Source organism: Oncorhynchus masou, chromosome 26 (assembly GCF_036934945.1).
Source record: "Oncorhynchus masou masou isolate Uvic2021 chromosome 26, UVic_Omas_1.1, whole genome shotgun sequence".
Classification (NCBI taxonomy): domain Eukaryota; kingdom Metazoa; phylum Chordata; class Actinopteri; order Salmoniformes; family Salmonidae; genus Oncorhynchus; species Oncorhynchus masou.
Window position 1 is genome coordinate 21921085 of NC_088237.1, and position 121734 is coordinate 22042818.

Genomic DNA, 121734 nt, shown 5'->3' on the forward strand with positions numbered 1-121734 from the left:
ATGATTTGACCCATACCTTTTAAAAATAAATAGTTTCTTAAAACAATTCAGTTCATGTTCCAGTGTTGACCTTAAAATGAGGGACAGATGTAAATGAATCACTAATCACTGGAAATAAATAAAAAATCTTCAGAAATAACTTTCTGTCAAAGCAACAAAATAACTAGGGCTTTACAATGATGGTGAAAACTTGAAGTATTTTGTGGGGTTCATGGGCTAAAATCTTCCTAGACGTCTCAGAGGGTCCACGGAGATACATGTCAAAATTCAGAATTTTGTCACTTTAGCCTTTATTGAAAATCATTGAAATATTTCCTGATGTATTTAACATATATTGTGATATAGACTTTACATATGTATACGTACATTTATATTTTATTTAACACAGTTGAAATGCATTCCAAAATATATTATGGAATGTATTTAAAATATATATGTATTTAATATATATATTTTATATATACATTAAATATAAAAAATTGGCCAAATAATTTATAATTTGTATTTTATTTAACACAGTTGAAATGCATTCCAAAATATATTTTGGAATGCATTTCAACTGTTATTTTTTATATTTAATGTATCCTTAAAAGGTATATAAAAATATATGTATTTTTATTTCAATATGAGTATAGTCAAAATACTATTGAGTGATAGGAGTTTGGATCAGTTAGACTTTAACTGGTATCATTCTCAATCGACAGCACTGTACTTCTGTCGACTACAACTGCGTTCAACAAAGTAACTTTCTGAAAACTCTCCCTCTTCTCAATTAATTTCAGTTCTAATTTGCTGTGGGATCCTCTTAATGGTGGCACTTTAACAAGTTGTAGGAGGATAATCACGTCCGCTGCAGAGCAGATGGCTGCAGATGACCTTATAGGAAGCGTTGCCCCCTGTTGCAGCTGGTTCCGACCGGTTTCGACAGATTACAGCACACTGAATCAATAACGTGTCATTAACGCTAGATATTCCACAGCCCATGCACAATACTGACGTCAGACTGACACTGTCTATACAGACAGGCATGTGGGCACAAATACACACAACACACACACACACACACACACACACACACACACACACACACACACACACACACACACACACACATTGAAAAAACAGCCTTGTGTTTCATAACAGGAGCTTGAGCCTAGACATACTATTAGACAGGCCTTTGATGCTGGTTTCGAAGTATTTATCCGAATGTTTGTTTAATGTCTGTTTTATCAATCCACGTTCTCATTTGAAATCAAACATCTGTTTGAAAAGACCTAGTCTCTTTATGGAATGTATTTAGATTGTTGGAAAGTGCCTTTCTCTACCGCATTAGACAAAGGGAAAGGACTGAGGATTGTCCAATCTATAGAGGAGGACCCACCCTGTGTTGCTGGTAGAGGAAGAGGAAGCTATGCACTGCATTATATGCTTAAAATACCCATTTGAAGCATCAGCTCACATGCAGCCTCTTCTATCAGTGTCACACATAGTTAAAGTAACTCGTTAATTTGAGACATTCATCAGGAGAACATCATCAGTGGTCATTCGTCAGTATGAGTCATGGTCCCAGGTGGTGATATGCCACTCCACCATCCACTTCCTTCCTTCTCATATTCTTCTCATCAATAATGAACTCACTCCATTTGCTCCCCTCCCCTAAGTGTGTTATATGTCCCAGTATGTCCCTCTTGAGCTCTTTTAATGGTGCCATTTTCATCAACTTATTGAATGAGAAATGAGACGCGATGAATTCGAGACGTGATGAAAAAGGTCTCGGTCAACACCAGCCGTTTTATTCTATTCATTCAACCGAGAACAACTGTGGATTCACCATTATCTCAGGGCACCGCTCTCAAAAACACAATTGAAAAACGTTGAAAACTGCTCTCCGGCAGGTCCAGTTCCTACCTCATTGTTTTTCATCAGTTTAAACTGGTTGTTGGCCCTATGAACCTGGCAGAGTATAAGGTTTTTTTGTACCATTAAGTTAGCCCCATCCCATCCCTGTGTCACGACTTCCGCCGAAGTTGGCTCCCCTGCCTGTTGGGGCGGGGCTCGGCGGTCATCGTCACCGGCCTACTAGAAGTTGGCTCCCCTGCCTGTTGGGGCGGTGCTCGGCGGTCATCGTCACCGGCCTACTAGAAGTTGGCTCCCCTGCCTGTTCAGGCGGTGCTCGGCGGTCATCGTCACCGGCCTACTAGAAGTTGGCTCCCCTGCCTGTTGGGGCGGGGCTCGGCGGTCATCGTCACCGGCCTACAAGAAGTTGGCTCCCCTGCCTGTTGGGGCGGGGCTCGGCGGTCGTCGTCACCGGCCTACTAGAAGTTGGCTCCCCTGCCTGTTGGGGCGTTGCTCGGCGGTCGTCGTCACCGGCCTACTAGAAGTTGGCTCCCCTGCCTGTTGGGGCGGGGCTCGGCGGTCATCGTCAACGGCCTACTGGAAGTTGGCTCCCCTGCCTGTTCAGGCGGTGCTCGGCGGTCATCGTCACCGGCCTACTAGCCGCCACCGATCCCTTTTTCCTTTCCTGTTTGTTTTGTCTTATTAGTTGCACCTGTGTCTATTTGTGTTTGCTTGATGGGCTTCCTTATTTAAAGCTAGTATACCCGCCTTTGTTTTGTGCGGGATTATTCTTGTGTTACGTGTGTGTGTTATTAGGTGTGTTCGTGCTCTGGACCTGGTACCCTGTGTTATGGGGTGGTCCATATTTTCCGCGCCCTGTGTTGTGGGCATTACTTTTGGTGCCGTATTAAAGTGCACTTTTTCCTGTGGAACTCTCTGCTCTCTGCGCCTGATTCTTCCTCACACACCTAGTCCCGCGTGACACCCTGTTTCTACCATTAGGTTAGCCCCATCCAACCCCATCCCTGTTTCTACCATTAGGTTAGCCCCATCCAACCCCATCCCTGTTTCTACCATTAGGTTAGCCCCATCCCACCACATCCCTGTTTCTACCATTAGGTTAGCCCCATCCCACCACATCCCTGTTTCTACCATTAGGATAGCCCCATCCCACCACATCCCTGTTTCTACCATTAGGTTAGCCCCATCCCACCCCATCCCTGTTTCTACCATTAGGTTAGCCCCATCCCACCACATCCCTGTTTCTACCATTAGGTTAGCCCCATCCCACCACATCCCTGTTTCTACCAATAGGTTAGCCCCAGCCCAATCCCACCCCATCCCTGTTTCTACCATTAGGTTAGCCCCATCCCACCACATCCCTGTTTCTACCATTAGGTTAGCCCCATCCCACCCCATCCCTGTTTCTACCATTAGGTTAGCCACATCCCACCACATCCCTGTTTCTACCATTAGGTTAGCCCCATCCCATATCTGTTTCTACCATTAGGTTAGCCCCATCCCATATTTGTTTGTACCATTAAGTTAGCCCCATCCCATCCCTGTTTCACCTTTAGGTTGGCTCCCCTGCCATCCCGGTCATCTGTTTCTACCATTAGTTGGCTCCCCTGCCTGTTGGGGCATCCCGGTCATTCACCGGCCTTTTTGCCATTCAGGCGGTTCGGCGGTCCCATCCTATATCCCCTGCCTGTTTCGGTCACCACCGGCCTTAGTTGGCTCCCCTGCCTGTTAGCCCCATCCCATAGTTGGCTCCCCTGCCTTTTTCGTCACCGGCCTACTATTATGGCTCCCCTGCCTGTTGGGGCATCCCATATCTGCCTACTGGAAGTTTTCCTGTTAGGCGGTGTTAGCCCCATCCCAACCACATCCCTTTTCTTTCCATTTGTTTTGTCTTATTAGTTGCACCTGTGTCTATTTGTGTTTGCTTGATGGGCTTCCTTATTTAAAGCCATCCCTTTGTTTTGTGCGGGATTATTCCGTGTGTGTGTTATTAGGTGTGCCCTGGACCCACTGTGTTATGGGGTGGTCCCATCCCTGTGTTTCTACCATTAGTGCACTTTTTCCTGTGGAACTCTCTGCTCTCTGCGCCCCATTCTTCCTCCCGTGACACCCTGTTTCTACCATTAGGTTAGCCCCATCCAACCCCATCCCTGTTTCTACCATTAGGTTAGCCCCATCCAACCCCATCCCTGTATCTACCATTAGGTTAGCCCCATCCCACCACATCCCTGTTTCTACCATTAGGTTAGCCCCATCCCACCACATCCCTGTTTCTACCATTAGGATAGCCCCATCCCACCACATCCCTGTTTCTACCATTAGGTTAGCCCCATCCCACCCCATCCCTGTTTCTACCATTAGGTTAGCCCCATCCCACCACATCCCTGTTTCTACCATTAGGTTAGCCCCATCCCACCACATCCCTGTTTCTACCAATAGGTTAGCCCCATCCCGCCCCATCCCACCCCATCCCTGTTTCGACCATTAGGTTAGCCCCATCCCACCACATCCCTGTTTCTACCATTAGGTTAGCCCCATCCCACCCCATCCCTGTTTCTACCATTAGGTTAGCCCCATCCCACCCCATCCCTGTTTCTACCATTAGGTTAGCCCCATCCCACCATATCTGTTTCTACCATTAGGTTAGCCCCATCCCATATTGTTTGTACCATTAGGTTAGCCCCACCCCATATTTGTTTCTACCATTAGGTTAGCCCCCCCACCCCATATCTGTTTCTACCATTAGGTTAGCCCCATCCCACCCCATCCCTGTTTCTACCATTAGGTTAGCCATTAGGTTAGCCCCATCCCCCAGGTTAGCCCCATCCCATATTTGTTTCTACCATTAGGTTAGCCCCATCCCATATCTGTTTCTACCATTAGGTTAGCCCCATCCCATATTTTAGCCCCATCCCATATTTGTTTCTACCATTAGGTTAGCCCCATCCCATATTTTTTTTACCATTATGGTTAGCCCCATCCCATATCTGTTTTTTCCATTAGGTTAGCCCCATCCCAACCACATCCCTGTTTCTACCATTAGGTTAGCCCCATCCCACCCCATCCCTGTTTCTACCATTAGGTTAGCCCCATCCCATATCTGTTTCTACCATTAGGTTAGCCCCATCCCATATCTGTTTCTACCATTAGGTTAGCCCCATCCCATTTCTGTTTTTACCATTAGGTTAGCCCCATCCCATATCTGTTTCTACCATTGGGTTAGCCCCATCCCATATCTGTTTTTACATTTACATTACATTTAAGTCATTTGGCAGACGCTCTTATCCAGAGCGACTTACAAATTAGGTTAGCCCCATCCCACCACATCCCTGTTTCTACCAACAGGTTAGCCCCATCCCACCCATCCCTGTTTCTACCATTAGGTTAGCCCCATCCCACCCCATGCCTGTTTCTACCATTGGGTTAGCCCCATCCCATATCTGTTTCTACCATTAGGTTAGCCCCATCCCACCCCATCCCTGTTTCTACCATTAGGTTAGCCACATCCCACCACATCCCTGTTTCTACCATTAGGTTAGCCCCATCCCATATCTGTTTCTACCATTAGGTTAGCCCCATCCCATATTTGTTTGTACCATTAGGTTAGCCCCACCCCATATCTGTTTCTACCATTAGGTTAGCCCCATCCCACCCCATCCCTGTTTCTACCATTAGGTTAGCCCCATCCCACCCCATCCCTGTTTCTACCATTAGGTTAGCCCCATCCCATATCTGTTTCTACCATTAGGTTCGCCCCATCCCATATTTGTTTTTACCATTAGGTTAGCCCCATCCCATATCTGTTTCTACCATTAGGTTAGCCCCATCCCATATTTGTTTTTACCATTAGGTTAGCCCCATCCCATATTTGTTTCTACCATTAGGTTAGCCCCATCCCATATTTTTTTTACCATTATGGTTAGCCCCATCCCATATCTGTTTTTTCCATTAGGTTAGCCCCATCCCAACCACATCCCTGTTTCTACCATTAGGTTAGCCCCATCCCACCCCATCCCTGTTTCTACCATTAGGTTAGCCCCATCCCATATCTGTTTCTACCATTAGGTTAGCCCCATCCCATATCTGTTTCTACCATTAGGTTAGCCCCATCCCATTTCTGTTTTTACCATTGGGTTAGCCCCATCCCATATCTGTTATTGAACTCCAACTACCCGGTCAACATTCCGCGTCGTTCCACAGGTAGTATCACATTTTCATTTCACTTCATTACAGTACAACGGTTTGATTTGTTTGATCGTAGCTAGCCAGCTACATAGCCGTCTTTGTATCTAAGACAATTGTGTAGTCTAGAGCGATTTTCTAGGTTAGCTGGCCAGCTATTGTCGTTCTTCTAACGTAGCTAGCCAGCTAGCCCCCGAATAGCAGCACTGTAGTAACTATTACAGTACAACGGTTTGTTTTTGTTTGATCGTAGCTAGCTAGCTACATAGCCGTCTTTGTATCTAAGACAATTGTGTAGCCTAGAGCGATTTTCTAGGTTAGCTGGCCAGCTATTGTCGTTCTTCTAACGTAGCTAGCCAGCTAGCCCCCGAATAGCAGCACTGTAGTAACTATTACAGTACAACGGTTTGTTTTGTTTGATCGTAGCTAGCTAGCTACATAGCCGTCTTTGTATCTAAGACAATTGTGTAGCCTAGAGCGATTTTCTAGGTTAGCCAGCCAGCTATTGTCGTTCTTTTAAAGTAACGGAACGCAATCAACCTTGCTAGCTAGCCAGCTAGCCCCCGAATAGCAGCACTGTAGAAACTATTACACTCGACGGAACGACTTGATTAGTGTAGTGTCAACATCGCAGCCACTACCAGCTAGCCTACTCCAGCAGTACTGTTTCATTTCAATCATTTTAGTCAATAAGATTCTTGCTACGTAAGCTTAACTTTCTGAACATTCGAGACGTGTAGTCCACTTGTCATTCCAATCTCCTTTGCATTAGCGTAGCCTCTTCTGTACCCTGTTAACTATGTGTCTATCTATCCCTGTTCTCTCCTCTCTGCACAGACCATACAAACGCTCCACACCGCGTGGCCGCGGCCACCCTAATCTGGTGGTCCCAGCGCGCACGACCCACGTGGAGTTCCTGGTCTCCGGTAGCCTCTGGAACTGCCGATCTGCGGCCAACAAGGCAGAGTTCATCTCAGCCTATGCCTCCCTCCAGTCCCTCGACTTCCTGGCACTGACGGAAACATGGATCACCACAGATAACACTGCTACTCCTACTGCTCTCTCTTCGTCCGCCCACGTGTTCTCGCACACCCGAGAGCTTCTGGTCAGCGGGGTGGTGGTACCGGGATCCTCATCTCTCCCAAGTGGTCATTTCTCTCTCTCCCCTTACCCATCTATCTATCGCCTCCTTTGAATTCCATGCTGTCACAGTTACCAGCCCTTTCAAGCTTAACATTCTTATCATTTATCGCCCTCCAGGTTCCCTCGGAGAGTTCATCAATGAGCTTGATGCCTTGATAAGCTCCTTTCCTGAGGACGGCTCACCTCTCACAGTCCTGGGCGACTTTAACCTCCCCACGTCTACCTTTGACTCATTCCTCTCTGCCTCCTTCTTTCCACTCCTCTCCTCTTTTGACCTCACCCCTCACCTTCCCCCTACTCACAAGGCAGGCAATACGCTCGACCTCATCTTTACTAGATGCTGTTCTTCCACTAACCTCACTGCAACTCCCCTCCAAGTCTCCGACCACTACCTTGTATCCTTTTCCCTCTCGCTCTCATCCAACACTTCCCACACTGCCCCTACTCGGATGGTATCGCGCCGTCCCAACCTTCGCTCTCTCTCCCCGCTACTCTTTCCTCTTCCATCCTTTCATCTCTTCCCTCTGCTCATACCTTCTCCAACCTTTCTCCTGACTCTGCCTCCTCAACCCTCTCTCTTCCCTTTCTGCATCCTTTGACTCTCTATGTCCCCTATCCTCCAGGCCGGCTCGGTCCTCCCCTCCCGCTCCGTGGCTCGATGACTCATTGCGAGCTCACAGAACAGAGCTCCGGGCAGCCGAGCGGAAATGGAGGAAAACTCGCCTCCCTGCGGACCTGGCATCCTTTCACTCCCTCCTCTCTACATTTTCCTCCTCTGTCTCTGCTGCTAAAGCCACTTTCTACCACTCTAAATTCCAAGCATCTGCCTCTAACCCTAGGAAGCTCTTTGCCACCTTCTCCTCCCTCCTGAATCCTCCTCCCCCTCCCCCCTCCTCCCTCTCTGCAGATGACTTCGTCAACCATTTTGAAAAGAAGGTCGACGACATCCGATCCTCGTTTGCTAAGTCAAACGACACCGCTGGTTCTGCTCACACTGCCCTACCCTGTGCTCTGACCTCTTTCTCCCCTCTCTCTCCAGATGAAATCTCGCTTCTTGTGACGGCCGGCCGCCCAACAACCTGCCCGCTCGACCCTATCCCCTCCTCTCTCCTCCAGACCATTTCCGGGGACCTTCTCCCTTACCTCACCTCGCTCATCAACTCATCCCTGACCGCTGGCTACGTCCCTTCCGTCTTCAAGAGAGCGAGAGTTGCACCCCTTCTGAAGAAACCTACACTCGATCCCTCCGATGTCAACAACTACAGACCAGTATCCCTTCTTTCTTTTCTCTCCAAAACTCTTGAACGTGCCGTCCTTGGCCAGCTCTCCCGCTATCTCTCTCAGAATGACCTTCTTGATCCAAATCAGTCAGGTTTCAAGACTAGTCATTCAACTGAGACTGCTCTTCTCTGCATCACGGAGGCGCTCCGCACTGCTAAAGCTAACTCTCTCTCCTCTGCTCTCATCCTTCTAGACCTATCGGCTGCCTTCGACACTGTGAACCATCAGATCCTCCTCTCCACCCTCTCCGAGTTGGGCATCTCCGGCGCGGCCCACGCTTGGATTGCGTCCTACCTGACAGGTCGCTCCTACCAGGTGGCGTGGCGAGAATCTGTCTCCTCGCCACGCGCTCTCACCACTGGTGTCCCCAGGGCTCTGTTCTAGGCCCTCTCCTATTCTCGCTATACACCAAGTCACTTGGCTCTGTCATAACCTCACATGGTCTCTCCTATCATTGCTATGCAGACGACACACAATTAATCTTCTCCTTTCCCCCTTCTGATGACCAGGTGGCGAATCGCATCTCTGCATGTCTGGCAGACATATCAGTGTGGATGACGGATCACCACCTCAAGCTGAACCTCGGCAAGACGGAGCTGCTCTTCCTCCCGGGAAGGACTGCCCGTTCCATGATCTCGCCATCACGGTTGACAACTCCATTGTGTCCTCCTCCCAGAGCGCTAAGAACCTTGGCGTGATCCTGGACAACACCCTGTCGTTCTCAACCAACATCATGGCGGTGGCCCGTTCCTGTAGGTTCATGCTCTACAACATCCGCAGAGTACGACCCTGCCTCACACAGGAAGCGGCGCAGGTCCTAATCCAGGCACTTGTCATCTCCCGTCTGGATTACTGCAACTCGCTGCTGGCTGGGCTCCCTGCCTGTGCCATTAAACCCCTACAACTCATCCAGAACGCCGCAGCCCGTTTGGTGTTCAACCTTCCCAAGTTCTCTCACGTCACCCCGCTCCTCCACTCTCTCCACTGGCTTCCAGTTGAAGCTCGCATCCGCTACAAGACCATGGTGCTTGCCTACGGAGCTGTGAGGGGAACGGCACCGCAGTACCTCCAGGCTCTGATCAGGCCCTACACCCAAGCAAGGGCACTGCGTTCATCCACCTCTGGCCTGCTCGCCTCCCTACCATTGAGGAAGTACAGTTCCCGCTCAGCCCAGTCAAAACTGTTCGCTGCTCTGGCCCCCCAATGGTGGAACAAACTCCCTCACGACGCCAGGACAGCGGAGTCAATCACCACCTTCCGGAGACACCTGAAACCCCACCTCTTCAAGGAATACCTAGGATAGGATAAGTAATCCTTCTCACCCCCCCCCCTTAATGATTTAGATGCACTATTGTAAAGTGGCTGTTCCACTGGATGTCAGAAGGTGAATTCACCAATTTGTAAGTCGCTCTGGATAAGAGCGTCTGCTAAATGACTTAAATGTAATGTAAATATGTTTCTACCATTAGGTTAGCCCCATCCCATATCTGTTTCTACCATTAGGTTAGCCCCATCACCACATCTGTTTTTACCATTTAGCCCCATTACATTGTTTCTACCATTAGGTTAGCCCCATCCCACGCATCCCTGTTTCTACCATTATCACCACATCCCTGTTTCTACCATTAGGTTAGCCCCATCCCACCACATCCCTGTTTCTACCATTAGGTTAGCCCCATCCCACCCATCCCTGTTTCTACCATTAGGTTAGCCCCATCCCACCACATCCCTGTTTCTACCATTAGGTTAGCCCCATCCCACCCCATGCCTGTTTCTACCATTGGGTTAGCCCCATCCCATATCTGTTTCTACCATTAGGTTAGCCCCATCCCACCCCATCCCTGTTTCTACCATTAGGTTAGCCACATCCCACCACATCCCTGTTTCTACCATTAGGTTAGCCCCATCCCATATCTGTTTCTACCATTAGGTTAGCCCCATCCCATATTTGTTTGTACCATTAGGTTAGCCCCACCCCATATCTGTTTCTACCATTAGGTTAGCCCCATCCCACCCCATCCCTGTTTCTACCTTTAGGTTAGCCCCATCCCACCCCATCCCTGTTTCTACCATTAGGTTAGCCCCATCCCATATCTGTTTCTACCATTAGGTTAGCCCCATCCCATATTTGTTTTTACCATTAGGTTAGCCCCATCTCATATCTGTTTCTACCATTAGGTTAGCCCCATCCCATATCCCATATCTGTTTTTACCATTAGGTTAGCCCCATCCCATATCTGTTTCTACCATTAGGTTAGCCCCCCATCCCATATTTGTTTTACCATTATGGTTAGCCCCATCCCATATCTGTTTTTTCATCCCTGTTTCCCATTAGGGTTAGCCCCATCCCACCACATTCTACTCATTATTTAAGGTTAGCCCCATCCCAACCACATCCCTGTTTCTACCATTAGGTTAGCCCCATCCCACCCCATCCCTGTTTCTACCATTAGGTTAGCCCCATCCCATATTTGTTTTTACCATTAGGTTAGCCCCATCCCATATCTGTTTCTACCATTAGGTTAGCCCCATCCCATATTTGTTTTTACCATTAGGTTAGCCCCATCCCATATTTGTTTCTACCATTAGGTTAGCCCCATCCCATATTAGTTTTTACCATTATGGTTAGCCCCATCCCATATCTGTTTTTTCCATTAGGTTAGCCCCATCCCAACCACATCCCTGTTTCTACCATTAGGTTAGCCCCATCCCACCCCATCCCTGTTTCTACCATTAGGTTAGCCCCATCCCATATCTGTTTCTACCATTAGGTTAGCCCCATCCCATTTCTGTTTCTACCATTAGGTTAGCCCCATCCCATTTCTGTTTTTACCATTGGGTTAGCCCCATCCCATATCTGTTTCTACCATTAGGTTAGCCCCATCCCATATCTGTTTCTACCATTGGGTTAGCCCCATCCCATATCTGTTTTTACATTTACATTACATTTAAGTCATTTGGCAGACGCTCTTATCCAGAGCGACTTACAAATTAGGTTAGCCCCATCCCACCACATCCCTGTTTCTACCATTAGGTTAGCCCCATCCCATAACTGTTTTTACCATTAGGTTAGCCCCATCCCATATCTGTTTCTACCATTAGGTTAGCCCCATCCCATATTTGTTTTTACCATTAGGTTAGCCCCATCCCACCACATCCCTGTTTCTACCATTAGGTTAGCCCCATCCCACCACATCCCTGTTTCTACCATTAGGTTAGCCCCATCCCATAACTGTTTTTACCATTAGGTTAGCCCCATCCCACCCAATCCCTTGTATGGCATGGGGCAGTCCCTAGGGTGTGTGTGTGTGTGTGTGTGTGTGTGTGTGTGTGCGTGCGTGCGTGCGTGAGCGTCTATCTGATGAAACCAAATGAAATCCCCCGTTAACCCCGTTGTGCCGCTCCCTCTATGACATATGGAACACCTACCTACCCAAGGCCCAGAGACCCGGCTGTCATTCGCTCTGTCATCTCCCAGACACAAATACATTGGCTGGGAGAAAATTGCTGAGCAGAGAGCAATATTGTTGGGGAAACATCGCTAAAAGGGAGCATACGGTGGAAAGGGAGAATAACTTATTTGTTTTCTTTCATTCTTGCAAATGTTCCATTTCTGCTATGTGTCTGAATGGAAATTGAGATTGCACTTATTTCTGGGTCGAAAGGAGTCTAAACTCCTCTACCTTGATGGAAGCCGAGAGTCCATTCCGAGTGGAGTGGAAATGACATAAATCAGCCACGCAAACAGAGCCATGCTGACAGCTAACACTCTGGCCATTGAGGACAGGTAACTCCATGCATCTCGATCAGACCAGCACAGAGACAGGCTGGGCTGCCACTGTCTGGCAAGCTTGTCCTCTCCAGTGTCACACAGCACAGCAGAACAGCAACACACTGTGTTTAGATAGAACACATGAGATCCATCTCTTCTGTCTGGATCCATACTACACAGTACTACATACTACACCATACTACACACACTTATCAACTTTAGGTCCAACAGAGACAGCAAGAGAACAAATTGAGAAAATGTCTAGACCAGTCTCTGACCGTCTGTGTGATTGAAAGTTTTGAACTAAAATGTATGGTCCAACTTCAGCATGTGGACGTCATGCCCCCCCCACACCCCCATCTAATTTCTCTTACACACACAAACAGACTGACTTCATACAAACACATTTGGAGCACCTCTGGGGCACTGGCAGAGACTGAGATTGGACAAAACCAAGAGGGGTGGGGCCTAGGGAATGGAACCCATTAATACAGGTGAAAGTGATGGCAATCTGTTGACCCAATCATTGAGGAGTTCTCAGGGGGTAACTCTGTTCTTCACTACATGTCACCGTGGAACGTCTAAAATCTATCAGCCTGGTGATTACATGTCAGTGTCCTTCGGTGCTCTTTGGATACATTTATTTTTTTTATCTATTAAGACGCTCAGAATCCGATGACATCTGCTCTTCACTTCATAATTGCCTCCAGGACAATGGCCAAATTAGTATCTGGCTGACGATGTTAATCGCCGGCTACAGTGAGCTCCAAAAGTATTGGGGCAGTGACACATTTATGTTGTTGTGGCTCTGTACTTCAACACTTTGGATTTGAAATGATACAATGACTATGATGTTAAAGTGCAGACTGTCAGCTTTAATTTGTGGGTATTTTCATCCATCTTGGATACACTGTTTAGAAATGACAACCCTTTTTGTACATAGTTCCCCCATTTTAGGGGACCAAAAGTATTGGGACAAATTCACTTATATGTAAATAGTTAAGTATTTGTTCCCATATTCATAGCATGTAATGACTACATCAAGATTGCGACTCATTTGCTGTTTGTTTTGGATGTTTCAGATTATTTTGTGCCCAATAGAAATTAATGGTAAATAATGTATTGTGTCATTTTAGAGTCACTTTTATTGTAAATAAGAATAAAATGTATTTGTAAACACGTCTACATTAATATGGATGCAACCATGATTACGCATAATCCTGAATGAAACGTGAATAATGATGAGTGAGAAAGTTAGAGGCATAAATATCATACCACCCCAAAAAATGCTAACCTCCCCTGTTATTGTAATGGTGAGAGGTTGTCTTGGGATATGGTATTTGTGGGTCTTTAACTTTCTCCCTCATCATTACTTTGGAGCACACTGTATGTGATTTGAGGGTCTGTTGGCTAGCAACCAGGCTGGATGTGTCACAGGATCCACTCCAATCCTGAAAAACCGCACACAATCTGACAGGTTGGCAAACATGTCAAAGACGAGGCCACTCAGTTCCATGTTGTTGGATGTTTCACTGGCTGGAAAACAAATCGGTTCACAATACAATATTTTCTTATCGGGATCAAGTCCTCTCCAACGCAGTTTAAAATCCAACATTTTTTATGGCCCTTATTAATTCAAAATGAAGTAATGAAAGAAATTCTATTATGCCAATTTCATTTCAAAAGATTCTCAGCTGCATAAAAAAAATCATGAGGTCTCGGCTGAGTATTAATATTTATGTGTCTGTGCCACTGCTTCTAAAAGTAAAGAGGGCCTTTTCTAACCCACCCAAGACCCTTATCAGCATGATGTTTCCCTATAATGAAAGCCTTCGCAATGCACTTTCTGAGGAACATTTTGTTGTTCTATATTATGCAAAAGTCTTTCAGGTCGACATGTACTCTTTCTTGAATATACTACAACTACTATCACAACTACTACTACTGCTGCCTCATTGTATCATATGAATAGGATGCCCAGTTCAAAGTGAATTTCTCCCTGTGTCAAGGGATTTTACTACACAATGTATTACAGTTTGAACTAAATATTCCTAACTGAATGTACCTCTGATACTGATCCAACTGAAGCCTTCTCTCTTGTACCCAATCAGACAGCAGACACCATGAATCCTGGTCTAGTGCTCCCAGTGAACTGATTCCTGATGCTTCTGTGGACCAGTGTGGGATCTGACAGCTCCTGATGTGCTGCCCTTCTCCCCTGTCTCGAGAACCCAGAGCCTCGAAAGCCCTGGCTGTTTCAGGTTGCAATTGGATGGAAGGAAAGTTAATTTAGCCCTGACAATTAATCTGCAGGAGCCAAACACCCCGTCTGGCTGTTGAAGTGTGACAGCGCTGGCGAAGCAGCAGCAACAGCCAGCCTGGACGGGTGCAATCTGTCTCTCTGTTCGACACTCTCACCCAGTCGCCATGCGCTTTTCCATCTACAGACACCTCAGAAACTCATGCATTTTTAATGGCTTATTTCAATGTGCAAGGATGCCATGTGTTTGTTCTTATTAATGGGTTTTCAATCATATGCAGCAGAACTATAATTCTAAATGTTTTATTTGAGGGTCAATTTTGTAAACAAAAATTAATTTTGCAGTCAAACAAAGTTAAACAATCGCTTCCTGCAAGAAAAGAGGTTGTATTAATTAATTGTTTTTTGGCATTCAAATACAAGTTCTACTTCAGTCTTCTGGGATCGGGAGGATGATGTACCTACACTAAAATAATGACTAGAGCTGCAAGCACCGCAGGACTGGGTGTGAGAGGGAGAGGGGAGAGAAGCAGAGAGAGAGTGTGAGAGATAGATGAAAAGAGAGAGGGGCAGAAAGTGAGAGGGGGGCAGGTCTTGCAGTATTGTATCACTGCTTATAATTGAAATCTATACCCTGAGGTGACGAAAAACCTCTGTTAGATATGTGATTTATATGTGTTCTATCTTCCAGACTTTTCTTAATCACACTCGAAGATTTCTCCCCAAAATATCTCAATATAATCTGGTGAAATATTGAAAACAACTCATATTTTGTTTGTGTGCTCTGATTATGAATCCTCTGTTTAGAACAAACTTCAGACATGTTTGTGCATTATTCTGTCCTATCACAATGTCATATCTCACTCTTTCTCTTCTTTCAAAGTACATTGTAAACATGACAAATCCAGTAAAAAATAATAATTTTCATTTTCACATGTATCTGCCTAATATGCAGTGTTGTGTTCTCAGGCTCAAGCTCGATTAAAATACATACATCCAATTACTGTGGAAGTCTGAACTGGAGCCATGTGGTAGAAATGCTTCTCTCTGTCATTCTAATAAGAAGATAATGGTTACACCTCCTACAGTGCACATTGTAACTAATGTACAGTATGCACCCTACACATCCATATGTCATCTAGGAATGCTCTTGATTGGCCCATGTGACTACACCAGTCCCTTCATAGCATCAGAGGAAATGAGCCATTCATAAAGAATAGGGTTAACAGTGCTCCCAGATGTCTGCTGCACGTCCACGGACACAGACAGACAGTAGCATTAAACCGTGGAGGAGGAAAACCTCTGTGTTTCTCTGAGCGAACTGTCAGTGATCTTGGCAGCAGACTGAACACTGAGATTAGTGCCAGTGAACACTGAACAGAGAGTTAAGGTGGATCAAGCCTGACTTGGGCTGCTACAGATGATGGAACCTTGGGCCCTCGGGAGCATTCCACAAGCTCTGTTTTTGGTTTGGTCAGTTTTCTCTTTCTTTGTCATTTTTGTCTGTTGCCACTGGGTTTGGCTGTTTGCTCTCAGGTCTAGCCTTTTATCTTGTCTATGTAAAGGGCTGGAGAGCGAGACAGAGATGGGGCTGTGACCAGGAAATGAACCCCTCTATTCAGTATCACCTGAAGACATTGAGGAACTGTCTCTCTCCGAAACACTCATGTTGATAGCTGCTACGTGGCAGAAGATGCAGATTAGACATACGATTTACCCTCCTCACCCCACCCTTCCCCCTCCATTCCTGCCACAGAGGCAGACAGAACAGTGACCTGTAAATGGTGTGATACACTCAGTGGTGGGCCGTCAGGGCCAGCAAGGCCTTCTCTGCTGGCCTAAACATCATCAGAATATATATTTTTTGTAAATATATTTTCCCACAAATATGTATTAAATTATTCCCCAGAGTAAGAGTTACACTCTTCATTTCATAGCGTTCCTCTTGGTTGCACTGCTTCCAGCCTCAGGTTAAGATTTGGAGGGCTGGTCTTTATGTTAGATCTTTTATCCAATCATATTCAGCCATCATGTGTTGCCAGGGGTCTAAAATCTGCCCTCGGGCCTTCAGAATCAACAGTGCGGGCGCGTGTAGCTTAAAGTGAATGGAAATTAAAATTTAGTGTCAACCAATCAGCTTTAGAGTTGGCTATTGTACCCCTGCTGGCTGGCTCCAGTGTTACACAGGAGCCAGCTAGCAGGCGTAGTGCCTGCACGTCTTTTGATTGGATTACCAATATTGAGAGGCAGGTCTTATATGGGCAGGTCTCAGAACTAGGAAACTGAAATTGATCAACTAATTAATTTGCGTACTACTAAGCTGTTTTTTTAACCCACAATGGCGGAAGGAGAAGATATCGATTTGGTCGAGGATATAATTATAACGCCATTCTCAAGACAAACTTTTCAAGAAAAGTTAGACATTGTCAGGAGAGGTAGTCGCCGACACTACAAAGCCTGTCACAGGCGGGAAAGGGGTTCGTTCGCCACTTTCAACCATGGACGCTATCAATGACTCACAGGCTCCGAGAAGCACTGCAAACTGTACTGCTGGGAATGCCTATTATTTGCAGGTGATCGTTTTGGTGTTTGGAGCCACACTGGCTTTGCAAACCTGAGTTGTCTAACCAAGGCAGGAATGAGACACCAAAGTACGGCTGGGCACTTACAAGCAATGGTGCTTTTGAAAACTTTTGGGGACACCCGAGTGGATCTACAGCTCAACGAACAAGCGCGCAGGGCAACGAAACTGCACAATGAAAAGGTATTGTACTCTTCTCCTGCAATTCTCTGAATAAAAATGTAACTTTCAAGGTGACGTAACACCTAGTTATACTGTGTGTCTGTCTAAATGTATAGTGTCTAGAGCCATGGCATCATAATGATGGTAATAAGAGGTGGATTAATTCGGGTGGGACTGTGTAGGACTTCACTGAAGGCCCAGGCCCCAGAACCACGGCACGCTACTGTATACACTCCTTCTGGTTGCCTTGCTGTGCTTTATAAAGAGTATCTTTCCATGCAGTTTATATAGAGAGCAATGCCCCCATAATAAAACACTTCTGTCTCACTCCAGCTGATCACTGGACATCAGTGATAGGAGAGAGGGGCCTGCAGTGGAAATCGATTGTAAAATAAATGACCACAGGCAGCATAGACATCGCCGGAGGCCTGAGGAGAAAGAGGGCGAATCTCCATTCCTTCTAAACTCCTTTGTGAGACAAATGTAAAAATGATTTAGAAAATAATACTAATAAAGTTATAAGAATCCAAACCTAGCTAAAGTTAATAATCAGATGGGGATGACATCAAGCGCTGGTGTTGTTTATGGCTTTTTTTCACTACTAGGGCGTGCTGCTTCTTCAGCAGGCACTGAATTGTTTTTGATTGGCACGGGGCATCAGGCTCTCATTTCTCCTCTCCCAGCCTCCTCTCCAAATCAATGGAGTGTATAAACAGATCAGTTTAGTGGGATGGTGCCTCGCTGTTCACAGGTGCTCACTGTCAATCCAGCCAGTACAAAAGTAAATACAAATTCATAGCATTGACACACAGCAAGTGCCTCGGTAATCTTTAATCAGTCTTCCTCAACCAGCAGTTTGGGTTAGATTCAAGACCAGACTAGAGCAGATTCATGGTAATGGATACTGTAACATCAAACCATTACAATGGAAATTAACATTATTGGTGGATTGTGTTTGCATTCAGATGTCAGAGTTTAATTTGACCTACACTACCATTCAAAAATCTGTTTCACCTGTCCTTGCGATTGTCTCCACCTCCTCCATGTGTCGCTTATTTACCCCAGTGTATTTATCCCTGTGTTTCCGGTCTCTCTGTGCCAGTTCGTCTTGTATGTTTCCAAGTCAACCAGCTTTTTTCCCGTTCTCCTGCTTTTTAAATTCTCCTTTTTCTAGTCCTCCTGGTTTTGACCCTTGCCTGTTTCTGGACGTTGTACCCGCCTGCCAGACCATTCTGCCTGCCTTGACCACAAGCCTGTCTGCCACTCTGTACCTCCTGGACTCTGAACTGATTTTGACCTTTTTGCCTGTCCACGACCATTCTCTTGCCTACCCCGGATTTGGATTAATAAACATTGTAACACTCCAACCATGTGCCTCCTGTGTCTGCATTTGGGCCTTGCTTTGTGCCTTGATAGAAATGTTGTTCGGATGAAAGAAGCAGCTTCATTAAATAGTACCCACAAAACACCAGTCTCAACGTCAACAGTGAAGAGGCGACTCCGGGATGCTGGTCTTCTAGGGAGAGTTTCAAAGAAAAATCCATATCTCAGACTGGCCAATAAAAATAAAAGATTAAGATGGGCAAAAGAACACAGACACTGGACAGAGGAACTCTGCCTAGAAGGCCAGTATCCCAGAGTCCTCTTCATTGTTGACTTTGAGACTGGTGTTTTGAGGGTACTATTTAATGAAGCTGCCAGTTGAGGACTTGTGAGGCGTCTGTTTCTCAAACAAGACACTCTAATGTACTTGTCCTCTTGCTCAGTTGTGCACTCCTCTTTCTATTCTGTTTATAGCCAGTTTGCGCTGTTCTGTGAAAGGAGTAGTACACAGCGTTGTACCAGATCTTCAGTTTCTTGGCAATTTCACGCATGGAATAGCCTTAATTTCTCAGGACAAGAATAGACTGATGCGTTTCAGAAGGAAGTCCTTTGTTTCTGGCCATTTTGAGCCTGTAATCGAACCCACAAATGCTGATGCTCCAGATACTCAACTAGTCTAAAGAATAACAGTTTTATTGCTTCTTTAATCAAAACAACAGTTTTCAGGTGTGCTAACATAATTGCAAAAGGGTTTTCTAATGATCAATTAGCCTTTTAAAATGATAAACTTGGATTAGCTAAAACAACGTGCATTTGGAACACAGGAGTGATGGTTGCTGATAATGGGCCTCTGTATGCCCATGTAGATATTCCATTAAAAATCAGCCATTTCCAGCTACAATAGTCATTTACAACATTAACAATGTCTACACTGTATTTCTGATCAATTTGATGTTATTTTAATGGACAAAAACTGTGATTTTCTTTCAAAAACAAGGACATTTCTATGTGACTCGAAACTTTTGAAAGGTGATGTATATTGTCACAGCAAAATATTCCTTCAGCAACAGGATTGTAAAGTTTAGTCAATATTGTTGCTTGATCGGTGGTTAAACTATTAGCTGGACAAAAAAGTAGGATACAGGAAAAGTACAATACTGTTAATATAACCATGTGTTAGTGTGAGTTTTCAGTGAATTAATGGAAATCACAGAAGCTCATCTGCATATCCGGCGGCTGAGGAAAATTCTCAGCAACAGAAGAGTGATCAAATTAAGATCCTATCTCTGTAGTTGTGTGTAGCCTACATGTATGGAGGTGGATGGAGGTGGATGTATAGTATCTGGTGAGTGATGTCATCACTCAGAACACTTCTGGTAGGACTTAGAAAAACAAAGGTTATGAAACAACCTGGGACGTCAGAGTGAGTGACATAATCTCTAATCTAATGGCACTGCTTCCCAACTAATCCCACATAATCCACTGTAATTACGGACAATAAAAAGGGAACTCTTTAAACATGGATTTTAACTTTGATCACAATATTCAGAGCTCATTTCGATTATTAATGAAAATCTATTCACAACTCAAATATGAACGCTTTGAAGTGCGCTGGGTGTGCATTAATTTCCATGGCAATATGGAATATTGTAAAGATTACACATTATTGTACAATAGAACTAAATAAAGGCAGATTTAGCTTTAATCCCCAGTTTGATGAGAATGAAGTACCACAGAGTTGCTTTATTTCATTTCATTTGAAACTTCTCTCAGGGCTGAAATATACTGTAACTACTGTTATTAATATATCTAGTATTATTACTAGAGTTAATATCCGTGCAGGATACTGGAACTTGACGTGTTCCCATCAAATTTCAGTGGGGTCACCCGTGGTCAAAGAGGGTGGCCATTTTGTTTTCACGACGCCTTTCTTCCTCTGGTTTTCAATCTGCAGGTGTTGTTAGAATGATACACTGTTTGTGTTCAGTAACAGCTTTAATAAGTGATTTTTGCATACTGGGGGTCAGACAGGGCAGCGTCCAGACACATTGACATGTTTATTAGTCTGTTAGCATACAGATGAGGTCGTCTGGTGCTGGTGGTTCTGTGCTCTTCTCTAATGAGGTTGAGAGGAGGTCTGCTCTGAGCAGGGGAGTTCCACACCGCATTGACCTTTACACCCCACACAAAAACCCATCACAAGGGTCTGTGTCTGACGGCAAACAACCATCGCACCATCCACCCAGCGGACGCCATACATCAATCACCCTGTAAGTGAGGTCACTATGTGTGTCAGAGACTAGCCTGGTGCCACATCTGTTTGTGCTGTGTAGCCTACTATGGTGGTTGTTATGCCTGCCATGCTTGCAACACCTGGCATATCAACAACTATAGGAGTTGGCTATAGAGCAAAAACAGATCTGGGACCAGGGCTAGGCAGAGACAGAGAGAGCGGTTGCAGCAGTCCTCTCTCTACAGGCACTGATAACCCAAAGAGATTTGCATCACTGTTGTCACGATGATCATGTCACCTCCCTCTCTGCTCTACTGTCTGAGCAGCAGTCAACTGCATCATTCAGAGCTGCCTCACAGCAATGAAACATCATCCTCTGATGTCCATAACTACAAATGGAATGCCACTTACCTGACACCTATAGGGCCTACTACCATTTCTGTAAACCATTGCATATGTATATTTTACTCCCACTCAATATCATTGCATTAGAAATATAACAGCCTCCAATTCCTCTTGGCTAATGGACAGGTTTTTTTGTCACCGTGAATGGAGAAATGTATTTTGATCTTTATGGGCCGCGTTGAAGACTCGTAAAATATACGATTCCGTCGATCGCTCGAGTCAACAGTGCCATTATCCATAGTTTTGTGTTTCAAGTATGGTTATGGATAAAAACGCTGCCAAACACTCAATAACGCATGACCTTCTCTGGGCACCATGGACACCAACAAAACAATTATCTCGCTTCGTTTCCCCCGTCTCTCCGCATCGGCTCATACATCATTGTTTCTCAAAATTTAAACCCTAGCATTAATTTGAGCCGCTGCAAGGCTGGCTCCCGTTCTCCCCCCCCCCCTTTCCCCCCCAGATCAATGGTTGATTGCACTGCTACTATTTTAAACAACAACCCGCCTCTCCTATCTCTTCTCCTCTCATGGCCAGTCCGCTCCTCCAGTCCCAGCCCCAGTCGATACAGATGGCAGTCAGATTATGGCCGTCGTTTATCACGTTGCAGAGGGTAAAATAGGAGACTATCTTTGATAACAACCCTATTAGAGTGATGAAAGGGGACTTTGTTGTTTTATGAACGGTGCAGACACACGAATACACACCTGATGTAGGTATTTCGACATCTTCCATCTGTGACAGTCACAGACTGGAGCCGTCACATGCTGGATGGTCGATGGTCTGTTATGAGCAAGAGAATGAGGGACTACAAACCAGGATTTAAGACTATAGCCCCAATTCTATTTTCTTGTCATTTTCCTCAAATACAATTATTACGAAGCCTTCTAACTTCCTCAAAAACTCAATTTATGTCCCTCTGAAAGGCACTGGGTGATAAAAAATAGACCTTATTAGTTTCTCTCCACTCTCTGCCATCTACTCTTTAATGGACTGGTTCCTCACTACTTTTATGGACACATTAAAACATGTCAACGACTAAAAATCATTAGGTCTTAGAGTTGACATTTACTGGCAGCAGTTCTGCAAGTCATTCAGAGACACATCCCCGGTCCCCCTCGGTATAAATGTCAGATGAATAAGGTACAAAACTAGGGACATCATCCGCACGGTTGTTAAATGACACAACGAAGCGATGCATTCCCCTGCCGTAGCTTGGCAACGGGACCATGTCTGTCCAGCGTCCACCCGCAGAGGAGGAGTAAGGGGACGGGCTGGTTGCCATGAGTGACGGCATCCCGTTTCATTCATCAGCTCCACTTTGGCTCCTTGCATGACAAAGAGGATGTAGGCTACTGTACACTGATGACTGAAACTCTAAATGGACTTAAGCTATGAGTAACTGTCGGTTATACCAGGGCACCACAGTGACGCACCTGTTATGTCACCTGCATGCCTAATCCTCGTTATCTATAGGTTAAAACTCCCTGATGACTCACTCCAACCTTCTACTTCCTCATTGTTTACTGAATGGTACTTTCTCTGCCCTCAGCAGCTCAAAGTATCTTGAGATTTCCTACGCTAACACACTAGTATGACGGGTTAGTGCTTAAAGACTGGGCTGATGCACTTTGGGAGGATAATTTACTGAATGTTACTTTCACTGCCATCTCCCCTCAGTAGGAGGCCAGCGCACCAACTGATCAAATTTAAAACCACTAAGAAATGACTAACAAAAAGCATTAGAACCCCACAATGGCTACGAGCCTGAAGCATTTGACATGGGACAAAGGGTTGCTGGGACCAATGTGAGGTGTGTGAGTTGTAATGTGATGAGGGATGCAGGAGGGCGGCTGTGAGGCTGGGACCGACTGCTAAGATTAAAGGATTATTTGCATTTTCGGTCCCATGGAAACTGTCAAATTCTAAATGGTAACAATCGCTTCCTGCAAGCAAAGAGGTTTATTACTTAAATCCCCCCCATGATCAGTATGGGAAAACGACATATGCAGAGGCCTCACGTCATCTCTTACTCTCAATGTAATCACATATAACAGTGATTTCTCAGAGGAAGGTACATGTATTGTTACGGCACCATCTACTATCCACTGTCTCCAAGGACCCCATCCTGTCATGAATCAACCCCACACAAGTCACGCTATTTCCAGCCAGCGGCAGCGGATGTGTCGCTAAACTCCACCTCCGCTCTGAGACGGATGCACCTGGCTGGTAGAGGTCAATGGAGGATTATATAGTGCCTTTTAACCATTCCCATCTTGTATATGCCCCGCTAGCACACAGTTAATGAGGGCAGGATCCTTTCTCCCAGGGCAGCTCTTAATATCCCCTATCATTGGGGCAGAGGCCCTGTTGTGCCATGATGGAGCATCACAACCATCCATCTTGGCTCTAAAAAGACTCCCAGTTTCCTCTAGCTACTACCTCCTTATCTGCCTTAAGCTGGTCCTCTTCTCTTCACAGTGCGGCCCAGAGCATAGAGCCTATCCCAGCAAACCACAGTGGATTAGGCCCCTCACCATTGACAATTACCATTTCTGCACTGTAGGCCATGTGACCTACTTGGAGACGGTTAATCTGTGACATTGGTTTGGCACCAACCTTTCAGCCCTAATAGAATGGATGCTACCCTAAACACCGTAATCTGGAGATGTCTATGTGATGTGATGTAGTGCCTGCATCTGTGATCTGAATCACATTGTAACGTTTCTTATCTCTCCAGAGTGGGTGTTTCCATAATTGTCCCCAGTCACCATTTCAGGACATTGATGAAAGAAAAAAAATCCATAACATGAAACAATTTCAGGAAGGTGATTGTGAAAACCTTCCTTACACCAGGAGCGCTTTCCTCGCTCGTACCATCACGAAGCCAGAGAAAAAACTAAGAACGATTTGACAACCTTGTAATCACTCTCTCCCTCAGCTAGAGTTTAAAGGAAAGCTTGGGAATAAAAAATGAAAAGAAGAATGAGATTGGGGAGGGGAGAGTGGGTGTGCTGTATTGTCCCGTCAGGTGTGGGTTATTGAATTGATGTTGCTCCTTTAAACTCTATTTGCAGCGGTGGAGGTGGAGGTATACAGGGCTGCACACCCAAAAACAGCTGGGCTCCCAGTGAATCCTGGAGATCTGAAATGTGAGGCCTGGCGACCTTCCAGAGCTCCAAGGAGGATGAAGTCTGAGTCCCAGGCTTCTCACCATTCTCTCCAAATAAGATTGGCCTCACCTCTCATTCGTCCCCATGCAAGCCGTGGGCAAGACTGTGTGTGTGTGTGTGTGTGTGTGTGTGTGTGTGTGTGTGTGTGTGTGTGTGTGTGTGTGTGTGTGTGTGTGTGTGTGTGTGTGTGTGTGTGTGTGTGTGTGTGTGTGTGTGTGTGTGTGTGTGTGTGTGTGTGTGCGCATTCCAGTGGTCAACACACATTTGGCCTCTGAGTAAGAATCCATAAATAAAATGGCTTCTGGGGAAACTTTCTAAACTGAATATTTTTTCCTTGTTTTTTTTTCTCCATTGGTTTCATGTCTGTCTGAGATTGTTGTCAAGAGTTCCTCCACCAATACAGAGAAGGGAGAAAAGAATCAATATGACCGAAAAGGTAACTGGTACTTGGAAGGTCCCCAGCCTGGCCAGTCTGGTGATATTGTGCATTTCATCCAATTTATACGGAGGCCTCAATTCATATGTGAAAAGCAGAAATGAAATTCTCCTCTGATTAAATGGATGTGCTTGAGGTTTATTTCCTTTGACGCTGGTGGTCCTCTACTACTCAGAACGTGAAGGGAATGGAAATGATTGGTCGACACGTCACACAACAATTTCTTTCTGAATAGGAAATATTGATAAAGCATGACATACAGACCAAGCACCATGGTCTTCCTCCATCTCGGGGCTGTAACAATTACAGTTGTGTTTCAACTTGAGGATATTCATCTGCTAATGTCTTCCACTATTTACCCAAGGACTACTCTACAGGCCTGTTCCGTTGGTAGTTATTCACTGTGATCATTTGAGGAGCTCTCTCCCTCCCTCTCTCCCTCCATCTCCATCTCTCTCGCTCATCCTTCCCCTCTACACTTTGCTCTCTTCAGTCCATAAGCACCCTAATAACTAATGGTCCCTCTTCTCACTAGTTACCGTCCACCATTACTGCGTAGCACAGCTGATTAATAGCCTATTGAATCGGTTTACACGAGGCTGCAATAAATGTGACACCGTTATACTATATTGATAACAACATTTAATATGCTCTCAGAGCCATCGGCATCAATACCTTCTGTCTCTCCAGAGGACAAGCTACATGAAGGAGATCCACAGCAGAGTGGCATTGAGACATCGAACCAAGAGGAGGTGGGCATTTAGGGACAGACACTGGGCCCCAGCACCCTGTTCTCTCCCAGGACACTTGGGAGCAGTGCCAGTGTTGTAGTACCCAAGTCCAGGTTAGGGACTTGACTACAACGCTGTGCAGTGCTCAGCACACTGTCATACTGTGCTGTCAGCTTAAGAGGAAGAGGACATTTTGGGAGAGGCACGGGGAACCAGGAACCTCTCCTCTCCCCAGGATCCTTGGCGGAAGTGCACCGCACACTCACACTTTGTACCGTGGAGAAACACTCTTTTCACCACTTTGATCAGGAAATGACTTTTGCACTGCAGGTTAGAAGAACTTACGCAGCAGGTTAGGGTAATTAATGTAGCAGGTTAGGAGACAGAAATCCTGTCTTAACCTGCTACGAAAATCCCTTCGTATCCAATGGGTATGAAAAGAGTCTGTCCTATCAGCTTTGTAACACCCTGATAGAGGTGTGAGACTGGTGGAGGGGTCCTGATACTCTCCAGAAGGCATCTGTCACTGAGACGAGTCCCAGGGAGGATAGTAAGAGAGAACACTGCATGTCAAACTGCCAAAGCTCATTAGAACCTAAAGGGACTGACAGCCATTCTCAGACCCAATGAGGCTCCTAGTTGCCTGGCTGCCTGGGAAAACATTGAACGGTATGAGAGAAATAATGAATCCCTAAGCCTGCTTCCGTCGCACCGCCTCCTTGCCACTCTCCATCTGAGAGAGAGAGAGAGAGAGAGCGAGAAGACAATATTTAGTTGAGGCTGTTGAAATTGCTTGCTAATAAAATGACAGTATCCCTTGGTGTCTCACATATTTGAAGCAAATTAGATTAACTTTAGGACAATTTTTCATCTTGATTTAAAAGTATGATAGATGTAATAACAGCATATTTCATTGGATGACCATGTCTGTATACTTATACACTATTAAGTAATACTACCATGTCTTCACCAGCAGTAAGTAACAGTCTACAATGTAGTTTTTCAATGTTTCACAGTAACAACTGTTTCTCTTTGCAATGTCTGGACACTTACTGACATCTATTGGTAAAGCACAGTTCTCACAACACAGGTACTAGTAGCTACTTGACAAGTTTAATTAGATGTTTTGTTGTTGTGGTATGTCAGCAGTCTGTACAATATATTTCCTAATTGATATTACAAAGGTGACAGCTGCATAGTCACTGTGTATACGGATACCAGTTGGTTTGACAAGACTTGGTCTGACTGATAGATTGTCATAATGTGGGTTGGTAGCACAGGTGGTTGGTGACACCTTAATTGGGGAGGAAGGGCTCGTGGTAATGACTGGAGCGGAATAGGTGGAATGGTTTCAAATACATGGTTTAATGCCATTACATCCGCTCCCTTCCAGCTATTATTAAGAGCAGTCCTCCCCTCAGCAGCCTCCATTGGTTGGTAATATTGTGCATACACCCCTGAGCCAGAGCCTTAGTTTCTGTCGGGAGCAGGCAGAGTGAAATGTGACTAAGTTTTGGTTTTGTTGCCTAGCAACTCTCCATAATGGGAACGACATAGAAACTGCTGGTCATTGTGGGTGGAGGCCATTTCAACACTATCAACCTGCACTTTGTTCCACCAAGCCACCACAACTTACATTGCCAAGTTCTAACATCGAATCAAGGGGAGAGCATTTTGGGACAGACACTGGACCCCAGCACCCTGTTCTCTCACAGGACACTTGGGAGCAGTGCCAGAATTGTAGTACCCGAGTCCAGGTTAGAGACTTGACTACTACGCTGGGCAGGGATCAGCACACTGTCATACTGTGCTGTCAGCTTAAGAGGAAGAGGACATTTAGGGACAGGCACTGGGAACCGCAACCTCTCCTCTCCCCAGGACCCTTGGGAAGTGCACTGCACACTCAGTACAGTGGAGAAACACTCTTTTCACCACTTCGATCAGGAAGTGAATTTTTCACTGCAGGTTAGGAGAACTTACACAGCAGGTTGGGAGAATTAATGTAGCAGGTTAGGAGACTGAGGTTTAAGGTTAGAAAAAGGGTTAAGGTTAGCAAAAAGGCTCTCCTAACCTGCTACGAAAATCACTTCGTTTCGAAGTTGCGTGAAAAGAGTCTGTCCCCTGTACTATCAACTTGGAGCCCCAATGAGTCTCCAAGTGTTATGATGAGCGAAGGGGGGGAACACAAGAGCAGACTCAGAAGAGGAAGCCGGGAAGAATTGAACACAGAGAAATGGGGAGTGCAGAACCGGGGTAGCTCATATGAGTTGCAAAAACCAGGAGTATAGAGCAAGGTTGGAGTTGGCTGAGTAGAACAGGGGAACAGGTCCTGAGGGGAATCCAAGGAAATGGTGGTTGGTGGTGAGACAGGAGCCAGAGAGAGCGGTAACTGAGGTGGCAGGAGTGAGTATATGTAGAGGTCTTGATTTATGGGACGAGTTGCAGCTGGTAGGGATCTGCTCCGACTCCAGCACACCTGTCCACACACACACACACACACACAAACACACACACACGAGAGAGAAAGAGAGAGAGGACAATATTTAGTTGAGGCTGTAGAAATTGCTTGCAAATAAAATTATAGTAACCCTTGGTGTCTGACATATTTGAAGCAAATTGGATTTAATTTAGGACAACTTTCCATCTAGATTTAAAAGTGTGTAACACATAACAGCATATCTCATTGGGTGACCTGTTTGTATACTTATACACGACAAAATAATACTACCACGTCTTCACCAGCAGTAAGTAACAGTCTACAATGTACGTAGTTTGGAATGTGTTTCAAAGCAACAACTGTTTCTCTTTGCAATGTCTGGACACTTACTGACATCTAGTGGTAATGTATTGTTCTCACAACACAGGAACTTCACTAGTTTAATTAGATGTTTTGTTGTTGTGGTATGTCAGCAGTCTGTACAATACATTTCCTAATAGATATTAAAGGTGACAGCTGCATAGTCACTGTGTATACGGATACCAGTTGGTTTGACAAGACAATACTTATTGTCTGACTGTTAGATTGTCATAATGTGGGTTGGTAGCACAGGAGGTTGGTGGCACCTTAATTGGGGAGGAAGGGCTCGTGGTAATGACTGGAGCGGAATGAGTGGAATGGTATCAAATTCCAGTCATTTCCGGTCACAACTTGCAGACTTGTTTTCGAGTTGCTGTGCGTTTTGTTGCCAACCTATTTTGTTACCTGACAACCTTACGTTTTTTACTTTTTAATTACTGTTTATATATTTATTTATTTTTTCCCCCCCAACTTTTTCACTCCGGACGGCTTTATCTGGACACGATTCGTCAGGACCTCTAACAGCCAAAGCTAAGTAGTAACATTAACATGATGCCTTCTAATTGCAGTCGCTGTACTCGCCTTACGGCGAGGATAGCTGTGCTACAAGCCCAGCTTCAGACGCAATCGTTAGGCAAGGGTAATTTCAGTGTAGGAAAGGATGAAACAGCGTCTGTGCCACCAGTAAGTACAGATAGTAGTATAAATCCCCTCGCACGGTCCCCGCAGCCGGACAACTTTCTCACGGTTTCTGGAAGGAAATGCTGTATGAACGCTCAACTGGTGTCGCTCATTCAGCCGACAGAAACTTTCAACCGGTTTTCCCCATTAAGCAGCGAGTCGGAGTCAGAGGCCGAGCCTTCTCTGGTCTCTACTCCTCCCGTTACGGGGTCTGAGACGCCGAAGCTTCCCACCATTAGCTCTGACAAATTGAAAACTCTAGTCATTGGCGACTTCATTACCCGCAGTATTAGACTTAAAACGAATCATCCAGCGATCATACACTGTTTACCGGGGGGCAGGGCTACCGACGTTAAGGCATATCTGAAGATGGTGCTGGCTAAAGCTAAAACTGGTGAGTGTAGAGAGTATAGAGATATTGTTATCCAAGTCGGCACCAACGATGTTGGGATGAAACAGTCAGAGATCACCAAGCGCAACATAGCTTCTGCGTGTAAATCAGCTAGAAAGATGTGTCGGCATCGAGTAATTGTCTCTGGCCCCCTCCCAGTTAGGGGGAGTGATGAGCTCTACAGCAGAGTCTCACAACTTAATTGCTGGTTGAAAACTGTTTTCTGCCCCTCCCAAAAGTTAGAATTTGTAGATAATTGTCCCTCTTTCTGGGACTCACCCACAAACAGGACCAAGCCTGACCTGCTGAGGAGTGATGGACTCCATCCAAGCTGGAGGGGTGCTCTCATCTTATCTACCAACATAGACAGGGCTGTAACTCCTCTAGCTCCACAATGAAATAGGGTGCAGGCCAGGCAGCAGGCTGTTAGCCAGCCTGCCAGCATAGTGGAGTCTGCCACTAGCACAGTCAGCTCAGCTATCACCATTGAGACTGTGTCTGTGCCTCGACCTAGGTTGGGCAAAACTAAACATGGCGGTGTTCGCCTTAGCAATCTCACTAGGATAAAGACCACCTCCATTCCTGTCATTATTGAAAGAGATCATGATACCTCACATCTCAAAATAGGGCTACTTAATGTTAGATCCCTTACTTCAAAAGCAATTATAGTCAATGAACTAATCACTGATCATAATCTTGATGTGATTGGCCTGACTGAAACATGGCTTAAGCCTGATGAATTTACTGTGTTAAATGAGGCCTCACCTCCTGGCTACACTAGTGACCACATCCCCCGTGCATCCCGCAAAGGCGGAGGTGTTGCTAACATTTACGATAGCAAATTTCAATTTACAAAAAAAAAAGACGTTTTCGTCTTTTGAGCTTCTAGTCATGAAATCTATGCAGCCTACCCAATCACTTTTTATAGCTACTGTTTACAGGCCTCCTGTGCCATATACAGTGTTCCTCACTGAGTTCCCTGAATTCCTATCGGACCTTGTAGTCATAGCAGATAATATTCTAATCTTTGGTGACTTTAATATTCACATGGAAAAGTCCACAGACCCACTCCAAAAGGCTTTCGGATCCATCATCAACTCAGTGGGTTTTGTCCAACATGTCTCTGGGCCCACTCACTGTCACAGTCATACGCTGGACCTAGTTTTGTCCCATGGAATAAATGTTGTGGATCTTAATGTTTTTCCTCATAATCCTGGACTATCGGACCACCATTTTATTACGGTTGCAATTGCAACAAATAATCTGCTCAGACCCCAACCAAGGAACATCAAAAGTCGTGCTATAAATTCACAGACAACACAAAGATTCCTTGATGTCCTTCCAGATTCCCTCTGTCTACCCAATGATGCCAGAGGACAAAAATCAGTTAACCACCTAACTGAGGAACTCAATTTAACCTTGCGCAATACCCTAGATCACATATGTCAGAGTCAAGGCCCGCGGGCCACATCCGGCCCGCGAGAAGGTTTTTTACGGCCCCTGGGATGATCTTGATTTATTATTAGAACCGGCCCGCAGTGCAGCAAGCCGGCAGCCCGCAGATATTTTTACACGCACCAATACTACATTTCCCACAATGCAACGGTGACGCACCGAGCAATAACCAAACTGACTCTGTGGGAGACGCAGATGCGGAAAGAAAATTTGAGCCACTTTCCCAGCTGCCAGACCATGAAAGAGAAGCTCTCTACCAGTGCTCCCGAGCGCACAGTTGGCTGATAAAATAGGTATGCTTGCCGCTGACTTTCGACGCCGATTTGCTGACTTTGAAGCACAAAAGCAGGTTGGAACTGCTCGGTAACCCATTTGCTGTTGACGTGGAAAGCTCACCACCAAACCTCCAAATGGAGTTGATTGACCTCCAATGCAATGATGCACTGAGGGCAAAATATGCGGCAGGGTGCTGCGGAGTTCGCCCGTTTCCTCCCCGACACAATGCCCCAGCTGCGCATCCAGGCTGCTCAAACGTTGTCTATGTTTGGCAGCACATACCTGTGTGAACAACTTTTTTCTTTGATGAACCTGAACAAAACATCACACAGAAGTCGACTTACTGCTGAACACCTCCACTCAATTCTGAGGATTTCCTCAGCTCAGAGCCTTACCCTGAACATTGATGAACTTGTGGAAAAGATGGGACACCACCAAGTATCACCCTCAACCTCAAACAAGTGAACATTACTGTGCAATCACATATTTAGAGTTTTTACTCAGTTCAAGTTTAAAAGTTAAAGTTTAATATTTGTTTTCACTGCATGTTACTTCTCCTTAAACAAAGTGTTGTTTTTGATTAATAGATTTTTGCACTTTATTTTATTGTATTTCAATCCAATTATATTTTAAAAATATTTCAGTTGAGTGGATGATAGAAAATTGCTATTATTGTTTTTTTCTTTGAAGTAAATTTAGCCCACTTTTGCTAAAATAGAAAATATAGGCTACTGATGGTGCCTTGAATACCGGTTTCTTTCATTTAATGTTCATGTTATGGGGATTTTTATATAAAGGAAATTTGTCTTTTGTGTCTGTTGAAAATTAAAGATTACTGACAGAGCCATAAGAAAATATTGCTTTATTTATCTGATCATATTGGAATATATTTGTTAGGTTTTCAGTAGGTTCAATTAGGTTCACTAGACTATATGCGTCATTTAAAAATTTTTCAATGAACATTCGAACAGTCCGGCCCTCGGCTTGTAGCTAAATTTTTTATTTGGCCCTCCGTCCATTTGACTTTGACACCCCTGCCCTAGATGCAGTTGCACCCCTAAAAACTAAAAACATTTCTCATAAGAAACTAGCTCCCTGGTACACAGAAAATACCCGAGCTCTGAAGCAAGCTTCCAGAAAATTGGAATGGAAATGGCGCCACACCAAACTGGAAGTCTTCCGTCTAGCTTGGAAAGACAGTACCGTGCAGTACTGAAGAGCCCTTACTGCTGCTCAATCATCCTATTTTTCTAACTTAATTGAGGAAAATAAGAACAATCCGAAATTCCTTTTTGATACTGTCGCAAAGCTAACTAAAAAGCAGCATTCCCCAAGAGAGGATGACTTTCACTTTAGCAGTGATAAATTCATGAACTTCTTTGAGGAAAAAATTATGATTATTAGAAAGCAAATTACAGACTCCTCTTTAAATCTGCGTATTCCTTCAAAGCTCAGTTGTCCTGAGTCTGCACAACTCTGCCAGGACCTAGGATCAAGAGAGACGCTCAAGTGTTTTAGTACTATATCTCTTGACACAATGATGAAAATAATCATGGCCTCTAAACCTTCAAGCTGCATACTGGACCCTATTCCAACTAAACTACTGAAAGAGCTGCTTCCTGTGCTTGGCCCTCCTATGTTGAACATAATAAACGGCTCTCTATCCACCTGATGTGTACCAAACTCACTAAAAGTGGCAGTAATAAAGCCTCTCTTGAAAAAGCCAAACCTTGACCCAGAAAATATAAAAAACTATCGGCCTATATTGAATCTTCCATTCCTCTCAAAAATCTTAGAAAAGGCTGTTGCGCAGCAACTCACTGCCTTCCTGAAGACAAACAATGTATACGAAATGCTTCAATCTGGTTTTAGACCCCATCATAGCACTGAGACGGCACTTGTGAAGGTGGTAAATGACATTTTAATGGCATCGGACCGAGGCTCTGCATCTGTCCTCGTGCTCCTAGACCTTAGTGCTGCTTTTGATACCATCGATCACCACATTCTTTTGGAGAGATTGGAAACCCAAATTGGTCTACACGGACAAGTTCTGGCCTGGTTTAGATCTTATCTGTTGGAAAGATATCAGTTTGTCTCTGTGAATGGTTTGTCCTCTGACAAATCAACTGTAAATTTCGGTGTTCCTCAAGGTTCCGTTTTAGGACCACTATTGTTTTCACTATATATTTTACCTCTTGGGGATGTTATTCAAAAACATAATGTTAACTTTCACTGCTATGCGGATGACACACAGCTGTACATTTCAATGAAACATGGTGAAGCCTCAAAATTGCCCTTGCTAGGAGCATGTGTTTCAGACATAAGGAAGTGGATGGCTGCAAACTTTCTACTTTTAAACTCAGACAAAACAGAGATGCTTGTTCTAGGTCCCAAGAAACAAAGAGATCTTCTGTTGAATCTGACAATTAATCTTAATGGTTGTACAGTCGTCTCAAATAAAACTGTGAAGGACCTCGCGTTACTCTGGACCCTGATCTCTCTTTTGAAGAACATATCAAGACTATTTCAAGGACAGCTTTTTTCCATCTACGTAACATTGCAAAAATCAGAAACTTTGTCCAAAAATGATGCAGAAAAATTAATCCATGCTTTTGTCACTTCTAGGTTAGACTACTGCAATGCTCTACTTTCCGGCTACCCGGATAAAGCACTAAATAAACTTCAGTTAGTGCTAAATACGGCTGCTAGAATCCTGACTAGAACCAAAACATTTGATCATATTACTCCAGTGCTAGCCTCCCTACACTGGCTTCCTGTCAAAGCAAGGGCTGATTTCAAGGTTTTACTGCTAACCTACAAAGCATTACATGGGCTTGCTCCTACCTATCTCTCTGATTTGGTCCTGCCGTACATACCTACACGTACGCTACGGTCACAAGACGCAGGCCTCCTAATTGTCCCTAGAATTTCTAAGCAAACAGCTGGAGGCAGGGCTTTCTCCTATAGAGCTCAATTTTTATGGAACGGTCTGCCTACCCATGTCAGAGATGCAAACTCGGTCTCAACCTTTACGTCTTTACTGAAGACTCATCTCTTCAGTGGGTCATATGATTGAGTGTAGTCTGGCCCAGGAGTGGGAAGGTGAACGGAAAGGCTCTGGAGCAACGACCACCCTTGCTGTCTCTGCCTGGCCGGTTCCCCTCTTTCCACTGGGATTCTCTGCCTCTAACCCTATTATAGGGGCTGAGTCACTGGCTTACTGGGGCTCTCTCATGCCGTCCCTGGAAGGGGTGCGTCACCTGAGTGGGTTGATTCACTGATGTGGTCATCCTGTCTGGGTTGGTGCCCCCCCTTAGGTTGTGCCATGGCGGAGATCTTTGCGGGCTATACTCAGCTTTGTCTCAGGATGGTAAATTGGTGGTTGAAGATATCCCTCTAGTGGTGTGGGGGCTGTGCTTTGGCAAAGTGGGTGGGGTTATATCCTTCCTGTTTGACCCTGTCCGGGGGTGTCCTTGGATGGGGCCACAGTGTCTCCTGACCCCTCCTGTCTCAGCCTCCAGTATTTATGCTGCAGTAGTTTATGTGTCAGGGGGCTGGGGTCAGTTTGTTATATCTGGAGTACTTCTCCTGTCCAATTCGGTGTCCTGTGTGAATCTAAGTGTGCGTTCTCTAATTCTCTCCTTCTCTCTCTGAGGACCTGAGCCCTAGGACCATGCCCCAGGACTACCTGACATGATGACTCCTTGCTGTCCCCAGTCCACCTGGCCGTGCTGCTGCTCCAGTTCCAACTGTTCTGCCTTAATAATAATAATAATAATAATAATATTATTATTCGACCATGCTGGTCATTTATGAACATTTGAACATCTTGGCCATGTTCTGTTATAATCTCTACCCGGCACAGCCAGAAGATGACTGGCCACCCCACATAGCCTGGTTCCTCTCTAGGTTTCTTCCTAGGTTTTGGCCTTTCTAGGGAGTTTTTCCTAACCACCGTGCTTCTACACCTGCATTGCTTGCTGTTTGGGGTTTTAGGCTGGGTTTCTGTACAGCACTTTGAGATATCAGCTGATGTACGAAGGGCTATATAAATAAATTTGATTTGATTTGATCAAACACATGGTCTGATGCCATTACATCCGCTCCATTCCAGCTATTATTAAGAGTCATTCTCATATACCCCTGAGTCAGAGCCTTAGTTTCTGTCTGGAGAAAGCAGAGTGAAATGTGACTGTAAGTTTTGGTTTTGTTGCCTAGCAACTCTCCATAATAAGAATGACATATAGAAACTGCTGGTCATTGTGGGTGGAGTCCATTTCAACACTATCAACCTGCACTTTGATCCAGCAAGCCACCACAACTTACATTGCCAAGTTGATCGATTCTAACATCGAACCAGGAGGGCATTTTGGGGCAGACACTGGGCCCCAGCACCCTGTTCTCTCACAGGACACTTGGGTACTACAACACTGGCACTGCTCCCAAGTCCAGGTTAGGGTGGGCAGTGCTCAGCACACTGTCATACTGTGCTGTCAGCTTAAGAGGAAGAGGACATTTTGGACTAGGCACTGGGAACCAGAAACCTCTCCTCTCCCCAGGACCCTTGGGAAGTGCACTGCACACTCACACTCTGTACAGTGGAGAAACACTCTTTTCACCACTTCGATCAGGAAGTGACTTTTTCGCAGCAGATTTGGAGAACTAACGTAGCAGGTTAGGAGACTGAGTGAAGGTTAGGAAAAGGGTTAAGGTTAGGGTTAGCAAAAATGATCTCCTAACCTGCTACGAAAATTACTTTGTATCGAAGTTGCGTGAAAAGAGTCTGTCCCCTGTACTATCAACTTGGATCCCCGATAAGGCTCCAAGTTGCCTGGCTAACTGGAAGAATGGTGGACAGTATGAGTGAAATAATCACTAGGCTTGCGTCCATCGCGTCGCCTGCCTGCCACTCTCCATCAGAGAGAGAGAGAGGACAATATTTAGTTGAGGCTGTTGGAATTGCTTGCTAATAAAATGACAGTAACCCTTGGTGTCTGACATATTTTAAACAAATTGGATTTACTTTAAGACAATTTCTCATCAAGATTTACATGTAATAACAGCATATCTCATTGGATGACCATGTCTGTATACTTATACTGTCACGACTTACGCCGAAGTTGGCCCCTCCCCTTGTTCGAGCGGAGTTTGGCGGTCGACGTCACTGGCCTTCTAGCCATCACCGATCCACTTTTAATTTTCCATTTGTTTTGTCTTCTACACACCTGGCTTCAATTCCCCCCATTACATGTTAATTATTTAACCCTCTGGTTTCCCCCATGTTTGTGTGTGTGTTTGTTTTATTGGCTGTATTCTGACGGCTGGTATTATTGTTGCCGGGTTTTGTTGTTACGCCCGTTTATTTTGTGGTATCGGTATTTTTCCAGCACCATAGTATTGTGTTTTGTACTGGTGTTTTCCTGAATTAAATACCTTGTCCATGCATCTCAGCTCTCCTTGCGCCTGACTCCTTTCACCAGTTACCCACAGCCTTGACATATACACTATTAAGTAATACTACCATGTCTTCACCAGGAGTAAGTAACAGTCTACAATGTAGTTTTGCTCATTGCAATGTCTGGACACTTACTGATATCTGGGCTCTAGCTGGGCCACTCAAGGACATTGAGACATTCTTGCGTCGTCTTGGCTGTGTGCTTAGGGTTGTTGTCCTGTTGGAGGGTGAACCGTCGCCCAGTCTGAGGTCCGGAGCGCTCTGGAGCAGGTTTTCATCAAGGATCTGTCTGTACTATGCTCTGTTCATCTTTCCCTCAAACCGGACTAATCTCCCAGTCCTTGCCGCTGAAAAACATCCCCACAGCTGTCATGGTTTTCTATATGTGAAAGAGAGTCGGACCAAAATGCGGCGTGTCTATTGCGATCCATGTTTAATAAAACTGAAGTAAACACTAATCAATATGAAAAAACAATAAACAATACACAAAAACCGAAACAGCCTAATACTGGTGCAAACTAGCACACGACAGACATAAGGACAGGAACAAGAACACTCACCCACGAAACCCAACACCAAACAGGCTACTTAAATATGGAAACAGACAAACTAGACACACAACATAGAATGCCCACTCAGATCACACCCTGACCAACCAAAACATGTAAACCTAAAAAGCAAACTATGGTCAGGGTGTGACAACAGCATGATGCTGCCACCAACAATCTTCACCAAAGGGATGGTGGTTTCATCATAGTCTGAGAGTCCTTTTGGGAAACTCCAAGCTGGCTGTCATGTCTCTACCATAAAGGCCTGATTGATAGAGTGCTGCAGAAATGGTTGTCCTTCTGTAAGGTTCGCCCATGTTTATTTTTATTTTACCTTTATTTAACCAGGCAAGTCAGTTAAGAACAAATTCTTATTTTCAATGACAGCCTAGGAACAGTGGGTTAACTGCCTGTTCAGGGGCAGAACGACAGATTTGTACCTTGTCAGCTCGAGGGTTTGAACTTGCAACCTTCCGGTTACTAGTCCAACGCTCTAACCACTAGGCTACGCTTCCGCCCCTACGCTGTCCACAGATGAACTCTCGATCTCCTTTAGAGTGACCATTGGGTTCTTGATCACCTCCCTGACCAAGGCCCTTCTCCCCTGATTGCTCAGTTTGGCCTGGGTTGCCAGCTCTTGGAAGAGTCTTGGTGGTTCCAAACTTCTTCCATTTAAGAATGATGGAGGACACTGTGTTCTTGGGCACCTTCAATGCTGCCGAAATGTGTTGGTATCCTTCCCCAGATCTGTGCCTCGACACAATCCTGTCTCTGAGCTCTACGGACAATTCCTTCGACCTCCTGGCTTGGTTTTTGCTCTGACATGACTTGTCAACTGTGGGACCTTATATAGACAGGTTTGTGCCTTCACAAATCATGTCCAATCAACTGAATTTACCACAGGTGGACTCCAATCAAGTTGTAGAAACATCTCAATAATGATCAATGGAAACAGGATGCACCTGAGCTCAATTTCGAGTATCATAGCAAAGGGTCTGAAAACTTATAAATATTGTTTTCTTCCAACTTGTTCAAGTGAATTGAACACCCTTTAAACGTTGTTGATTGACAGATGATACATTTTTTGTAATCTACTGCCAATTCAAGTTCTCACAACTAGATGAGGATATCATTCTACACAGATTATATACAGTACACAGTAGTTTATACAGAATATCTATACAGAGAAATACAAACTGAACACTTGCAAACTTGAAATGACATCATTTTGATCTGAAACACCAGAGTCCAGATTGAAGAATTCACTTCAATACATAATGCGAGAGAGAGAAAGACTGCAATAGCATTTAGTTGAGGAATTGTTTGTCAGTAAGATGACATGTACCTTGGTGTGTTGAAAGACAGGTTCAAAGTAAATTGGCTATTTTCCGACTAGATTTGAAAGTACACTACATATAATAACAGCATATCTGATTGAGTGACCATGTCTGTATACTTATACACTATTAAGCAATACTGCCATGTCTTCACCAGCAGTCTACAATGTCGTTTTGCAATGCTTTTCACAGTAATAACCGTTGCTCTTTGCAATGGCTGGATACCTACTGACATCTAGTGGTAAAGTCCTTGTTTGATTTAACACATGTTTTATTGTTGTTTTATATCCCTCTAGTGTGTGTTATATCACTCATTATTTCTGGTTGGTACACTACACACACCTGAGTTTCTGCCAGGATGCAGAGGGAAATGTGAGAGTTCTGGTTTTGGTTTCATTTCCTGGAATATGAAAATGTAACTCTGGGTGGAGTTTTAGTCTGTATCATGTCTTTATAACCAGTATAACCTGCCCCTTTAGCCACAACTCAGTTAACCTGCTTTATGGATTCTAGCCTTAACCAAGACAGAATAGCACACAGAGTGATAAATAATAATGGAAGCCAGCTTGTCTCTCCTGGAGGAACACCTCTCTTGTCCCGTGTGTTGTGACATATTCAGCAACCCCGTCGTCCTCAAATGCAGCCACAGCTTCTGTGAGGAGTGTCTCCGAAAATACTGGAAGGACTTGGAGATTTTCCTGTGTCCTGTATGCAGGAGAGAGTGTTCTCCTGAGGAACCGAGCCAAAGTTTGGCCTTAAAGAGTCTCTGTGAATCGTTCCAGAGAGGAAGTGAAAAGGAGAAAGGATCTCAGGATATCTGCCAGCTGCATGGAGAGAAACTCAAACTCTTCTGTTTTGATGACAAACAGCTCATCTGTGTTGTCTGTCACATATCAAAGAAACATAAAGGCCATGACTGCTATCCCATTGAGGAGGCTCTTCCAGATTTGAAGGTGAGACAGATTTCAACATGTTTGCCTTTATTTAACTGATAATTGTGTGATTTGATTTGTTAACTTTGCCCTTGTTTAAAGACAAATGGATCCCTCTGTGACTGAATAAAGACATGACAAGCTGAGTACAATGAACGCCTGACTCAGTTTTGTTTCATCTACATAAACGTTTAGCAAATTTCACTTCTTGTGTCATTCTAGAGTGCAATCAAGGCTCCTTTGCAGAACAAATTGGGGAAAATGACCACCGCCAAACTGGAAGAGGAAAACTGTGTGGAACACTTGATGGTAGTTCACAGTAATACATATTTTCTAGTAAAGATGCAGTGCATTCGGAAAGTATTCAGACCCCTTGACTTTTTACAAATGTTGTTACGTCACAGCCTTATTCTAAAATTAATTCAATCGTTTTTTCCCCTCATCAGTATTCAGACCCTTCACTCAGTACTTTGTTGAAGCACCTTTGGCAGCGATTACAGCCTCAAGTCTTATTGGGTATTACGCTACAAGCTTGGCATGCCTGTATTTGGGGAGTTTCTCCCATTCTTCTCTGCAGATTTCTCTCAAGCTCTGTCAGGTTGTATGGGGAGCATCGCTGCACAGGGAAACTAAAACAAAACATGGATTGCTGTCATACTTTGTCCATAGACTGCTTCAGGGTATAGAAACCAATATGTAAATCTGTAATTTGGGTGAACAATCCTTTTAAGTTTCCTTCTTGTCTATGGTAGGTCCAGGGCCAACTCGGAGAGGAGCAAATAAGGGGGGTGTTTAAGAAATTTTACCAGTTCCTAGAAGAAGAAGAGGCTGCCAGGATAGCTGCTCTGAAAAAGGAACAACAGCTGAAATATGAAGTGATGAGAGAAAGAATGGAGAAGTTGACCAAGAATATCTCAATGCTTTCTGAGACTATTGAAGTTATCAAAAAAGACATGGAGACTGATGATATCACATTCCTGCAGGTATGTGGGCCAGTATTATTTAATTTATGTCAATTGGTGGTGAATACAATTGTTTCACAACTGTCAATGGACACACCTGTAAGCTATGAGGCAAATAAGCATATTTACAATGATTGACAGGTTTATGGACTTTTATTTCACAGCCACCTCATACTGTAACAGTGTCATTTGTCCATGTTGTTTTTATAGAACTATGAGGCTATACTTGTCAGGTAAGTCCCATTTTATTTTATCTCCATACTTTTCCATTCCATTGAATGGAATCACTAAAGTTTAATTATTACCCTAGAGCCGAGTGCACACCTCCAGACACTGCTGCAAATGCTGAGATGGGGCCAGGAGCATTCATTGACATGGCCAAGCATGTTGGATGTCTGAAGTTCAAAGTCTGGAACAGTCTGATTAAGATTGTTGACTACAGTAAGTCCAGGGTATTTCACAATTCAATTCGCCAACATTTGTGAACAGAATATATCTTTCAATAGTTCTGTGAAATGGTTTATCTGTATCTCCTTAGATCCTGTAACCATGGATCCAAACACAGTGTCCACAAAGCTCATCCTCACTGATGACCTCACCACTGTGACGTGCTGTGAGGAAAAGCAGAGTCTTCCAGACAATCCTGAAAGGTTTCATGTAGGAGTGTTGGGGTCTGAGGGCTTCATTAAAGGCAAACATTTCTGGGACGTTGAGGTAGGAGACAGCGATAACTGGTCTCTGGGAGTAGCCAAAGAGTCCATTGTGCGGAAGAAGCTAGTAAAACTGGATCCTGAGAGTGGATTGTGGACCATCAGATATATTAATGGGAAATACAAAGCAGGTGTGAAATCACGCAAAGAGATCAAGGTAGATGAATGCCCCCAAGTGATCCGAGTATGTCTGGACTGTGACAAGGGGGAGGTCACATTCTCCGACCCCACTATGAGCAACACTCTGTACACCTTCAAACACACATTTACTGAAAAGCTGTTCCCATACTTTAGTATAGGCAGTCTTAAAAGCCCACTGCGCCTTTGTAAGAGACCACTCACTAAGGTAACTGAGACGTGAGCTGGGGCACGAGGCAAATCTGCTCATTGGCCGCTGCACTGCGGATTCCCTCTGCTCCAGCCTCTCCAACCTAATGTGTGTTTGTGTATGTGTGTGTGTATATCGGAGGTGTTGTGGGAAAAAGCAGAAGATATACTAAAAAGCAGAAAGGACAGGTTAAAAGTAAATGGGATTTACTGTAGGACTATTTTCAGACTAGAGTTGAAATGATGTAGCATATAATAGCAGCATATCTCATTGGACGCCCATGTCTGTATACTTGTAAACTGTTAAGCAATACTACAATATCTTCACCATCAGTAAGTAACAGTCTACAATGTAGTTTTACAATTAGTTTCACAGTAACAACTGTTTCTCTTTGCAATGTCTGGACGCTTACTGACATCTAGTGGTAAAGTATTGTTCTCACAACACAGGTACTAATTGGCACATCACGAGTTTGATAAATAACAAAAAGGTCACTTGTCTATACAGTGTATTTCCTAATAGAGATTGGAAAGGTGACTGCTGCATATTTACTTTACTATGTATTATATGATATGTGTAAAAGCTGCTATGACAAGATAAGACGTATTAATACACGGCTGTGTTAGATCACTCATCATTGTTGTTTGGAACACTAGACACATCTGGGTTCCTGCCAGGACACAGAGGGAAATATGGTAGTTCTGGATTAGTTTCCTGGAATATGAAAATGTAACTGTGGGTGGAGTTTTAGTCTGTATCATGTCTTTATAACCAGTATAACCTGCCCCTTTAGCCACAACCCAGTCAACCTGCCTGATGGATTCTAGCCTTAACCAAGACAGAATAGCACACAGAATGATTCATTAAATTGTCCTATATATATACACTGTTCAAAAAAATAAAGGGAACACTAAAATAACACATCCTAGATCTGCATGAATGAAATAGTCTTATTAAATACTTTTTTATTTACATAGTTGAATGTGCTGACAACAAAATCACACAAAAATGATAAATGGAAATCAAATTTATCAACCCATGGAAGTCTGGATTTGGAGTCACACTCAAAATTAAAGTGGAAAACCACACTACAGGCAGATCCAACTTTGATGTAATGTCCTTAAAACAAGTCAAAATGAGGCTCGGTAGTGTGTGTGGCCTCCACGTGCCTGTATGACCTCCCTACGCCAGGGCATGCTCCTGATGTGGTGGCAGATGGTTTCCTGAGGGATCTCCTCCCAGACCTGGAATAAAGCATCCGCCAACTCCTGAACAGTCTGTGGTGCAACGTGGCGTTGGTGGATGGAGCGAGACATGTTGTCCCAGATGTGCTCAATTGGATTCAGGTCTGGGGAATGGGCGGCCAGTCCATAGCATCAATGCCTTCCTCTTGCAGGAACTGCTGACACACTCCAGCCACATGAGGTCTAGCATTGTCTTGCATTAGGAGGAACCCAGGGCCAACCGCACCAACATATGGTCTCACAAGAGGTCTGAGGATCTCATCTCAGTACCTAATGGCAGTCAGACTACCTCTGGCAAGCACATGGAGGGCTGTGCGGCCCCCCAAAGAAATGCCACCCCACACCATGACTGACCCACCGCCAAACCGGTCATGCTGGAGGATGTTGCAGGCAGCAGAACGTTCTCCACGGCATCTCCAGACTGTCACGTCTGTCACATGTGCTCAGTGTGAACCTGCTTTCATCTGTGAAGAGCACAGGGTGCCAGTGGCGAATTTGCCAATCTTGGTGTTTAGTAAGAAACTCCACCAGTTCCCGGAACAGGAAGAGACAGCCAGGACAGCTGCCCTGAGAAAGGAAGAGCAACAGAAATGTCAAGTGATGCGAGAAAGAGCAGAGCCGTTGACCAAGCAGATTTCAACCCTAACAGAGAATATTCAAATGATCAAGGAAATGGAAGTTGACAATATCACATTCCTTCAGGTAAGGGTAAAGACTTTTTAAATAACAAAGATGTAAATTCCCAACATGAGCTCATGAACTCACTGCAAAAACGAATGTTCGTCCAAACAACACAAGTGTCACACTGCTAGTCTACAGTCAAATGTCATATAACGCCTTGAAATTCTCAACCAGGTCGTAAATTGCTGGTGAATGATTTCACAACTGTAAATTAGTTATTTCTCTGTGAGTTTTTTCTCAATTATCTCAGTGTCATCTGATATAACATAGTGAAATTATCCTTTTTTTACAATTACAAGGCCATACCTAATAGGCATGTCGTAAATTAAGTCCCCTTTCATCCCTACTAAATACATGTTACACTCCATTTACAACAGCACTGATGTGTTCTTATTCCCATAGAGCCGAATCCACAGCAACAGACACTGCAGATGCTGAGATTTACAACAGCACTGATGTGTCCGGAGCATTCATTGACATAGCCAAGCATGTGGGATCTCTGAAACCCAAGGTCTGGAAGAAGATGCTTCGGATCGTTTACTATAGAAAGTCCAAGTTTTTCACAAATGTTGTTTTATAATATCTTACTGTAGCAAATAAGGCCACAATACTTTGGAAATAAATGTATTTTTTCAATAGTTATTTGAAATGGTTTTATCTCCCATTACACCCACACACTTCAGTATTAAAGTACAATATAAAAGTAAAACAAACTTTCCCCTTAAAGCTTCAGTGACCATTGATCCAAACAGCGTCTGCAAGGTTCATACTGACTCATGACCTGACCACTGTGACATACAGTGACGAGAGGCAGAACGTTCCAGAAAATCCTGAGAGGCTTAAAATGGGAGTGTTGGGTTCTAAAGGTCACAGTAAAGGCAGACATTTTTGGGATGTAGAGGTAGGATAAAGTGATTACTGGACCCTGGGAGTAGGCAAAGAGTCCATTGTGTGCAACAAGTCACTCAAAATGTAGATTGTGGAGCATCAGATATATTAGTGGGACATATAGAGTATGTGTAAACCCAGACATCCAGATCAAGTTGGATGAGGCAGTATAGCCTAGTGGTTAGAGTGTTGGACTAGTAACCGAAAGGTTGCAAGCCCCGAGCTGACAAGGTACAAATCTGTCGATTCTGCCCCTGAACAGGCAGTTAACCCACTGTTCCTAGGCCGTCATTGAAAATAAGAATTTGTGCTTAACTGACTTGCCTAGTTAGTTAAGTTAAAAAAAATAAAAAATAAAAAGCCCACCAGTGATCAGAACACGTCTGGACTGTGACAAGGGGGAGCTGACATTCTGCGATCCCACTAAGAGCACTACTCTGTACACCTTCAATGATACATTCACTGAAAAAGTGTTCCCATACTTTTACAGTACCAATCAGTTTGTCCCACTGCACCTTTTGTCAGTTAGCCCCAACTTTGGGCAGAATATAAACATGAGTGAGACAGGTTGCTAAGTTTATAATATGTGGGGACAAATATCTACTAAGATGTTATTTAGTTGATGTATCAACTGTAGGGACCCCATTGTGTGAACTTTAGTTGAATCCAGCTCCATGTAAATAGCTGTAAGACTTGCCTCAACACAAAGCATACTATGGGTATAAGTAGTGTAATCTAATTGATGCCAATGGAATGTGGTATGGTAACAACTGTCTATCTCATAATGCTTGTACAAGTGTTTACAACAGTTGTTACAGTATGTCAAATATGTAAAGTACAGTCAGTTATCTAAATAAATATTAAACGTTTCTATTGCATTTCATGTTGTGCTTTTCTATTTAACTGAATGTACCTTCTTAATTATATAAGTGGGTTTAGCTCATTTAATTCATTAACACGTTATAAAATAAAGTTTCAATTTGCTACCATTGCAAATATTCACCACTAGATGGGGATCTCCAACTACCGGTATACAGTAGAGACCACTGTTGCTCAATGCCACACTGTAAAATGGGCCTATAGTCAGAGTGGGCCTACAACAAAAATGTAAATATCAATGTAGTAAATACATCCCACGGCTATGACATTAACATTCAAATAGTAGTTGATTTATATTATGTATTTGTAGTGCTCATGGCTTGACAACTCATTAGTGAAACATTACTTTTAATATGAATAAATAATTTGTTTACAAAGACAACAATGACAACAAACACAAACAATGGAGTAACAGTCTAGTACCACCAAATAATGAAACCAAAGTGAGCACAAAGTGGAACTGGTGGTAAAGTGTTAAAGAATGGTCTGCCTGGCTCCACCCCGATAAGGATGTGTCACACCATAACAGGAAGAAGGAAGTCAAAACAACTCTTGGTGTCGCAGATAAAACAAGGAGCTAGTTACGTGTTTTGGTTGCGTTCTCATGTAGACGTGCCTTGGATATCAGGCGAGTGTCAATGTAACTTGTTCTATTAAAGCTCTCTCAAACTAAACATCGACTTGTCCTAGGCAGTAAGTATGGCCATTTTGAAGTTCAGGCATTATGTTGTTGAGCCCAAATATTTAGCTGGGTAAAGTTAAAGTAAATACTGTACCTTACAGAGGTCATTAGCTAACTAGAAAAAACAAGGGCTCACTCTGTGTTTGTCTAATACCTACAGCTGTGTGCTTCCCTTTGCCCTACATTCCCTTCCAGAGGAAGATTCATTTTCGTGTGAAGAAGGCATGGCCGCTCGATTCTCTCTCCCAGAGGAGGACCTCTGTTGCCCTGTGTGCTGTGACATCTTCAGGGACCCTGTGGTCCTCAAGTGCAGCCACAGTTTCTGTGCAGCCTGCCTACAGCAGTACTGGTCTGGGAAGGGCTCGGCCCGAGACTGCCCTCTCTGTAGAAGGGAGTTTGTGGACGAGCCGGTGGCCAGCCTCACCCTGAAGAACCTGTGTGACTCATACATCCAGGAGAGTGGAGTGCTTGGGTCTACAGGAGAGCTGTGTGAACCGGGTGAGCTGTGCTCCCTGCACGGGGAGAGGCTGAAGCTGTTCTGTCTGCAGGACAAGGAGCCCATCTGTGTGGTCTGTCACACCTCCAGGAAGCATAAAAACCATGAGTGCTGCCCGGTGGGAGAGGCTATAGGCGACATGAAGGTACACTGTTGTTGTGATAGGCAACCCTATAAATATAAATTGAGTTCTCTAGCTAGAATTTTATGAGTTCAGAGGTGAACATGAAGGTAAAGGGGAAAATGCTGTGAGTTTGATCTAATCTGTTTTATGCCTTCTGCAACTGTTTGCCTTTGAAGAACTGAAATGTTTTGTTTACTCTATTCTTAGTCCAATTGTCTTTTTAATGTTCTTTGTAGGAGGAGATGAAGTCTGTGCTTACTTGTTTGCAAGAGAAGACAGAGGCTTTTGACAAAATGAAGCAAAACTATGAAAATACAGTGACACACATTCAGGTAGTGTTGGTGGTTGGCCATAGTATGAAATAAATCAAACTCTCTCATGTGTTAACACACAATCCTAACAAAGGTCTCATTTCAGGTCCAGGCCCGGTTTGTGGCAAAGAGGATTCATGAGGAGTTTGAGACACTCCACCATTTCCTCCAAGCTGAAGAGGCTGCTAGGCTTGCAGCTCTGAAAGAGGAGGAGGAGAGTAAGAGTGAGATGTTGAGGCAGAGTATGAGGGAGATGGACAGAACCCTGGCCTCCCTCTCTGACACAATCAGAGCCATGGAGGAGGAGATTGCTTTGGAGGATACTTTTTTTCTCCAGAAATGCAAGCAGACAATGAGAAGGTGAGTACATTACAACCCCTGGTGGTTTCACTGTCTACAGACAGTGATGAGTACTAACTCCTACTTGTTCTGGCTGTATAGTGCTCAGTGCAGCACACTGCAGGACCCAGATATGGTCTCTGGAGCACTCATCGATGTGGCTAAGTACCTGGGCTCACTTCAATACAAAGTGTGGGAGAAGATGCAAGGGATTGTTAAATACAGTGAGTACTAACTGCAGTGTGTTGAACATCACTCGAAGACTAGTCTATTTCATTACATGATAGACTGAAACCTTAACTTTTGTAGCACTTAAAGTGCTTCTTAATGTGTATTGACACAGTAATTACAGTGGTGAGAAACACTACATCATGGTAACTGGATATACTTTCTCCTCAGCGCCAGTGACTCTGGACCCCAACACGGCTGCCCCCTGGCTCCTGCTGTCTGAAGACCTCACCAGTGTGAGGGACAGCGACGACAAACAGAAGCTTCCAGACAACCCCGAGAGGTTTGACCCTGACACAGGTGTACTGGGCTCTGAGGGCTTCAGCTCAGGAAAGCATGTCTGGGACGTGGAGGTTGGAGAGAACAGCGCCTGGGTCCTCGGTGTAGCCAATGAGTCCATCCAGAGGAAAGACAAGGTCTCCTCCGTACTGAAGAATGGATACCTGTCCGTGTACTTTTACCACAAGATGTACTTTGCCGGGACTTCACCCCTGACACGACTCAATCTGAAGAAGAGCCCTCGGAGGGTCAGAGTGCAGCTAGACTGGGAGAAGGGGAGAGTGTGCTTCTCTGACCCAGCTGACAACACGCAGATCTACACTTTCAAACACACCTTTTCTGAGAGGGTCTTCCCCTATTTCTGGGTTGGCTGTAAGCAGTGTCCTCTGAGGATTGAGCCATTAGAGGTCTCGGTGAAAGCTGTAGATCACACCTGAGAATGTGTTGGCGCATGGAATTTTCTGTCTCTAGTGTCTTTCTTGATGTTGATTTTTATGTCATGAGAAACATCTACTGGATAAATAATATTTAAATATTTGCCACTCGTTGCCTTTAAATTAACACTTACATTTGATTTAATGGACACTTGTTGACATTTATTTTATTGTGTAGTATGGAATAAAAGTTTCGTTTTCTGTGTGGAATAAAAATGGAACATCAGACTTGCTGTGGTGATATTTTATTATAAAATACTAAGATAAACTAGTATTTCGACTATGCAGTCGTCATCAATTTCAAATAGTTGGGCTAGACCATTCCTGTAATAACACCGTCAAATGGTTTCCCCTGAAATCTATAAACGATCCTGTAAGAATATTGTTTGAAGACGACTTCCAGATCTTTTTTTAGGCTTAAATTTAAATGTCTTTTAAGTTACTCACCAATCAATACATTTTTTCGAGTAAAACAAAACGTGGACAGATTCATTAGGCCTGAAACACTACAAGTTAACAGGTAAAAAGTAAGTTCATGTTCTGTTTTTGCATTATGCGATGCTAGTAATTTAGCTAGTAAGAAACACGACGAAAAGCATCGGCAAAGTCTCAAGCATTTGTATTAATTAGTACCTTTTCATTAAATGTCTACAGGATATCTCTATAAGCGTTTTTAGGATTCTAGCAAATTGGATTTTGGTTATGTTAAGTGTTGCTTTTAAAAGTATTAGGCTTTTGTTTTGTCAGAGACTCGGGATATGATTGGGACATTTTAGTCCTTCATGTACCATGCTATGCCAACATAAACTGACCATTTACCCTCAAAAATATTGATGACTGACCTTTCATCAATCAAAGGGAAGAAGAGGGGACCTACAACCGTGATCACAGAGGCCTGTCCAAAGTCTCCCAAGGTCAGTTTCCTCACTCCCTCTCTACTGCTCAATGAGGTCCCTTCTGACACCAACACCAGTCTGCCAGTGTGGGACGCCATGCACTCTCAACAAGTGGACATTGTCTGGACTGTGACACCATACAGTATCAATGTCCGCTTCACTCCTCTCCCCTCCAAGTCAGGGCAGACTACTAGTGCCAGCAATACTCTTATCTGCTCTCCTGGCAAAAGCAGCAGCACCACCAGGATCATCCAGTTGTCGTCAGGCCCATCCTCAGCCCTAAGCCAGACCCAAATGATCATCCAACCTCTACCACAACAAATGACCCCAACCAAAATCCCCCCCCAATGTGCTCCTCACCTTTCCTCAAAGCACCCTCTTTCCTCAACCTGGAGCAATCACCATCTCACCTCACAAGCCCCAAAACATGACACCAGGCCCAGTCAAAACCACCTCTCTCATCCTCCCCCTGCCTGTCATCATCACCCAGCCACAGCCTGTCCACCAGCCTACCACCCCAGCCCAAACACAAGCCCAAGCCGCTAGCACTAATCAGCCCCCTGGTCCATCCAAGACGGCAGTCAGTCTGACCTTCCACACAAACACCTCCGGCGACATCCAGATCTGCGACCACTTTCTCACTTACTTCTGCAGGACGGGGAGCAACTGCAAGCAGCACCACACGCCATACCCCTTCCACTGGCAGCTGTGGGGCATCAACAGTCACCAGTGGGTAGACTTCACCCCCCGCGCCCAGGTTAATCTAAAGAGGGCCTACTGCAATGTCAACCGGAAGGAGATTGGAGTCAAGGAAAGGTGAGTAGTACAGGTAGTAGATGTTAATCATAAAACTGTCCATCAGTCCTCAAAATCTGTGATTTCCATACTTGTCATTCATAGCTCCATAAGTAGTGCTGAATTTTAATCACACAATAGTTTATCAATCAATGTATAAAATATTGCACATTTACATAGTTTATGAAGAAGAAAAATACAGGAACTGAGACTCACCCACACACACACACGGGAAGTGCCAGAGATTACATTTAGGATTTGATACTGTTTTTTTTTACGTAGCGCTACTTGCTACCACACCATAACTCTTAATGTTTTTTTGCTATGATTAGAGCTGGTTATTGGCAGGTACCTCACGATACGATACTTAGGTGCCAATATGATATGTATTGCGTTTCGATACTGTGATTTCAAGCATATTGCTCACAATGTCTGCTGTAGAGGGACAAGTTCCGACCAGTCGTGAAAATAAAAGTGCTAAAAAAAATGGTCTCCCTTTTTAAACGTGTTCTCGCACACCCCGAGAGCTTCTGGTCAGCGGGGTGGTGGCACCGGGATCCTCATCTCTCCCAAGTGGTCATTCTCTCTTTCTCCCCTTACCCATCTGTCTATCGCCTCCTTTGAATTCCATGCTGTCACAGTTACCAGCCCTTTCAAGCTTAACATCCTTATCATTTATCGCCCTCCAGGTTCCCTCGGAGAGTTCATCAATGAGCTTGATGCCTTGATAAGCTCCTTTCCTGAGGACGGCTCACCTCTCACAGTCCTGGGCGACTTTAACCTCCCCCACGTCTACCTTTGACTCATTCCTCTCTGCCTCCTTCTTTCCACTCCTCTCCTCTTTTGACCTCACCCTCTCACCTTCCCCCCTACTCACAAGGCAGGCAATACGCTCGATACCTCATCTTTACTAGATGCTGTTCTTCCACTAACCTCATTGCAACTCCCCTCCAAGTCTCCGACCACTACCTTGTATCCTTTTCCCTCTCGCTCTCATCCAACACTTCCCACACTGCCCCTACTCGGATGGTATCGCGCCGTCCCAACCTTCGCTCTCTCTCCCCGCTACTCTCTCCTCTTCCATCCTATCATCTCTTCCCTCTGCTCATACCTTCTCCAACCTATCTCCTGATTCTGCCTCCTCAACCCTCATGTCACGCAAACTGTCTCAACAGTCTTTTTCATCTCTTCATGGAATTGATGGTGGCCCAGGAGTGGGAAGGTGCGGAAAGGCCTGGAGCAACGAACCACCCTTGCTGTCTCTTCCCTTTCTGCATCCTTTGACTCTCTATGTCCCCTATCCTCCAGGCCGGTGGCGGAGATCTATACCAGCTTTGTCCTCCCCTCCTTCCTGTTTGGCCCCCGCTCCGTGGCTCGTCTCAGCCTCCAGTATTTACTCACTGCGAGCTCACAGAACAGTGCTCCGGGCAGCCAGTCCACCTGGCCGTGCTGCGGAAATGGAGGAAAACTGTCCCCGTCCACCTCCCTGCGGACCTGGCATCCTTTCACTCCCTCCTCTCTACATTTTCCTCCTCTGTCTCTGCTGCTAAAGCCACTTTCTTCCACTCTAAATTCCAAGCATCTGCCTCTAACCCTAGGAAGCTCTTTGCCACCTTCTCCTTCCTCCTGAATCCTCCTCCCCCCCCCCTCCTCCCTCTCTGCAGATGACTTCGTCAACCATTTTGAAAAGAAGGTCGACGACATCCGATCCTCGTTTGCTAAGTCAAACGACACCGCTGGTTCTGCTCACACTGCCCTACCCTGTGCTCTGACCTCTTTCTCCCCTCTCTCTCCAGATGAAATCTCGCTTCTTGTGACGGCCGGCCGCCCAACAACCGCCTGCCCTGCCCTTGACCCTATCCCCTCCTCTCTTCTCCAGACCATTTTCGGAGACCTTCTCCCTTACCTCACCTCGCTCATCAACTCATCCCTGACCGCTGGCTACGTCCCTTCCGTCTTCAAGAGAGCGAGAGTTGCACCCCTTCTGAAAAAACCTACACTCGATCCCTCCGATGTCAACAACTACAGACCAGTATCCCTTCTTTCTTTTCTCTCCAAAACTCTTGAACGTGCCGTCCTTGGCCAGCTCTCCCGCTATCTCTCTCAGAATGACCTTCTTGATCCAAATCAGTCAGGTTTCAAGACTAGTCATTCAACTGAGACTGCTCTTCTCTGTATCACGGAGGCGCTCCGCACTGCTAAAGCTAACTCTCTCTCCTCTGCTCTCATCCTTCTAGACCTATCGGCTGCCTTCGACACTGTGAACCATCAGATCCTCCTCTCCACCCTCTCCGAGTTGGGCATCTCCGGCGCGGCCCACGCTTGGATTGCGTCCTACCTGACAGGTCGCTCCTACCAGGTGGCGTGGCGAGAATCTGTCTCCTCGCCACGCGCTCTCACCACTGGTGTCCCCCAGGGCTCTGTTCTAGGCCCTCTCCTATTCTCGCTATACACCAAGTCACTTGGCTCTGTCATAACCTCACATGGTCTCTCCTATCATTGCTATGCAGACGACACACAATTAATCTTCTCCTTTCCCCTTCTGATGACCAGGTGGCGAATCGCATCTCTGCATGTCTGGCAGACATATCAGTGTGGATGACGGATCACCACCTCAAGCTGAACCTCGGCAAGACGGAGCTGCTCTTCCTCCCGGGGAAGGACTGCCCGTTCCATGATCTCGCCATCACGGTTGACAACTCCATTGTTTCCTCCTCCCAGAGCGCTAAGAACCTTGGCGTGATCCTGGACAACACCCTGTCGTTCTCAACTAACATCAAGGCGGTGGCCCGTTCCTGTAGGTTCATGCTCTACAACATCCGCAGAGTACGCCCCTGCCTCACACAGGAAGCGGCGCAGGTCCTAATCCAGGCACTTGTCATCTCCCGTCTGGATTACTGCAACTCGCTGTTGGCTGGGCTCCCTGCCTGTGCCATCAAACCCCTACAACTCATCCAGAACGCCGCAGCCCGTCTGGTGTTCAACCTTCCCAAGTTCTCTCACGTCACCCCGCTCCTCCGCTCTCTCCACTGGCTTCCAGTTGAAGCTCGCATCCGCTACAAGACCATGGTGCTTGCCTACGGAGCTGTGAGGGGAACGGCACCGCAGTACCTCCAGGCTCTGATCAGGCCCTACACCCAAACAAGGGCACTGCGTTCATCCACCTCTGGCCTGCTCGCCTCCCTACCACTGAGGAAGTACAGTTCCCGCTCAGCCCAGTCAAAACTGTTCGCTGCTCTGGCCCCCCAATGGTGGAACAAACTCCCTCACGACGCCAGGACAGCGGAGTCAATCACCACCTTCCGGAGACACCTGAAACCCCACCTCTTCAAGGAATACCTAGGATAGGATAAGTAATCCTTCTCACCCCCCTCCCCCTTAATGATTTAGATGCACTATTGTAAAGTGGCTGTTCCACTGGATGTCAGAAGGTGAATTCACCAATTTGTAAGTCGCTCTGGATAAGAGCGTCTGCTAAATGACTTAAATGTAATGTAAATGTTAAAAAGAAGATGGAGAACTATGAAGGAAAAATATTGAAATATTGGTGCAGATACAGTGCCTTCAGAAAGTATTCTTTGACTTATTACACATTTTGTTGTGTTACAGCCTGGATTCAATTGATATTTTTTCTCACCAATCTACACATAATACCCCATAATAACAAAAAGTGAAAACATGTTTTGAGACATTTTTGCACATGAAAAACAGAAATATCTCATTTACTTAAGTATTCACATAAGAGTCAATACATGTTAGAGTCATCTTTGGCAGCAAATTACAGCAGTGAGTCTTTCTGGATAAGTCTTTAAGAGCTTTGCACAACTGGATTGTATATTTTCTTATTCTTCAAGCTCTGTCAAGTCGGTTGTTGATCTTTGCAAGACAGCCATTTTCAAGTCTTGCCATAGATTTTCAAGACGATTTAAGTCAAAACTGTAACTATGTCACTCAGGAACATTCAATGTCATCTTGGTCAGCAACTCCAGTTTATATTTGGCCTTGTGTTTTAGGTTATTGTCCTGCTGAATGGTGAATTTGTCTCCCAGTGTCCCAGTGATTTTGCCTGTGCTTAGCTCTATTCCATTTCTTTTTTATCCCCAAAAACTCCCTAGACATTGCTGATGACAAGCATACCCATAACATGATGCAGCCACAACCATGCTTGAAAAATATGAAGAGTGATGGATTTGCCTGAAACATAACCCTTTGTATTCAGGACATAAAGTTCATTTCTTTGCCACATTCTTTGCAGTTTTACTTTAGTGCCTTATTGCAAACAGGATGCATGTTTTGGAATATTTTTATTCTGTACAGGCTTCCTTCTTTTCAGTCTGTCGTTTTGGTTAGTATTGTGGAGTAAATACAATGTTGTTGATCCATCCTCAGTTTATGATCACAGCCATTATACTCAAACTATTTTAAAGTCACCTTTGGCCTCATGGTTTCCTTCCTCTCCGGCAACTGAGTTAGGAAGGACGCTTGTATCCTTGTAGTGACTGGGTGTATTGATACACCATTCAAAGTTTAATTAATAACTTCACCATGCTTAAAGGGATATTCAATGTCTGCTTTTTTAATTTGGACGCATCTACCAATTGGTTCTCTTCTTTGTGAGGCATTGAATCGGTGTTTGAAATTCACTGCTCGACTGAGGGACCTTACAGATAATTGGATGTGTGGGGTACAGAGATGAGGTAGTCATTTAAAAAATAATGTAAAACACTATTATTGCACAGTGATTCCATGCAACTTATTATGAGACTTGTTAAGCAAATGTGTACTACTGAACTTATTTAGGCTTGCCATAACAAAGAGTTTGAATACTTATTGACTCAAGACATTTCAGCTTTTTATTGTTGTTTAATTTCTAAAACATAATTCCACTTTGATATTATGGGGTATTGTGTGTAGACCAGTGATACAAAATATCAATTTAATACATTTTGAATTCAAGCTGTAACACAACAAACTGTGAAAAAAGTCAAGGGGTGTGAATAAACTTCTGAAGGCACTGTATATCGTCAAAAAGTAATATCCCGATACGTAACTGTATCTAATTCCCCCCCCCCCGGATATGTTCACCCTGCACTTTGACAACATGACGTTGAAGGACGGGGAGAAATACGACCGGGTCAGAAGACTCCAGAACACCACAGACCCAACCAAGAACCCTCACCTCTACACCAGGTGGTGCTTCTTCTGGTGGAATAACCTCAGCTGGACAAAGTACAAAGACGTGAGTGCTTCAAACCCCTCTCCTACCCTCAGATCTTTAATGAACTTTCGCTATGGCGGACTGCGTTTTGTTCATGACAAAAGAAAATTCCCTCACACATGGTTACCTCTGTTTCATGTTCATGTAGGCTTTGACTTACTGGATTGTCTTGTTAAGGATGTGTCCAAGATCCTTCTGGACAAGAGGGATGCTGGGGAGCTGGAGTGTCGTTTGCACATCTTAGCGGTGGAATACAAGGTGGACTTCATCAGTATGATCCAGACCAACGTCACCACAGGGTTTCAGCGGGCCATCCGACTCAGACCTTTCTACCGCTCCCTTAAGTCTCTGAGAGCACATTTGAGGTACGTATCCATGTTTTGTTTTAACCTTGAGCTGGTTGATTGGTTCAGTTACCTTACTTTCTCTGCTCTTTTGAACTGTGTTCAATTATCTTAAATCTAATTTACATGCACCTGTTTGTTATACACTACATGGCTACAAAAGTATGTGGACACATGCTCATCGAATCTCTCATTCCAAAATCATAGGTATTAAAATGGAGTTGATTCCCCCCTTTGCTGCTATAACAGCCTCCACTCTTCTGGGAAAGCTTTCCACTAGATGTTGGAACATTGCTGCTGGGACTTGCTTCCATTCAGCCACAAAAGCTTTAGTGAGGTCAGGCTCAGATGTTGGGCGATTAGGCCTGACTCGCAGTCAGCATTCCAATTCATACCAAAGGTGTTCGATTGGGTTGAGGTCAGGGCACTGTGCAGGCCAGTCAAGTTCTTCCACACCGATCTTGACAAACCCTTTCTGTATGGACCTCGCTTTGTGCACGGAGGCATTGTTATGCTGAAACAGGAAAGGGCATTCCCCAAACTGTTGCCGCAAAGTTGGAAGCACAGAATCGTCCAGAATGTCATTGTATGCTGTAGCGTTAAGATTTCCCTTCACTGGAACTAAGGTGCTAGCCCAAACCATGAAAAACAGCCCCAGACCATTATTCCTCCTCTACCAAACTAGTTGGCACTATGCATTTGGGCAGATAGCGCTCTCTTGGCATTGAACAAACCCAGATTCGTTCGTCCATCAGACTGTCAGATAGTGAAGCGTGATTCATCACTCCAGAAAACACGTTTTTACACTGCTCCAGAGTCCAATGGCGGCGAGCTTTACACCACTCTAATCAACACTTGGCATTGCGCATGGTGATCTTAGGCTTGTGTGTGGCTGCTCCGCCATGGAAAGCCATTTTGTGAAGCTCCAGACAAACAGTTATTGTGCTGACGTTGCTTCCAGAGGCAGTTTGGAACTTGGTAGTAAGTGTTGCAACCGAGGACAGATGATTTTTACGAGCTTCAGCACCGGGTGGTCCCGTTCTGTGATCTTGTGTGGCCTACCACTTCGCTGAGCTGTTGTTGCTCTAGAATTTTCCACCTCACAATAACAGCAGTTACAGTTGACCTGGGCAGCTCGAGCAGGGCAGAAATTTGACAAACTGACTTGTTGGAAAGGTGGCATCTTATGACAGTGCAACGTTGAATGTCACTGAGCTCTACAGTACGGGCCATTCTACTGCTTATGTTTGTCAATGGAGATTGCAAAATGTTATGCACCTGTCAGCAACGGGTGTCGCTGAAATAGCCGAGTCCAAAGGGGTGTCCACATACTTTTGGTCATGTAGTATAACTCATAATTGGGGCCTGGAGAAATTCACCACTCTTTGTAAAACCAGTAGTTCTGCCCTACAGCACCAAAAGGTTGATAGTGCCATCTCAAGCCACCTGTTGGCATTTAGCCCCTGAAGGGGACGCATCTATGTGGGAGGGGCTAGAAAGATACTCCTGACCTGTAAAATGACTAACCACAACTAACCATGTGTTCATTATGTTGAAATGTGTTTGGAAGAGGCTGTAGTGTCATCAGTAAAATTATTGATTGAACTGCAGGTTAATGTCATAGGTCAGGTGGTAGAGCATTTCTCCGGGTCCTACTCATAATGCTGGAATCACACTATATTAGTTGTAGTTCATCAATAATATGAACTACATTCACGAAAACAATAATCTACTTGATTTGTATAGGACAGGTATCCTGCTGGATGGTCTGGCTGGCACATCCACCGAGCCTTCCCCGGCCAACTTCAGTGTAGACCCTCTGGGGGAGTTCAGCACCTGGTACACCCCAGTGTGGACACCTAGCTCCGCGCCAGACCAGGACTACAGCATGGTGGATGTGCCGGCCAACACCCAGGCCTTCCAGAAGGTCCACAGCCTGTTCCACAAGACCCTGTCAGAGACCCGGGTGGAGATAGTCAGCCTCCACCAGATCCAGAATGTTCTCCACTGGGACAAGTTCCAAAGGTGTGGATGGGGACTCCCTCTGGCCCTCTTTGATATGTTTTCTATTCTTACGAGAATAGCCATTCATTTTCCTCATGCACTGTGTATATGACCGTCATGTGAGAATGGGATATAGGATAGGGAAAAGGTAGATAACACGGTGCAACATTACATCACACAACAGATCGATATAATTTTATTGATAAGGGTTATCCAAAGGAGATGAAGGCTTTTTATTTTCCTGCTCCATTTGACAATGAATAAATGTGATACTGATAAAAAAAAACGATTGAATTTAAGATGAATTCATACATTAGGTGGCATTGTTTGTGTTGTAGGTACAAGGAGCACATGCGGAAGCGCGGCGACATCAAGGAAGACGGGGCTCTGGAGAGGCACATGTTCCACGGGACCATTGGGGACTTCATTGAGGACATCTGCCACAACAACTTTGACCCGCGCGTATCGGGAGTCAACGGGTTCGTGTACGGCTACGGCTCCTACTTCGCCCGCGACGCCTCCTACTCCAACACATTCGCTGCGGTGTCACCTGACGCTGGGGTCCGTCACATGTTCCTGGCCAAGGTGCTGGTGGGAAAGGTGAGCGTGGGCAAGTGCAAATACCGCCGGCCGCCACCCGTCAGATCCACGAAGGAGGACTACAACCTCTGTGTGGACCAGCTGGTCAACCCCACCATCTTTGTAGTTTTTGAACGGTGCCAGTGCTACCCCTACTATCTGATCAAATACAAAGAACTGCTCGTGGTGGACGTTAATGAGTAGGTTTGCCCTGGGGGAGCTTGTGTTGCTGCCGGTGACGGTAACTGTTGTTGTTCACTGGATGTTCATTCCACACCAGACCGTAATGCAGCACCTTGCATTAAGGTGAAAGACAGCATTAAGAATAGATCAGTCAAAACTGCATCAAACAAAATGTTTGTGTATCCAGTCCAAAGGATAATGTTCAAAGCCTTCCAAAGACTTGGAATGTCTTTAGAATAGATATGTGTTTTATGAAGTTTTACAATTACCGTTTTTTACAGTAAGTTTCTACAACGTCCCATTTTAAAATGGAATTCTAAATGTAACAAACAAGTTTGATATATTTTCGAAATGTTTTAATAATGGAAACAATTGTAATTTGATAATGTAGAAAGAAGAAATTATAAGTTCTAGATGTTGCTTTCAAAAAGGTTCTTAAACTGTAAAGTCGTTATGTTATTGACAATAAATGGGTTTACTGAATACATCAGGGGCAGTCGGTTCAGTTTATGATTACGGAGGACGATTTTTTTATGAGCATGTTCTTATTTCTATTACAGAATATTGGATGACTGTCATTCATATTCCATTCACCCAGTTTAATGTAACATCGATAGGTTTAGGCTATACTAACTGATAGCTGATACTAACGTTTTCCCTGTACCCATCATGAGGTTGCTACAACCTAGCCTACAAATTAAAGCAAAAATAAATTGCTAAAAGGCAACAAATTAGAAGTTTTGGAATGGCCTAGTCAAAGTCCAGACCTAATCACAACTGAGATGTTGAGGCAGGACATGAAACGAGCAGTACATGCTTGAAACCCCACAAATGTCACTGAGTTACAGCAGTTCTGCATGTAAGAGTCAACCAAAATTCCTCCAGTGACGTGAGAGACTGATCAACAACTACAGGAAGCGTTTGGTTGGAGTCATGGCAGCTAACTGGCACAACCAGTAATTGAGTTTAAGGGGGCACTTACTTTTTCCCACAGGGGCATTTGATGTTGCATAACTTTGTTTATGAAATAAATTAGACAAGTATGTAATTGTGTTATTTGTTCACTCAGGTTCCCTTTATCTAATATTAGGTTTTGGTTGAAGATCTGATAACATTTAGTATCAAAAATATGCAAAAGTAGAGAAAATCAGAAAGGGGGCAAATAATTTTTCACAGCACTGTAGGTGATAATAAATGTATTTTACTGAATACATTAATTACTTAAGCGTACAGGGGGAGTCTTGTGCACTTAACAATATCTTAATTTATTCTATTTACAGTCATATTTCTGAAATTCAATCCCCCCAAAAATTGTCAGAAAGGTATGAACGGAATGCAATTCCCCATAAGTATCTTGTAGTAAAACTGTATATTTCTCTTTTATATATTTTGTACAAACAAACCCTTTCCCTCTTTCTAACAGTACATCTTGTGAATTAACTTTGTTTTCCCGACACTGTCACACATAATCAGTGTTAGTCTTGTTTGGACAGGAATCAAAATGACCCAGTCATTGGATTTAAACGTTGGGTTAAAAAAAGACGCAATTCCTTTTTGCAAATCCAATCAGTGTTCCACGTTGATTCAAAGTCATCACCTCAAATGTTGGGGTTGAAATGACGTGGAAACAACATGGATTCAACCAGATTTCGCCCAGTGGGTTCTCAATGACTTCATGGTACAGTACAAGTGTAGTCTGCTGAACAGTTACAGTACATATAAAATGTATTGTTATTATTCAATCCGGTATCATTTTAAATGGGTAGATACATTTGGCATAGAATGTAGACTGAGTACAGGGCGACCGTTGTCACTTGGAATCCAAACGGAATATTCCTCTATTGTTTGGATTCCAGGCTAACTCTTTTGTATTCCACACATTGAAATGACATTTAGGCTGACATTTTATGATATTTGAAAATGAGCAGTATGTCCAAACATTAAGACATATCTTACATAAAACTATAATAAAATCCCATTAATCGTGCTTGCTGGGCAACACTATTGACTTTCCCGTGAGGTTAACTTGACATGGGGCTAAGACATCACAAAATGACATGTACAAAGGAATTGCAGTAAGAAATGTTCCCTTCCAAACTCCTCAGAATGCTACTGAGATTCGTTAGTAAAAGTGTGTTTTTAAAACAAGGAAACAGATGAGGACACATTGGATGGATATACAGGCAAATAAATGTGATTATGAGAAATGTATCTTCAAGAGGAAGAAAATTAAAAAAGGGTTGAAATAGTTTAACGGTAGAGTTATTGAACATCTTGGTGCTGCAAAAAAAGAATCGCACAACAGTGATTGTGGAAGGCAACAGAATGTAAAATGGAGTAAACTGACACTTGGAATCAATATTAAAGGCAACTTTAAAAGCATCTGCTAAAAACTCAAGTTCATCAGACATGTGTTGAGGCCTATAAAACATTCAAATCTGATATAAAATCAAAGACACCATCTCCTGTGACCTGGTCTAGTCTGTGTTAGAAGTCTTGTCCCTAACAGGGAGTGTTTGGTCTATGATGCTTGGTGTCCTTTTTCCCTTTCAATCAATTTCAATACACATAAAATCACCAATATACAACAGCTAAAGCAACAAAAAGCAATACAAACACATTGAAACAGAACTACAGATAAATACAAATAAAAACAAAGGCGCCTTGATGATTTGACAAGTTTCCCTTTGTGAATGGTAATTTCATTTTTCTGCCAATAAGGAAAATCCTATATCCTCCGCCCAAATCGACTTGCTTTTGTCCTCTCTCACACACCCACTCTCTTCATCCGCTCTCCAAGTCAGCATGATTCGGGTGCCATGATTGGATGTACCACGTAGGGGTGAGAGGTCATAGTTCATGATTATTTCCATAGTGGCAGACTGCTGGCAAACTGACTGCTGACTGTACAAGGAAGGTGCTGAATCCTGTGACGGGGAGGGGCGGTGTTGTGGAGTTGGCGTTGTCCTGGGGGGGGGTTGAAAAGGCCATGGAGGGAATGGCGAGTTAGGAGTCGTGATGGGGTTGGTCACTCGCAGGCCAGTTTGCTGTCAAAACTGGACAGGCCAATGGCGAAGGCTTGCAGGGCACACATGGGGTAGTTGTAGTCTAAGGTGAATACGTCCTCGGCCACTCTGCCAAACTGCATTACGATGTAGTCCGCTGAGGGAAGAGAGAAGAGACGACTCAATAATGTGAAATCATTATTCCATTCTACCCAAGGAGAGGGAGTGAGAAATAGAGAGTGAAAAATAGCGAGAGAAAGAGAGGAGAGAAAGAGCCGAGGGAAGCACTGACGGATCGACTCACGATCGTTGTCATGGACGATCTGAAAGTTCTTGACGGAGGCCTGTGTAACGCGGCCGTGGAAATTGAGCACGTACGACTGGGTGTCGTCATTCCACACAGGGGCCTTGTTGTGCAGCTCGATCAGGTTCTCCACTGAGTGGTTCTGCCACTTACTTAGAAGGCTGTCCTGCTCCTGGAAACACACAGACAACAGGGTTGTATTCATTAGGCACTAAACAGAAGAAATAGGACTGAAACAGGGAGTGACAACCTTGACTTACCCAAGAAGAACGCTCTATTTAGTTTTCCGTTGCGTGCCCTAATGAATACGACCCAGACATCCAAACCATCTAATCTGACATCACTCTCCAGTGACCACATCTCACAGCCCTTAGTGGGTTAGCCTCAGTTTCCATTACATGATGTTGACTTCAATACCCACTCCATTATTCAGATTGTGCTAAATTATTTTCTATTTCAAGGTGTAAGAATGCCAGAGTCTTAAATCAATCATGCCCTCTGACACACCCCTCTGCCTTACTGTGCATAACAAGTACAGTGACTACAAATGTTAGAAGAAGTGATTGGAGTTGTACAGTCCCGTGGGGCTGATACATACACTGTTTGGACGGACGGGAACCCTTTCAAAGTTCATGTTCATGCCTGGGATGATGACGGTCATCTTGCGGGGACCTTTGAACCCCAGAACGTTGGTCTCCTGCAGAGAGAACACAGGAGATCAGAATGTCACACAACCTTACAGGTTCAATTATATTTGTGTGCGTGCGTGTGTGCGTGCATGTGTGTGTACACTCACATAGCAGATGGCTGCGAGTTCCTGTCGTGTGTTGCTCTCCTCCAGCAAAGCTCCAGGGTTCTTACAGGGGTTGGTGCCTTGGTCATACACCGTGAACTTGGTCCCCATCAGGTTAGACCTGCAGGATGACCAGACCAATCACATTAGAGTCTACAATGTCCCTCCAGCACTCACAATCCCACTTCACACCCAATAGGGTTATCAGATGCAGCCGAGGGCTCAAAACAATATGGAAATTGTTCATCAACAAAGATTTAGAATTATATTTAGAGTTGTGAGACGAGTGAGATATGGTCCGACCTCACTTTCCCCATGAAGCTCTCTCCCTCGCGTGACAGGTCCGTGGCGTCCACTGAGATCAGGTAGTTGGACGTCTTGCTCTTTTTTCTTTTCCTCCCAGCCAGAAGAAACAGCTGGGTGAAACAAAGAGAGTAAACTCAGGGTGAGAGGGAAACTCACAAACCATCATTTTAATCACCGCAATCAAAACAGGTGTTACTTTTACTTTATATTCTCACACCATTTCAAATGTAGCTATTGAGGAAAATAAAATTAAACAGGCCTGTGAGATAAGATGGTAAAATAAACCCATCTAGGTCTTGTCTCCATGTTAATCCACTATGACAGGATGTGAGGTCAATGTACCTTCCTGCCGTCCTCTCTCTCCATGTGCATAAAGTAGGTGGGGTACAGGCCGCGGTCCATTCCCTTCTTGTCACGGGATATGCGGCACTTGACGGTGACGCCGCGGGGTGCGGGACGCACCACAAACTCCTCCAGGTTGTCCACTTCGATCAGGGCGCTCTCCGCCGTGGGCGACCCCGGTGCCACGTACTCCTGTGAGAGGGGGACGACGACACACTGCTACATCACAAAACATACCAGCCAATCGCTGTTATAACGGAGATACGGTACAGGAGTAGGGAGGACAACATTCATCTGCCATCTTGTTGTTTCAGTGTCTTCAAGTGACAAGTTGATTTGCCATGTGTAATGAACACATTAGAAATCTCACAAGCCATAGCCACATAGCTATGTGTGTGCACCTAATGATATGACAGGACAGAGACAATTGTACGGTTGGACTCACTGTGTTGGACTTTATGCTGGAGGCAGACGCAGGCCGGGTTAACTCTGGGTTGGGGGACAACGAGCGTGTCCGGTCTTCGTCACAGTGTTCCTCATCCTCACTGGCCTCTTCGTAGTTCATACTGCCTGACAGACCTGGTCAAGGGAGAAATAGTGCACTATGGGAGGTGTGGCCTACAGCCTACACTCCATTGGTTGGGATCAGGAGTAGAGGTCGACCGATTAATCGGAATGGCCGATTAATTAGGGCCGATTTCAAGTTTTCATAACACTCGGAAATCGGTATTTTGGGACACCAATTTGCCAATTATTATTATTTTTTTATACCTTTATTTAACCAGGCAAGTTAGTTAAGAACACATTCTTATTTTCAATGACGGCCTAGGAACGGTGGGTTAACTGCCTCATTCCGGGGCAGAACGACAGATTTTCACATTGTCAGCTCGGGGGATCCAATCTTGCAAACTTACACTTAACTAGTCCAACGCAATAACGACCTGCCTCTCTCTCGTTGTACTCCACAAGGAGACTGACTGCCTGTTACGCGAATGCAGTAAGCCAAGGTAAGTTGCTAGCTAGCATTAAACTTATCTTATAAAAAACAATCAATCATAATCACTAGTTGACGACACGTGGTTGATGATATTACTAGATATTATCTAGCGTGTCCTGCGTTGCATATAATCTGGCTGAGCATACAAGCATACAAGTATCTAAGTATCTGACTGAGCGGTGGTAGGCAGAAGCAGGCACGTAAACATTCATTCAAACAGCACTTTTGTGCTTTTTGCCAGCAGCTCTTCGTTGTGCGTCAAGCATTGCGCTGTTTATGACTTCAAGCCTATCAACTCCCGAGATGAGGCTGGTGTAACCGAAGTGAAATGGCTAGCTAGTTAGCGCACGCTAATAGCGTTTCAAACGTCACTCACTCTGAGCGTTGTAGTAGTTGTTCCCCTTGCTCTACATGGGTAACGCTGCTTCGATGGTGGCTATTGTCGTTGTGTTCCTGGTTCGAACGAGGAGAGGGATGGAAGCTATACTGTTACACTGGCAATACTAAAGTGCCTATAAAAACATCCAATAGTCAAAGGTAAATGAAATACAAATGGTATAGAGAGAAATAGTCATATAATTCCTATAAAAACTACAACCTAAAACTACAAACTAAGACTCATGTTAAAAGGAACCACCAGCTTTCATATGTTCTCATGTTCTGAGCAAGGAACTGAAACGTTAGCTTAAAAAAGTGCAATATGTGCAATATGGCACATATTGCACTTTTACTTTCTTCTCCAACACTTCTCCAACACTGTTTTTGCATTATTTAAACCAAATTGAACATGTTTCATTATTTACTTGAGGCTAAATTTATTTTATTGATGTATTATATTAAGTTAAAATAAGTGTTCATTCAATATTGTTGTAATTGTCATTATTACAAATACATTTTTTTTAATTGGCCGATTAATCTGTATCTGCTTTTTTGGTCCTCCAATAAAATCGGTATCGGCGTTGAAAAATCATAATCGGTCGACCTCTAATCAGGCAGACCCAGGGTTCTCTATGCAGACAGGAGAGATCATCTCAGATGCCCAGCCAAGCAACAACTCCTCCATATCTCCTCAGTAATCCCATAGGTTCTTATTGCCATGACTTTTAGATAGATTATTTTCTCCTGGGATCCAAAGGGATTAGCCTGCATGTAATGGATATGGGCAACGTATTTCTTCAAATGTATGCACATTTTGTTTTTGATCACATAGCCTTTGATTTGTTCCAACTAAGTCATCATACTACCTCAGTTGAAAATATGAACTGATGCAATATTTTTGCAATCGGAAAAGGCCACATATTACAATATGCAGCTAAAATTGCTCTTTGAAATATTTAGTAGTCCCGAAAAAATTTGAGGAGACAACCTAACCTCAAAACAGCTGGCAGAGGATAGGAAGGAAAGTGGAAGCGAAATAGTGCTGAGGAACTGTTGAGACCCATTGAGGAAGAACTTTTCTGGATAAAACAGATGAGACTACCCAGTAACCAGGTTACCATAGAAGAGACCTGTTATGAACCTCTAGCCATCCCAGCAGCCTTCATTATCCCCAGACACCACTGTTAGTCCACTTCAGAGCCCTATACATTTCCACATTGGAAAGAATACTGTTGAAATACAAGACAATAGATTCTCCATCTTCAGTGTGTTTTATCCATCACTGAGAGCTGGTTTCCTGGACCCAGATTAAGCCTAGTCTTTTACTAAATGCACGTTAAGCATGCTTTTCAGTCCAGGAGTAATCTGTGTCCGCGAAACCGGCCCTGATTGTCCAATGTAAAGGGGTTAGTTAGGCACGAGGGAAAGAAGAAATCCTATTGAGAGATGCCAGCCAGACAGACACAACACGGTGTGGTCAGACAGGCCTCTGTGGGAGCTGCTCTGGACAGGTGTCAGTAATGCTGCTAATTGGATTTACCAGCCGTGACTCTGGCTGGTGCTGTGGAATATTTTAATGAAAAGCATTTTTTTAGGTGTAAAAGCATAATTCAAAATGAGAATGGGAAAAATGCCCGCTCTCAATGTGTTCCATTGTTGATGATACAAGAAATATGAAATGTTTTTCTTCGGTGTGGCTTGAGGCCAGAGTATAATACCTAGCACTTTACATCTAAAGACTAGGTTATTATCAGTAACTATAGAATTCACTGTTGTTGTATCCTCCCTCAGTTTCACCTCTGCTCCATAGAGTTAGTGCTACAGAGAGAGAGGAAAGGAGGGAGGGAGGGAGGGAGGGAGGGAGACACCCAGCAACCTTCACTTCAGCCTTGTCACCATGGGAACGGCAGGCTGCTCTCTTCTACCTGACTGGAGTAGTTTCTCCCTGGCAGACAGTGGGCTCTCTAGCCCCTCCTCCGGCCCCTCCTCTGGGCCCTCCTCCACTGCACCAACCAACTGGACCACCCTGTTGTTGGCGGGGTCAGAGAGGGGAAGGGGCTGAGAGATGTCCCATGCCTCTGCAGACAGACACATATATGTATTGGCCAACGTGGCTAGAAACAATATGTACACAGTGGTGTTCACTCCATCTAGCCCCAGAGATGTCTAAATGTCAGGGTACTGACAAACATTAAATACAGACCGCAAATGTCAGCTACATTCTAATAGTGACTCAAAGGCATCAATTAAAACAGCACACAAAGTTTGGAAATGGAAATGTCAACGCTCGGGTTGCAAAACCAAAACTTGCAACGTGATCATTTCAACGGCTTTCTCTGTCTCACAGCACATGAAGAACTTGGGAACTCACTGATCAGTTTTGATTGAATAGCGTCCCCAAGTCAAATCCAAATGGAGGCAGTAGGCTATTACTAATCTTTTGCCGTTTCCATTTCAATTAGTTTCCACTGGGAAATAAAAAAGCATGGGCAGACAGATACTATCTAAAGGCACCTGAGGACAGGCTGGATCTCAGTAGCACTAAGCAGACCAGGCATTCATTCATGATGAAAGTTTGCATTATTGAGAGGGGAGTGTCACCTCTGCCCTCTTGTTGCTGTCCAGGAGAAGATCCTTAAAAACTGAGGCTAATGCAGTAATACACTGCCCTTAATCTGGGTCTCAGGTTTAACTAGGTAATACATCACTCTCCCGGATATAGACCTGGCTATCTTAATTTAGTTTGTCATTTCGCACAGTAACAGTACAGAAGGATATTGAATTAGTCTCAGGAAATGAAAGAGACTTCAACACTCTTCGTGGACCAGCCAGAAGGAGGGGAGGTGAGGTGGCATAAATAGGTACTGTGGTAGGTGGATGCTACTCTTGCCCTTTACACATGATAAAATCAAATTCTCACTGTGTCACAATCAACATTGCCCTCCGCCATCTCTCTAACTGCACACTGCAGCACCACAGCCCTGGGAGGAGAAAGTATCCCAGAGCAGGGAAAAGGTTGTATCAATGCGCAATGGCTTTTAATGAGGGTAACTGAAATAACAGCAGCAACAGCTGCAACAATAAACCACAACCTTCATAGTTCTTGAAACTGTCCCCGAACAACGATGTCGACCAGATACGCTCCCATTTCTCATCTGTCCTCCTTTGCTTTCTTTATCTTCTCGCCCCCTACCTCTCTCTCTCTCGTCCTCTCACGAGACCACAAAGTGCCTCTACCAGCCCAGAGGTGTGAAAGAGACACTTATATTGAGTGCCCTGTCGGTGTAGCCCACCAGAGCAGCAGATGGGATGTGATCTCTGAAGCTGCTTGGTATTCGTGTGCTGAGGCGACCCAGAGGATTTATCAGGGTAGATGACGATGAGGATATAACTGACTGACTCACATGTGTACACACTCTCCTAGGTCTTCTGTCTATAGCACTACTACGTATGAGACATTGTCTGTGCAGTGGAGGTCATAGGGCTTGGACTATTTCCTGGTCACATGGTCTGACCATTACTAGGCCCCGGTGTATTTCCTGGTCACATGTTCTGACCATTACTAGGCCCCGGTGTATTTCCTGGTCACATGTTCTGACCATTACTAGGCCCTGGTGTATTTCCTGGTCACATGGTCTGACCATTACTAGGCCCTGGTGTATTTCCTGGTCACATGGTCTGACCATTACTAGGCCCCGGTGTATTTCCTGGTCACATGTTCTGACCATTACTAGGCCCCGGTGTATTTCCTGGTCACATGGTCTGACCATAACTAGGCCCCGGTGTATTTCCTGGTCACATGGTCTGACCATAACTAGGCCCCGGTGTATTTCCTGGTCACATGGTCTGACCATTACTAGGTCCCGGAGTATTTCTTGGTCAGGTAAGGTGTTCAGGAACCCCCCCCAGCCTTACCTACTGACAGAGCTCTTTATAACACTGTACTTTAACACTCCAACCTTCTGTCCAAACTGGCTGTCCTGACTCCCTGTCCTGACTCCCTTCTCAAGCTCCCCCCCCCGGCTCACCTCGTTTCTGCAGCAGCTCGTGGATGTCCGTCTTGGGCTCCAGCAGAGTCTCTGTGTCCCCGTCCCGGTCAGGCTCCTCGGCGAGGGGAGACTGGTGCAGCGGCTGGGACAGGGACAGGGGCTGGGACTTGCTCACCGACAGAATCTGGATCTTGGCACCCAGGTCTGGGGCCTCAGAGCCCATGAAGGCAGCAGGGCCGTCGATACCTGCAGGGTGGGGTGCATTCACAGATGTTTTTGAATTATGTTAATGACTTTGTCCTGCTTGTCTGTGTGTTTGAGCACCCAGCTGTTTACTTCTCCAAGAGCTGTTCTGTATTCCTGTCTGTGCTTCCCTGAGGTGATTTGATTTGTACCTACTCCTTATTACTTAGCCGTCTGCTTGCAGCTGCGTTTCTCTGTAATATCTCTCCTCTATGTTCATGTCAGAGCTTAGCCTTGTGCCATGGAGTGATATGCTGCACTGAGCAGGTGGCCCTTTTCTTGCCTGGGAGTCTGAATGCTGCTCTGCCTCTCTGAATGTGACTCTCTCCTCCCCATCTGAAGGCCCCTCTGGGCATCAGAGAACCGCTTCCTGGGGGTCTCCTCCACTACCTTGAACAGTCGCTTCTCCACATGTCCCAAGACTGAGGGAGGCATTATTAGACACACACACACACACACACACACGTCATCATATTAGCTTCCTGATTGTTTGTAGGAACATTGTATTGTATCCCAGTACATGAGAGACTAAAATATATTGCATGCCAATGTACAGGTGATTGGTATCAGAAGTGGGATGCACCAATGTTTATGATCCTATTCTATATAAGCACATTTTCTCTAGTCTTGTAATTCCTGACTGGTCTCCTCTACCTCGATTTGGAAAGCCACTCTGCTCCTCCAGAGTGAGCTCCATGACTGGCTCCTCTTCCTGCTTTCCTGGGCCCCACCTTCTCCCACCACTCCCTCTCACTGTCCTCACCTGATATACTGTCCTCACTCTGGACTGGAAAGCAAATTGATCATTAAAGTATTCTTCTTCACAGCCAACACCAACAAACTGTCTATCTCTTGACTGTAGACTGGGGTTCAATCGCTCAGCACTGATCCTGCTTTCTCAGACCCATTACTTTATCCCGATGGTGAGAGCTGACCCCGGAAAAACTAGCTTGTACAGTAGCTAACCCTAAGAACCAAGGCTCACCATCGATGATGACATCGCTGGTGATGCTGAGGCGTGACTCCACCAGCGGGGCCTGCTCCTCACTGCGCCGAGGCTTGGAGCGCCTGGGCCGGGCCTCTGGGTTGGGCTGCACCATCAGAGGCTCCTGCCGCTTCCGCCGCTGCTTCTGCTCCAACAGCGCCCTCTGTGGGCGGGAGGGGAATTACGACAGTGAGAGTTTAACATGCAAATATTGTGTGTATGTCCCTACCTGCCCAAGACTGACAGCTGGTGATAAGGCTCTAGTGATCCCCTCTCTCTGGACCCTACCTGTATCTGTCCAGGTATACCTGGCCTCTCTTCCCCACAGTCCATGAGGACTAGAGGTCGACCGATTAATTTGAAAGGCCGATTAATTAGGGCTGATTTCAAGCTTTCATAACAATCGGAAATCTGTATTTTTGGACACCAACAAAAAACATTTTTTTACACCTTTATTTAATCTTTATTTAACGAGGCAAGTCAGTTAAGAACACATTCTTATTTAAATGACGGCCTAGGAACGGTGGGTTAACTGCCTCGTTCAGGGGCAGAACGACAGATGTTTACCTTGTCAGCTCGGGGACTCAATCTTGCAACCTTACACTTAACTAGTCCAACGCTCTAACCACCTGATTAGATTGCACTCCACGAGGAGTCTGCCTGTTACGCGAATGCAATGGAAGCCAAGGTAAGTTGCTTGCTAGCATGAAACTTATCTTAGAAAAAACAATCAATCATAATCACTAGTTAACTACACATGGTTGATGATATTACTAGTTTATCTAGCGTGTCCTGCGTTGCATATAATCGATGCGGTGCATATCGTTGATCTAATGTGTACCCAACCATAAACATCAATGCCTTTCTTAAAAACAATACACAGAAGTATATATTTTTAAACCTGCATATTTAGCTAAAAGAAATCCAGGTTAGCAGGTAATATTAACCAGGTGAAATTGTGTCACTTCTCTTGCGTTCATTGCACGCAGAGTCAGTGTATATGCAACAGTTTGGGCAGCCTAATTTTCCAGAATTTTAGGTAATTATGACATAACATTGAAGGTTGTGCAATGTAACAGGAATATTTAGACTTATGGATGCCACCCGTTAGATAAAATACGGAACGGTTCCGTATTTCACTGAAAGAAAAAATGTCTTGATTTCGAGATGATAGTTTCCAGATTTGACCATATTAATGACCTAAGGCTCGTATTTCTGTGTGTTATTATGTTACAACTAAGTCTATGATTTGATAGAGCAGTTTGACTGAGCGGTGGTAGGCACCAGCAGGCTTGTAAGCATTCATTCAAACAGCATTTTAGTGCGTTTTGCCAGCAGCTCTGCTTCAAGCCTATCAACTCAGATTAGGCTGGTGTAACCGATGTGAAATGGCTAGCTAGTTAGCAGGGTGCGCGCTAATAGCGCTTCAAACATCACTCGCTCTGAGACTTGGAGTGGTTGTTCCCCTTGCTCTGCAAGGGCCACAGCTTTTGTGGAGCGATGGGTAACGCTGCTTCGAGGGTGGCTGCTGTCGATGTGTTCCTGGTTCGAGCCCAGGGAGGAGCGAAGAGAGGGACGGAAGCTATACTGTTACACTGGCAATACTAAAGTGCCTATAAGAACATCCAATAGTCAAAGGTTAATGAAATACAAATGGTATAGAGAGAAATAGTCCTATAATAACTACAACCTAAAACTTCTTACCTGGGAATATTGAAGACTCATTAAAAGGAACCACCAGCTTTCATATGTTCTCATGTTCTGAGCAAGGAACTTAAACTTTTTTACATGGCACATATTGCACTTTTACTTTCTTCTCCAACACTTTGTTTTTGCATTATTTAAACCAAATTGAACATGTTTCATTATTTATTTGAGGCTAAATTGATTTTATTGATGTATTATAATAAGTTAAAATAAGTGTTCATTCAGTATTGTTTTTAATTGTCATTATTACAATTTTTATTTTTTTTATTAAAATCGGCCAATTAATCTGTATCGGCTTTTTTTGGTCCTCCAATAATCGGCATCGGCGTTGAAAAATCATAATCGGTCAACCTCTAATGAGGACACCATCCCTTTCCCTCATTAAAACAGATAGACTGTACTTCCTGTACTGTACTTCCAGTCATTGCTCAAACACTAGATAGCATTGGCTGGCGAAACTACCGCTAACTTCCTTCCTACTGGATGCAGAGACATAAAACTGGTATCCACGAGTTCATCTGACTGGGGAAGAATTACTTTATGATGACTTCCTCATCATCAAACCAGACACTCATCTATATTCATTCAACCTTATACGGACAGCCTTAGACCTTATCCAGATCACTCAAAATGCTGAGAACCAGACAATCAGTAACGACTCTGTCCTTATCAGACACTTTGTGGTGGTGGTGTTGTTTTGAAAAACAGTGCTCTCTCAGAGTTATCTTAAGCAATACAACAAAAACAAATTAGCAAAAAAACTCATTATCGTGTCTTGCCAGCTTCCGTTTCAGGGGTGTCAAACAAGATGCATGTTCCTATGGTAACTGTGTCAGAGTGTCCTTGATAGACTCCACATTCTTTGTTGTTGTCTTTCACCACTCCCACTGTTGTTGAGGGAGAGGACAGAACATGATGGCCATTCAATGTGAATCTCAAAATGAAACCCCAGATGGCTTTGTAAACAACACACACACAAGCGTCATGACCCGACCTGGCAAATCATTCAGCCACAGTAAAATGTCATGTTTTCTTCCTTCGGTATCTTTGAGACTAAATTGGAAGGCAGAATAAGCAGCTCGCATAGAAACAGGACAGGTGAGGTAAGGTTGGCTAGGCTATATTTATCTCATAGTAAATGTCACAGAATAATGGACCTTTGTATCCTAGCAATACCACTAGAGGAAATGGGACATAAGAGAGTTAGCTACTCAGTGAAGAAACCTTCAGCAACAAATCCATTGAAATCAATTTAGAAAAACCTTTTACATGGGTCCTGGACAAGTAAGCCTAGACTGTTGTAAAAGATGCTGAGACAAAGTAACAGAGTGCTTGACATACAGTGCAAACAATTCAAACTACTTTAATAAACCTAGAGTTGGAAATGCTGGCTGAGGCTCTGTTCAGTACGGGGACAGAGAGACTGGAGACAGTGACAAGGCAGTGGGATCATTAGAGCTGACATTGTCACAGCCATCACAAACACTCTGGGAAACTAGGGACAACAGCGACGAGGGTTGGTCCCCTTTAGATTTCTGGCTAAACAATACACAGCACAATGTCTCTATGAATATAAAAAAAGCTTCACACTAGAGAAATGGTCAATTTCCATGAATTATGGTGACATTCATCAGTTGGCCCTGCAGTCCTGGTCTCTGGTCAAAGTAGGCGATGGGTTACGTAACTGCCTCAATTAGAGGGGAGCATCAAAACAACAAGCGGTGTTTAGTGACGAACTGGGCTGGAAAGAGACGAGAGGTCCTTGTCTCTCTGAAGCCTCATTGGGCTGATTAACCACCACTACAGAAAGGTTTTATTACTCAGGGCTAACGCAACACACACATTCAGGGCCAATGCAACACAGGCGCACCCACAAAAGCACAGACACGCACGCTCATACGCTCATACACACACACACACACACACACACACACACACACACACACACACACACACACCATAGCCTGCTTCTATTGACACCTGAATCTCAAGGTGCACCTGAAAAATTATATTCATTAAATACCCAAACTTTGTCTTTGATTAAAATTAAAATAAGACCAGATGAAAGGCCTCTGGGAGCTTAATGGTTTCAGCTTGGAGTCTGATTGTTTACATTTCAAACAGGCTTTGTTTTAAAGGGGCACTTTGGGCTTTTGGCAATGAAGCCCTTTATTTACTTCCCCAGAGTCAGATGAACTCATAAATAGCATTTTTATGCCTCTGCATCCAGTATGAAGGAAGTCAGAGGTAGTTTCACGAGCCAATGCTAACTAGCGTTATCCCAATGACTGGCCGTCTATGGCATCTACTAGCATGCGAGCAATTACCATAGAATTCCAATCATTGTGTTAACACTAGCTATCAATTGTGATAATGCTAGTTAGCAACTTCCATCAAACTGCACGTAGAGACATACAAACGGTATCCACAAGTTCATCTGACTCTGGGGAAGTAGATAAAATCCTAAAGTATCCCTTTAAGAGGGGAACTGGGTTCGCCTCTTCGTTTTCTTCTAAGGCTAAAAATAGCAGACAAATGAATAAAACATCTGAATGGATTATCATAATGAAACAGACTGTTAATTTGGACACAGGATACAGATTCCATGTAAACAATAAACAAAAGCCCCACAATGCTTCACGATGAGATCCTATTTAAAAATGTTATCAAGGGCCACACATCTGACCCAGGAACTGATTAAACTTTGAAACTCTTTTGTCTAGTTTTTTTCTTCATCTTCCCTTTTTGCTCTGGCACGCAGTCGTCTTCCTGTGTAAACTGGCTAGCAATCTTCTTCCAGTGTAAACTGACTAGCAGTCGTCTTCCTGTGTAAACTGACTAGCAGTCGTCTTCCTGTGTAAACTGGCTAGCAGTCGTCTTCCTGTGTAAACTGGCTAGCAGTAAACTGTCTGGGAAATTCTTGCTAGCCTTATAATGTTTTATATCATGTGTAAGCTGTTTTTCTCTCACTGGTGTGATATTGATCTGTAACTAAGATGATATTGCTGCTGGAATCATAGCAATGGCGACTCCTGGATGTAACTAAAGTTTTTACAGAACGGTTACCTCACAAGAACTGAAAGCAGTAGAGCAGACACTGAACTGTCTCACTCGCTGACAGAACTCATCAGTGGCAACGACACTTCACTTCACTGAATTAACTCTATCAAAACTGAACAGAACTCAAACCTAGTTCCTAGCTTGCTTGGACTACACTCTTAGCACCTATTTTTCTATCTTGAACGTTGAACAGTTATACAGCTGTCCCCATAGGAGAACCCTTTAAATAACCCTTTTCGGTTCCAGGTAGAACCCATTGCGTTCCAGGTATAGAAGGAACCCTTCTGGGTTCCTTGTAGAACCCTTTCTATAGAGGGTTCTACATGGAACCCAAAAGGTTTCTACCTGTAACCAAAAAAGGATGATCCTATGTAGACAGCCGAAGAACCCTTTTGGAACCCTTTTTTCTAAGAGTGTATAATCCGAACATAGAGTATGGCCGGAAAATGAGGAATAGTTATGCTTTAGGCTACTCATTGTTCAACTATTTTCATATTCAAACAGCAACATAAAGAGTTGATAGAATCTGTTGAATAGGCTATTTGTTCCCAGTACACCACCATTTCACAGATCATACCTCTAAATTATAAAACATGAGAATCTTTTTTTTTTAAACTGGAGAAAAGAACGTAGGCTACTAGAAACAAAACTGCCCTACAATTAAAACTATCCATTGTATTATTGTCAATTTAAAACAAAAGACTTAAGAGGATAGGATATGAGAAAAGGATATGACTCAATACACTGTTTCATTCACCGTCCTGAGGCTGTGGGAGCAAGACATTGTACAGGCCTAAAACAAGACACAGGAGGCTAATGAAAATAGCAGACTACGAGATATCCCACATCCACGGAAGTGTGTCCCACCAGAGACAGGCTATAACAATGATATCACCAGGATGAGCTGAAATCAAATGCTCGCAGACATGCACAGTACACACACGCAAGCATGTACATATGCAAACACACACACACACACACACACATACACACAGAAATATACACACCAAAATACACTCACGCAAGCATGTACCTGTGCACAGACAACCTCCCATGTTACTTTCAGATCAAAATAGTCAACCATAAATGACATAAACAGAACAGAGAATAAGAGGTGCTGACCCACCCTGTCCATTAGTGTCCGGAGTGAGACAGAGAGTAAAAGTGAAGTGCAGAAGTTTCTCTGTGGAGCTCAGGGTTCCATGCTCTGTGAGAACCCGTCAAGTCTAAACTCTCTCCCACCGAGCAGCACTCGTGCTGGGCATGCCTCTGTCTCCCTCTACCCCTGGATCAGGCTTTCAGATCAGACAACTAACACGAGGATAACCACGCAACACCAGCCTACCCTCTCACTCCGAGTCCGTGTCTCCTCCTCAGCCTGTGAGAGTGTGAGTGAGAGAGAACTAGAGTGTATGTGCGTGTGTCTGGGTGGTCACTGTAACTAACTGAATCAGCGGTGTTACTCACCCCGGGGCAGAGTGGGGAAGAAAGAGAGAATGAGTGAGATGGAGAAAGGGAGGGAGGGGGATAGAGCTGCTGCAAGTGTCTGTGTTTGTGTGTGGGTTGGTTTTTCTATCTTTGTGGGAACCTAAAATCCCCAAAAGTCCCCACAAGGATAGTAAAACAAGGAAAATTCTCCCTTGTGGGAACACATTTCCCACATCCTCATGAGGACAAAGGCTATTTTAAGCATAGGGGGGTTAGAGTTTTAGAATTAAGGTAAGGGGTTAGTGGTTAGGGTTAGGTTTAGCGTTACAAACTTTAGAAGCCTTTAAAAAACTCAAATACACTACAAGTGTGCATTTCCTGCTGTGCAGGAAAATTCTCAGCAACAAAAGCAACAAATTAAGATCCTACATCTGTAGGCATACAGCTCACTACACAGACTGTCTACTGAAACCCTTCTATGGTTATTCCCTACATAGTGCATTACTTTGTTAGTGCACTACTTCTGACCAAAGCCTATGTAGGGAACAGGGTTCCATTTGGGACGCAGACATCGAGGCAGTCTATGTGCCTACCAATCATCTCATCCATCTTTTACTCCATTGTGTGACTGTTGCTTAAGGCTGGTTTCTTAAACCAAATCAGTCAGTTTCACTTTAAAACAGCATGGGTGGTGATAAGGATACTGCAGGCAGGAGGGATTGTAAGGAACAATCATCAGACACGCAGACGGGGAAGAGCTGTTCGCTGAGAAAGGAGCAGATTGGTGCTTTATCTCTACAATGAGTGCTAAAACAATTCACTTCCGGAAAAATATGTTTCTTTCTGCTAATTGGACAAATTGTACTGCCTTTGAAAATAAAAGGAGTTCAAAGACACCCTGTTTTCCCTCTGTTTCATGACAATCAGCCTTACTGTGCTGATGGTCGGAAATACAAATGCTATTACAAAGCCAATGAAATTCTTAGCCTGAGTGACACCGGAGGCAGAAAACCAGGTCATTTGTACACTCGCTGCCAGTCAAATGTTCAAGCTTGACAGGCTCACAGCTAAAAACATGGACTGAGACCTCAAAAACAATTCTGACAAAAACATGAAAAGACACCAAAAACAACCAAAACGCAAAAGGCCTCTAGATATATAAGATATGGACTAGTCTGGTCATTTCTGCATTATAAATACTCATGACATATACCCTGAACAAGTCTATGGGAGCTGTAATGTCTATAGAGTGGCTATGATGTTGAACAGATGCTGTATGTGGCGTAACTAGTTAAATGTGTTTAATAAAGTTAGTCATTACCTGCTTTTCCAGCTTCTGCTGCCTGAGGCTGGTGCTATCATCATCAAGGGCACTGAGAAGAGACGAAAGACAAAATGGTTACTATCCACTCATAACTCATATCTGACTGAGACATAATACAAGTGGTTCTGTGGTTAATACCAATCTGTTATCTGGGTCTCATCTGTTATATTTACAATAAGAAACAATTTGCTACAGTGGTCACTAATGAATGCACCTCTGATCGAGGTTGGGTGGTATGCAGATTTTTATACCGCTTCTGTACCATACCGGGGTATTTGGATTTGGTTTTACCGGAAGTGCACACAGGGGGCCTTGTTTATTTTTGAAAAAGGTATTGAAAATCATACCATCGGTATATCTACAGTTGTCAGTTGGAAGTTTACATACACCTGAGCAAAAAAACATTTCAACTTAGATTTTCACAATTCCTGACATTTGATCCTCGTAAAACAAGTCCCTGTCAGTTAGGATCACCCCTTTATTTTAAGAATGTGATATGTCAGAATAATAGTAGAGAGAATGATTTATTTCAGCTTTAATTTCTTTCATCACATTCCCAGTGGGTCAAAAGTTTACATACACTCAATTAGTATTTGGTAGCATTGCCTTTAAATTGTTTAACTTGGGTCAAATGCTTCAGGTTGCCATTCACAAGCTTCCCACAATAAGTTGGGTGAATTTTGGCCCATTCCTCCTGACAGAGCTGGTGGAACTGAGTCAGGTTTGTAGGCCTCCTTGCTCACATATGCTTTTTCAGTTCTGCCCACACATTTTCTATAGGATTGAGGTCAGGGCTTTGTGATGGCCACTCCAATACCTTGACCTTGTTGTCCTTAAGTCATTTTGCCACAACTTTGGAAGTATGCTTGGTGTCATTGTCCATTTGGAAGACCCATTTGCAACCAACCTTTAACTTTAACTGATGTCTTGAGATGTTGCTTCAATATATCCACATAATTTTCCCTCCTCATGTAGCAATCTATGAAGTGCACAAGTCCCTCCTGCAGCAAAGCACCCCATAACATGATGCTGCGACCCCCCTGCTTCACGGTTGGGATGGTGTTCTTCGGCTTGCAAGCCTTCCCCTTTTTCCTCCAAACATAACGATGGTCATTATGGCCAAACAGTTCTATTTTTGTTTCATCAGACCAGACAACATTTCTCCAAAAAGTATGATCTTTGTCCCCATGTGCAGTTGCAAACTGTAGTCTGGCTTTTTTTATGGTGGTTTTGGAGCAGTGGCTTCTTCCTTGCTGAGCGGCCTTTCAGGTTGTCGATATAGGACTCGTTTTACTGTGGATATAGATACTTTTGTACCTGTTTTCCTCCAGCATATTCACAAGGTCCTTTGCTGTTGTTCTGGGATTGATTTGCACTTTTCGCATCAAAGTACATTCATCTCTAGGAGACAGAACGTGTCTCCTTCCTGAGCGGTATGACGGCTGTGTGGTCCCATGGTGTTTATACTTGCGTAATATTGTTTGTACAGAAGAACATGGTACCTGCAGGCGAAATTGCTCCCAAGGATGAACCAGACTTGGAGGTCTACAATGTGGAGGTCTACAATTATTTTCTGAGGTCTTGCTGATTTCTTTTGATTTTCCCATGATGTCAAGCATAGAGGCACTGCATTTGAAGGTAAGCCTTGAAATACATCCACAGGTACACCGCCAGTTGACTCAGATGATGTCAATTAGCCTATCAGAAGCTTCTAAGGCCATGACATCATTTTCTGGAATTTTCCAAGCTGTTTAAAGGCACAGTCAACTTAGTGTATGTAAACTTCTGTCTCACTGGAATTGTGATACAGTGAATTATAAGTGAAATAATCTGTCTGTAAACAATTGTTTGAAAAAATACTTGTGTAATGGACAAAATAGATGTCCTAACAGACTTGCCAAAACTATAGTTTGTTAACAAGAAATTTGTGGAGTGGTTGAAAAACGAGTTTAAATAACTCCAACCTAAGTATATGTAAACATCTGACAACTGTAAATTCCCCGGTATATGGTATATTGGCGCCCCCCCTTGGGTTGTGCCGTGGCGGAGATCTTTGTGGGCCATACTCGGCCTTGTCTCAGGATGGTAAGTTGGTGGTTGAAGATATCCCTCTAGTGGTGTGGGGGCTGTGCTTTGGCAAAGTGGGTGGGGTTATATCCTTTCTGTTTGGCCCTGTCCGGGGGTATCATCGGATGGGGCCACAGTGTCTCCTGACCCCTCCTGTCTCAGCCTCCAGTATTTATGCTGCAGTAGTTTATGTGTCGGTGCTAGGGTCAGTTTGTTATATCTAGAGTACTTCTCCTGTCTTATCCGGTGTCCTGTGTGAATTTAAGTACGCTCTCTCTAATTCTCTCTTTCTCTCTCTCGGAGGACCTGAGCCCTAGGACCATGCCTCAGGACTACCTGGCATGATGACTCCTTGAAGTCCCCATTCCACCTGGCCGTGCTGGTGCTCCAGTTTCAACTGTTCTGCCTGCGGCTATGGAATCCTGACCTGTTCACCCGACGTGCTACCTGTCCTAGACCTATTATCTGACCATCCTGGTCATTTATGAACATTTGAACATCTTGGCCATGTTCTGTTATAATCTCCACCCGGCACAGCCAGAAGAGGACTGGCCACCCCTCATAGCCTGGTTCCTCTCTAGGTTTCTTCCTAGGTTTTGGCCTTTCTAGGGAGTTTTTCCTAGCCAACGTGCTTCAACACCTGCATTGCTTGCTGTTTTGGGTTTTAGGCTGTGTTTCTGTACAGCACTTTGAGATGTCAGCTGATGTACGAAGGGCTATATAAATACATTTGATTTGATTATGTGATATATTGCTCAAGCCTACCCTGTTGTCACTTACATAAATGACACTAATGATTTTCAATTGAATTCCACCAGGGGGCATCGCTACTGTGAATAATAACTGTGGACAAGGCACTGAAATCTCCTGGCAGAGCTAGAATTGAACGTTACCAAGGTGTTCACTTGAAAAAGCAGTTACACTGCTGCGCAGAACTAAGACTGACATACAGGATTACTGTCATACCTTAGGCTATAACTGTTTGAGCTTAGCCTGACTGCATGATCTGCACACTGTAAAAAACATGTAGTTGTTAATAAATATAATTTTGTCCAGGAGTTGTTCATGACCACAGAGGCTAACTTGAAGAGAAAAGCTTAGGGCTCAAGCTACAAAACTCCTCACTTTCCTGGTGAGGTCAAAAATGATACGGTATCGGGACTGTATAATGCAATAGAACAACGCATCAGACAGCAGCACTACTGTGCTACAAAGCAACAGCAAGTCTAGATCTAAAACACAGTTCTCCATAGAGTCCTGTCTCTGGCCGTCAGAGCGGTGGCTGTTGTTTGGGACTACTTTTCCTGGACTCCTGTGAAAAGGCCCGCTGGGTACATGTTGCTAAGCTACAGTGAAGAAGGAGAAGAAGGTGGGAGTAGCAGTGGGAGTCTATTCAGAGGCACAGAACGAGTTAGAGGAACCCCCCGCTACTCTACCCAGCCACAGACATAACCTACAAGACTGACAGACATAACCTATAAGACACTCTCACTGGCAGACATAACCTACAAGACACTCTCACTGACAGACATAATCTACAAGACACTCTCACTGCAAGAACACAGCGTATGAACACAGCGTATGTGGGGGGGGGGGGTGATGGAGGATGGGGGAGTGTGTGATGGAGGGATGGGGGAGTGTGTGATGGAGGGAGTGATGAAGGGATGGGGGAGTGTGTGATGGAGGGATGGGGAGTGTGTGATGGAGGGATGGGGGTGATAGAGGATGGGGAGTGATGGGGTGATGGAGGATGATTGAAGATTGGGAGGGGAAAAAACAAGGTTCTGCCACCACCTGCTGAAATCTCTCAGAACAATTTAACATCTCTGGGCTTCACTAATTTCTCTGTCAGTCCACATGCTCACACCATCTGTTGCTGTCAAACAGCCTCGGCTGTATTATACCCTTTACATCTCCCATTCAGACAGAGCGTGTTACAGGAGCAGGACAAGAAGAACTTAATTAAGCACAACTATCTACAGTAAATAGCAATCTCTCCATACCACTGATTCTCTCTCTATTTCCATGAGGATATAAGGGCCTCATTATGTCATCATCACCGTTTCTGAAGGACCCGCACCAAATGCCAAGAGGAATAGAAAGCAGGACGATCATCTGCTGAGAGGCAAACATCATCCGTCTATTACGTGAACTCAGATTATTACAGACAACAACACCGATGACTTGGCCACGTCCTCCAACATCCTCAGAATGATGGATTAAAATCATTAGGCTATAAGTAAGTGTTTAAATTACTACAGATTGAAATTCCACATTCTGTGGCAATAAGAAATACCAATGTCATCGAACCAATGCGTTTTGGACCTGACTTGGTGAGTTGCTTGTCTATTTATTCAACAACAACCCGTTTGGTCAGCTTAACATTAATGATCAGTCATCTCAGAGGCTGTAGAGCACTCTGTTTTAGTATACTGATTGTTACAGCCCTCTTTGAGTCTAATCAGCCCAGTGCAGCGCTATCCATATACAGGCGTGCAGATCTGTCCACAGGGAAGCCATTACATGGCTCTGAGCAGGTGTTGGTGACGGTAGTGACGAGTGAAGGATGATGGGAGGTGTTAATTACACATCCGGGATGGTCATTATAAAGAGGTGCTATCTAGAACCTTAAAGGGTTCTTTGGCTGTCCCCATAGGAGAACCTGTTGAAGAACCCTTTTTGGTTCCGGGTAGAATCCTTTTTGGTTCCATGTTGAACCTTTGCTATAGACGGTTCTTAATGGAACCAAAAAGGGAAGAACCCTTTTTTTCTAAAAGTGTAGGGTGTCCAGAGGAGGAGCGGAGGAAGAGCAGGGGAATCTTTCTTTTCAACAGCTGTCCAGCTAGGGACCTGGGTGGAGACGCAATGGGAATACTCTCCACTGGGGAAAGGCTGGAGGCTTGGTGGGTATGTTTACTACCAAAGGGTGTTTGACTCTTTTGGACTGGGGGAAAAAACATAGTTGAGATACTGTCATTAAACGTGCCAGACTGTAAAACTGACCCTTTTTAGGTGGCTCTAACACCCGAAAAGTGTCCCCATTCAACCCTAGAGGTAGAAGAGTGACTGTGTGTGGCCACTGTGGACATTCCTTGATTCCATCCATCTACTTAACACCACAATCAATATGTCTATCCATCTCCCAACACTCAACCTAGTCTCTCTGACAACACAACAGCTCTTTCTAGTAGACCCTTATCCAGACTGTTCTGCACAAATTTCACTTCACCGGTTGCACTACAGGGTCTTTACCTGGCACTCACAAAAAACAGAGCATTTCTGAAGTAGTCTGTCAACTGACCTATTGGACCATACTATGAGTAAAAAAAATATTCTTTGACCATGAAATGACTAGTTGATGGAAGCTGTGGGTGCCTGGGTGGGTGGTTAATCACAGGTATTCTAATTGATGAGTGCTAAAGCTGTAGGATCTTAATTTGAGCCAGTTTGCTACAGCAGGAGAATAATATTGCAGCAACAGGAAATGTGAATTCTGATGTGGTTTATAATTATTGGACATTTTTTGTGGGGGTGATGCATTTTTCGTAAGGGAAAATAAAGTCTGAAATTTCAAAGTGGAAATTACAAACTTCAGCAGCCTTTATAAACCTCAAATATACTCCCAAGTTTTAAATCTCCTGCATTGGGTGATCAAGTTAAGATCCAACATCGGTGCTGCTTACCTTGCTGTTGAGGTAGAGGAGAAGCTGGCGGAGCTGGAGGGTCTTCAGAGCCATGGGGTTTTCAAACAGGAACACAGGACACAGAGAAGAATAGAGTTAGCAAGAGATCAGTGACACCAAAAAGAACAATGCTGAAACGGGATGCTTTGGTACTGTTCTGACAGTACTGTTCTGACAGTCTCTGTGCGTGTGTAGTCCTTCAGCTTGAGAAGCACATGATCTTTCAAGCTTACAAGGAAATGGAAATCGATCCCTAGTCCATAACACATAATAAGCTATATATTTTTCATTTATCTAAAATAGGCCTACCTGAGCTAGCAGACATAGAACTGACATTGGCCTGTACAGTAGTACTACAAATTAACACCTATATGACTGTTGCATAGTCACAGTCCCCCAGACAGTGAATGAACACCTATATGACTGTGGAGTGGTCACAGACCCCAGACAGTGAATGAACACCTATATGACTGTGGAGTGGTCACAGACCCCAGACAGTGAATGAACACCTATATGACTGTGGAGTGGTCACAGCCCCCAGACAGTGAATGAACACCTATATGACTGTGGAGTGGTCACAGACCCCAGACAGTGAATGAACACCTATATGACTGTGGAGTAGTCACAGCCCCCAGACAGTGAATGAACACCTATATGACTGTGGAGTGGTCACAGACCCCAGACAGTGAATGAACACCTATATGACTGTGGAGTGGTCACAGTCCCCCAGACAGTGGATGAACACCTATATGACTGTGGAGTGGTCACAGACCCCAGACAGTGAATGAACACCTATATGACTGTGGAGTGGTCACAGACCCCAGACAGTGAATGAACACCTATATGACTGTGGAGTAGTCACAGCCCCCCAGACAGTGAATGAACACCTATATGACTGTGGAGTGGTCACAGTCCCCCAGACAGTGAATGAACACCTATATGACTGTGGAGTAGTCACAGACCCCAGACAGTGAATGAACACCTATATGACTGTGGAGTGGTCACAGACCCCAGACAGTGAATGAACACCTATATGACTGTGGCGTAGTCACAGTCCCCAGACAGTGAATGAACACCTATATGACTGTGGAGTGGTCACAGACCCCAGACAGTGAATGAACACCTATATGACTGTGGCGTAGTCACAGTCCCCAGACAGTGAATGAACACCTATATGACTGTGGAGTGGTCACAGACCCCAGACAGTGAATGAACACCTATATGACTGTGGAGTGGTCACAGACCCCAGACAGTGAATGAACACCTATATGACTGTGGAGTGGTCACAGTCCCCCAGACAGTGGATGAACACCTATATGACTGTGGAGTAGTCACAGCCCCCAGACAGTGAATGAACACCTACCTATATGACTGGGAGTAGTCACAGTCCCCCAGACAGTGAATGAACACCTATATGACTGTGGAGTGGTCACAGACCCCCAGACAGTGAATGAACACCTATATGACTGTGGCGTAGTCACAGCCCCCCAGACAGTGAATGAACACCTATATGACTGGGAGTAGTCACAGCCCCCCAGACAGTGAATAAACACCTATATGACTGTGGAGTGGTCACAGCCCCCAGACAGTGAATGAACACCTATATGACTGTGGAGTGGTCACAGACCCCAGACAGTGAATGAACACCTATATGACTGTGGAGTGGTCACAGCCCCCCAGACAGTGAATGAACACCTATATGACTGTGGAGTGGTCACAGCCCCCCAGACAGTGAATGAACACCTATATGACTGTGGCGTAGTCACAGACCCCAGACAGTGAATGAACACCTATATGACTGTGGAGTGGTCACAGACCCCAGACAGTGAATGAACACCTATATGACTGTGGAGTGGTCACAGTCCCCCAGACAGTGAATGAACACCTATATGACTGTGGAGTGAGTGGTCACAGACCCCAGACAGTGAATGAACACCTATATGACTGTGGAGTGGTCACAGACCCCAGACAGTGAATGAACACCTATATGACTGTGGAGTGGTCACAGTCCCCCAGACACAGTGAATGAACACCTATATGACTGTGGAGTGGTCACAGTCCCCCAGACAGTGGATGAACACCTATATGACTGTGGAGTGGTCACAGACCCCAGACAGTGAATGAACACCTATATGACTGTGGAGTGGTCACAGACCCCAGACAGTGAATGAACACCTATATGACTGTGGAGTGGTCACAGACCCCAGACAGTGAATGAACACCTATATGACTGTGGCGTAGTCACAGTCCCCAGACAGTGAATGAACACCTATATGACTGTGGAGTAGTCACAGCCCCCCAGACAGTGAATGAACACCTATATGACTGTGGAGTAGTCACAGCCCCTCAGACAGTGAATGAACACCTATATGACTGTGGAGTGGTCACAGACCCCAGACAGTGAATGAACACCTATATGACTGTGGAGTGGTCACAGACCCCAGACAGTGAATGAACACCTATATGACTGTGGAGTGGTCACAGACCCCAGACAGTGAATGAACACCTATATGACTGTGGAGTAGTCACAGCCCCCAGACAGTGAATGAACACCTATATGACTGTGGAGTGGTCACAGCCCCCAGACAGTGAATGAACACCTATATGACTGTGGAGTGGTCACAGTCCCCCAGACAGTGGATGAACACCTATATGACTGTGGAGTAGTCACAGCCCCCAGACAGTGAATGAACACCTATATGACTGTGGAGTGGTCACAGCCCCCAGACAGTGAATGAACACCTATATGACTGTGGCGTAGTCACAGACCCCAGACAGTGAATGAACACCTATATGACTGTGGAGTAGTCACAGCCCCCAGACAGTGAATGAACACCTATATGACTGTGGAGTGGTCACAGCCCCCAGACAGTGAATGAACACCTATATGACTGTGGAGTGGTCACAGACCCCAGACAGTGAATGAACACCTACCTATATGACTGGGAGTAGTCACAGTCCCCCAGACAGTGAATGAACACCTACCTATATGACTGGGAGTAGTCACAGCCCCCCAGACAGTGAATGAACACCTATATGACTGTGGAGTGGTCACAGCCCCCAGACAGTGAATGAACACCTATATGACTGTGGAGTGGTCACAGCCCCCCAGACAGTGAATGAACACCTATATGACTGTGGAGTGGTCACAGCCCCCAGACAGTGAATGAACACCTATATGACTGTGGAGTGGTCACAGTCCCCCAGACAGTGAATGAACACCTATATGACTGTGGAGTGGTCACAGACCCCAGACAGTGAATGAACACCTATATGACTGTGGAGTGGTCACAGTCCCCCAGACAGTGGATGAACACCTATATGACTGTGGAGTGGTCACAGACCCCAGACAGTGAATGAACACCTATATGACTGTGGAGTGGTCACAGACCCCAGACAGTGAATGAACACCTATATGACTGTGGAGTGGTCACAGACCCCAGACAGTGAATGAACACCTATATGACTGTGGCGTAGTCACAGTCCCCAGACAGTGAATGAACACCTATATGACTGTGGAGTAGTCACAGCCCCTCAGACAGTGAATGAACACCTATATGACTGTGGAGTGGTCACAGACCCCAGACAGTGAATGAACACCTATATGACTGTGGAGTAGTCACAGCCCCCAGACAGTGAATGAACACCTATATGACTGTGGAGTAGTCACAGCCCCCAGACAGTGAATGAACACCTATATGACTGTGGAGTAGTCACAGCCCCCCAGACAGTGAATGAACACCTATATGACTGTGGAGTGGTCACAGTCCCCCAGACAGTGAATGAACACCTATATGACTGTGGAGTGGTCACAGCCCCCAGACAGTGAATGAACACCTATATGACTGTGGAGTAGTCACAGCCCCCCAGACAGTGAATGAACACCTATAGACTGTGGAGTGGTCACAGACCCCAGACAGTGAATGAACACCTATATGATGGGACTGTCCCCCAGACAGTGAATGAACACCTACCTATATGACTGGTCCTCCACCTCTATCAAACTTGGAGGACACAGTCTTTCTGACTGTAGTCACACAGCCCCCATGACAGTGAATGAACACCTACCTATATGACTGGGAGTAGTCACAGCCCCCAGACAGTGAATAAACACCTATATGACTGTGGAGTGGTCACAGCCCCCAGACAGTGAATGAACACCTATATGACTGTGGAGTGGTCACAGCCCCCCAGACAGTGGATGAACACCTATATGACTGTGGAGTAGTCACAGACCCCAGACAGTGAATGAACACCTATATGACTGTGGAGTGGTCACAGACCCCAGACAGTGAATGAACACCTATATGACTGTGGAGTGGTCACAGACCCCAGACAGTGAATGAACACCTATATGACTGTGGAGTGGTCACAGCCCCCCAGACAGTGAATGAACACCTATATGACTGTGGAGTGGTCACAGACCCCAGACAGTGAATGAACACCTATATGACTGTGGAGTGGTCACAGACCCCAGACAGTGAATGAACACCTATATGACTGTGGAGTGGTCACAGACCCCAGACAGTGAATGAACACCTATATGACTGTGGAGTGGTCACAGACCCCAGACAGTGAATGAACACCTATATGACTGTGGAGTGGTCACAGACCCCAGACAGTGAATGAACACCTATATGACTGTGGAGTAGTCACAGACCCCAGACAGTGAATGAACACCTATATGACTGTGGCGTAGTCACAGCCCCCCAGACAGTGAATGAACACCTATATGACTGTGGCGTAGTCACAGCCCCCAGACAGTGAATGAACACCTATATGACTGTGGAGTGGTCACAGCCCCCCAGACAGTGAAAGAACATTGATCAAGTGCTGTGTATTTGTTTAATCCGCCACAGGGTATCATCATTCTATACTTTAATCTGAGAATACACTGTGTCCTCCACCTCTATCAAACTTGGAGGACACAGTCTTTCTGTCCACTTCACAGGTATCTACGCGGTAATCAATGTTTCATAACACTGACACTATGCTGTAAAAGACTTAATGACTGACAAGCAAACAAGATGCAGGCCAGTAATAGCCTATTACTTTGTCACAAACAAGATTTAGGATACCCTCCATGTCATGGCATTGTCCTCGGTCTGTTGGTGAAAAAGCTTGAGAATAGGATGAGACTACTGCAGCATTCAGATGACAATATGATGCAGTTCCAAACTTGTCTCTGGAACTGAGCATAAAATTAGAGACTTTATTATCAGACGAGAGACAAGGGAGAAGCGTATTATCAAACTGCAATACAATTATTCTCATTAATATACTTCACAGATTTGGACTAATTTAAATCATGTTTTAAAGTTCATCGAATAAAGTACATTTAATTTCCTTCGGCAAATTACTTTCCGGGGTTAAAAATGAAAGACTGAACGAGAGGTAGTCTAATTAAACTTCTAATTCCCCAGAGGTTGGAGAGAATGGCTTCAGTTCCAGTTCAGTGAGTGAAATCACAAGAGAGAGGGATTATTCAAAACAGGGTGATGACATGGGTGAGATTAGGCTGTTTTTGATTCCCTGGCAGACAGATCAGCTCTGCGTCAAGTTAAAGCTAGAATTTGGGATTCGTTTTTTTTGTGTGAAACAGCAGCCCTGCTATATACCAAGAATTGAAATGACCATTAAAACAGATTTCCAGATTGCAGATTGTGCCTTTAAGGAAGCCAATGAAAAGACACCAGCTGAATAAATGATCAACGCATGCTGAGGTATAGAGCATGAACAACACTGTTTAACTAGGCCTAGGATATTATAGGACTCATACAAGCGAAACGACAGTCTTTTCAACACAAGCAACTTCAATCAAATTCTGTCATGTCAGCTACTTGGTCAAATATTATTCTTAGCACATCCTTAGAACAAACAGCTGTAAAACAAAACCTCACAATATAACATGTTAGAAAGAAACTTGTTACAGTACAAGAGGTGGAGCTCTGAATAAGTAACGACAATGCACCAGACAAAACATGAGCGTGGGAGAGACCCTTAAAAGGTAAACTTTTTTTTTATTAGCCCACTGTTGACACTGCATTTGGCCGGTGACACTTTGCTTCTTGAAATTCCAATATCTTTAAAACTTCACTGCTGACATACAAAACATTTTGGGGCTGTATCAACAGTGGGCTCATGAAAAATCACTCAAAAACAACCTTTTGATGTTTGTTTCCCTTTAACAACAGGTAAGCCATTCAGCCCAAGGAGAACAGAGAACCGGGGTGTGGGTAGGAGGTAGGATCTGTGGGAACAGGAGGAAGAGATGCTCAAAGCCTATCTGTCTGTCACAGGCACGACAAACACCTGACCCCTCTCAGTTCCTCTATCACCCTACAGTACACATTTATGAGATATCAAGCACAGTGTGTGTGTGTGTGTGTATGTACAATATGATTATGTCTAGGCGTGAGCGTGTGCCTACGTAGGCAGTGGCTGTTGACAGGCTGGGAGACACCACTCTTTACACGGTCCATGATGCTGTATCAGTCAGTCTCGGTGTATGATAGTCCAGCAGCAGCTCCGGTAATGTATGGTGCTCCCAACCCGGTCCAGAGTCAGTCTGAAGGTCAACCTGAAGCTCCAACTACAACCCTGCTACCCTGCAGCCAGGAGGGAGTCCCAGCGCCACGCAGCTGAGGGTGATGTCGCGGAGTAGGAGCCTTGCCATGACGCCACACTTGAGGCCGCTAGCCTCTGAACACAACACAGTGAACCCACAGGGATTTGTTAAAGGAGTCTAAATGTGGCGTGAGTTCATGCCAAGACAAAATACTGGGAATAAAATCCCTAAACTTGGTCCTCTGACTTAGTTACATGTCCATCTTTCTTCAGTTTCTAAGATGTATCAGATATATAGACTGATAGGCCACGTGCTAACTGGCCATGACTGTATCGGAATAGCTAAAAATGCTTTCAGCAGAACTCCACAGACGCCATTTCCTCTGACTCAGAGGGAGATATTGCACATATCAAAACCGCAGACCATTTACACAAACTGAATTTAACACCAATTGGGAAAGTTTACGTTTTGTGAGCTTTAGCCTAGGCCCAGTATCTTAAGTAAAATATTCCAACACTTTAATTTTGACAGAAAATGCCAGAACATGGAATTTGCTTAGTCATAGCTAAATTAACCAAACGGTTTCTTGTCAATGTGAAACCACATTATTCTGGTTTTCTGCCTTTCTACATAGGCTTTCCTTATATGCTCCTTGAATCCATGTAAGTAGAGCGGTTTCTGGATGACAACCACAGTTACTCCCAATTACCAGAAGTATAAACAAACAACCCTCTCATTCCTTAAACTGGCAAGAAGTGGGGGACCTTGATCCTGTTGCTAGGAGACCACAGGACCTTTAAGTCATATCGTCTTCTGTTTGTGTACGTGTGTTTGCATGCGCGTGCCAGCGAAGGGAAAATGGCATTCTCCTCAGCTGAGGGCAATCTGGGGAATGATTCACCTGAGAGTAATTAAACACTGTCAAAACAAATGATGGAAACAAGAGCGAAGTGTAGACTGGTCAGCACTCGAAGCACAGGGTGAAAACCCATATAACAATGAAAAAAGCCCAAAGACCGGAACTACAGAAGCTCGTTATCTCATGCATCCCATTGAGTCACGGCAGATTCTTCGGTCTACACGCAGAATCGGCCCACGGGAGATTAGGTAGGCTAAAATGATGTAGCCTACATGATACAGTTGAGAACCAGCCTACCTATTGCAAATACCAGATTTGTTTCTCTGTCTGTCAGTCCCTGACTCAAATGGGTGGATTGCCCAAGCCACTGAGGAGGCATGTGTTCGGAATGTGCCGGAAAACAGGAAGTAAATTGCACTTCATTTTCTACCCTGTTGAAACGGCTTTCTCACCCACAGGTCTTGTACAGTTAGATACTTGAGGTCCAGCTGGTTTGTTATAGGTCTGCTGAGCCATTGTGAAATAGGGATACAACAACCACACCTTTCTGGAAAGGGAGTTACTGATACTGATTTAAGACACATTGAATTAAACCAGGAACAATTTTCCTACCGCAGACTGAATGGTAAATGATTGAGTGAGACTGTGCGTGCATGATTATCTTTGGTCACCGACCATGATAATTGTGTGCACTATACCTTACAGACACCCCGATTTTCATTTGTCCATCCATGCGCTTGTTCAGTAGTTTCATGTGCTGCATTTTTCCCTCCACTCTTGAGGTTTGTGGTATCAGCCTCAGATGCTGCCATGTTAAGGTCCCTTTCCACCCCTCTGTTCAGCTCTTAAAACAGACACTGGCATCCTCTGCCAACTGAGTCACCCAAGCATGAAACCCATTTCTCAAACAATTATAAAGCACCTTGTACCACCCACCACTGCGACCTGTATGCTCTAGTCGGCTGGCCCTCACTACATATTCGTCGCCAGACCCACTGGCTCCAGAGAGAGAAGGGAGCCTCAGTTGCCCTTACGGAGAAAGAGAGAAGGATAGGCTACTGGAAAGGGCTTGAGAGATAGGTGAGATGTTTTACATGCCAGGATTGCAGCTGTGCTATGTGTGTGCATGACTGCTGGACACAAACAAACAGTGTCTGGGTGTTTGGGGGGGCTATAGGACAGGTCGTTTGCAAATTATATTATACAAATATTACATTTTGAAGTTGTGTTTTATTAATGTGTAGGCGACATGTTCTTCAAGGCATAATGTTTTTTCTTTTTTTTAATGATATTCATTTATGATTTACGAGCAGGGATGAAGACGCAATGGGCAATGTTTTGCTTTTCGATAAAACCCGTCATGCTGATATAAGAACATCATTGTACTTTATTTTATTAAAACTTTACAGGCTAATTTCTATTCTGTTAAGATTAATTACAATAATCTAAAAATGTGCTTTTGAGCACCATGGGAGGACACCCTATGTTACGCATCCAATGCATATGGATGGTTCCGACCTAGAATATGTGAACATCTATAAGTACAGAGGTGTCTGGCTAGACTGTAAACTTTCCTTCCAGACTCATATCAAACATCTCCAATCCAAAATCAAATCTAGAGTTGGCTTTCTATTTCGCAACAAAGCCTCCTTCACTCACGCTGCCAAACTTACCCTAGTAAAACTGACTATCCTACCGATCCTCGACTTCGGCGATGTCATCTACAAAATAGCTTCCAATACTCTACTCAACAAACTAGATGAAGTTTATCACAGTGCCATCCGTTTTGTTACTAAAGCACTAAAGCTGTATGCTCTAGTCGGCTGGCCCTCACTACATATTCGTCGCCAGACCCACTGGCTCCAGATCATCTACAAATCCATGCTAGGTAAAGCTCCGCCTTATCTCAGATCACTGGTCACGATGGCAACACCCACCCGTAGCACATGCTCCAGCGGGTGTATCTCACTGATCATCCCTAAAGCCAACACCTCATTTGGCCGCCTTTCCTTCCAGTTCTCTGCTGCCTGTGACTGGAACGAATTGCAAAAATCGCTGAAGTTGGAAACTTTTATTTCCCTCACCAACTTTAAACATCTGCTATCTGAGCAGCTAACCGATCTCTGCAGCTGTACATAGTCCATCTGTAAACAGCTCACCCAATTTACCTACCTCATCCCCATATGTTTTTATTTATTTACTTTTCTGCTCTTGTGCACACCAGTATCTCTACTTGCACATGATCATCTGATCATTTATCACTCCAGTGTTAATCTGCTAAATTGTAATTATTCGCCTACCTCCTCATGCCTTTTGCACACAATGTACATAGACTTTTTTTCCTACTGTTATTGACTTGTTTATTTTTTACTCCATGTGTAACTATGTGTTGTTGTCTGTTCACACTGCTATGCTTTATCTTGGCCAGGTCGCAGTTGTAAATGAGAACTTGTTCTCAACTAGCCTATCTGGTTAAATAAAGGTGAAATAAAAAAATAACATTTTTAAAAATTAAAATAAAAAAATAAATATGGATGTCCGGTAAATTTCTCAAACAATTAAAATCTTGCCGGTCACGGTGTCCGCAGCCTAATTTTCCTAATGGAAACCCTGCCCAGGCTACATGTCTGTTCCTTACACTAATCCTCTACACACATCCTCTGAAAGAATACACAAACAGATTACATCAAATAATCACAGTCCACATTGCAGCATTAGAACAGGAAAGGGTGGGAACTGCCCTCTGATTTTATTCTCCTCTCGGGGTAAAAATGGACCTATGGATTTCACATTTTTTTCTGCAGAGTTAACAGTAGAGGTTGACTGATTAGGATTTTTCAACACCAATACCGATTATTGGAGGGGAAAAAAAGCCGATACCGATTAATCGGACAATTATTTTTCATTTGTTTGTAATAATGACAATTACAACAATACTGAATGAACACTTATTTTAACTTAATATAATACATCAATAAAATCAACTTAGCCTCAAATATTCCTGTTACATTGCACAACCTTCAATGTTATGTCATAATTACATAAAGTTCTGGCAAATTGGGCGTCCCTAACTGTTGCATATACACTGACTCTGCGTGCAATGAACGCAAGAGAAGTGACACAATTTCACCTGGTTAATATTGCCTGCTAACCTGGATTTATTTTAGCTAAATATGCAGGTTTAAAAATATATACTTCTGTGTATTGATTTTAAGAAAGTTATTGATGTTCATGGTTAGGTACACATTGAAGCAACGATACGCACCGCATCGATTATATGCAACGCAGGACACGCTAGATAAACTAGTAATATCAACCATGTGTAGTTAACTAGTGATTATGATTGATTGGTTGTTTTTTATAATATAAGTTTAATGCTAACGAGCAACTTACCTTGGCTTACTGCATTCACGTAACAGGCAGTCTACCCGTGGAGTGCAACGAGAGGCAGGTGGTTAGAGCGTTGGACTAGTTAACTGTAAGGTTGCAAGAGTGAATCCTCCGAGCTGACAAGGTGAAAATCTGTCATTCTGCCCCTGAACGAGGCAGTTAACCCACCGTTCCTAGGCAGTCATTGAAAATAAGAATGTGTTCTTAACTGACTTGCCTTGTTAAATAAAGATTAAATAATGGAGTAAAAAAAAAATTGATGTCCAAAAATACAGATTTCCGATTGTTATGAAAACTTGATATCAACCCTAATTAATTGGCCATTCCGATTAATCGGTTGACCTCTAGTTAACAGTAACCTCTTACGCACACAGCACCATGTTCTACTCTCAGGGCACCTCTGGTCAGCACAGTCCTAATGCACAGACATCAAACAGACATCAATAGGAGTGCTGGGGGACCATAGGGAGAGTTGATTTCCCTCAGACAAGCCATTACATTAAGCACTGTACCCTCAGTTCTGAAACTGATTGAAAAGCTAGAGTAAGACGAGACAGGGAGAGGCATGCTCCAACATGTCATGTCAGTGTTTCCCCTGTATTCATAAAATGTTTTCAGTGTAAACTTAAACGACTAAAACCAGATATAAAGTATGCAGAAAAGATAATGAGGGTACATATTTTTAAATAAGATAATCATTGAACTATTGATTTTGTTATAATGTTTGAGTCACTCAGATAGCATAAGAACACAGCATAAGCCATGGCAAAATGTGTAGAATTGCATGAAATTTGCTTAAAGGTAGCTGTCCAGTGTTTCCAGATTAATATGACCTATAATGAATTACAATATGAGTAAAATAGTTTTCCTTCCAAAAAAAATGTAATTAAGTATGCCAAGCAGCTTTTCTGTGTTGGAATGGTTTAGGCGTACCCCAACAACAGAATGGCGTGGGCATATACCGGTCATTAAAAAAAATGTAATATGAGTAGACCGCTGATTGGCCAGCTCAACCTCTTTAGGAGTATTACATCATACTCCACAAGGAAATAGCAAGCTCCAATTTATGCTTTGGCCACAAATACGAGTATAGGATGAGTCAACAACATTATTTCAATGTGAGAATAGTATATAACAGAATATTACATTTTAAAAGTGAGATTTTCACTGGACAGTTACTTTAAAACTGCACATTTTCCCTCAGTCCCATGGCAAAATGTGTAGAATTGTAGGAAAGGATTAGCAAGTAACTAGAGTAAAGTCAGCATAAATATGGAAAACATCAGATCATGATAGAAATTTAATTTGGTGTTAACCGGTTACGCTAGCTAGCTAACACTACTACACTACTAATTTGCTCATCAAAAGAACCATCAACTCGAGTAGAAAGTTGTCAGCACCTGATTCATCATCAGCTCAACAGTAAAGCTATCATTTAGCCATTATCGCTAACCATCTTTTTCTGCCCCCGGTGGGAAAATGTCGATGTGGCTGTAATTTATGCTTTGGCCACAAATACAAGTACAGGACGAGTCAACAACATTATTTTGTAGTTAACAGAATATAAACTTTTTAAAGTGAGATTTTCTCTGGCCAGTTACCATAACACTGCTAATGTTATCTCATCCCCATGGCAAAATGTTTAGAATAGCATGAAACTAGCTATAAAACTGTCAAATGTTTTCTCTGCCATATGGCAAAATGTGTAGAATTGCAGGAAAATAGCTTTAAAACTGCAAGATTTTGTCTCAGCGACCAACATCTAAAATGTTTGGTGGAAATCCTAGAGGAAACACTATTTTTTTTCACCTTTATTTAACCAGGTAGGCCAGTTGAGAACAAGTTGTCATTTATAACTGAGACCTGGCCAAGATAAATGCAAAGCAGTGCGACAAAAACAACACAGAGTTACACATAAACATACGTACAGTCAATAACAGAAAATAAAAGAAAAATAGAAAAATCTATGTACCGTGTGTGCAAATGTAGAAGAGTAGGGAGGTAGAGGCGAAAATAATTGCAATTTAGCATTAATACTGTAGTGATAGATGTGCAGATGATGATGTGCAAGTAGAGATACTGGGTGCAAGAGGGTAAGTAAAAATATGGGGATGAGGTAGTCGGGTGTGCCATTTACAGACTGGCTGTGTACAGGTACAGTGATCGGTAAGCTGCTCTGACAGCTGATGTTTAAAGTTAGAGAGGGAGATATAAGACTACAGCTTCAGAGATTTTTGCAATTCGTTCCAGTCATTGGCAGCAGAGAACTGGAAGGAAAGGCGGCCAAAATAAATGTATGCACGATGGTGCACGTGCTCAAACGGTTTGGGTTCGATGTTATAGATTACCTGGAGCCAGTGGGTTTGGCGACAGATATGTAGTGAGGGCCAGCCAGCGAGAGCATGCAGGTCACAGTGGTGGGTAGTAAATGGGGCTTTGGTAATAAAACGGATGGCACTGTGATAAGACTACATCCAGTTTGCTGAGTAGAGTGTTGGGGGCTATTTTGTAAATGACATTGCCAAAGTCGAGGATCGGGAGTATAGTCGGTTTTACAAGGGTATGTTTGGCGGCATGAACGAAGGAGGCTTTGTTGAGAAATAGGAAGCCGATTCTAGGTTTCATTTTGGATTGGAGATGCTTAATGTGAGTCTGGAAGGAGAGTTTACAGTCTAACCAGACACCTAGGTATTTGTAGTTGTCCACACAATCTAGGTCAGAACCGTTCAGAGTAGTGATGCTAGTCTGGCGGGAGGGTGCGGGCAGCAATTGGTTGAAGCGCATATACTTAGTTTTACTAGCATTTATATGCAGTTGGAGGCCACGGCATGAGTGTTGTGTTGTATGGCATTGAAGCTCGTTTGGAGGTTTGTTACCACAGTGGCCAAGAAACAAGCTAAAGTTATACCTCTGTATAAGAAGGGGATAAAGTCTTAAAAGTCTTATAAAGTCTTAGAGGCCTGTATCTATCCAATGTGTAACATCAAAGATCCTGGAGAGAATTGTACATGAGCAAATGTATGAATATGTTAACAAACAGGGTCTAATGTATGATTTTCAATCGGGTAAAAAAAAAAACATACTCCACTGATTCATGTCTACTTTACTTGACTGACTTCACAGGAAAGAGATTGATGAGGGAAATCTGTGTGCAATGGTACTGCTTGACCTACAGAAGGCGTTTGATACAGTTAACGACTGTCTCCTAATCTCCAAACTGGAGGCACTGGGGTTAAGCAGTATCCCTCTCGGCTGGGTAAAGTCCTATTTATCAGGAAGGGAGCAAGTAGTAGAGGTTAATGGTTCACTGTCTCAGGCAAAACCAATGAGTTGTGGCGTTCCGCAGGGGAGCGTGCTTGGGCCTCTGCTGTTTTTATTGTATATTAACGATACGAAAGATGCTTGTTCTTGCCGTCTTTTTCTTTATGCGGATGACTCTACACTTCTTGTGTTTCATAAAAAAGTAAAACTATGTTGGAGAGCATACTTTGCACAGAGCTTACTAACATTCGCAAATGGCTTGGAGATAATAAGCTATCTCTGCACTTAGGGAATACTGAAGCAATTATTTTGGGATCCAGACCAAAATTGTGTAGGTCGTCTGAAATCAGAGTGGAGTTAGGGAGTGAGGTGCTGACTTCTAAAACCTCTGTTAGCTACTTGGGATGTATTCTTGATGGAAGCTTGGGAGGTGTGAGCATGGCCAATAAGGTGCTAGGGAAGGTTAATGCCAGGACTAAGTTTTTGGCTAGAAAGTCCAAGCTGCTTGATAAGGACTCCATGAAAGTGCTAGTACTTCCTGGTTTGGGGGCTTATCTAAACGTATGAAGGGGAAGCTCCAGATGGCCCAGAATAAGCTGATCATGGTAGTATTGAAGGTGAGTCCACGTACTCACATAGGCAGGAGCTGCTTTCAGGAACTAAACTGGCTGTCTGTTGAGGCTAGGGTGTCCCAGATTAGACTAGGTTTTACAGGAGTATTTATGGTCCTGCACCCAGATATCTAAGTGATTACTTTCCTCGTGTTAGGGATGCACACAATCACAGCACCAGATCAGGTGTTGCTGATGTGTGCTTATACAGGTTCAGGAGTAATGAGTTGCCTCTGTCTATAAAAACAAAGTCCTCTCTGGACAGCTTTAAAAAGAAAGTAAAAATATGTTTGCTGTCTTCTGTGCCCATATGAATATGATGTAACTGGAATGATGAGATAGAAGAAGAACACCTATGTTTTTGTTTTATTATTTCACTGACATACTGTGTTTGATCTTGTCTAGCCATCTTGTCTCAAGAGGACCACAATGGAAATAAGTCCCAGACTTTATTATGTGTTATCCTCAATGATTTTATTCATGTGCATGTAAGGCTTTTTAAGTTTTATATGTGCTTGTTTTTTTTTAAATGGTCAAATTAATAAACTAAACTAAAAAGGGCCAGATGTATACAGAATGGTGTCGTCTGCATAGAGGTGGATCAGAAAAGCAAGCGCGAAGAGCAAAAGCAAGAGCGACATCATTGATGTATACAGAGAAAAGAGTCGGCCCGAGAATTGAACCCTGTGGCACCCCCATAGAGAATGCCAGAGGTCCAGACAACAGGCCCTCCGATTTCACACATTGAACTCTGAGAAGTAGTTGGTGAACCAGACGAGGCAGTCATTTGAGAAGCCAAGGCTATTGAGTCTACCATAAGAATGCAGTGATTGACAGAGTCAAAAGCCTTGGCCAGGATGATGAAGACGGCTACACAGTACTGTCTTTTATCAATGGCGGTTATGATATCGTTTAGGACCTTGAGCGTGGCTGAGGTGCACCCATGACCAGCTCGGAAACCAGATTGCATAGTTCTTGTGTCAACATGTTTGCCTATTAATTGTCCTGAGCCCTTATCCACAGTGTGCATTAATGTCACAAAGGGAATAGCCAATAATATTGTTTGTTGTGGGTGCAATGGTATTGCAACATTCGTGGGCACTCTTTAAAAACCAAAGACTGATTCTCTATTGCCTCCAGATAGTCACATAACATTCAGCACATTCCAATCCACAATAATATGGGGGAGGAGTGTCATTATTTTGACCAGAAATGCACAGCATAAGGAAAATGTTTGCTTGTGAAATAAGCATTAAGAATGTTTATGACAGCTGATTCTGTTATGCAGAAGGGTTCAGGTAGTGTTAAATAATAATCCTATTCTGACTGACATATTGTAATTTGTCTATTGCCTCCATGTAGCATATCACATAACTATCACATCATTAACCACGAACTGAACCATCCAACACCCTATTCAACAACGGATTGTCCCAATGTTGGCCACAGAGCCATACAATCATTATGCTATGACATTAGCTTGATTCACCTGCTTTTGTTGATGTTGTTCATCCTGTCACTTCTTCCGTTTCGGGAGACTTCTTTGGTGGTGATCGTGCCGAGTGATGTTGCCAAGATTGCACCCCTCATAGGCCCTAATACTGTATTTTTTAGCAAGCTGCTATAGTACCCACATTTCTGCGGTGCCGTCTCCAAGGACAATGGCGCAAGCTCCTATGACAAAGCCACAGTAACTCGAGAAATCGAGTGTAATATATTCCCCATCTGATGGCTTTCGTGACGCAATAATGTAACGTTAGCAACCCAACATATTCAAGACTAGAGCCTTGCCAGATGTTTATAAATGTCGTTATAGCTCCGTTGTCAACATGCATGTTCATACAATTCTGACATTTTTAATATGGAACGTTGTAGCTAGCTAACAAGTTAAAATTAAAATAAAATACTCTCTCATTTTCAAACACATTACTGTTACAAAACATGAATCAAAAAGTTTACGAGCAATCCATGAAGAATTGTGTGCTTTCTGCTTAAACCGTTAACACGCACGCTAACGTTAGCTAACAAAAAAAATCGATGGAGTTTTCCTAGCTACAATTCACTGACCAGCTCATGCTTCCTTTTCGTGATAAAACGATGCCCAAATCGTTAAAAATAGGCGTTTAACTCTGCTCGATTCCTGACAAGAAAAATAGACTAGTTAGCTACATTTAAAGTTGTGAAAAATATGTATTTTAGTTTGTGCTTGGTATTATCTTCCATGATTGACTTACCACTCAGCCTCTGTTCTAGTCTCTTCACGGAGCACGCTATCTTCAGGCAAGCAAGAAACGTTAGCTAGCTAGCCTAACATTAGCCAAACTAGCATCAGTCTTCTCGAGCAGCAGTGCCTTCTGAAAAAGTTAAGTGACAGACCAGTCTCGCGCACCACCCACCAGGCACACTTCGCCCATCAAATTTGGTCACCGCATGTCTACATAATATATATATATTATTTATTTTTTAAACTTACCTTATGCTGTAGTAACTCATGTTTACCCACGGTTGCTATGGATCCCAGCTGGTGGTGGCCTCCTGGTGCTGCAGACAACTTTCCTTGACACGCTTGGAAAATTGTTCCCCACCGCCCTAGTTACCGCACATGACTACAACACAGTGTTGCCAACTCCTCAGTAAGGAAAGTAGCTATTGGCTGTCCTAGAAGTCGCTAAATGACGCCATCGCCTAATTTGCATAATTGGCCATGTGCATGTAATTGTGATGGATGCTGTAGGAGAGAAGAATCAAGTCGTGGGAGAGACAAAACGTTATTAAAAAACACCCTAAATATGTTTAGAACTACAAATTAACTTTCTAAGAAGCAGTGCGGCTTGGTTGGGTTGTGTTTCGAAGGACGCATGGCTCTCGACCTTCGTCTCTCCCGAGCCCGTACGGGAGATGTAGTGATGAGACAAGACAGTAACTACTAACAATTGGATAACACGAAATTGGGGAGAAAAAGGGGGTAGAAAAAAAGAAAGAAAAAGATTATTGTTTTTTTATGTCACAATTCCAACCCTCCTCCTTTATCTGGACTTGGGACCGGCAAAAGTGACCCAAAAGAGACACTGGCGGAGTTACTTAGTTGTTTATTTAATGTTTTTTTTTTTTTTTTTTAGTTTTCTTAATTTGATTTGGTTTTTAACCTTAGGGTCCACTTAGGAGGCTACAACAAGTCACAGTAAAACATTAACATTTTTAACCATAACATTTTTTACATTTTTTTTGTATACAATCTACATTATCAATCTAAATGGACCAAAAAGAGACAATAGAAAAAAACTGTCAATGTGAGAAAATTATGGTAACTAGTCTGGCCCTAATTCAGTTTTTTTTTTTTTCAAACCCCCCACCACACACACACAGGATGTGCTGGCTCACAGAAAGAGTGGGTCATCGTCATTTTGGTCTGGGCTCTCTATGGCAGGTTCAGCAACTGAGGGAGCTGACTTAAATGAGTAAGCAGCTGATGTGCCAAAAAGCTGCAAAACATTATCAGGCAGCTGGTGCTCATAGCAAGCCTCACCAGACAGCTTCAGTCCATATCGAATGTACAGGATGGAGTTAAGGGTCTGCAAGGACATCCGATTTCTAAGTTCGCTTTTTACCACACTCATCTGGCTGAATACACTCTCGACTTCAGCATTCGAGTTTGGCAAGGACAACACAGATACAGCAGCCATGGCAAGTTCTTGAAACGGGTTGATGTCAGCTGCATCCCTGAACTTCCAAATCTCACTCCAGAAGCCCAGTGTTTTTTGTCTCATTCCATTTACTAAGATGGATGGCACGCCATTGCTGGACAATCTTGTCTATCTCCGCATTTGAGTCCCAAGGACCTTGGCTATTTTTTTTTCTCCAGGGCTCTTATTGTGCTTTATAGTTTCCTCCACATTGAAAACTGACATGTACTGCAATGCTTTGATGTTGTCCAGCAGTCTCACCCTCAACTCATTAGTGAGGGAGATGGTGAAGGCTACACACCGCTTTCTGACATTGTTTTTATCCTTGGGTGCAAGGTGGAACTCAGCTGCCTTTGACTCAAAAAGGTAACCAAGGTACGGTTTGGGATGGATGTATCCATCTGTTGGCCCTTTGAGTACATAAACATTTGCCAGTGGATTCACCATCCTGCTGCTCACAGACTTGATCAGGCGAACCAAGCTGTCAAGTAGCTTAAGAGGATCTACTTGCTCTCCTCTTTGAGGATCTCTGTACATAGAGTAGAAAACCTCAGCCATGTAGCAGTGTTCACTGGACTTGGTGACTGTGAAATGCAGCCTAAGCTCCTCCCACTGGTCCTGACTGTGAAATGCAGCCTAAGCTCCTCCCACTGGTCCAAAATGCGTGAAACCGTGGGTTCAATGGAGAGCCAACATGTGGCACACACCTTGGTTATCTGTAAAGGTTTCTCCCCACAGTTGGTCTCATATATGGCCTTGTAGGCCTCCCTGTGCTTTGGAGACAATGAAAACCAGTTATAAGTCTTTCATACCAAGTACTCCACACTACGGGGATGGTGTTATTGGAAGCCAGTATGCCCGTGTATCATCTCCAATAAACGGCTTCAACCAACCTTTGAATTCAGGTTTTAATTCCCACTCCTTTCTGTATTTTTGAGTGTACAGTTTAGACTGAGACATGATGAGCTAGCCAGCTAGATGTTTAGCTTATGTCACAGAGAGGCACACACACAGTGGACAAGGTGAGTATTTGACTGAGGCAGTGTGAGTCAAATGCAGTGATTTATTTTAGACAAAGAACATTTTACATTTGCATCCCGCCCTGAATGTAAGCCAGGGCAGGATCAGCCAGCGGCAGCTTCCCGCATGCGCAATCCATTTGCAGTCTGGACGGGGAGGGGTGAACATCTCCTGCTCTGACTGCAGCAGCACTGGGCTGCCTGTGAGTGCTTTGGGACGGGGTGGGGCCCACGGCTGCACCCGCTGCTCGTTGAGAAGAGTAAGAACGATACGTGCTTTCACGTTAGCCTCCAAAAGTCTCCAATAACACCAGAAAGTCGCTAGATTTGTCACTAGTCGATTTTTTGAAAATGTGACGATAGAGGGGTCTTAATACTCGCCAAAATGTAGCAACAAAGTCACTAAGTTGGCAACACTGACAATAATATTGGATGGCAAGTTATATAGGCTGAGTGATTGGACAGGTTTCTTTGCTTCTGCATGACATGTTACCACACATGTAGCTAGTAAATAGACCCCTCTACTTATACCCAAGTTACTAGCTAGTGTTGTAACACTCACACCACAGAAATTCATTATGTATTTATGTTAAATTGAAAAACAACCAATTAAAAAAAAAAAAAGATTTCATGTGGACCCAGGGTACAAAGAAAACAAGAACCTAGACAGAGCCACATCAATAATGGGCTGAACTACCAACTGCACATGGACAACATGCCAAGTTATCTCAAGCAGCAAAACAATTGAGTGGACTCGATAATATCCCGAGTAGCAAAACAATTGAGTGGACTCGATAATATTATAGTCATTGCAACATATCACTTTCAATCAGTGGACTAATGTATTCATGTGGTGTTAACTACAATTCAGTGTTAATTGCAGAACATGATGATAACATGTCAATATTTACAGTTATATTGATTAGATGCTAATCAGTGCCTCTGCACTTGAAAGATAACCTCGGTCCCTCAGCAACCTCATCAGCCCTTTCCTCCTCCTCCATGTAACCTTGACTCCATAGTCCCTCTCTGGGGTGTCTGTTGCTAAAATCTCTGAAGTCACGGTGTGTGGCGGGGTCATCGGCTCTGACGCAGGCAACAGGAGACGAAGAAAGGAGGAACTACCATCATGGTGTAACTCTGTGGAGTCTCTACATCAGGTGGGGACAAGACATTGTCCGTGCCAGGGGTGTGGTGTGTTGCTGAGGCAGGAGTCTGAGCAGAGCATGACGCTGGGCTCTTGCAATGTCTGGCAACATTGGCAGCTGACGTTCTAAGAACCCCCACACATCTGCTAGAGGTTGATGCTGCATCTTCCGGTGTTACCTCTGACAACCATCTCCTCTCAGCTGTCCCTTTCCTTAGAGAAGTTATCGGTGTTGGTGTCTACGTTTCATCTTGATTACTTAGGTACTCTGTACTTAGAGAACCGACCTTATGCGCTTGCAAGGAGAGATTGGACTGTTGACCTTCTCTGAAAAGATAAGGCTTGGAACTTGCAAATACAACTTTTTTTCTGGATAACTGAGAACTCCTGTCAAGAATTCTTGTTGTAGAGAGGCACTTCTTCCTCCCTCGCCTTCCTCTGGGTGCAGGGGGCGGTAGTTGATCAAACTGTGGACTCACCTGAAATTGAGTGAGAGACGAGACATCTTTGAACATGTTAGTTATACATTATTTATAGTTTGAAGTTTATAGTTTGGACAACATTCAGAAGATAGTAAATAATTACATTAAAAACATGATTGATTATCATCATACACATGATCAGTTATCCTACACTGTGATTACCCAAGAACTACAGGCTGTATAGCTGTTCTGTCGCTGCTCCTCAACCAGAAATGACTTGGGATTGAGTACGCCTCTCACTTGAGGCACGTTGTGGTATCTGGCGTCATCAAGTGGTGGATCAAAAAACAACAGCGACGGCTTCTGTGAGTTTGGCAAAGATGTCTTTCTTGTTTTACGGGGCATCAGAGATCATGGCTGAGGAGCTGATGGGATCAAAAGAAGGTGACGTATCAAAGTAATGCAGTATGGAACAGATGTGGTATATAAGAAACGTTATAACGCTATAGCTTGCTTTGGGTTAAGTAGCTAGTAAGCTACAACAAAAATAAGAGTGAGTTACCCTTCCATGAACACAGTACGCCTTCGTATATCACAAGACGTACCTGGGTGTATACTGCATGTCAGAAGTAGCTAGTTATCAATGTTTTGAATAAATAATGTCAGAATCAGAAAGCACACAGATTTGGCATTTGCTCCGCTGTCCTCCAAGTCTTGTGGTTAACATAATGGCTAACGCTGATTGGTTTTCACATCCACTGGGTTCAGCCCATTGGATATGCAAAGACCACATGACCGGAATCGCAAATACTGCGCCAAAATTCAAACCCCCTTTCACACTGAATGAAAGGAGGTAGAGATCTAAAAACTACCTATCAACTTTCATTTTCGATTGTCATTGTTTAATTAAGGAGTCAAGTAACCCAGAACAAAAGCGCTTCACCATAATATGAAGGTTTGTTATTTTCAACATGGTTAAAGTTGCTAGTTAGCTGACTAATTAACTGGATTAAAGTTAGCTGGCAAACTAAACGCGCTAACTACTACCGCTAGCTAGCTAACTACTAGTTTACGTTATTTTGGGGACTATTTTTCTACCTTTGTATGTTAGCTAGCTAACTATAAACCCGTGGATTAGCAACTATCTAATTTAGCTAACACCATCATGTTCTAGAAGACTGCGTCATAACCATAGCTGATATTTGAAAGACTGGTATTTCTATTCTAAAATCGTTAGCTAGCTAGCCATAGTAACAATTAGCTGGCTGCTTTATTTTTAATTGAAACAATCCAAAATATTTTAGTATAGTTAAGTTAGCAAGTTACTAAAGTAACGTCAGCGCAAATATGGGAAACATAAGTTAATGATGTGATCCATATCCGAAATACATTTAATGCGGCGTTGTTACCAGGTTACGCAAGCTAGCTAACGCTACTTTAATTTAACCATCAAAATAACCTTGGATATTTTTTTGAACTAACAGCTTTTGCATCGACAGTCTTGCTTGCTTAGTTGCAGCATATCAACTCAGGTAAAAAGTTGTCAGCACCTGATTCGTCATGAGATCAGTTTCGCTATCATTTAACCATTATAGCTAACTAGCTCTAATCTAACCAGTTTTTTCTGCCCCATGGGAAATGTTGTGACTTTAACGTTACCTGTTATCTCTTCAGACATCAAGTGAAGTCAAAGGGCCAGCCTCTGTAATCTGAGCAAAATGAAACAGAGCCCAAGAAGGCCCCTGATCCTTAGGAGGAGGAAGCTTCCTTTCCAGTTAAATGAACCAACACTTGATGGCTCAATTGAGGAGCCGGATGGACTACGACACAAGGAACCATCCACATCCAAACCCTCAGGTGGCCAGTGCTTTCCTGATGGCATCCGCATCATGGACCATCCCACTATGCCTGGCACACAAGTGGTTGTCATCCCCAAAACTGCAGACCTTCAGAGTGTAATTGGGGCCCTCACTGCCAAGGGGAAGGAGTGTGGCTCTCAAGGACCAAACAAATTTATCCTTCTAAGTGGTGGCGGCTGTATCGAGGATGGTGCAGATTCTTTCTGTCAACCTAGCTATATGAGAGGACGCAACTCTGGTAGGGGTAGCATGGCTCTTGTCACACAGCTAGAGAAGGCAACACCAATGGACTGCCTAAAGGATACTAGGACTTTGACTACAATTAAACCATGTATGTTTATTTTCTTTCATGATTTTGGGTTAAATTACCCTAAACTTTTTAGGTGTTGTTTAACTGTTTGATGAACATTGTTGATGCGCACAGTTTTTATTATTTCACAGTGAATAGGGACCTTGATTGCAGTCCTCTAGATGACAGCCTTACTAACATCCAGTGGCTTGGGAGGATGAATACAGACGGTCTTGAACCAGATCCTGCTAAGAAAGCTGCCAACAAAGAGAATCATGACACTTGCCAACAGATTCTCCAGGTTTGGCTCCTCTTTTAGCTTCTCTGTGTGATTGTCAACGGACGTATGTAAACAGTGATGCTCAAGGAGGGTGTCACCGTCAACGTGTTATATGTTTATCAAGAGTGTTGCACTCAAGTGTGATATTAGTTATGTGTGCTTGCTGCATTTGTTGAGTCTTCAAAGAGTAGTATCTAAATAGGCCAAACAAAGCTAACCTCTCTTTTGTTCTGTTTTGCACACAGTCACAAAGTGAGCGAATGGAAGCACACATGGTTGTCAAAGACCCCTTGTCAGAGAGACCACCCTACTCATACATGGCAATGATTCAGTTTGCCATCAACAGTAAGAAGAGCAGGAGGATGACATTGAAAGAGATCTACACTTGGATTGAGGATCACTTTCCATATTTCAGAAAGGTGGCCAAGCCAGGCTGGAAGGTAAACATCCACAATAAGCCCTTGGTCACAGATAGATTTTATTGGTGTCACTGTAGTAGTTGAGGACAAGATCATGTTACAATAGAAGCAGAAGAATACCCCCTAAGCACCCAACAAAAACTTGTATAATTGCCAATGGCATAAGCCACATCCTCTTAGTTTGATATTGTCTATGCTCCTTGACAGAATTCTATCCGCCACAATCTTTCCCTGCATGACATGTTCATCCGTGAGACAACACAAGATGGCAAGATCTCCTACTGGACCATCCGCCCAGAGGCCAATCGCTGCCTTACTCTTGACCAGGTTTACAAGGTCAGCATGAAACCCACTTTTCTGTTCTAGGTCATATTTTGTCGCTGGCCAATTACAACTATGGGACTCCACAAAAGGACAAATCCCTGCATATAACAGTCTTAACTCTGATATTTACTCATCTCTATGATAACTCTGTCCCTTTTGACTAATTGTCCAACCCCACAGACTGAGTCTGATCCAACTTCCATCTCGTCTCGGACCATGCAGGTCTGTGAACAACATGTAAGATCGTTTTTACCCTTTTCATCTGTGGCAGTCAGTCAGGGAGGACAGGACAGTCAGAGAGGACAGGACAGGACATGATTTCCATCTGCTCTTGTTTAGCTCATTAAGCTGACAATTAATTTCAGGGGAGATGCAAGGTGTAGGCAGAGGCAGACATCACAGGACCACCGTACATAGTCAGTAACTTCTTCTTCACAGGTCTAACTCGTGCCGTCCTCATATGTTGTCTTTGAGAAGAGAAAGGGACCATTTCAATTAGAATAGTTGTTGGGAATAAGAAGTTAACATCTCAATTGTCTCCCGCAGCAACAAAAGAGAATTGCTCCGGAAATCAAGAAAACATCTGCCAGTGTCCCTGGTGAGTGAGGGAAAGACGTGGGGGGAAACAAGCAGCTGGACAATTACCAAACCTTTGAGAGTTGGAAATTATTGATGTGTAGCCATTGCCTCATTACATTTTTTTCTGCCATCCATATGTTCAGAGAGGAAGATGAAGCCCCTTCTTCCTCGTGCAGACTCCTACCTGGTCCCCATCCAGCTGCCTTTCACCCAGTCACTCTTCCTGTCCTCGTCCACACAGCTCCCCCTTTCTGCCTCCCAACAGAAATCTAGCTCCTCAGGAGGGGGCAAGAGGGTCCGTATAGCTCCTAAGGTAAAGTCTCACCATCACCATATGTTTTTTTTTATTGTGAAGTGCCGGGAGGTTACTTGATTCCCTATAGTTATTAAATTAATACTCTGGGACTGTGTTTGGCAGGTTACGTACAGTGATGCCTCCACGGTGATGCTGTATGCTCCTCCAGTTGAGGAGATGAAGGAGGAGCAGGTCTGTGTGCCCCTGACCTCCGTTGCCCCTAGGGCTGTTCTGACCAACACCAGGAAGGAAGTCAGTAGCTCCCGTCGCAAGCAGCGCCTCGTCCTCCCTTCCAATGAGGAGCCCGTGCTCCTCTTCCCCGACAGCACCTTCTTTGACTCGGGCCTGGCCTCCGACGGCTCCGCCTTCCAGGACGCCGAGCTCGATCCCCGGCCGGAGCCTGACAGCCCCTGCAGGGAGTTCTCTTTCAAGACCCCCATCAAGAGCAGCCACCCAGCCTCCTCCACCCCCAGCAAGCCACCCACTGTGCTGTTAGAGCCTTGGAGGGTGACCCCGCTGGGCAAGGAGAGAGGCGGCATGCTGGACTTCAGCCCCATCCGCACCCCCGGCCCCAACTTCACCCCGCACCGCCATGACCACACCCCCTTCAGCTTCAGTAGCACTCCCTTTAAGGACCTGCCCTTGTTCAACTCCCCTCGCGAGCTGTTCACCTCTGCACGCTCATCTGCGGCTGGCCCCACTGACACCTGCTCCCTGGGGCCGGAGCGTCTGCAGGGCTGCTCCAGAGTGCTCCAGATCGGGGGTCCCTCCACAGCTAACCGCTCCCTTACGGAGGGCTTGGTCCTGGACACCATGAACGACAGCCTGAGCAAGATCTTGGTGGATATCAGCTTCTCTGGCCTGGAGGATGATGATCTGGGTATGGGGAACATCAGCTGGTCTCAGCTCATCCCTGAACTCAAGTAGCCACTGCCGAGCAGAGAGCACGACCATTTCAAAGTTCTTTGCTAGATGAGGATGCCATAGTCTCATTACCCAAGCTGCTCACATCATCTTCCAATCTGTAAATGTGGGAGATTTTCTAACTTAGATTTTTTTTTTGTCGTTGGTTTCTTTTGTCAAAACTAACCAGTCTTTTTCCTCTCTCTCTCTCTCGGTTGTGTTTCATGCCACAAGCTTAAGCGACCATATTTTGATTACAATTCACTGCCTCCCACGATAGTCTTGAAGGAACTAATAGAGAACCGAAAAGTATGTTGATGTGTAGCCTGCATAGAATATGTATGTTAATTTGCACATTTTGTAATATGTTTTGCTCTTTAAAATTTACATTTATACATAAATCATCAAACTATCCAGTGAGACCGACACTACCATGCTAGAATATAAGATGTGGTGCCTGAGTGAGTCTCCATTTGATTGGACCTCTGAAAGGACGTAACATGATGTACAGATGATCAACCACCAATGAGAGAAAGTAATAAACAACAAGGACTGTCTACACCCAAAGGAGATGCCATTTTTGATTGACCAAGTCAACACTTATTCTAGTGCACTTTTGTAACTTATTCTAGGCATGACAATGTCCAATCTGCTTTGTGAACTTTTAAAGAGTGGTAGTAGTTTTTTACTCACTATGTAAAAGCATAAAGTAGTATGGTGATTGTCTTCTATTCCTGTGTTACTCCGTCTGGGTAGAAGGGAAATATATTTCAATAAAAAAAGTTTGAATTGTCTTTGGAAGTTTTTTGGCTAGAAGGTTTAAACATTTAATGGATGAGTTGATGGTTTTATCTTGATCAAAGGGTCATAGTTGTTACTTTGTTATGGGAAAGGAAGACTGCATCATTTGTATATGACCAATTCTGAATGATGTATGGCTTTTTATAGTTCTTCTCAGTTCCTTTGTTAGCTGTGCTTGTGGTGGACACATTCAGGTTAAAGTTTAAGGACCATCCTGTCTGCTAGTGTTTAATATCATGGCATGGGCTTGCTGGTGATTGACTTGGTTTCTTATCTTTACAGTATTGGTCTCTTGGAAACTGTAGCTAATGTAAATGTTTAAAGTGCCTTTTTTCTTTTTGGGTGGGTGTGCTGACTACAGTGAAACCCGCTGACTTTGCTGCTCCTTTTCACATTGGTTGGGTTTAGATGTCTTAACTTGACTAGATTCACACAGTCCTGGGTTTCTTGTCCCATATCATTTAAAAGTATGATAAACTGGAGGAGGCATGAACACATATTGAAGAACTTTTACATTTGGGTTCAGTATTTATTACATGACCAGTACAACAGACCCCAGAGGGAGGTTTGGGGAGAAACTGACATGGGTAAATTTGGGGATGTTTAAGAAAAGCATGTCTGTTTTATGAATCCTATGTAAATGGAATAAATTAATGTCACGGTTTCTCTTTTTGTTTTATTTGAGTATCAAATCAAATGTATTTATATAGCCCTTCGTACATCAGCTGATATCTCAACGTGCTGTACAGAAACCCAGCCTAAAACCCCAAACAGCAAGCAATGCAGGTGAGTACCAAATACCAGTATGTCAACATTTGCTGATGAGCGTCATTTTAAAATGTAAATAATCCACACAAAACATCTATCGTATTCAAAGTGTAAAATTACATCTCATTAATTCAAGTAAACAAAAACACGTTTTTTTTCTGCAGAACTAACTTTCCCAGCAGTGAATGTTGTAGTTAACGGCTCATTTTCCAAATCTAACATGCCTTGGTATTTACATCCATATACAATATGGATGGCACAGCAATGGGTGTCTGTCCATCCAGTCAGTGTGAGTAAAGAGGTGTCTTTAGTAGGTCTGAACTTCCTGCTGAGCCACCTCCAGCAGTATCTGGAGCTGCTTACTGCAGTAGTCTGGAGAATAGAGAGGCAGTCCTGTCAGTGACATGCAACAGCCATAACTATCCCACACAACACCCTCATCTGACATTTCTGCTATCAGTAATTCAGTATGATGACAACGACATTATAGTGGCATGATAAGGATGTGACTTACTGAATATTTTTCTCCATCGGGTGGGCAGGCGTGAGCGGTGCACTGTCAGGTAGTAGACAGGGATTCCAGACAGGGTGAGAGCACAGCTGCCCCCTGTGTTCCAGGGGTCTGAGTACAGAGACAGCCCAACGATGAAGAAGCACACCACTGTGAAGGTGACTGCAATGGCCAGCGGCACCTAGTAGACAGAATAGAATTACGAGCTGATCATAGGATTAAAACTAGGTAAACAGTCAAGGAACCGCCAACTAGTAAGTACCAAACAAGTGACATTAGTTAATTATAGTAGTCATAGCAACCTTGAAGGGTCTTGGGTGGAGGGGGAAGCGGTAGCGATGGATGAGCATCCCCATGGTTGCCATGGCAATGAAGAGCCACCGAGAGAAGGAGGCAAAGTTGATCAGCTGGAATATCTCTCCTCTTGCCACCATCACTACCACCAACGGATACTGCAGGAAGGACAACACAAACATCTCAACTGGACCATGAAAGCAAAGCATAGACCTACCTCATCAACCCAATAAGGACATCCCCACAATACAGATGTCTGTAAAGAGACTAATAGGGTTAGCAAGGACGACTATGGGCAGTAGTAGTAGACTTTACCAGTAGCAGAATAGCAGGCAGAGGCGTGTTTCTACGGATATGGATCATTGAGAAGAGGACTGGCCAGTGTCCCTCCCTGGCCCCCACGAACAGCATCCTGCACCACGGGCAGACAGACGTCTCGTGAATAAAACCAGCCAAGCGTACATCAAGGGGTACATTACATTTCTGAATTACGAGAGTCCAGCATTATTACCTGGGTGCTCCAAAGAAGCCACCGTTCAGCGCACCAAGACAGGATACAGCTACCAGTACAGGAATCACAGAGGCCAAGCCGTGAAGCGCACGATTGGCAAACGTCTGCGATAAACAGACAGCATATATGAGACTGACATGCAGTTCACTTCATATGCAATTATTTTCCATCTCTTGGCTTTGACCATCTGATGCCACAGTACTGACCACAGCCACAGCGTCAGACACAAGAAGCTCCTCTGCTGTCATCATTGTGTAATAGGCCACGTTGACAAGAACATAGCACACAGTCACCGTCACCATGGAGAAGATGATTGCCCGTGGGATGTTTCTGACAAAATAGAGCAGACAAACTAAGACATGAGGTAACTTAATTTTTTGTGTGGAAATAATTGGTCAATTGTTTTTTTAATATAAAATACCTATTTGGGTTAATGACCTCCTCTGTGACAAAATTCAGATAAAACCTGCGAAGAAAGTAAAAGATGTTAATTTATCAGTTAACAGTTCTTTATGGATAACACAACAATGGTATGATATGGGAATTTCTTGTGCACTGTTTACCATCCACCATAGGCATATAGACCAGAATAAAAGGCCAATGGTAGCTTATCCAGTGTTAATGTATCAATCTCAAAGCCATTCTGAAAGTTCTCTGTCTGTCCTGGGGAGGGGAGAGAGGAAAATTAGTTAGCAGGGTTTGATTGATTAGGGTCCTGTGTATATTGTGTACATCGTGTATCATTTTACCCTACCAAAACCACTACCCCACCTCTGGCTAATGCCGTGATGCCAGGAACGATAATTAAGACCAGGGCAAACATCTTGATGAATGTCAGCGTGATCTGGGTGCGAGAAGCCAGGGTCACACTCCAGCAGTTTATCGCCACCACAAATGCTACAGTGAGAGGAGGAAGATAAACCTTGTTGAAATAGTATACCATAGTAATCAAACAATTCACAAAGTCTTTTCAGTTGTATTTTATCACTCACTCACTCCAAGGATGCTGACCAGTTTAATCAGTGCTGTGGGAGGAGCACAAGGGCTGAAAAAGGGATCCACCACATAGCGTCCGAACGCCAGGGACACGTAGGATGCTACAGCTGGCCTTTACAGTCCACATGGAGTACAGTAAATGCATTAGAAAAACTTGTAGTAAACTATACTGTCTCCTAAACTATTCTAAGAGTGTATGCACAGAGACACGGAGATACAGGCTGCTGACCTGATGAATAAAAACTCTGCCCAGAGACGCAGGAACGCAGGCAAGGGTCCTAATGTTTCAAGCAGATAGGTGTAGTGGCCCCCTGACTTTGTAAAGGTGGTTCCCAGCTCAGCATAGCACAAGGCCCCTGGACAAAGGGCAGAGACAGATGACACATCTCCCACAGGGCATAGGCGTCAGTTCAACGTAAAGTTTTGATTTACATTTGGCTGAGTTGTCAACTAACATGAATTCAATGTGAAACCATAAAAAATGTCACCAAGTCATTGGATTCCTTGGGTGAAAAAAAATACAAAATTCCCTTAGTTGATTACTTTTTTCAAATAGGGTCAGTTTTCCCACATTGAATTTGCTGATTGAAATGATGTGGAAACTATGTGGACTCAACAAGTTTTTGCTCAGTGGGCTGGGATATTTTCTATTGTATAACGATCTCTATACATCCAGGAAACAGATTTTTTTAATATTAATTATTCAGTGCATATCATTAGTTATAGCTGTGCTTATAACTGTGGTATAATAAAGTTAAAAACTGGGGGAATACCTGGGAAAGGTCAGGCATACATCCACCCTATGCTACCCTTTTGATCTGTTTATTTGGTCAGCCATAGGCTATTACCCTATAAACAGCCGTAATGAATAGTACAGATCTTCATTTTATCACTTTTATTCCTACGAATTTTCCTGCACAGCAGTAAATTCAAACTTGTAGTGTATTTGAGGTTTAAAAAGGCTTCTGAAGTTTGTAATTTCCACTGAAATGTATATTTCAGACTTGATTTGCCCTAATGAAAAATGCATCAACCCCTACAAAAATGGCCATTAATTATAATCCATAGGCTCATTGTCCTGCTGGAGCAAACTGGCTCAAATTAAGATCCAACATCTGTATATTAACCCATCAGTTTAATAGTAAACATTTGGGCATCTGTGCAAGGACTCATATACTTGAAGGATAATAAATGTTTTAAATTATGTTAATGGTACAAATAATAGTGGTGCATGTATGACAATAACTGGTACAGTGAACTGTTATTACCTTAATTAAATAAGATAAGTCAAAGTTACTTTATAGGTACAAAGGTTTGTTAGCATGTGCAAATACCAGAGGATTGTGGACCTTGGCCAGATCATTCAACTAAGTGAATACATCCAGCACAGTTTACTGCCAGCGAAAATACAGTGAGTACTCGATTACACCTCTGAGGTAGCCTAAATTTCCATTAGAGGAGTGAATGTTGTGTACTGTCTGTGAATTAAAGGGGCAGTGCAGTCAAATGCATGATTTACCTGTGTTTTATATATATTTCCACACTATGAGGTTGGAATAAGCTGTTTGAAAAGACTGCCTGAAATTTCAGCTTGTTTTGCCCTGCCTGGCTACATCACCGGGCAGTGTAAATTAATAGACCAATAACAATAATATACTTCTCTGCCAATAACAGCTAGTTTTCAGGTTACATTCCCTCCCATTAGGCTCCTCCAATTAGGCTCCTCATTCAGACCTTTCCCATACAGTCCAAGCAAAATTCTTGCGAGATAAATTGCTTTTTGCTAAGAAGCTATTTTTGTATCTTTTTAACCATTTTATTTGGAGAAAAAAAATCTAAGGTGCTTCATTGTTACCTAGAAATGTTTTAATTTTGAGATAAAAATGTCTGCATTGGACCTTTAACAATACTGAATCAGCCTGATGTGTGAAAATCTAATAAAAAATGTTTCAAGACGGATATTGTGTTAGCAACTGCCACTCTCAAACATCACAATTATACTCCTCTTGCTTTCATAGGTACCCACTACCTCTTTAAAATGACAGTTGGTGCTTACCGAAGGTGGAGAGGACCCCACACAGTGCCCAAACCACCAGTGACAGCCCCACACTACCACTGTTCATCAGAACCCCTTTTGGTGCAATGAAGATGCCGCTGCCCACCACGGTACCGATGATGAAGGAGATAGCCGGAAGCAGACCTATTGTCCTCCTCAGGTGGATCACTTCATCTTCTTTCTTCTCCTTCACCTCATCCCCCTCTTCCTTTGACTGAATTCCATCTATGCCCATGCTTCAGCAGCCTTGAAGGTGTGAACACACACCTTGTTTAGATAGTCAGCCTTACACCAACACGTTCCAGTGAATAAATCAAATACCAAAAAATTACGTTTAAGCAGCAAAAATTCCTTCACATTCCAGTTTAAAGAAAACACAGAAGTAGTTCATTTAAGTGAACAAAAAAGTATTCTCTCTTTATGAACTCAAAAGTATAGTAATTCCCTTTATGGATAAACTATAAAATTAACATATCCTTTTTAGTTATACTGAAACTGCTTGTATTTATCCAATGAAGATTGCTTGATGTAGAGGACGAGTGTGAAAGACGAGACAAGCTAGGGGAGGGTGACAAGCCGAGTGGAGCTGTATGAGCTGAACGGGTAGACTAGTATACCCCTCACACTTGCACAAGGCCCTTTCCCCTGAACTTGTTTTTTATCCCCTCATTGGCTCTTGCAAATCAGCACAGCCAGTAACCATAGAAACTCACCAATCCTGCACAAGCAGAAAACAAAGCCAGCAGTCTTCCCAAGCTTCAACAACATGAGTAATTAAGGTAGTTTAGACGGTCAAAGCCATGGTGCATTCATTGTACTGTGTGTGTGTGTGTGTGTGTGTGTGTGTGTGTGTGTGTGTGTGTGTGTGTGTGTGTGTGTGTGTGTGTGTGTGTGTGTGTGTGTGTGTGTGTGTGTGTGCACTAAAGTTTTTTGGGGTCTCGTGTGTGTGTGTGCCGGTGTGTGAAGTTTTGCTTGTGTGCACAGCTATAAACACGGAATACCATGGGGAGAGAACCCAAACACCCCTTGTAGCGGCAGCTGTACAAATAACAGGGGGGTCGCTTACAACAACAACTTCACAACAGAGAAACTATACGTGCTATAGGAGCAGATGGCCTTGTTGATGTTCTCACTAATATCCACAAAATATCAGTATAATTCATTCAGAACCAAATCAGAACCAAATAACATCCAATTTGACAAAAATGTCAACACTAAAATGGGGTTGAATGCAACATCAAACAATTGGCATGTCATTTCTGTCTCTCTGCACATACGCCTGATGAATAAAACCAAGGTCATGGAGTTTTTCCCTTTGTGTGAACTGTGAGGTATTTCTGTCATGAGCAAAGAAACTTCAGCTTGAGATCACATGTGAGGGATCAAACAGCAAACTGTGAAAAAATGTATCTGGCCTCTCTTTCCTTAACGCTTGGGAGACTGTGGCTGTCCATTTCAGTTAATCCGTCGCTTGGCTCCCTATTGTTAAAAATCTTTCAACACAGCAGTTAACAAAGGCATTATAGCTGCTTTATTTTCATTTGACATGTTTGTTGTAATTGCATGTGTTGACAATGGTTGTCAGCATTTCCGGGAAACTAAGTATCACAATATTTTACCACTCTACACCATCACATTATGTGATTTGAATAGTACAGAAAGGCAAAGTATGCCATTTATTTTTTTACTTTTTATGTTTATTGAGCTGAAAGTTGTGAGGATGTTTGAGAGAGATCCCTACTGCTATGAAAAATAAGTATTTCAAACATCAAACATCACGTCTAATATTTAAAACCTGTCTCTCAACAGAAAATTAGTAAATGAAAGTCTGAACACGCAAACCTTACTTTGCACTTAGCTTGTCTCTTGTACTTTGCAGTATAATCAGCTCATGGCATAGAGTTATTTTGATTTTTTTCAACTTCATTGCTTTCTGTCCTTGTCTTACAAAACACTGACGCAAATGTATATGCAAATGCACCATTGTTCCAGAGATACCACAAATCAATTATCATATTCAGTGGTTATATTTATGAATTAATTTATAATTGAATATCGCATAGCGAAATCTGCTTGACAACATTCATTTTTTGGTGAATTGCAAGCATCTTTTTGGGGATGTCAAAAGAGGTCCCAAACGATCATCTGGAACCCCACTATTCCGGCACGCCGGGCGAGCTAAATCAGCACACCTGGAGGTTCACGCATGAATAAGAACGCAAGTGATTGGCTGCCTTGTGTTCATGAGTAATCTTCTAAAATGATTGTTGGCGAATGCGGAAGCAAAATAAGAGCATGTAGATTGCCTCAGAATGTAAACAAATTGGTACAAGGCAGGTACCACCGTTTTTTGCAATTAAACTTACCACCACCACATAATTGACGGCACGTTTCACATATTGGTAAAAACGTTACTAATGTTTGTTTGACAGTCGGTGATTCGTATTTCCATTTTGTCGGCACAAACAACTTAAAGAGAAGAAACGTTAGTTGCCGACAGTAAAATGAGGAGCAACTCATCCACCTCAATGGCTCAGACTCTCAGCTTCGGGTCTGTCCGTCAAAGCCTCCGGCTGAGTTAAAATGTTGCGCTGACACATGGACTGTTGGACTCAGCTGTCCAGCTCCTAATGATTCGGGGGGATTTCCAAGCTGCTTTCGACACATGTGAGAGAGGTCTGGAGAGCATTTTAAACGCGGAGCAAAAGGACAGCAGGTGGGTACTAATTCTTAGAATGTGCTCTGCTTTTATGACATGGTCCTTGTTGCATTGCATTATTGGACTAAACCGTTGTCCGGCTGACTTTCAGGTATAGGAAGTTGACGGCTGCACTCAGCATTGTGGGGATTCAACCATTGGCTGAACTAAATGCGTGCCCTGAGAAAATACCTGCCAAAGTAATGCAGATGTGGTGAGGAAAATGTAACATGGTTAATTTCCAGGTTCTCATTTCTTCCACCCCATTAATAACAGTGCTATACACTGTAGACACTGGGCATTGTGGTGAGGTCAGAGGTATTGCATTCACAGAGGACCAGAAACAAACAGCACTGGATATCATGGAGAATAAAGAGAACGTCCGCCAAGAACAATCCCCAAGCCCTAGTCCCAACCCCAGTCTTGTGGTGGAGCTGCTGGACTTAACACACCTCAAGGTGAATCTCACTTACAGTTTCATTAACCCTTTGTATTGACATTAATGCTGCCAGACAGTGTGACTGACTGTGTGTTTGTACTTTATAGGTGCTGTGATTCAGAAACTTGAGGCCTTGCTTAGACTTTTGAACGGAGGACTATCGGTAGCCAGTGCTGGGTCATTCCCTATTCGGAGAGTCTTTCTGGCTGTGGTCCTTCTCTACATGCTTTTTGTCCGGATGGATCCAGGTAAATAAATAAAAATAATTTGAACATCAAATTAATGTGGTTGCTTTAGTTAATACTAGTCTAGCACTTGGCATACAGCTTTTGTCTAGCTTTTGATTGCAGCCAACCTACCTATAGTATTTCAGCAACTAAGCACTGAACAGCGACTAGATACCAGAAAAAAAAGCAGAAATGTTATGATGATTCTTGGATATGGTTTCTCCACAGCTCATCCTTCATCTTTCCCATGGATCTCACAGATGCTGCAGATGCTGAAGCAGATGTGGGACGCCATGTTTGCTCCTTACTATCGAGCCTGAGCTCAGAGCTAACTGTAAAACCATACAGCCTGGTGCTAGGATATCAGGTTTAAATTTGACTGAGACTGAAGAGCTCACCATTGACCATCTAATCATGTAAATATTAATAAGGGACTGAGATAAATAGAGAAATTCAGGGGGGCTTTTGTTGGCAAAAACAAACTTGAGGGGAGGGGGGGGGTGATGCGTGTTTGGACCAATACTGGCTGTATCCAAGGCTGCGAATGAGTGATTGGTATTTGGACCAATACTGGGTCTATCCAAGGCTCAGCCAATCGTTCTCATAACTATGGGGGGTGATTCATGCCAGAATTAAGACATGTGAAGCTACTGATTCCTCACCAAGTCACCAAATGTCTTCCTTGCGCCATAAAATAACGCCATGAATTAACATGGACTGTCAATGGAGACACGTATTTAATGCGTCAAACTGCCGACTCATTCACGTCATGTGACACATACACGTCATGTAGACTAGTGTTCATGTCGTGTAACGTGTCAGTTTGTGTGTAGGTTTATTTTGAATGATCTTACCATGAACGCCTTAACGTCTACATGTGTTACGTGTAATTTTAAGTGTCTGTTTAGTTTATTATTCTCACCATGATCTCACCTTACAAACGTCTACATGTAAATGTTTTTATAAAAATATATTTTTAATTTGTCAATTTAATTTGTCGATTTAGCTAAAAATAGGCCTATCACCTCAATACAAGATTTATTAGGCAAGTTGATATCACAACCAGCCACCATTACTGTGTAGATATGCCTATTTATCGTGCAATCAAAAGGGCTTCTTGATAGCTTAGTGGGTAGAGTTTTGGGCCAATAACCGAAAGGTTGCAGGATCGAATCACTGAGCTGACAAGGTAAAAATGTATCATTTTGCCAAAGCAAGGCAGTTTAACCCACTGTTCCCCGGGCAATGAAGATGTAGATGTGGATTTAGATTAGAGGTGCAGCTCCCCGCACCTCTCTGATTCAGAGGCTAAGAGGTAGCCTCGGTCTTTACTGGCGCATTCAAAACAACTCGGAAGTTGGCAATCTCTGACTTCCGACTTCAGTGCATTCAAGACAACTGGGAACTTTGAAAAAAACAATCTCAGACTGGGATTTTTGTTTTGTTTTGAATAGTCATCTATGCATAGACCAAAAAGTTTAACATATAAAAACATGTGTTATTCAGGAGAATCCCATTGAATCAGGCTATTTATTTCAGTGTAGTTGTGTTCTTACGCATATCCTTAGACTAAACGGAACCGAAAACATCCCAGCCTGTTTTAATCACAGATCATGATACCTGAACATTTCAGCTGTTTGTCTTTGACTTAGTCCACAATCGCCTACAGATTTGAGGCATGAAGACCTATATTTAATCTGGATTTGACAAACAAAAGCCTGACTAGGATCTCGACGTTCCCCCACGTCATATTTATTACCAATTAAGCTAAATGTATTTCTATTAGTTGCACAGGCTAACCATTGTGATTAATGTTATTTACCATCTTCTGCTTTTTATGAATAAACAGGCATCGGGGTAAAAAATAATATAATTCCCCCCCCCCCCCCACACACACATTAATGTTACTTACCTTACAGATCACAAAGTGAGCTAATTTCCACTCCATTCATATGCAGATATATTTCATTCATACACTGGCTTGTCTGGCTGGCATGTTATCATTTTAAGCAGGCCTTCCCTTATCAACACTGAAATAATATTAGTCCTCTATTTTGATTTTTTTTTAATAATAGCTCATTAGTACACCCTTGTGGTTTAATATTTATTTTATTTATTTCACCTTTATTTAATCAGGTAGGCAGGTTGAGAACAAGTTCTCATTTACAACTGTGACCTGGCCAAGATAAAGCAAAGCAGTTCGACACATACAATAACACAGAGTTACACCTGGAGTAAACAAACATACAGTCAATAATACAGTGGAAAAACAAGTCTATATACAATGTGTGCAAATGAGTGGAGATAAGGGAGGTAGTAAGGCAATAAATAGGCAATGGTGGCGAAGTAAATACAAAATAGCAATTAAACACTGGAATGGTAGATGTGCAGAAGATGAATGTGCAAAGTAGAAATATTGGGGTGCAAAGGAGCAAAATAAATAATAAATAAATACAGTAGGGGATGAGGTAGTTGTATGGGCTATTTACAGATGGGCTATGTACAGGTGCAGTGATCTGTGAGCTAGTGAGGGAGATAAGTGTCTCCAGTTTCAGTGATTTTTGAAGTTCGTTCCAGTCATTGGCAGCAGAGAACTGGAAGGAGAGGCAGCCGAAGGAGGAATGGGCTTTGGGGTGACCAGTGAGATATACCTGCTGGAGCGCATGCTACGGGTGCGTGCTGCTACTAAATTATGGTGTGTGGAATTGAGAGGAGGTGGGTGCTGTGTGGATGGGAGGTTCTGCCTGTCACTTGTTTTTAACAGGTAGTCAGTCTTGGAAGGTGAACTCGAAGAGGGAAACTGCGAAGTCCAGGGACTGCTGCCCTCTTTGTTCTGAGTGTTTGTAGTGCTAGTGTTTTTAGCTAATCTGTGCAGCTCACATTATGTGCCCAGTATGTTGTTTTCTTGCTCTATTTTAGCAGATAATGACAACTTGACAATAACAGTAGCTATTGTATTGAAAAGTTGGAGGGTGGTTGGTAATGGAGGACATCAGGTGGATCCATGTCTGGGTGTTAGGCAGAACCCCTAGGTCCTGGAGAACAGGAGCAGTGTAAAGGGTAGGACACAGACGTAAACAAGCAAACACACAGGTTAAATGATTATCAGGTATTTAAAAATACTAGGGATGCACGATATATCGATGAACCTATCGGAATCGGCCGATATTAGCTAAAAATGCCAACATCTGTATCGGCCCGATGTCTAGTTTGATCCCCATGTTAAAAACCGATGTCAAAGATACCGTGCATACCTATATAACTGCAGTCTTGACGTAATAATGCCACGTAAACCTAGCCCACACAATGTCTGCTGTGTGGATCGAGCAGTCAACAAGTTGAGCAGTCATTTGAAAGAGTAAGAAAATTTCAGCTAGACAACTCAAAGGCGAAATCCATTAAAGCCAAGATAATGGAATTCATTGCCCTTGACAATCAACCTTTCTGTCGTGGGTGATGTTGGCTTTCGCCGACTGGTCAAGCACCGGTACACACTACCAAGTGCAGTATTTTTCAGATGTTGCCCGACAGGATTTACACAGTAATAGCGACACTGCTATTAGCTTCACAACATACATACTATGGAACGCCGTTTGAGTCTTTGCGTGTCAAATAATATACAGTAGAATTGTCAAAGCTGTACAAAAAATCTGCAAACAAGCAAACGCCGGCCACGAACGATGTGTTTACAATACCGCGTTGGTAAAGAAGCATAAATTGTTCGACCGCAGCTTCTGGGGTAGCTAGCTTTAGCTTGGTACCTAGCTAGCACCAATACAACCAGCCTGAAAACAATGACCAGTAGAAACTGCAGTCATTTTCATTATTCTTAGCAATGATTTAGGAATCCTTGTAAGTATTAGCTAGTTTGCCACTTGTTGTTCGCCTATTGAAAT

The 121734-nt window shown here is 43.8% G+C and overlaps 6 protein-coding genes, 1 long non-coding RNA gene and 1 pseudogene across 14 annotated transcripts; 5 read left to right on the top strand and 3 right to left on the bottom strand.

Annotated features, from left to right (window-relative positions):
- The first annotated feature begins 38892 nt into the window (after nt 1–38892).
- On the top strand, nt 38893–43977 carry LOC135515021 (zinc-binding protein A33-like). Of its 2 annotated transcripts, XR_010451756.1 has the most exons (7): nt 38893–39435; nt 39637–39723; nt 40167–40397; nt 40587–40609; nt 40687–40817; nt 40915–43360; nt 43742–43977. XR_010451756.1 is itself a non-coding variant. In XM_064938814.1 (6 exons), the coding sequence occupies exons 1-6, from the start codon at nt 39037–39039 to the stop codon at nt 41445–41447; spliced, it is 1404 nt and encodes a 467-aa protein (XP_064794886.1). In that variant the 5' UTR covers nt 38893–39036; the 3' UTR covers nt 41448–43977. The 2 variants fall into 2 exon arrangements, 1 of the variants encoding a protein (XP_064794886.1); XM_064938814.1 differs by having other exon boundaries at nt 40915–43977.
- Nucleotides 43978–45634: 1657 nt separating this feature from the next.
- Nucleotides 45635–48227, top strand: LOC135515022 (zinc-binding protein A33-like). Of its 2 annotated transcripts, none has more exons than XM_064938816.1 (6): nt 45635–45799; nt 45949–46429; nt 46645–46740; nt 46826–47079; nt 47161–47282; nt 47458–48227. In XM_064938816.1, exons 2-6 carry the CDS (start codon nt 46013–46015, stop codon nt 48000–48002), a joined length of 1434 nt encoding a protein of 477 aa, XP_064794888.1. In that variant the 5' UTR covers nt 45635–45799; nt 45949–46012; the 3' UTR covers nt 48003–48227. The 2 variants fall into 2 exon arrangements, with proteins under 2 accessions (XP_064794888.1, XP_064794887.1); XM_064938815.1 differs by having other exon boundaries at nt 45984–46429.
- A 6540-nt stretch (nt 48228–54767) lies between these two features.
- Nucleotides 54768–58574, top strand: LOC135515121 (protein mono-ADP-ribosyltransferase TIPARP-like). Its single transcript, XM_064938941.1, has 4 exons — nt 54768–54933; nt 55057–55273; nt 56999–57277; nt 57595–58574. The coding sequence occupies exons 1-4, from the start codon at nt 54768–54770 to the stop codon at nt 58037–58039; spliced, it is 1107 nt and encodes a 368-aa protein (XP_064795013.1). The 3' UTR covers nt 58040–58574.
- Nucleotides 58575–58638: 64 nt separating this feature from the next.
- LOC135515023 (tubby-related protein 3-like) lies at nt 58639–99926 on the bottom strand. Of its 4 annotated transcripts, none has more exons than XM_064938818.1 (12): nt 99792–99926; nt 82630–82671; nt 76877–76928; nt 69361–69523; nt 68172–68378; nt 63214–63347; nt 62769–62960; nt 62424–62536; nt 62124–62241; nt 61926–62024; nt 61328–61499; nt 58639–61180 (listed from the first exon to the last, which is right to left on the bottom strand). In XM_064938818.1, exons 1-12 carry the CDS (start codon nt 99809–99811, stop codon nt 61047–61049), a joined length of 1446 nt encoding a protein of 481 aa, XP_064794890.1. In that variant the 5' UTR covers nt 99812–99926; the 3' UTR covers nt 58639–61046. The 4 variants fall into 4 exon arrangements, with proteins under 4 accessions (XP_064794890.1, XP_064794892.1, XP_064794889.1 ...); XM_064938820.1 differs by lacking the exon at nt 99792–99926 and adding an exon at nt 99553–99658; XM_064938817.1 differs by lacking the exon at nt 99792–99926 and adding an exon at nt 98808–99545.
- Nucleotides 99927–102053: 2127 nt separating this feature from the next.
- Nucleotides 102054–104285, bottom strand: LOC135515122 (RAD9, HUS1, RAD1-interacting nuclear orphan protein 1-like; annotated as a pseudogene).
- On the top strand, nt 103955–110002 carry LOC135515024 (forkhead box protein M1-like). 2 transcript variants are annotated; one of them, XM_064938822.1, is made up of 9 exons: nt 103955–104033; nt 105264–105779; nt 105890–106038; nt 106263–106457; nt 106644–106772; nt 106941–106997; nt 107307–107358; nt 107483–107652; nt 107758–110002. In XM_064938822.1, the coding sequence occupies exons 2-9, from the start codon at nt 105308–105310 to the stop codon at nt 108559–108561; spliced, it is 2028 nt and encodes a 675-aa protein (XP_064794894.1). In that variant the 5' UTR covers nt 103955–104033; nt 105264–105307; the 3' UTR covers nt 108562–110002. The 2 variants fall into 2 exon arrangements, with proteins under 2 accessions (XP_064794894.1, XP_064794893.1); XM_064938821.1 differs by lacking the exon at nt 103955–104033 and adding an exon at nt 104413–104544.
- LOC135515026 (cystine/glutamate transporter-like) lies at nt 109930–116994 on the bottom strand. 2 transcript variants are annotated; one of them, XM_064938824.1, is made up of 12 exons: nt 116841–116994; nt 112648–112774; nt 112415–112530; nt 112194–112319; nt 111986–112085; nt 111844–111888; nt 111629–111752; nt 111423–111526; nt 111227–111323; nt 110920–111069; nt 110621–110798; nt 109930–110478 (listed from the first exon to the last, which is right to left on the bottom strand). In XM_064938824.1, the coding sequence occupies exons 1-12, from the start codon at nt 116992–116994 to the stop codon at nt 110414–110416; spliced, it is 1386 nt and encodes a 461-aa protein (XP_064794896.1). In that variant the 3' UTR covers nt 109930–110413. The 2 variants fall into 2 exon arrangements, with proteins under 2 accessions (XP_064794896.1, XP_064794895.1); XM_064938823.1 differs by lacking the exon at nt 116841–116994 and adding an exon at nt 114475–115065.
- Nucleotides 116995–117101: 107 nt separating this feature from the next.
- LOC135515027 (uncharacterized) lies at nt 117102–118822 on the top strand. The gene is made up of 4 exons (XR_010451757.1): nt 117102–117190; nt 117285–117630; nt 117719–117859; nt 118067–118822. It is a non-coding gene; the product is annotated as an uncharacterized LOC135515027 (long non-coding RNA).
- The last annotated feature ends 2912 nt before the right edge of the window (nt 118823–121734 follow it).

Bases quoted from the DNA above. Each gene is read 5' to 3' on its own strand.
- LOC135515021 (XM_064938814.1), top strand. From the start codon at position 39,037: ATGGAAGCCAGCTTGTCTCTCCTGGAGGAACACCTCTCTTGTCCCGTG. The intron at 39,436-39,636 runs GTGAGACAGATT...GTGTCATTCTAG, and splicing joins AGGCTCTTCCAGATTTGAAG to AGTGCAATCAAGGCTCCTTT. The intron at 40,818-40,914 runs GTAAGTCCAGGG...GTATCTCCTTAG, and splicing joins GATTAAGATTGTTGACTACA to ATCCTGTAACCATGGATCCA.
- LOC135515022 (XM_064938816.1), top strand. From the start codon at position 46,013: ATGGCCGCTCGATTCTCTCTCCCAGAGGAGGACCTCTGTTGCCCTGTG. The intron at 46,430-46,644 runs GTACACTGTTGT...TGTTCTTTGTAG, and splicing joins AGGCTATAGGCGACATGAAG to GAGGAGATGAAGTCTGTGCT. The intron at 47,283-47,457 runs GTGAGTACTAAC...CTTTCTCCTCAG, and splicing joins GCAAGGGATTGTTAAATACA to CGCCAGTGACTCTGGACCCC.
- LOC135515121 (XM_064938941.1), top strand. From the start codon at position 54,768: ATGTTCACCCTGCACTTTGACAACATGACGTTGAAGGACGGGGAGAAA. The intron at 54,934-55,056 runs GTGCTTCAAACC...ATGTTCATGTAG, and splicing joins GACAAAGTACAAAGACGTGA to GCTTTGACTTACTGGATTGT. The intron at 55,274-56,998 runs GTACGTATCCAT...TGATTTGTATAG, and splicing joins TCTCTGAGAGCACATTTGAG to GACAGGTATCCTGCTGGATG.
- LOC135515023 (XM_064938817.1), bottom strand. From the start codon at position 98,908: ATGAGGGGTGCAATCTTGGCAACATCACTCGGCACGATCACCACCAAA. The intron at 68,379-69,360 runs GTGAGCCTTGGT...CCCACCCTGCAG, and splicing joins CAGCGATGTCATCATCGATG to GTATCGACGGCCCTGCTGCC. The intron at 62,242-62,423 runs GTCGGACCATAT...GTCATCCTGCAG, and splicing joins AGCTTCATGGGGAAAGTGAG to GTCTAACCTGATGGGGACCA.
- LOC135515024 (XM_064938822.1), top strand. From the start codon at position 105,308: ATGAAACAGAGCCCAAGAAGGCCCCTGATCCTTAGGAGGAGGAAGCTT. The intron at 105,780-105,889 runs GTATGTTTATTT...ATTATTTCACAG, and splicing joins TTTGACTACAATTAAACCAT to TGAATAGGGACCTTGATTGC. The intron at 106,039-106,262 runs GTTTGGCTCCTC...TTTTGCACACAG, and splicing joins CTTGCCAACAGATTCTCCAG to TCACAAAGTGAGCGAATGGA.
- LOC135515026 (XM_064938823.1), bottom strand. From the start codon at position 114,709: ATGGGCATAGATGGAATTCAGTCAAAGGAAGAGGGGGATGAGGTGAAG. The intron at 111,753-111,843 runs GTATTTTATATT...CTATTTTGTCAG, and splicing joins GAGGTCATTAACCCAAATAG to AAACATCCCACGGGCAATCA. The intron at 110,799-110,919 runs GTTGCTATGACT...TCTGTCTACTAG, and splicing joins TCCACCCAAGACCCTTCAAG to GTGCCGCTGGCCATTGCAGT.